This window comes from Babylonia areolata, chromosome 34, assembly GCF_041734735.1.
Source record: "Babylonia areolata isolate BAREFJ2019XMU chromosome 34, ASM4173473v1, whole genome shotgun sequence".
In the NCBI taxonomy this organism is placed as follows: domain Eukaryota; kingdom Metazoa; phylum Mollusca; class Gastropoda; order Neogastropoda; family Buccinidae; genus Babylonia; species Babylonia areolata.
Window position 1 is genome coordinate 22,512,505 of NC_134909.1, and position 122,500 is coordinate 22,635,004.

The 122,500-nt window shown below is 43.9% G+C and overlaps 5 protein-coding genes across 7 annotated transcripts in view; 2 read left to right on the top strand and 3 right to left on the bottom strand.

Moving 5' to 3' along the window:
• Positions 1-308, top strand: part of LOC143277591 (arylsulfatase I-like) — a 6,720-nt gene extending 6,412 nt beyond the window's left edge. Inside the window, exon 4 of the mRNA XM_076582468.1 lies at positions 4-308. Coding sequence (XP_076438583.1) covers positions 4-308 — 305 coding nt within the window. The remainder of the gene's footprint in view (positions 1-3) is intronic.
• Positions 309-23,428: 23,120 nt separating this feature from the next.
• On the bottom strand, positions 23,429-80,453 carry LOC143277298 (uncharacterized). Of its 3 annotated transcripts, none has more exons than XM_076582069.1 (10): positions 80,332-80,453; positions 56,195-56,419; positions 50,395-50,595; positions 47,325-47,357; positions 41,345-41,416; positions 36,215-36,314; positions 31,339-31,426; positions 27,900-27,931; positions 27,557-27,607; positions 23,429-25,589 (listed from the first exon to the last, which is right to left on the bottom strand). In XM_076582069.1, the coding sequence occupies exons 2-10, from the start codon at positions 56,352-56,354 to the stop codon at positions 25,520-25,522; spliced, it is 807 nt and encodes a 268-aa protein (XP_076438184.1). In that variant the 5' UTR covers positions 56,355-56,419; positions 80,332-80,453; the 3' UTR covers positions 23,429-25,519. The 3 variants fall into 3 exon arrangements, with proteins under 3 accessions (XP_076438184.1, XP_076438182.1, XP_076438183.1); XM_076582067.1 differs by lacking the exon at positions 80,332-80,453 and adding an exon at positions 63,661-63,936; XM_076582068.1 differs by lacking the exons at positions 47,325-47,357; positions 80,332-80,453 and adding an exon at positions 63,661-63,933.
• On the bottom strand, positions 73,458-75,105 carry LOC143277593 (uncharacterized). The gene is made up of 2 exons (XM_076582469.1): positions 73,809-75,105; positions 73,458-73,519 (listed from the first exon to the last, which is right to left on the bottom strand). Exons 1-2 carry the CDS (start codon positions 75,103-75,105, stop codon positions 73,458-73,460), a joined length of 1,359 nt encoding a protein of 452 aa, XP_076438584.1.
• Positions 80,454-82,980: 2,527 nt separating the features above from the next.
• LOC143277297 (uncharacterized) lies at positions 82,981-101,433 on the top strand. Its single transcript, XM_076582066.1, has 9 exons — positions 82,981-83,094; positions 84,732-85,056; positions 86,145-86,293; positions 88,625-88,930; positions 90,048-90,348; positions 92,869-93,036; positions 93,957-94,040; positions 97,121-97,341; positions 100,642-101,433. The coding sequence occupies exons 1-9, from the start codon at positions 83,023-83,025 to the stop codon at positions 101,074-101,076; spliced, it is 2,061 nt and encodes a 686-aa protein (XP_076438181.1). The 5' UTR covers positions 82,981-83,022; the 3' UTR covers positions 101,077-101,433.
• Positions 101,434-109,547: 8,114 nt separating this feature from the next.
• LOC143277654 (uncharacterized) overlaps positions 109,548-122,500 on the bottom strand; it is a 23,374-nt gene continuing 10,421 nt past the window's right edge. Inside the window, exons 6-8 of the mRNA XM_076582549.1 lie at positions 118,472-118,688; positions 116,517-116,643; positions 109,548-112,378 (exon numbers count right to left, since the gene is read on the bottom strand). Coding sequence (XP_076438664.1) covers positions 112,249-112,378; positions 116,517-116,643; positions 118,472-118,688 — 474 coding nt within the window. The 3' untranslated portion in view covers positions 109,548-112,248. The remainder of the gene's footprint in view (positions 112,379-116,516; positions 116,644-118,471; positions 118,689-122,500) is intronic.

Genomic DNA, 122,500 nt, shown 5'->3' on the forward strand with positions numbered 1-122,500 from the left:
CAGACGGCTGGTACAACCCGGCACGCGGGGGAAGCTACCAAGCGGCCCCCTCCAGGACCTACCCGGAGTTCCTGCTCTTCGACCTGGAGAAGGATCCCGAGGAGAGGAGGAACCTGCTGGACGAAGACCAACAGCTCCACCTGAGCGAGGAGCAGAGGGCGGAGGTCAAGGACGCCTTCAAGGTGACCCGCAGGAGGCTGGAGCAGTGGAAGCGGAGGGTGCCCCCGCCCATGGTGGCGACGGTGTGTAAAGGGGCCATACACCACCCTGCCTGGCTGACCGGCTGGTGCCAGGAGCCAGCGTTCTGATTGGTCAGCAGGACCTGGTGGAAGGGGCCTGGGGGTGGGGATCTCTGCTTCGACCCTTTGTCAATTTGACCATTTGACCCCATTGTCTCTTTGGCCCCATTGTCCCTTTGACCCGAGTGTCCCTTTGATGCTTTGTCTTTTTGACACTTTGACCCTTTTATCTTTTGTCCCTTTGACCCCATTGTGACCCTTTGACCCCATTGTGTCCCTTTGACCCCATTGTCTTTTTGTCCCTTTGACCCTTTGTCCTTTTGTCTGACCCTTTGATCTTTTGTCCCTTTGACCTTTTGACCCCTTGTCCGTTTGACCCTTTGTCCCCTGTTGGGCCACAGATGACTGACTGAAGGTCGTGGGTGATAACACCGTGCCGCTGATATCAAGAAGACAGAAACAAACTGAAACTTCAAACAGCAATGCATATATAAACAAATATACGAATAAATAAATGAATTAATTAACAATAAATATAACAATTAATCAGTTGATAAGTAAATAAATGCATAATAGATGAAAATAGGAAAGTACAGACAGACAGATAGATAGATAAAAAATTTTAAAAAATCAAATGACATGTAAATGATTGGCTAATAATGGATAAATGAATGAATAGACGAAGCATTTGCTTAATCAATCAATTACTTGATTGACTACTCTGTTATTTTGTAACCTTCGCCATTCCAAAATGCACTATCAGTTACGCCCCCTAACGTTGATTTCTTGGAGGGAGGTTGGAACTTCTTTAAAATTGCTGGGGACTTTTTGTTGTTGTTTTTTGTTTTTGTTTTCAAGCCACTTAAAAATATATCAATAGTCATTCTGTTTTGATATTACAGAAGAAAATGCATACACCTTACTATCAATCCAGACAGAGCGATCGTTTTTCCAGGTTTCGAATCAGTCTGAAAAAAAAAAAATCACGTGCTGGACTGAGGTGGATGAAATAAAATCCACAACTGATTAGCTGTGTGCTGAAAGGAAGGGAACGGACAGGAAGTGACGTAGGCACCGGAACACCGAAACGAAACAGTGTTGTTGCTGTCTAAAGAATATATATATATATATATATATATATATATAGAGAGAGAGAGAGAGAGAGAGAGAGAGAGAGGTTTCATACTTTTAGGATATTCTCTACCCTCATGATAAACATCTAGCTGAAAGTACCTTTGCTTTAACGAATCTACAAGGTAGTAATGATCTTTACATTTCTCCTTCTCCTTCTTTCTTCTTTCTGTCTATCAGTCTGTCTTGATTACATTCAAACGAAGAAATCACATGAAGAGAACAAAAAAAGATACCAAATAAACGTGTGCGATCAAAGGAAGTGATCGATTTATTGGAGTGTGTACACGTGTATGCGCGCATCTGTTTGTGTTTACGAAGGAGAGAGAGAGAGAGTGTCTGTGTAAGATAAATAGAGAATCATATATATATATATATATATATATATATATATATATATATATATATATATATATGTATAAGCTTTACAAATAAACCACAAAAAAAAAGTAAATCATCCTCCTTTTAATGACCGCACATCGGACAAGGGGAGAGTAACGATGGCTCAGTTTGAAATCATTTTTATAAGCAATTAAGCCAAGAGAGAGAGAGAGAACATATGTATGTGTGTTGATGTGTGTGTGTGCGTGTGTTTCCTCTGTGTGTGTGTGTGTGTTTGTGTGTGTGTGTGTTGGTGTAGGTGTGTGTGTGTGTGTGTGTGTTGGCGTTGGGTTACGCTGCTGGTCAGGCATCTGCTTGGCAGATGTGGTGTAGCGTATATGGTTTTGTCCGAACGCAGTGACGCCTCCTTGAGCTACTGAAACTGAAACTGGTGTAGGTGTGAGAGAGAGAGAGAGGGAGAGAGAGAGAGAGAGAGAGGCGGGTAGACAAATGAAACAAAATAAAGATATACCTTATTTCTACGCTGGGGATTGTTCACACCCTTTCAAAACAATTATTCACTGCTCTGACAATATCCCGGAATAATTGTTCCCAGAAAACTAACATTCTGCAGTCACTATCTGAACCAACACATTTTTTTTCTTTTCAATCTTTCATGAAGCTTAACACTCAAGCTGCCTCTTCTAACCTTTCCAAGCTGTCTGCATCTTGTTTGAGATTTTGTTGTTGTTTTGTTTTGTTTTTCTTGTTAACTCACTCAGTACGGCCAGTCCTCTCTTCTCCTCTACACAGACCCCTCGGATGTCCAGTGGGTGTCTGAATGACCCAACCTTTAGCTTCCGTCGTCAGAATTGTGGTATCTTTGTCAACATTCACGTCTTCAGTATAAGAGCCTTCCGCTTGCACTATTTTGATGATGGTAATTGGGGTGAAACGCTGTTAACGTCGTCTCTTTCGCCGTTCGTATGGAGAGAGTTAATACGTCTTTATTTATGTTTTGATGTGTCTGACCCAAACTCTGCCCTCCATCTTCCCACTTCTGATTGATACCCCAGAGCTGGGTGGCGAAAAAACATGTACATTCGCTTCAATCTCGTTACCCAGGGAGAATTTTTTTGGTTTCCTTTCTTATTTTTATTTCTGTGTGTGTGTGTGTGTGTGTGTGTGTGTGGCTGTGCCATCATCTGCTCCATTTCACTGGCCTTACTTCCATGCTGCTCATTCCGAGTTCTCTACACACAGCTATACCTGGGTTTGTCTACCGCGGTCAGTATGACAAAATGTCTCGTTTCGCTTCCTTCAACTGTACGCTTCACTGACGTATCCTAGCTTGATGGCCCAATCAGAATAGTTGTACATAATTGCTTTGCAAGATTTCGTTTGTGTGTGCTTTGAAAGTAAAATGCACTGTGCACTTGTTTGCTGTGTGCATATTTAAAATATCATGTATGTGAATTCAGTTACCATACTATAGTCTTTCATGTTGTGGTGTTGTTGCATATCTAACTGATCACTTTTCAGTGCTTTGCGAAGATGTCCATATACTGCGCAAAGGGGTGAGTGCCTAATAAGTACGAAAATAACAACAGAAACTTAAACAGATGAGAGAGAAATGCACGATAACAACAATAAAAATAATGTACACAGTTTATTTTCAAACAATATTTGGGTAGATATGCATAACTGTCAATAGCGTATAATTGCCAACGGTTCGTGTACCGTCCAGCTTTGAAGCGTTCTCACCACAAACAGTTCACAATTTAACGTCTGCTTCGACCTCGTTTTAATAACTCTTTGAATCTTCATTCAAAAGAACCAGTCAAACATGAGGGGTTTTTTTCTCGTTTTTTTTTTTCTTTGTGTGTGTGTGTGTTATTTTCGCGCGCTGTCTTCTCTTCGCGCACCAATGGCGACCAAGTTCACAATCCTGCTCACAATCTTAAAATCAAGCAAGACTCGACTTGAACTTTGACAGTTTAAAATATATGATTTCACTTGATATGTGAATTTAAGAAAGTTGTGACAAGAATCTCCAAAATAGTGTCGTTTGCAATTAGACCATAGGGTATTTTGACATGAGTGCATTTGCGAACGATGCTGCACAGTTACTGAGTGGGCTCAAAACGGTGTGTTCGTGTGCGGTGTGCGGGTGTGTGTTTAAATGTGTGTGTGTGTGTGTGTGTGTGTGTGTGTGCGCGCGCGCGCGCGCACATGTGTGATCAAAACTAACAATAGAACAGTTTGGTGCAATGTTCCAATAATAGGTTATGTCTAATAAGTTCAAGACCTGGTTCTGTTTTAATTGTTCACATGTACCCAAACCGATCGTTCGCAATTAGACTTGCCCGCTCACATAGGTAAGAGAGAACAAGAGGTCATGTCACTGAGTAAAACGCGAAATGTATTACATTTGAAAAGATAAAAACGAAATAATAATAATAACAACAATGTAGACAATTAAGAGACGCACACACACACACACACTCGTACGCACGCATGCACCGATAGACGCACGCATATACACACACTACTCACGCAATGACACACACTACTCACGCAATGACGTGAAGGGGCAAATGTAGTCCAGACAGTGTGCTTCTGTGTAAGCCACGTTTATTCCGCCAAGTTTGTATCAACAGAAGTTCTTTCCCTTAGCTCGTCTGGATACACAAAGCACTACAAACGCATGCATCATACTACTACTACGACTATTACTTCCTTGAAGAAAAACGACTTGGAAGGTCGTACTGCTTCCAAGCTGCAAAACAACGAAGCCAGGCACACCTTGAATGAGATACGGTTTGTCTACCGCGGTCAGTATGACAAAATGTCTCGTTTCGCTTCCTTCAACTGTACGCTTCACTGACGTATCCTAGCTTGATGGCCCAATCAGAATAGTTGTACATAATTGCTTTGCAAGATTTCGTTTGTGTGTGCTTTGAAAGTAAAATGCACTGTGCACTTGTTTGCTGTGTGCATATTTAAAATATCATGTATGTGAATTCAGTTACCATACTATAGTCTTTCATGTTGTGGTGTTGTTGCATATCTAACTGATCACTTTTCAGTGCTTTGCGAAGATGTCCATATACTGCGCAAAGGGGTGAGTGCCTAATAAGTACGAAAATAACAACAGAAACTTAAACAGATGAGAGAGAAATGCACGATAACAACAATAAAAATAATGTACACAGTTTATTTTCAAACAATATTTGGGTAGATATGCATAACTGTCAATAGCGTATAATTGCCAACGGTTCGTGTACCGTCCAGCTTTGAAGCGTTCTCACCACAAACAGTTCACAATTTAACGTCTGCTTCGACCTCGTTTTAATAACTCTTTGAATCTTCATTCAAAAGAACCAGTCAAACATGAGGGGTTTTTTCTCGTTTTTTTTTTTCTTTGTGTGTGTGTGTGTTATTTTCGCGCGCTGTCTTCTCTTCGCGCACCAATGGCGACCAAGTTCACAATCCTGCTCACAATCTTAAAATCAAGCAAGACTCGACTTGAACTTTGACAGTTTAAAATATATGATTTCACTTGATATGTGAATTTAAGAAAGTTGTGACAGCAATCTCCAACATAGTGTCGTTTGCAATTAGACCACAGGGTATTTTGACATGAGTGCACTTGCGAACGATGCTGCACAGTTACTGAGTGGGCTCAAAACGGTGTGTTCGTGTGCGGTGTGGGGTGTGTGTGTGCGTGTTTAAATGTGTGTGTGTGTGTGTGCGCGCGCGCGCACATGTGTGATCAAAGCTAACAATAGAACAGTTTGGTGCAGTGTTCCAATAATAGGTTATGTCTAATGAGTTCAAGACCTGGTTCTGTTTTAATTGTCTACATGTACCCAAACCCATCGTGCGCAATTAGACTTGCCCGCTCACATAGGTAAGAGAGAACAAGAGGTCATGTCACTGAGTAAAACGCGAAATGTATTACATTTGAAAAGATAAAAACGAAAGAATAATAATAACAACAATGTAGACAATTAAGAGACGCACACACACACACACTCGTACGCACGCATGCACCGATAGACGCACGCATATACACACACTACTCACGCAATGACACACACTACTCACGCAATGACGTGAAGGGGCAAATGGAGTCCAGGCAGTGTGCTTCTGTGTAAGCCACGTTTATTCCGCCAAGTTTGTATCAACAGGAGTTCTTTCCCTTAGCTCGTCTGGATACACAAAGCACTACAAACGCATGCATCATACTACTACTACGACTACTACTTCCTTGAAGAAAAACGACTTGGAAGGTCGTACTGCTTCCAAGCTACAAAACAACGAAGCCAGGCACACCTTGAATGAGATACGGAAATCCCTGAAGAAGTACTCTTCATCGTCAAAAAAAAAACAAAAAAAAAACGATGTTGTGGTCATCCACTGTGGAATCATTGACCTCAGATCCAGCGAACCCGGGGACTTGTGCAAATCATTTATATCCGCAGTGGGATATTCTGCGCAGAAAAATCCACACACAAAGTTCGTCCTGAGCAAGATGATCCCCGTAAAAAAAATAAAAGAATAGAAATTAGAAGGCAGCTTTTCAACGCCATCAGCACTTCAGAACTTTATGATGTAACCAACATCTCCTTCGTGGAAAATACCAACCTGACAACATACAATCTCCGGGGCGGTGTCCACCTGAACAGGAGGGGGACCAGTCTACTAGCCGACAACATTGGTCGTCATGTCCGAGATCTACTGTGGGAGGCGCCAAGACGTCCAGCACGCCCCAACAGATCTCATCCACATCAGCACTACTCCGTCCATCCTCGCCACGAGTGGTACAACAGATACAACATGCTAACAGACTGGTCTGTGTTCTGACACTCGCGTCAACTGTTATCACCACGACCACAGCTGACTGTTTCAATCACCAGCACCATAGAGACAATTCTGCTGAGTGCTTTTTCTACACTTCGCCGTTACAATCATTAACTTTTTTCCCCTTATATCGTGTGATGTTAAACATGTTATCTATTTCTTTCTTTCTTTCTCGCAAGTTCCTTGTCTTTCTCTATATATCATCTAATCTGTTAAACTGTTATAGAGTTGGTCATTTACGTAATACTGATATCTTTTGTGCATAATAGACTATTCCTTTTCTAAGATGACTGAATAAAGCAGCTGATACGATTTTTAACATAAAAAAGCCAAGGACTATAATATATGTATACACACAGTTATCAAATATAATACGTAATGCATGGAAAATGAGACACGAATAGCAGCTGATACGATTTTTAACATAAAAAAGCCAAGGACTATAATACATGTATACACACAGTTATCAAATATAATACGTAATGCATGGAAAATGAGACGCGAATACTTGCCAAGCACATTGTCTATTAGTTCCCCTTAAAATCGAATTATTCGCATTAATTTTAACTTTGATACTTTAGGGGGAAATGCCTGGTTCGCAATACACAAGCACAGACTTGTATTTCGTTTCAAACTAAGATCAAATTTGAAAAATTGGAAGTGAAGTTTGTCGGGTAGTGCTCGGGGTTCATAACCGCAAATTACACATCCATATAAAACGAGAGGCAAAGCCTTCAAGACTTACTTGTGCTTCACGCTTTATCCTGTAAAGGAATCATTAGGAGGAAAAGAAAAAAAAAGAGATTTTAAAAATGGTTGAAAAGTGCTCTGTATTAAATATGATGGATAAGCTTGGGAGAAGAAAAAAGAAAAGAAAAGAAAAAAATGTAATGTTTAAGATGAGAAAGATCAGTTTAAAGCAAATTAAGTCACCTAGCATTAATTACAGAGTAATTTCCCTTTTTTACTATCTGCACCAAAAACGTTTGCAAAATAAATAAAACTTCCATGCTTAGGAAAAGAAGTTCCTGTTTGAAAAAAAAGAAGATAATAATGACTGCTCTTGTTGTTGGGTCAGAATATCAGATCAAAGTGCCAAGTTTAGAGAATACAAAAAATATAAATATAACAGTAAATGCAGTTTGCATATAATTAGGCTTCTTTTTTTTTTTTTTTTTTTTTTTTTTTGCCCATCCTAGAGGTGCAATATTGTTAACAAGATGACTGGAAAGAACTGAATTTTTCCTATTTTTATGCCTAATCTAGTGTCAACTGACAAGTATTTGCAGAGAAAATGTCAATGTTAAAGTTTACCACAGACACACACACACACAGACAACCGAACACCGGGTTAAAACATAAAATTGATGGAACCACACTTTTGTCGAAAATATCAAGCAACATATTCACCAACAATGAGGACAATAAGATTACAAGAGCAAAGAGTGGTAACTCTCTCTCCATTCACAAGTTACACAACTTCAAACCAATGCTGCTTATGCCACCAAATTCAGCTTGCACACAGGTAAATAAAAGATACACTGGAACAAACCCAGAAACTTCCTCAAAAATGGAAGCTCCGGGCTCGGCCTTATACCGATCATTTACCATTTATTTCGTTCTGTATTGTCCGTGTGTTCTGTGTGGATTCCTCGAGATTAAAGAGGCTGTGCCAGTCTTGAATAAAAGCTAATTTGTCTTTCCACACTTCTTCTGTCATTGCTGCTGTGTGCGCATGTGAATGTGCAACAATACCACAACATGAATGACGGTAAAAATTGAATTTACGTTTATAACCTTCATCGAAATAATTATCCACACGAACAGACACGTTCACAGTGTATTTTTGTTTTAAAGCATACAAAAACATCTTGAGAAGCAAATTTGTACAGCTGCTTTGGATTGGCCATCACCCTCAAGTTCAAAATACTCCTTCTAAAACTTGTAGCTCAACGAAACGAGACAATACTTTATTTCACCGGGGTATATAACCTGCGATATATAAAAATGGAGAGAGCGGGGTTGAGTCGGAGATTGGGTGGAAGAATATGGAATTTGTCTGGCACAACCCCCCACCCCAAACAATGGGGTCGAAGCGCATCACATAAAACAATACATACGCAATTGTGCATAATACCATACAATAGCACATGAGGGCAAGACTATTAATACCACACAAAAACCCTGTCTCGCTCCCTTCAACAACTGCGTGGGAGGCGGACAGATTGACCTCCCTTGGGGGGGTGGGAGGGGCAGGGAGTGGGCTGGACACGCCTCCTCTCCCTCAACACACACACACATACAACACGCACACATGAACACCTGGGGAAGACACATTAAATGATGTTTATGTCATACCTATCAACAATGAAGTCATGGAACAACTTTTTTTCTTTTTTGGGTGTGTGTGTGTGTGTGTGTTTGTTGTTGTTGTTTGTTTTTTGTTTATATAAATATCTTTTTTTAAAGTGCATCAGCGTTCTCGGTAGTATAGTGGTACGTATAATTCAATCCATTATGATTAACTATCTTTGTTAATTTTTTTTATCTAATCAAATCAGTCTTCTTGTGTGCACCAGCACAATCTGCTAACATGAACACATTATTTGAAACAAAGTTGTAGTGTGCACCAGCACAATCTGTTAACATGAACACATTATTTGAAACAAAGTTGTAGTGTGCACCAGCACAATCTGTTAACATGAACACATTATTTGAAACAAAGTTGTAGTGTGCACCAGCACAATCTGTTAAACTGAACACATTATTTGAACAAAGTTGTAGTGTGCACCAGCACAATCTGTTAAACTGAACACATTATTTGAAACAAAGTTGTAGTGTGCACCAGCACAATCTGTTAAACTGAACACATTATTTGAACAAAGTTGTATTCTGCAGGACCTGAGGGTCTTGGGTTTGAATCTTAGCAGTGCTTGGCAAGTTATGGGTGGTGATTTTCCGATCTCTTATGTAGCCGTGGTCCCGAGTGATATTATTAAAGAAGGGGGCAGTACAAAAGAATTACTGGTGATTTACTGAATTAAAGGACAGAAAATATCCACGCGCAGGCCCACAGACATAGACTGCCAGTCACAACAGAGGTTTTCTATTGTTTTATCTATAATAGTTAACTCTAAGGACATAAAGAAATGAAAATGTGAAGATAAAGAGAAAACAGTGCAAGCGATACGTAGCGAGACATTGGCCTCTGTGACAACGCACACAACACACACACTGTGTACAACACAGCAAGCGAGAGAGAGAGAGAGAGAGAGAGAGAGAGAGCAGGCTCTAGCCAGTGACTGGCCAGGTGGAAAGTGACCAGTCATCACCTGCTGTGGCTATTTATGCAAATTAACTCAGTACGGCCAGTCCTCTCTTCTCCTCTACACAGATCCCTCGGACCTTTGCAGGCTTCCATGCCATACTGATGCAAAAACAAAACAAAACAAAAAACACCCCCAAAACAACAACAACAACAAAAAACCCACAGAAAATACACTGTTTTTCCTCAACAGCGTGGCCCGTGAAACAAAAGGTCTCCAATCAGGCTAAATCTGATTAGAACTGTGTTTGTTACAAGGTGTTCAGTGATAGATTTCTATATGATCCTTGAACCGATTTACGTCGGATAGGTCACAAAAGAAAGAGCTCAATACCTACTTTATAATGAGTATAAAATGAAGTGTTGACCACTGCTCTGGCGTCCAAATCCATCTCATTAAAACAGTTTTCATGTTTCTGCACTATATGCATAAACCGCAAAGAAAGTGAATTTACTTCTACAGTCTTTCTAGGAGCGTCCACACATAATTTTGATACGATTTTTAACATAAAAAAGCCAAGGACTATAATACATGTATACACACAGTTATCAAATATAATACGTAATGCATGGAAAATGAGACGCGAATACTTGCCAAGCACATTGTCTATTAGTTCCCCTTAAAATCGAATTATTCGCATTAATTTTAACTTTGATACTTTAGGGGGAAATGCCTGGTTCGCAATACACAAGCACAGACTTGTATTTCGTTTCAAACTAAGATCAAATTTGAAAAATTGGAAGTGAAGTTTGTCGGGTAGTGCTCGGGGTTCATAACCGCAAATTACACATCCATATAAAACGAGAGGCAAAGCCTTCAAGACTTACTTGTGCTTCACGCTTTATCCTGTAAAGGAATCATTAGGAGGAAAAGAAAAAAAAAGAGATTTTAAAAATGGTTGAAAAGTGCTCTGTATTAAATATGATGGATAAGCTTGGGAGAAGAAAAAAGAAAAGAAAAGAAAAAAATGTAATGTTTAAGATGAGAAAGATCAGTTTAAAGCAAATTAAGTCACCTAGCATTAATTACAGAGTAATTTCCCTTTTTTACTATCTGCACCAAAAACGTTTGCAAAATAAATAAAACTTCCATGCTTAGGAAAAGAAGTTCCTGTTTGAAAAAAAAGAAGATAATAATGACTGCTCTTGTTGTTGGGTCAGAATATCAGATCAAAGTGCCAAGTTTAGAGAATACAAAAAATATAAATATAACAGTAAATGCAGTTTGCATATAATTAGGCTTCATTTTTTTTTTTTTTTTTTTTTTTTTTTTTGCCCATCCTAGAGGTGCAATATTGTTAACAAGATGACTGGAAAGAACTGAATTTTTCCTATTTTTATGCCTAATCTAGTGTCAACTGACAAAGTATTTGCAGAGAAAATGTCAATGTTAAAGTTTACCACAGACACACACACACACAGACAACCGAACACCGGGTTAAAACATAAAATTGATGGAACCACACTTTTGTCGAAAATATCAAGCAACATATTCACCAACAATGAGGACAAAAGAACAAGAGCAAAGAGTGGTAACTCTCTCTCCATTCACAAGTTACACAACTTCAAACCAATGCTGCTTATGCCACCAAATTCAGCTTGCACACAGGTAAATAAAAGATACACTGGAACAAACCCAGAAACTTCCTCAAAAATGGAAGCTCCGGGCTCGGCCTTATACCGATCATTTACCATTTATTTCGTTCTGTATTGTCCGTGTGTTCTGTGTGGATTCCTCGAGATTAAAGAGGCTGTGCCAGTCTTGAATAAAAGCTAATTTGTCTTTCCACACTTCTTCTGTCATTGCTGCTGTGTGCGCATGTGAATGTGCAACAATACCACAACATGAATGACGGTAAAAATTGAATTTACGTTTATAACCTTCATCGAAATAATTATCCACACGAACAGACACGTTCACAGTGTATTTTTGTTTTAAAGCATACAAAAACATCTTGAGAAGCAAATTTGTACAGCTGCTTTGGATTGGCCATCACCCTCAAGTTCAAAATACTCCTTCTAAAACTTGTAGCTCAACGAAACGAGACAATACTTTATTTCACCGGGGTATATAACCTGCGATATATAAAAATGGAGAGAGCGGGGTTGAGTCGGAGATTGGGTGGAAGAATATGGAATTTGTCTGGCACAACCCCCCACCCCAAACAATGGGGTCGAAGCGCATCACATAAAACAATACATACGCAATAGTGCATAATACCATACAATAGCACATGAGGGCAAGACTATTAATACCACACAAAAACCCTGTCTCGCTCCCTTCAACAACTGCGTGGGAGGCGGACAGATTGACCTCCCTTGGGGGGGTCGGAGGGGCAGGGAGTGGGCTGGACACGCCTCCTCTCCCTCAACACACACACACATACAACACGCACACATGAACACCTGGGGAAGACACATTAAATGATGTTTATGTCATACCTATCAACAATGAAGTCATGGAACAACTTTTTTTCTTTTTTGGGTGTGTGTGTGTGTGTGTGTTTGTTGTTGTTGTTTGTTTTTTGTTTATATAAATATCTTTTTTTAAAGTGCATCAGCGTTCTCGGTAGTATAGTGGTACGTATAATTCAATCCATTATGATTAACTATCTTTGTTAATTTTTTTTATCTAATCAAATCAGTCTTCTTGTGTGCACCAGCACAATCTGCTAACATGAACACATTATTTGAAACAAAGTTGTAGTGTGCACCAGCACAATCTGTTAACATGAACACATTATTTGAAACAAAGTTGTAGTGTGCACCAGCACAATCTGTTAACATGAACACATTATTTGAAACAAAGTTGTAGTGTGCACCAGCACAATCTGTTAAACTGAACACATTATTTGAACAAAGTTGTAGTGTGCACCAGCACAATCTGTTAAACTGAACACATTATTTGAAACAAAGTTGTAGTGTGCACCAGCACAATCTGTTAAACTGAACACATTATTTGAACAAAGTTGTATTCTGCAGGACCTGAGGGTCTTGGGTTTGAATCTTAGCAGTGCTTGGCAAGTTATGGGTGGTGATTTTCCGATCTCTTATGTAGCCGTGGTCCCGAGTGATATTATTAAAGAAGGGGGCAGTACAAAAGAATTACTGGTGATTTACTGAATTAAAGGACAGAAAATATCCACGCGCAGGCCCACAGACATAGACTGCCAGTCACAACAGAGGTTTTCTATTGTTTTATCTATAATAGTTAACTCTAAGGACATAAAGAAATGAAAATGTGAAGATAAAGAGAAAACAGTGCAAGCGATACGTAGCGAGACATTGGCCTCTGTGACAACGCACACAACACACACACTGTGTACAACACAGCAAGCGAGAGAGAGAGAGAGAGAGAGAGAGAGAGAGAGAGCAGGCTCTAGCCAGTGACTGGCCAGGTGGAAAGTGACCAGTCATCACCTGCTGTGGCTATTTATGCAAATTAACTCAGTACGGCCAGTCCTCTCTTCTCCTCTACACAGATCCCTCGGACCTTTGCAGGCTTCCATGCCATACTGATGCAAAAACAAAACAAAACAAAAAACACCCCCAAAACAACAACAACAACAAAAAACCCACAGAAAATACACTGTTTTTCCTCAACAGCGTGGCCCGTGAAACAAAAGGTCTCCAATCAGGCTAAATCTGATTAGAACTGTGTTTGTTACAAGGTGTTCAGTGATAGATTTCTATATGATCCTTGAACCGATTTACGTCGGATAGGTCACAAAAGAAAGAGCTCAATACCTACTTTATAATGAGTATAAAATGAAGTGTTGACCACTGCTCTGGCGTCCAAATCCATCTCATTAAAACAGTTTTCATGTTTCTGCACTATATGCATAAACCGCAAAGAAAGTGAATTTACTTCTACAGTCTTTCTAGGAGCGTCCACACATAATTTTGATACGATTTTTAACATAAAAAAGCCAAGGACTATAATACATGTATACACACAGTTATCAAATATAATACGTAATGCATGGAAAATGAGACGCGAATACTTGCCAAGCACATTGTCTATTAGTTCCCCTTAAAATCGAATTATTCGCATTAATTTTAACTTTGATACTTTAGGGGGAAATGCCTGGTTCGCAATACACAAGCACAGACTTGTATTTCGTTTCAAACTAAGATCAAATTTGAAAAATTGGAAGTGAAGTTTGTCGGGTAGTGCTCGGGGTTCATAACCGCAAATTACACATCCATATAAAACGAGAGGCAAAGCCTTCAAGACTTACTTGTGCTTCACGCTTTATCCTGTAAAGGAATCATTAGGAGGAAAAGAAAAAAAAAGAGATTTTAAAAATGGTTGAAAAGTGCTCTGTATTAAATATGATGGATAAGCTTGGGAGAAGAAAAAAGAAAAGAAAAGAAAAAAATGTAATGTTTAAGATGAGAAAGATCAGTTTAAAGCAAATTAAGTCACCTAGCATTAATTACAGAGTAATTTCCCTTTTTTACTATCTGCACCAAAAACGTTTGCAAAATAAATAAAACTTCCATGCTTAGGAAAAGAAGTTCCTGTTTGAAAAAAAAGAAGATAATAATGACTGCTCTTGTTGTTGGGTCAGAATATCAGATCAAAGTGCCAAGTTTAGAGAATACAAAAAATATAAATATAACAGTAAATGCAGTTTGCATATAATTAGGCTTCATTTTTTTTTTTTTTTTTTTTTTTTTTTTTGCCCATCCTAGAGGTGCAATATTGTTAACAAGATGACTGGAAAGAACTGAATTTTTCCTATTTTTATGCCTAATCTAGTGTCAACTGACAAAGTATTTGCAGAGAAAATGTCAATGTTAAAGTTTACCACAGACACACACACACACAGACAACCGAACACCGGGTTAAAACATAAAATTGATGGAACCACACTTTTGTCGAAAATATCAAGCAACATATTCACCAACAATGAGGACAAAAGAACAAGAGCAAAGAGTGGTAACTCTCTCTCCATTCACAAGTTACACAACTTCAAACCAATGCTGCTTATGCCACCAAATTCAGCTTGCACACAGGTAAATAAAAGATACACTGGAACAAACCCAGAAACTTCCTCAAAAATGGAAGCTCCGGGCTCGGCCTTATACCGATCATTTACCATTTATTTCGTTCTGTATTGTCCGTGTGTTCTGTGTGGATTCCTCGAGATTAAAGAGGCTGTGCCAGTCTTGAATAAAAGCTAATTTGTCTTTCCACACTTCTTCTGTCATTGCTGCTGTGTGCGCATGTGAATGTGCAACAATACCACAACATGAATGACGGTAAAAATTGAATTTACGTTTATAACCTTCATCGAAATAATTATCCACACGAACAGACACGTTCACAGTGTATTTTTGTTTTAAAGCATACAAAAACATCTTGAGAAGCAAATTTGTACAGCTGCTTTGGATTGGCCATCACCCTCAAGTTCAAAATACTCCTTCTAAAACTTGTAGCTCAACGAAACGAGACAATACTTTATTTCACCGGGGTATATAACCTGCGATATATAAAAATGGAGAGAGCGGGGTTGAGTCGGAGATTGGGTGGAAGAATATGGAATTTGTCTGGCACAACCCCCCACCCCAAACAATGGGGTCGAAGCGCATCACATAAAACAATACATACGCAATAGTGCATAATACCATACAATAGCACATGAGGGCAAGACTATTAATACCACACAAAAACCCTGTCTCGCTCCCTTCAACAACTGCGTGGGAGGCGGACAGATTGACCTCCCTTGGGGGGGTCGGAGGGGCAGGGAGTGGGCTGGACACGCCTCCTCTCCCTCAACACACACACACATACAACACGCACACATGAACACCTGGGGAAGACACATTAAATGATGTTTATGTCATACCTATCAACAATGAAGTCATGGAACAACTTTTTTTCTTTTTTGGGTGTGTGTGTGTGTGTGTGTTTGTTGTTGTTGTTTGTTTTTTGTTTATATAAATATCTTTTTTTAAAGTGCATCAGCGTTCTCGGTAGTATAGTGGTACGTATAATTCAATCCATTATGATTAACTATCTTTGTTAATTTTTTTTATCTAATCAAATCAGTCTTCTTGTGTGCACCAGCACAATCTGCTAACATGAACACATTATTTGAAACAAAGTTGTAGTGTGCACCAGCACAATCTGTTAACATGAACACATTATTTGAAACAAAGTTGTAGTGTGCACCAGCACAATCTGTTAACATGAACACATTATTTGAAACAAAGTTGTAGTGTGCACCAGCACAATCTGTTAAACTGAACACATTATTTGAACAAAGTTGTAGTGTGCACCAGCACAATCTGTTAAACTGAACACATTATTTGAAACAAAGTTGTAGTGTGCACCAGCACAATCTGTTAAACTGAACACATTATTTGAACAAAGTTGTATTCTGCAGGACCTGAGGGTCTTGGGTTTGAATCTTAGCAGTGCTTGGCAAGTTATGGGTGGTGATTTTCCGATCTCTTATGTAGCCGTGGTCCCGAGTGATATTATTAAAGAAGGGGGCAGTACAAAAGAATTACTGGTGATTTACTGAATTAAAGGACAGAAAATATCCACGCGCAGGCCCACAGACATAGACTGCCAGTCACAACAGAGGTTTTCTATTGTTTTATCTATAATAGTTAACTCTAAGGACATAAAGAAATGAAAATGTGAAGATAAAGAGAAAACAGTGCAAGCGATACGTAGCGAGACATTGGCCTCTGTGACAACGCACACAACACACACACTGTGTACAACACAGCAAGCGAGAGAGAGAGAGAGAGAGAGAGAGAGAGAGAGAGAGCAGGCTCTAGCCAGTGACTGGCCAGGTGGAAAGTGACCAGTCATCACCTGCTGTGGCTATTTATGCAAATTAACTCAGTACGGCCAGTCCTCTCTTCTCCTCTACACAGATCCCTCGGACCTTTGCAGGCTTCCATGCCATACTGATGCAAAAACAAAACAAAACAAAAAACACCCCCAAAACAACAACAACAACAAAAAACCCACAGAAAATACACTGTTTTTCCTCAACAGCGTGGCCCGTGAAACAAAAGGTCTCCAATCAGGCTAAATCTGATTAGAACTGTGTTTGTTACAAGGTGTTCAGTGATAGATTTCTATATGATCCTTGAACCGATTTACGTCGGATAGGTCACAAAAGAAAGAGCTCAATACCTACTTTATAATGAGTATAAAATGAAGTGTTGACCACTGCTCTGGCGTCCAAATCCATCTCATTAAAACAGTTTTCATGTTTCTGCACTATATGCATAAACCGCAAAGAAAGTGAATTTACTTCTACAGTCTTTCTAGGAGCGTCCACACATAATTTTGATACGATTTTTAACATAAAAAAGCCAAGGACTATAATACATGTATACACACAGTTATCAAATATAATACGTAATGCATGGAAAATGAGACGCGAATACTTGCCAAGCACATTGTCTATTAGTTCCCCTTAAAATCGAATTATTCGCATTAATTTTAACTTTGATACTTTAGGGGGAAATGCCTGGTTCGCAATACACAAGCACAGACTTGTATTTCGTTTCAAACTAAGATCAAATTTGAAAAATTGGAAGTGAAGTTTGTCGGGTAGTGCTCGGGGTTCATAACCGCAAATTACACATCCATATAAAACGAGAGGCAAAGCCTTCAAGACTTACTTGTGCTTCACGCTTTATCCTGTAAAGGAATCATTAGGAGGAAAAGAAAAAAAAAGAGATTTTAAAAATGGTTGAAAAGTGCTCTGTATTAAATATGATGGATAAGCTTGGGAGAAGAAAAAAGAAAAGAAAAGAAAAAAATGTAATGTTTAAGATGAGAAAGATCAGTTTAAAGCAAATTAAGTCACCTAGCATTAATTACAGAGTAATTTCCCTTTTTTACTATCTGCACCAAAAACGTTTGCAAAATAAATAAAACTTCCATGCTTAGGAAAAGAAGTTCCTGTTTGAAAAAAAAGAAGATAATAATGACTGCTCTTGTTGTTGGGTCAGAATATCAGATCAAAGTGCCAAGTTTAGAGAATACAAAAAATATAAATATAACAGTAAATGCAGTTTGCATATAATTAGGCTTCATTTTTTTTTTTTTTTTTTTTTTTTTTTTGCCCATCCTAGAGGTGCAATATTGTTAACAAGATGACTGGAAAGAACTGAATTTTTCCTATTTTTATGCCTAATCTAGTGTCAACTGACAAAGTATTTGCAGAGAAAATGTCAATGTTAAAGTTTACCACAGACACACACACACACAGACAACCGAACACCGGGTTAAAACATAAAATTGATGGAACCACACTTTTGTCGAAAATATCAAGCAACATATTCACCAACAATGAGGACAAAAGAACAAGAGCAAAGAGTGGTAACTCTCTCTCCATTCACAAGTTACACAACTTCAAACCAATGCTGCTTATGCCACCAAATTCAGCTTGCACACAGGTAAATAAAAGATACACTGGAACAAACCCAGAAACTTCCTCAAAAATGGAAGCTCCGGGCTCGGCCTTATACCGATCATTTACCATTTATTTCGTTCTGTATTGTCCGTGTGTTCTGTGTGGATTCCTCGAGATTAAAGAGGCTGTGCCAGTCTTGAATAAAAGCTAATTTGTCTTTCCACACTTCTTCTGTCATTGCTGCTGTGTGCGCATGTGAATGTGCAACAATACCACAACATGAATGACGGTAAAAATTGAATTTACGTTTATAACCTTCATCGAAATAATTATCCACACGAACAGACACGTTCACAGTGTATTTTTGTTTTAAAGCATACAAAAACATCTTGAGAAGCAAATTTGTACAGCTGCTTTGGATTGGCCATCACCCTCAAGTTCAAAATACTCCTTCTAAAACTTGTAGCTCAACGAAACGAGACAATACTTTATTTCACCGGGGTATATAACCTGCGATATATAAAAATGGAGAGAGCGGGGTTGAGTCGGAGATTGGGTGGAAGAATATGGAATTTGTCTGGCACAACCCCCCACCCCAAACAATGGGGTCGAAGCGCATCACATAAAACAATACATACGCAATAGTGCATAATACCATACAATAGCACATGAGGGCAAGACTATTAATACCACACAAAAACCCTGTCTCGCTCCCTTCAACAACTGCGTGGGAGGCGGACAGATTGACCTCCCTTGGGGGGGTCGGAGGGGCAGGGAGTGGGCTGGACACGCCTCCTCTCCCTCAACACACACACACATACAACACGCACACATGAACACCTGGGGAAGACACATTAAATGATGTTTATGTCATACCTATCAACAATGAAGTCATGGAACAACTTTTTTTCTTTTTTGGGTGTGTGTGTGTGTGTGTGTTTGTTGTTGTTGTTTGTTTTTTGTTTATATAAATATCTTTTTTTAAAGTGCATCAGCGTTCTCGGTAGTATAGTGGTACGTATAATTCAATCCATTATGATTAACTATCTTTGTTAATTTTTTTTATCTAATCAAATCAGTCTTCTTGTGTGCACCAGCACAATCTGCTAACATGAACACATTATTTGAAACAAAGTTGTAGTGTGCACCAGCACAATCTGTTAAACTGAACACATTATTTGAAACAAAGTTGTAGTGTGCACCAGCACAATCTGTTAACATGAACACATTATTTGAAACAAAGTTGTAGTGTGCACCAGCACAATCTGCTAACATGAACACATTATTTGAAACAAAGTTGTAGTGTGCACCAGCACAATCTGTTAAACTGAACACATTATTTGAACAAAGTTGTAGTGTGCACCAGCACAATCTGTTAAACTGAACACATTATTTGAAACAAAGTTGTAGTGTGCACCAGCACAATCTGTTAAACTGAACACATTATTTGAACAAAGTTGTATTCTGCAGGACCTGAGGGTCTTGGGTTTGAATCTTAGCAGTGCTTGGCAAGTTATGGGTGGTGATTTTCCGATCTCTTATGTAGCCGTGGTCCCGAGTGATATTATTAAAGAAGGGGGCAGTACAAAAGAATTACTGGTGATTTACTGAATTAAAGGACAGAAAATATCCACGCGCAGGCCCACAGACATAGACTGCCAGTCACAACAGAGGTTTTCTATTGTTTTATCTATAATAGTTAACTCTAAGGACATAAAGAAATGAAAATGTGAAGATAAAGAGAAAACAGTGCAAGCGATACGTAGCGAGACATTGGCCTCTGTGACAACGCACACAACACACACACTGTGTACAACACAGCAAGCGAGAGAGAGAGAGAGAGAGAGAGAGAGAGAGAGAGCAGGCTCTAGCCAGTGACTGGCCAGGTGGAAAGTGACCAGTCATCACCTGCTGTGGCTATTTATGCAAATTAACTCAGTACGGCCAGTCCTCTCTTCTCCTCTACACAGATCCCTCGGACCTTTGCAGGCTTCCATGCCATACTGATGCAAAAACAAAACAAAACAAAAAACACCCCCAAAACAACAACAACAACAAAAAACCCACAGAAAATACACTGTTTTTCCTCAACAGCGTGGCCCGTGAAACAAAAGGTCTCCAATCAGGCTAAATCTGATTAGAACTGTGTTTGTTACAAGGTGTTCAGTGATAGATTTCTATATGATCCTTGAACCGATTTACGTCGGATAGGTCACAAAAGAAAGAGCTCAATACCTACTTTATAATGAGTATAAAATGAAGTGTTGACCACTGCTCTGGCGTCCAAATCCATCTCATTAAAACAGTTTTCATGTTTCTGCACTATATGCATAAACCGCAAAGAAAGTGAATTTACTTCTACAGTCTTTCTAGGAGCGTCCACACATAATTTTGATACGATTTTTAACATAAAAAAGCCAAGGACTATAATACATGTATACACACAGTTATCAAATATAATACGTAATGCATGGAAAATGAGACGCGAATACTTGCCAAGCACATTGTCTATTAGTTCCCCTTAAAATCGAATTATTCGCATTAATTTTAACTTTGATACTTTAGGGGGAAATGCCTGGTTCGCAATACACAAGCACAGACTTGTATTTCGTTTCAAACTAAGATCAAATTTGAAAAATTGGAAGTGAAGTTTGTCGGGTAGTGCTCGGGGTTCATAACCGCAAATTACACATCCATATAAAACGAGAGGCAAAGCCTTCAAGACTTACTTGTGCTTCACGCTTTATCCTGTAAAGGAATCATTAGGAGGAAAAGAAAAAAAAAGAGATTTTAAAAATGGTTGAAAAGTGCTCTGTATTAAATATGATGGATAAGCTTGGGAGAAGAAAAAAGAAAAGAAAAGAAAAAAATGTAATGTTTAAGATGAGAAAGATCAGTTTAAAGCAAATTAAGTCACCTAGCATTAATTACAGAGTAATTTCCCTTTTTTACTATCTGCACCAAAAACGTTTGCAAAATAAATAAAACTTCCATGCTTAGGAAAAGAAGTTCCTGTTTGAAAAAAAAGAAGATAATAATGACTGCTCTTGTTGTTGGGTCAGAATATCAGATCAAAGTGCCAAGTTTAGAGAATACAAAAAATATAAATATAACAGTAAATGCAGTTTGCATATAATTAGGCTTCATTTTTTTTTTTTTTTTTTTTTTTTTTTTGCCCATCCTAGAGGTGCAATATTGTTAACAAGATGACTGGAAAGAACTGAATTTTTCCTATTTTTATGCCTAATCTAGTGTCAACTGACAAAGTATTTGCAGAGAAAATGTCAATGTTAAAGTTTACCACAGACACACACACACACAGACAACCGAACACCGGGTTAAAACATAAAATTGATGGAACCACACTTTTGTCGAAAATATCAAGCAACATATTCACCAACAATGAGGACAAAAGAACAAGAGCAAAGAGTGGTAACTCTCTCTCCATTCACAAGTTACACAACTTCAAACCAATGCTGCTTATGCCACCAAATTCAGCTTGCACACAGGTAAATAAAAGATACACTGGAACAAACCCAGAAACTTCCTCAAAAATGGAAGCTCCGGGCTCGGCCTTATACCGATCATTTACCATTTATTTCGTTCTGTATTGTCCGTGTGTTCTGTGTGGATTCCTCGAGATTAAAGAGGCTGTGCCAGTCTTGAATAAAAGCTAATTTGTCTTTCCACACTTCTTCTGTCATTGCTGCTGTGTGCGCATGTGAATGTGCAACAATACCACAACATGAATGACGGTAAAAATTGAATTTACGTTTATAACCTTCATCGAAATAATTATCCACACGAACAGACACGTTCACAGTGTATTTTTGTTTTAAAGCATACAAAAACATCTTGAGAAGCAAATTTGTACAGCTGCTTTGGATTGGCCATCACCCTCAAGTTCAAAATACTCCTTCTAAAACTTGTAGCTCAACGAAACGAGACAATACTTTATTTCACCGGGGTATATAACCTGCGATATATAAAAATGGAGAGAGCGGGGTTGAGTCGGAGATTGGGTGGAAGAATATGGAATTTGTCTGGCACAACCCCCCACCCCAAACAATGGGGTCGAAGCGCATCACATAAAACAATACATACGCAATAGTGCATAATACCATACAATAGCACATGAGGGCAAGACTATTAATACCACATAAAAACCCTGTCTCGCTCCCTTCAACAACTGCGTGGGAGGCGGACAGATTGACCTCCCTTGGGGGGGTCGGAGGGGCAGGGAGTGGGCTGGACACGCCTCCTCTCCCTCAACACACACACACATACAACACGCACACATGAACACCTGGGGAAGACACATTAAATGATGTTTATGTCATACCTATCAACAATGAAGTCATGGAACAACTTTTTTTCTTTTTTGGGTGTGTGTGTGTGTGTGTGTTTGTTGTTGTTGTTTGTTTTTTGTTTATATAAATATCTTTTTTTAAAGTGCATCAGCGTTCTCGGTAGTATAGTGGTACGTATAATTCAATCCATTATGATTAACTATCTTTGTTAATTTTTTTTATCTAATCAAATCAGTCTTCTTGTGTGCACCAGCACAATCTGCTAACATGAACACATTATTTGAAACAAAGTTGTAGTGTGCACCAGCACAATCTGTTAAACTGAACACATTATTTGAAACAAAGTTGTAGTGTGCACCAGCACAATCTGTTAAACTGAACACATTATTTGAAACAAAGTTGTAGTGTGCACCAGCACAATCTGTTAACATGAACACATTATTTGAAACAAAGTTGTAGTGTGCACCAGCACAATCTGTTAAACTGAACACATTATTTGAAACAAAGTTGTAGTGTGCACCAGCACAATCTGTTAAACTGAACACATTATTTGAAACAAAGTTGTAGTGTGCACCAGCACAATCTGCTAACATGAACACATTATTTGAAACAAAGTTGTAGTGTGCACCAGCACAATCTGCTAACATGAACACATTATTTGAAACAAAGTTGTAGTGTGCACCAGCACAATCTGTTAACATGAACACATTATTTGAAACAAAGTTGTAGTGTGCACCAGCACAATCTGTTAACATGAACACATTATTTGAACAAAGTTGTAGTGTGCACCAGCACAATCTGCTAACATGAACACATTATTTGAAACAAAGTTGTAGTGTGCACCAGCACAATCTGCTAACATGAACACATTATTTGAAACAAAGTTGTAGTGTGCACCAGCACAATCTGTTAAACTGAACACATTATTTGAACAAAGTTGTAGTGTGCACCAGCACAATCTGTTAAACTGAACACATTATTTGAAACAAAGTTGTAGTGTGCACCAGCACAATCTGTTAAACTGAACACATTATTTGAACAAAGTTGTATTCTGCAGGACCTGAGGGTCTTGGGTTTGAATCTTAGCAGTGCTTGGCAAGTTATGGGTGGTGATTTTCCGATCTCTTATGTAGCCGTGGTCCCGAGTGATATTATTAAAGAAGGGGGCAGTACAAAAGAATTACTGGTGATTTACTGAATTAAAGGACAGAAAATATCCACGCGCAGGCCCACAGACATAGACTGCCAGTCACAACAGAGGTTTTCTATTGTTTTATCTATAATAGTTAACTCTAAGGACATAAAGAAATGAAAATGTGAAGATAAAGAGAAAACAGTGCAAGCGATACGTAGCGAGACATTGGCCTCTGTGACAACGCACACAACACACACACTGTGTACAACACAGCAAGCGAGAGAGAGAGAGAGAGAGAGAGAGAGCAGGCTCTAGCCAGTGACTGGCCAGGTGGAAAGTGACCAGTCATCACCTGCTGTGGCTATTTATGCAAATTAACTCAGTACGGCCAGTCCTCTCTTCTCCTCTACACAGACCCCTCGGATGTCCAGTGGGTGTCTGAATGACCCAACCTTTAGCTTCCGTCGTCAGAATTGTGGTATTCTTTGTCAACATTCACCTCTTCAGTATAAGAGCCTTCTGCTTGCAATATTTTGATGATGGTAACTGGGGTGAAACGCTGTTAACGTCGTCTCTTTCGCCGTTCGTATGGAGAGAGTTAAGCGAACTGCAACGACGCTAGCGTGGCCCGTGAAACAAAAGGTCTCCAATCACGCTAAATCTGATTAGAACTGTGTTTGTTACAAGGTGTTCAGTGATAGATTTCTATATGATCCTTGAACCGATTTACGTCGGATAGGTCACAAAAGAAAGAGCTCAATACCTACTTTATAATGAGTATAAAATGAAGTGTTGACCACTGCTCTGGCGTCCAAATCCATCTCATTAAAACAGTTTTCATGTTTCTGCACTATATGCATAAACCGCAAAGAAAGTGAATTTACTTCTACAGTCTTTCTAGGAGCGTCCACACATAATTTTGAGGAAAAACAGTGTATTTTCTGTGGGTTTTTTTGTTGTTGTTGTTGTTTTGGGGGTGTTTTTTGTTTTGTTTTGTTTTTGCATCAGTATGGCATGGAAGCCTGCAAAGGCTGTAAACATGCCGGCTGTAAACCCCCATGACTGAATGGGTAAAGGCATCCATACTCTCTTTCTGATGGGTGCGCATGCTGAGGTATCTATGTATAAAACAATCCATACGCTGGCATGGATTACTCTTAAGGATCCATAACCCCTACACCTGTTCTTCTGCACGAAGAGGTTCACACACAGTGCAGGCAGGTTTGCACATTTGTCGACCAGCTTGTTCCGTGAGGGTGTGGGTTCAAATCCCGCTCTCGCCCTTTCTCCAACGTTTGACTGGAAAATCTAACTGAGCGTCTTGTCATTCAGATGAATCAGTGAATCGAGGTCCATTGTGCAGCGCGCACTTGGCGCACTGATAAAGAAACCATGGCAACGACAGTGTTGTCCTCTGGAAAAATTCTGCAGAAGAAATCCACTGTGCAGGTAAACAAATATATATATGCATACACTCAGGGCCTGACTAAAGTGCATTGGTATATGCTGATTGTCACCGCAAATTTGTGCTGGTGTCACCCCGAATGTGTGCTGGTGTCACCCCGAATGTGTGCTGATGTCACCCCGAATGTGTGCTGGTGTCACCCCGGATGTTTGCTGATGTCACCCCGGATGTTTGCTGATGTCAGCCCGGGTGTTTGCTGATGTCATCCCGGATTTGTGCTGATGTCAGCCCGGATGTTTGTGCTGATGTCAGCCCTGATGTTTGTGCTGATGTCAGCCTGGGGGTGTGCTGATGGTCACCCCGAATGTGTGCTGGTGTCACCCCAGATGGTTTGTCAACAGGTCAGAGGTTCCCCCCCACTGTTTGCTACCTCTGCATCTGACGTCGTTCCCTCTTGATCGGACCTGTAGGCATAATGCATGGGCTGGAATGAAAATTAAGATAGATAGATAGATAGGCAGACAGACAGATAAAAGTAGGCAGATATGTTTGTATGTATGTATGTATGTATGTATAGGGAGAGAGAAAAAAAAACAGACAGAAAGACAGAGATAGAGACAGACAGAGACAGAGAAAGACAGATACAGAAAGAGAGAGTCTGGGACGTACAGAGAAAGAGAGAGACAGGGGCACAGAGAGAGAGACAGACAGAGACAGATAGACAGAAAGTGACAGCCCGAGGAGACAGACGCAGACTGACAGACAGGTCTACAGACACAGCAAGAGACGGAGACAGACACAGACAGAGGTAGAGGCAAAGACAGACACAGAGAGTCAGAGAGACAGAGAGAGACAGGTGCAGAGAGACAGAAAGACAGACAGAGAGAGAGAGAAAGACAGATAGACATACAGTCTCAGAGAGACATATAGACAGACAGTGGTGGAAAAGCTAGCAACAGTAGTAGTAGTAGTCGTAGTAGTAGTAGTAGTAGTAATGATGATCACTGTTATGGTTTTTCTCAGTTGTTGTGTGTAGATCTACTAATGTTCTTTTTTTTTCTTCTTTTTTTTTTGGTATTCAAATATTGCCATATGCATGTTTTTCTTATTAGTTCTGTAATGTGTGTTAGTGTATAGTTGTGTCCAACTTCCACACAGCTAATGAAACCAAAAATTATGAGAAAGAAACTTTGTACTGATATAACAATAACAGGTTTTTACTAGTAAATCTTCAATTTCGGTCAAATTTCTGTTCCCTTTCTTGGAACAATTTGGTATTTAGACGAACTGATCAACAAAGAACACAACAAACTGCATTCCAAACAATTTCATTCGGACAACCACAAATTTTCCCAGATTACTTTCCAATGTTTTTTTGGATTCGAAATTTTTGAGTTTCCTTTCTTAGTAAGGTTCAATTAAAGTCTCTAGGCAGCTATTTACGGGTCCTTGAATATGTATGACTCTTTGACGGTGGCTTCATGTTTTTTTGTTGTTGTTTTTTTTGTTGTTGTTGTTGTTGTTGTAATATAACATCTACTTAACTGGCCGGGTGAAGTCTTCGCCGTAATCGAAGAAGCGTCTTCTTTTCATTGGAGCGCTGAAGAGGCGACGACCTCCGGCTGATGAAGTCTGTAGAGGAAGAAGACTCCGTGTAGTGAGCAGGTTGAGCCGTCTTCAGTTCAGCGCCGGAACATAAAGTTCTTCATGGGTAGGGTCTCAGTCTTTAGAAAATCCCGTCAAAACCTCCTGGCACCAGTTCTTTCTTCTATTCTCTGGGACGGTCTGGAGCTCTTAATTTCAACGAAATACTTCAGCTCTCCAAAATCCGTTTGAGCGTGAATGCAGTTGCAGAGGCATTGGCGATGACGCGGTAATATTCCGTAGAGTTGCGTCATCCTTTGTTTTCCGTGAGTTTGACGTCACGTAGATGCGCGATTTCGGCGAGGCGCGTTTCCTTGTTACAATCACCTACAGTAGTAGTCGTAGTAGTAGTGATGATGATGATGATCACCAAGTAATAGTAGTAGTAGCAGTAGCAGCAGCAGTGGTAGTAATGATGATGATCACCTACAGTAGTAGTTGTAGAAGTTGTGATGATGATGATGATGATGATGATGATGATGATGATCACCAAGTAGTAGTAGTAGTAGTAGTAATGATGATGATAACCTACAGTAGTAGTAGTAGTAGTAGTAGTAACAGTAGTAGAAGTTGTGATGATGATGAAGATCACCAAGTAGTAGTAGTAGAAATAGTAGTAGTAGTAGTAGTAATGATGATGATCACCTACAGTAGTAGTAGAAGTAGTTGTAGTTGGGATAATGATGATGATCACCAAGTAGTAGTAGTAGTAGTAGCAGTAGTTATAAGAATAATAAGACTGACCAGAGAGGCACGACATTCGTTAATCAGTACTGCTTATACCAACCTGTTGAGGGGTTTGCCTGCGTCATCACTCACATGAGCCGTGCGAGGTGATCTGAAACAGTTACACAATTTCACAAGATTAATTAAAGCAAAGTCCTACAACGTCTGGCATCTTAATCTATCATCTCATTTCACTAACTATCTTCAGTTCATTTATGTTGAGTACAAGGCTGGTGAATCGCAAACGCGAAATTCCACACTCACAAAAAGATATATATATATATATATATATATAGAGAGAGAGAGAGAGAGAGAGAGAGACAGAGACAGAGACAGAGACAGAGATGCAGACACATCGAGAGGAGTGGGTGGTTGGGGTGGAGGAGGGGGGGGGGGGTACTAACCTTCGGTTTGGGACTTCATCCAGCGCCGTGTTCTGAAACAGTTGCACAATGCACCAAATCAAGACAGTCACTTGTAACGTCAGATCTTATTGTACTGTCTTCACTTCTGCTCTATCAACCGTACAATACATGAGATAGATTTGTATTTGTATTTCTTTTTATCACAACAGATTTCTCTGTGTGAAATTCGGGCTGCTCTCCCCAGGGAGAGCGCGTCACTACACTACAGCGCCACCCTTTTTTTTCCCCCCCTGCGTGCAGTTTTATTTGTTTTTTCCTATCGAAGTGGGTTTTTCTTCAGAATTTTGCCAGGAACAACCTTTTTGTTGCCGTGGGTTCTTTTACGTGCGCTAAGTGCATGCTGCACACGGGTCCTCGGTTTATCGTCTCATCCGAATGACTAGCGCCCAGACCACCACTCAAGGTCTAGTGGAGGGGGAGAGAATAGGCGGCTGTGGCGTGATTCGAACCAGCGCGCTCAGATTCTCTCGCTTCCTATGCAGACACGTTACCTCTAGGCCATCACTCCACTGTGGATATATATATATATATATATATATATATATATATATTGTGCACCATAGTAGTTGAGAACAAATGCAGGAAACAATTGAACAACCCTCCCGTTATTTTTCAAAATAACTTTACAATGATTTATAATAATAATAATAATAATAATAATAATAATAATAATAATAATAAAATAGAAATCCTTCACAGACTGCAATTGGGAACCATCTGAATTTTCTCTGTGGGAGAGAGAGGGAGAGGGAGAGAGAGAGAGAGAGAGAGAGAGCCAACTGTGTGCCTGACATGACTGCAGTTTCCTCCCCTGTGGACTCCTCAGACATCCCGGCTCTGGTAGTGACCTGTCATCCCTCATGGAAAGTGATCCAGAGACACCAGTCATAGCCGTTTTCCATCATAGTTCAGTGGTGTTTTCCGTCATAGTTCAGTGGTGTTCTCCGTCATAGTTCAGTGGTGTTCTCCAGTTCATTGGTGTTCTCCATCACAGCATTTGTGTTTTCCATCATAGTTCAGTGGTGTTTTCCATCATAGTTCAGTGGTGTTCTCCAGTTCAGTTCAGTGGTGTTCTCGTTCAGTGGTGTTCTCCATCACAGCTCAGTGGTGTTTTCCATCATAGTTCAGTGGTGTTTTCCATCATAGTTCAGTGGTGTTCTCCAGTTCAGTTCAGTGGTGTTCTCGTTCAGTGGTGTTTTCCATCACAGCTCAGTGGTGTTTTCCATCATAGTTCAGTGGTGTTCTCAGTTCAGTTCAGTGGTGTTCTCGTTCAGTGGTGTTTTCCATCACAGCTCAGTGGTGTTTTCCATCATAGTTCAGTGGTGTTCTCCAGTTCAGTTCAGTGGTGTTCTCGTTCAGTGGTGTTTTCCATCACAGCTCAGTGGTGTTTTCCATCATAGTTCAGTGGTGTTCTCCAGTTCAGTTCAGTGGTGTTCTCGTTCAGTGGTGTTCTCCATCACAGCTCAGTGGTGTTTTTCATCATAGTTCAGTGGTGTTCTCCAGTTCAGTTCAGTGGTGTTCTCGTTCAGTGGTGTTTTCCATCACAGTTCAGTGGTGTTTTTCATCATAGTTCAGTGGTGTTCTCCATCATAGTTCAGTGGTGTTCTCCAGTTCAGTGGTGTTCTCCATCATAGTTCAGTGGTGTTCTCCAGTTCAGTGCTTTTCTCCATCATAGTTTAGTGGTGTTCTCCAGTTCAAGGTGTTCTCCATCATAGTTCAGGGTGTTCTCCATAATAGTTCAGTGGTGTTCTTCCAGTTCAGTGCTTTTCTCCATCATAGTTCAGTGGGGTTCTCCATCATAGTTCAGTGGTGTTTTCCATCATAGTTCATGGTGTTCTCCATCATAGTTCAGTGGTGTTCTCCATCATAGTTCAGTAGTATTCTCCATCATAGTTCAGTGGTGTTCTCCATCATAGTTCAGTGGCGTTTTCCATCATAGTTCAGTGGTGTTCTCCATCATAGTTCAGTGGCGTTTTCCATCATAGTTCAGTGGTGTTCTCCATCATAGTTCAGTAGTGTTCTCCATCATAGTTCAGTGGTGTTCTCCATCATAGTTCAGTGGCGTTTTCCATCATAGTTCAGCGGTGTTCTCCATCATAGTTCAGTGGCGTTTTCCATCATAGTTCAGCGGTGTTCTCCATCATAGTTCATAGTTCAGTCTTGCAGTGTTTAATGAGGTCTGGCGGAATTCCGTCACTGCCAAGTGTCTTGCCTGATGTCAGGCTGTTAACGGCCTTGCTGAGTTCGTCCTCCGTTGGCTCTGCATCAAGTTCTTCCACGACCGGCATGCATTTGATGGTATCGAGGGCTGAGTTGGACACCATGTTTTCTGTGGAGTGAGGTCGGAGTATGGTTCCGCCCATCTCTGCATCTGCTGGCTAGGACCGTTGGTTACTTCCCCAGTGGAGGATTTGAGGGGGGCAGTCTTGCTCTGTGTTGGTCCCAGTGCCTTCTTGATGCCATCATACATCCCTCGGATGTTGCCTCTTTCAGCAGCATTCTGTATCTCTTTGCTGAGCTCTGTCCAGTACTCATTTGCACATCGCCTGGCGTTAAGCTGAACCTTACTCCTGGCGGCCCTGAGGATTTCCAGGTTCTCACTGGGTGACCGTTTGTACTCAGTGAGTGCAGCGCACTTGGCCTCAATAATGGGAGTCATCTCTGATGATCTGGCCTCAAACCAGTCGTGGGACTTCGCGGTTTTCTTCCCAAAGGTGACCATAGCAATGCGGTGCATGGTGTCTCGTAGCGTTTCCCATCTTTCTGTGGCAGAGTCTCTGGGCTGCAATGTATCGAATTCTCTCTCAAAGGCCTCTGCGAACTGTTCTACGTCTGGCTGAGACATCTTGCTGACGTCAATGCAAGAGTTCCCTTGTTTCTTTGAGCAGTGGAACTTCTTTGGTTGCAGTCTAATCTTGCAGCATACTGGAGAGTGGTCCGTGTCTCAGTCTGCACTGTGGTAAGAGCGAGTGTGGAGAAGGTTTTTGATGGCAGGTCGTCTTCTTAGGATCAGATCAAGTTGGTGCCAATGTTTTGAGCGCGGGTGCCTACAGGAGACTTTGTGTTGGGGCTTCGTTTTAAAGGAGTTGGCGATGCACAGTTCATGGCAGGTACAAAACTCAAGTAGTTGCTGTCCGACCTCTATGAGTTATGTAAACATGCAAATCTCCAGCGGTCTATTCAGCGCTTAAGACAGGGAATGACGCTGATTGGTTAAGCAGACAATTGATGTGGCAGAGGCGTTGCATTAGCCGCGAGATTCGGTCAACAGAGCAAACCGATAGCCGTTGTCTGAACCAGATTTACATGGCACTGTATATGATACCAAAAGTAGTAGTAGTAGTCGCAGCAGCAGCAGCAACAGGAGTAGCAGCAGCAGTAGTAGGAGCAGTAGAAGTGATGAGTTGGGAATACTCACTCCTGATGTAGGTGAATTAACTTCACCCTCTTGTCCAGGACTGTGCTGCTTTCTGAGCCACTGGAGGCAGTCAGGCAAGGGTACGTTGCTGGAAAGGAAGGCATGGAATGTTATGCAAGCGTGAATGCGCCACTTACACACACACACACACACACACACACACACACACACACACACACACACATACACACACAAACACACACACCTTATCAACGACCCTATATATCACCACATTAGCAATGACACCACAACAGCGACTCAAGAACACCTCCCCCCCCCCCCCCCCCCTGACAAGAGACCCAAAATAACAGCGACTATGCAGCAGCAATGACAACCCAACGCTGACAACACCACATCAACATCACAACAAAACGACCCCATAACCACATGAACCCCACCACAACAACGACACAACAACAAAGACGTCATACCAACCACCCCACAGCACACATTACAACCACCCCACAGCACACATTACAACCACCCCACAGCACACATTACAACCACCCCACAACAACACATTACTACCACCCACTGACCTATAAACAATACGATCTCAGTGCTACCACCCCACAACACATTACAACCACCCCACAACACACATTACAACCACCCCAAAACAACACATTACAATCACCCCACAACACATTACAACCACCCCAAAACAACACATTACAATCACCCCACAACACATTACAACCACCCCACAACACATTACAACCACCCCATAGCAGCACATTACAACCACCCCACAACACATTACAACCACACCACAACAACACATTACAATCACCCTACAGCACATTACAACCACCCCACAGCAACACATTACAACCACCCCACAGCACACATTACAACCACCCCAAAACAACACATTACAATCACCCCACAACACATTACAACCACCCCACAACACATTACAACCACCCCATAGCAGCACATTACAACCACCCCACAACACATTACAACCACACCACAACAACACATTACAATCACCCTACAGCACATTACAACCACCCCACAGCAACACATTACAACCACCCCACAACACACATTACAACCACCCCACAGCAACACATTACAACCACCCCACAACAACACATTACAATCACCCTACAGCACATTACAACCACCCCACAGCAACACATTACAACCACCCCACAACAACACATTACAACCACCCCACAGCAACACATTACAACCACCCCATAACACACATTACAACCACCCCACAACAACACATTACAACCACCCCACAACAACACATTACAACACAACACATTACAACCACCCCACAACAGCACATTACAACCACCCCACAGCAACACATTACAACCACCCCACAGCAACACATTACAACCACCCCACAGCAACACATTACAACCACCCCACAGCAACATATTACAACCACCCCACAGCAACACATTACAACCACCCCACAACAACACATTACAACCACAACGCAACAACACATTACAAACAACACATTACAACCACCCCACAGCAGCAACGAACTCACAACAGTAATGGCACCACCACGACACTTTGATAGCTACAACACCATGATAGCCACAACACCACCTTAACAATAACCAGTAATGACACCACTACGACACCATGATAGCCACGACACCACCTTCACAATAAACAGTAATGACACCACCACGACACCATGATAGCCACGACACCATGATGGCCACGACACCACCTTAACAATAATCAGTAATGACACCACCATGACACCATGATAGCCACGACACCACCTTAACAATAATCAGTAATGACACCACCATGACACCATGATAGCCACGATACCACCTTAACAATAAACAGTAATGACACCACCATGACACCATGATAGCCACGACACCATGATGGCCACGACACCACCTTAACAATAAACAGTAATGACACCACCATGACACCATGATGGCCACGACACCACCTTAACAATAAACAGTAATGACACCACCATGACACCATGATAGCCACGACACCATGATGGCCACGACACCACCTTAACAATAAACAGTAATGACACCACCATGACACCATGATGGCCACGACACCACCATAGCCACGACACCACCTTAACAATAAACAGTAATGACACCACCACGACACCATGATAGCCACGACACCACCTTAACAATAAACAGTAATGACACCACCATGACACCATGATAGCCATGACACCATGATGGCCACGACACCACCTTAACAATAAACAGTAAGGACACCACCATGACCCCATGATAGCCGCGACACCACCATAGCCACGACACCACCTTAACAATAAACAGTAATGACACCACCATGACACCATGATAGCCACGACACCACCATAGCCACGACACCACCTTAACAATAAACAGTAAGGACACCACCATGACACCATGATAGCCACGACACCATGATGGCCACGACACCACCTTAACAATAAACAGTAATGACACCACCATGACACCATGATAGCCATGACACCATGATGGCCACGACACCACCTTAACAATAAACAGTAAGGACACCACCATGACCCCATGATAGCCATGACACCATGATGGCCACGACACCACCTTAACAATAAACAGTAATGACACCACCATGACACCATGATAGCCATGACACCATGATGGCCACGACACCACCTTAACAATAAACAGTAAGGGCACCACCATGACCCCATGATAGCCGCGACACCACCATAGCCACGACACCACCTTAACAATAAACAGTAATGACACCACCAAGACACCATGATGGCCACGACATCACCTTAACAATAAACAGTAATGACACCACCATGACACCATGATGACCAAAACACCATGATGGCCACGACACCACCTTAACAATAAACAGTAATGACACCACCATGACACCATGATGGCCACGACACCATGATGGCCACGACACCACCTTAACAATAAACAGTAATGACACCACCACAACACCATGATAGCCATGACACCATGATGGCCACGACACCACCTTAACAATAATCAGTAATGACACCACCATGACACCATGACAGCCACGACACCATGATGGCCACGACACCAGCTTAACAATAAACAGTAATGACACCACCATGACACCATGATAGCTACGACACCATGATGGCCACGACACCACCTTAACAATAATCAGTAATGACACCACCATGACACCATGATGGCCACGAAACCATGATGGCCACGACACCATGATGGCCACGACACCACCTTAACAATAAACAGTAATGACACCACCATGACACCATGATAGCCACGACACCACCTTAACAATAAACAGTAATGACACCACCATGACACCATGATGGCCACGAAACCATGATGGCCACGACACCACCTTAACAATAAACAGTAATGACACCACCATGAGACCATGACAGCCACGACACCATGATAGCCACGACACCACCTTAACAATAAACAGTAATGACACCACCATGACCCCATGATAGCCACGACACCATGATGGCCACGACACCATGATGGCCACGACACCATGATGGCCACGACACCACCTTAACAATAAACAGTAATGACACCACCACGACACCATGATGGCCACGACACCACCTTAACAATAAACAGTAATGACACCACCATGAGACCATGACAGCCACGACACCATGATAGCCACGACACCACCTTAACAATAAACAGTAATGACACCACCACGACACCATGATGGCCACGACACCACCTTAACAATAAACAGTAGTGACACCACCACGACACCATGATAGCCACGACACCACCTTAACAATAAACAGTAATGACACCACCATGACACCATGATGGCCACGAAACCATGATAGCCACGACACCATGATGGCCACGACACCATGATGGCCACGACACCACCTTAACAATAAACAGTAGTGACACCACCATGACACCATGACAGCCACGACACCATCATAGCCACGACACCACCTTAACAATAAACAGTAATGACACCACCATGACACCATGATGGCCACGAAACCATGATGGCCACGACACCATGATAGCCACGACACCACCTTAACAATAAACAGTAGTGACACCACCACGACACCATGATGGCCACGACACCACCTTAACAATAAACAGTAGTGACACCACCACGACACCATGATAGCCACGACACCACCTTAACAATAAACAGTAGTGACACCACCATGAGACCATGATAGCCACGACACCACTTTAACAATAAACAGTAATGACACCACCATGACACCATGATGGCCACGACACCATGATGGCCACGACACCATGATAGCCACGACACCACCTTAACAATAATCAGTAATGACACCACCATGACACCATGATAGCCACGACACCATGATAGCCACGACACCACCTTAACAATAATCAGTAATGACACCACCATGACACCATGATAGCCACGACACCATGATAGCCACGACACCACCATGACACCATGATAGCCATGACACCATGATAGCCACGACACCACCTTAACAATAATCAGTAATGACACCACCATGACACCATGATAGCCACGACACCATGATAGCCACGACACCACCATGACACCATGATAGCCATGACACCATGATGGCCACGACACCACCTTAACAATAATCAGTAATGACACCACCATGACACCATGATAGCCACGACACCATGATAGTGATGACACCATGATGGCCACAACACCATGATAGCCATGACACCATGATGGCCACGACACCACCTTAACAATAAACAGTAATGACACCACCAAGGCACCATGATAGCCGCGACACCATCATAGCCACGACACCACCTTAACAATAAAGAAAACCACGAATAACAACAAAACAACAACCACAATAACGACCCGACCCCAACAACGCCCCACAACCTGGTCTCACCGTTTTCTCAACAGGAAGATGTAGACAACCGTGCACGTCCCAGCAGTGAGCAGGAAGGTCACAATCACTGCTGCAGCTACAGATGCTCCACTACCACCACCTAAAAACACGCACACACGTACGAATGCACGCACGCAACACACACACACACACACACACACACACACACACATACACACACACACACACAGAGTTCCAATAAATGACAAAATGTTAATTCATTGGATGAACATAGGGCTTCTTCGCTCGATAAAACAAATCTTTATAAATGTTTGAGAATATATCACGACAGACTGTTTGAAATAATGTGTAGACAAAAAGACAGAAAGACAGAGATAGACAGATGAATAGACAGACAGATAGACGTAAAAGAATCAACGGCAACCCCAACCCAAATTCGATAGAAAAATCCAAAGTACGCATGAAGTCGGATAAACAGTGTGGCGCTGTACTGTGGCGATGCACTCTCCCCAGGGAGAGCACCGCCTGGATGTTGTGTCAAAGAGTAACACAATGCAGTACATATGTTGCCATTACCTTGTTACAAATGGAGGGAGTCGTACTGCGTGTTATTTCATTTAGATTTCGTATGAAGAAATATGGCCCAAATGTCGTGGACTTACCAGCTGATAACCATAGTGAATATATATTAATGTGTGTGTGTGTGTGTGTCCTCCCTTGCTCTTTTCCACATTATCTCTTTTTTTCTTTTCTCTCGGTCTGTATGTGTGTGTGTGTGTGTGGGTGTGTGTGTCTGTGTGTGAATTACATTTTCAGTTCCTAACGGGATACCGTTGTACGATACAGTACAAAGTATCAAATCTCAGTGCATGATGTGTGTAAGTGGATGTGCCCTGTCGCCCTGTGCTATGGTCAGGTCAGGTCATTAGATCTGCTACTGGTAACCTGTAATCCAGTACAACCTGTTCAGGGTCGGGTTGCCGACGACTAAACCGGCACTCCCACCACTCCCTTCTGGGACTGGTGAGGCGGGTGGCTAGACACCCTTATGGAGATCCATAAAAGGGCGTCGGCTCAGGAGAGCCACCGACGGCCATCTAGCTCCACCGTGCTGTGTGCATGCCACACGCAGTTGGCCCCCGGGGTGTGTCTACCCATGCATGCGAAGTCTGGATCCGGCAGAATCTGCGGAAGAAACCTATCGGTTCAACGGAGAGGAAGGCGGTTACAGCAACGCACTGTGGAGTGCAGAGAGCAAGATGAGACACCGAAAGGATATCTTGGTCATCCACTGCATCCGTGCTCATCCTCCAGTCGTCTCGACTTAGTCTTGCCACTGGAAATTGGTGGACCCGGACGAGAGAGTGAGGTCGACGTTGCGCAACTCCTCTTCACTTTAAACAAACTCATCGCGCAAGTCATCAGTCATCCAAAATGACCTTTCATCCTTCATCATTTCATCACCCCCAAGTCCTGTGGCGACAGGCGAGCGACGAAACGACAGGTGTGGGTACACTGGCAGTCGCAGCCGCAGACCTGCACGCAGGCGGCTCAGGCCATAGGGTCGTTCTTCGTCGACAGGAGCAGCGATGGAGCTCGGCAGCCGTCTGAGCGTCTGAGCAGCCCTCTTTAGGAATGCACTGCTCACCTCCCTGGCATGAGGAAGGGGCTAGAAAAGGTGCCCTAAAAATTGCCTGCTCCATATCACCCTGGCCAGCATACCGCGGCTGGCGGGGACCCTACATCAGCGGTCGAAACAAAGAGAAAGAAAAGAAAAAAGCAAGGATCGTTCCTTTCACCATTGGTGCTTGGAACATAAGGACTCTCCTGGACAGAGATAACGCGGACAGACCCCAAAGGAGAACCGCACTAGTTGCATCCGAACTCGCCAGATACAATATAGACATCGCAGCCTTGAGTGAGACTCGGCTTGCAGGAGAAGGCGAGCTCTGCGAACGGGGATCTGGTTACACCTTCTTCTGGAGTGGACGAGGAAGCGAAGAGCGACGTGAGGCTGGTGTTGGTTTTGCAGTAAAAACAGCACTTGTCAGCAAGCTAGCTGGAATCCCAAAGGGAGTCAACGATAGGCTTATGACCATGAAACTCCCACTGGCACCTGGCCAGAAGCACCTCACCATTGTCAGTGCCTACGCCCCAACCATGACCAACCCGGATGAAGTGAAGGCGAAGTTCTACGAGGACCTTCACTCTGTCATTGCTGCCATCCCTAAAGCAGACAAGCTCATCATTCTTGGGGACTTCAATGCTAGAGTTGGCTCTGACTACATCTCCTGGGATGGAGTGATTGGAAAGCACGGTGTGGGCCACTGCAACCCAAATGGATTGCTTTTGCTTCAGACATGTGCAGAGCACGAACTGCTGATAACCAACACAGTTTTCTGCCTCCCTACCCGTAACAGGACGTCATGGATGCACCCTCGCTCAAAGCATTGGCATCTCATCGATTATGTCATCGTCAGGAAAAGGGATAGGCAAGATGTACGTGTAACAAAGACCATGTGCGGCGCCGAGTGTTGGACAGACCATCGCCTTGTAGTCTCGAAGCTGAATATTCGAATCCAGCCCAAGAGACGCCCCCAAGGCCAGAAGGCTCCAAAACGGCTCAACATCGCTAAGCTGAAAAACATCACCATCAAACAGTCCTTTGTGGAGCTGCTGGAAGATCGTCTGGAATCCGCCTCTCTGAACAACCAGAATGTGGAGTCTGACTGGAGGACCCTGCGTGAGCTGATCTATAGTACAGCTTCAGAGACCCTGGGACCCATGATCAGAAAGCACAAAGACTGGTTTGATGAAAACTGTGATGAAATCAAGCAGCTTCTGGATGAGAAACGCCGTCTGCATCAAGCCCACCTGAGCAACCCAAAGTCCACATCAAAAAAGGATGCGTACAATGCCATCCGCAGGACTGTTCAGCAAAAGTTACGCCAGATGCAGGATAAGTGGCTGAGTGACAAAGCTGATGAGATCCAGGGATATGCTGACAGGCACGATATGAAGAGGTTCTATGATGCCTTAAAAGAAGTCTACGGCCCCACATCCTCAGGATCATCCCCCCTCCTCAGTGCAGATGGGAATACCTTGATCACCGAGAAGGAGAACATTCTCGAACGATGGGCTGAGCACTTCAACAGTGTCTTAAATCGCCCTTCCTCCATAAATGATGAAGCCATAGACCGTCTCCCACAAGTCCCCACCAACGAAGCACTGGACGATCCGCCAACACTTCTTGAGACCCAGAAAGCAATCCGTCTGCTGTCCAGTGGCAAAGCACCTGGCTCAGACTCCATACCAGCAGAGGTCTACAAGGATGGAGGCACTGTGCTGACTGAGAAGCTTCATCAGCTGTACTCACTCATGTGGAAAGAAGAGACGATCCCCCAGGATTTCAAAGATGCATCTATCATTCACTTGTACAAGCGAAAGGGGAACCGGCAAGCCTGTGATAACCATCGGGGCATTTCCTTGCTCTCCATCGCAGGCAAGATACTTGCCAGGATCCTACTAAACCGCCTCACAGCACACCTTGACCAAGGTCATTTGCCTGAGAGCCAATGTGGATTCCGGAAAGAGCGCGGAACCACGGACATGGTGTTTGCTGCAAGGCAGCTGCAAGAGAAATGTCAGGAGCAAAATGCTGATCTGTTCTCCACCTATGTCGACCTCACAAAGGCCTTTGACACCGTGAGTAGAGAGGGACTGTGGAAGATCATGGCCAAGTACGGATGCCCTCGGAAATTTATTTCCTTGGTCAGCCAATTCCATGAAGGCATGCAGGCTCGAGTCCAGGACAATGGCGAAACATCTGCTCCTTTTGCTGTCACAAATGGTGTCAAGCAAGGCTGCGTCCTGGCTCCAACGCTGTTCAGCCTCATGTTCTCTGCAATGCTTACTGATGCCTTCAGAGATGGCGATGTTGGAATCGGCCTAAAGTACCGAACAGATGGCAAGCTGTTTAACCTCAGAAGGCTTCAAGCAAAAACGAAGGTCATGACAGACATCATCAGAGACTTTTTGTTTGCTGATGACTGTGCCCTCAACGCTGGATCTGAAGCTGACATGCAACTCAGCGTCGACAAGTTTGCCACTGCCAGCAGGAACTTCGGCCTTACCATCAGCACGAGGAAAACTGAAGTTCTCCATCAGCCAGCCCCAGGGAAACCCTACGTTGAGCCCAACATCACAGTCAACGGTCAGAGACTCAGTGCGGTGGAGCGGTTCACATACCTTGGCAGCACACTGTCACGAAATGCGACCATCGACGATGAAGTGAATGTCAGGATTGCAAGAGCAAGTGCAACTTTTGGTAGACTCAGTGCAAATGTCTGGAACAGAAGAGGCATTAGTCTTGAGACCAAGCTAAAGGTCTACAGAGCAGTAGTTCTCCCCACACTACTGTACGGCTGCGAAACTTGGACAGTGTACCAACGACATGCCAAGAAGCTGAACCACTTCCACACAACATGCCTCAGGAAGCTACTGAACATCAAGTGGCAAGACAGGACCCCAGACACAGAGGTGCTCGCAAAAGCCACCCTTCCCAGCATCTTCACCATCCTGATGCAGTCCCAGCTTCGCTGGGCTGGACACGTGGCGCGCATGCCAGACCATCGGCTGCCCAAAAGGCTCTTCTATGGCGAGCTGCAACAAGGGAAGAGATCACACGGAGGTCAGAAGAAGCGCTTCAGAGATACTCTGAAAGTCTCTCTGAAAGCGTTTGATATCAACCCTGACTCCTGGGAGGAATCTGCAGTGGACCGTAACAAATGGCGCGCTGCTGTGCACAAAGGCGCCAAGTTGTGCGAGGCCAACAGGACTGCTGCAGCTGTTCAGAAGAGGCAGGCCAGAAAGTCACGGGCAAACAAGCTCCCTGACAATGATATGCCTGTCTTTGTCTGCCCCAACTGTCAGCGAACATTTCGTGCGCAGATTGGACTATTCAGCCATCTGCGCACTCACAGATAGACTCATGAGCATCCTTCCCCCCACCCCACCACCACCCTCCCCCCATCCCCCATCTGGATGACAATGATGGTCATCATCGATCTCGATGGACACACCACCACCACCATGTCCCTGGACACCATGGGCATTCACTGCTGCGTGGCCTCACTGTGCGAGCTGCTGTCACGTGCTCATCTGACTCACCGTCACAAGGCAAGCAACCGGAAGTCGTCTTTGCTGCTGACTCCGTTGTTGTTGCTGACTCCGTCGTGGGCTCTGCACGCGGAACCATGTGTACAGAAACAGGAACAGGCAGACGGACAGACAGACAGACAGACAGAAACTGAACATCTATCATGAAAAAGTAAACAATGAATATGAAGGCACCACTGGCAACCTCAAAATAAAAGTCAGTCCATTGCAAATAAGTTTACAGAACAAATAGTCCAGGATGTATAAGCTACTTACATGGAACAACCCGAGAAAATTGTAATTTGTTTTTTTTTTCATACTAGCACACATTAAAATCCATTACTGCTAATAAATGTGTCATAAAAGTTCCGCAAAAATGCGTTCCCAACAACACTGCCAAATATCACTTTGTTCAAACCTACCCTTTTCACAGATTACGGGGTGGTTTGCTGAGTAAGACAACACTGGTACTTCATCTCATTTCTAAGTCATACTTTCAATGCAGTCTTCTTAAACATCAAAAATACAAAACAAACACACTGACTTGCTTTAGAAAAAACACCGTGGATTCCAATATTCTTATCATATACAGATAACAAAGTATCATCATCACCAGCCGCCGTGGCGAAGTGGTTAGCGTCGCGGACTGACGGCTGGGAGGACGCGGGTTCGAATCCCAGCGGAGGTGGGTTTTTCGGCCCGTGGCCGGCTCCTACCCAGAGTTGAGTGTGCTGTGGGCTTAAATGGGGAGACTGTACCACACAGTCGAGTGTCATCCACTTCAAGGATGCGTCTTTGGGTGTGTTGCTCTAATTACCTAAACAACACTGCAAGTGTCTATATCTCTCGGGCCTGGTTAACGCCGGGATATCATTATGACAGGAAGTGTAGAGTACAGCCTTGTCACGCAGTCCCAAACCAAAAATGGACCTCCACAGCAACATCGTCATCATCATCGTCATCCTCCTCCTCCTTCATCGTCATCAATATAAAAACAAAATAGTCTCAAAGACTGCTCTCATGGTGACCTCAGTTTCGATACCCCTCCACTTCAGTGCTTGGGGTGAGTCCTGTCAATGTCGTCAGTGTCGGCAGATTCATGGGGGGCTGTTGTTTGAGGGGCGTGGTGGCGGTCTCCACTCTGGGAGGGACGCTCACTCAGTCTGGCTCCACGACTAACCATATTGTCGTTAGTAGGGGGCTTAGTAGGTGGTGTCCTAAGTACGTTAAAACAGAACAGTCACCACTGAACACCACCGAAGTGACTCAGCAGCAGTGCAGGGTTTCCTCTGGTGTGTGGCCTCCTGGCGACCTAACATCGATGGTTCCCTGTGGACTGCCGACGCTGGAACTGCGATGGACGAACCCGGGTGTGGCCGTGTATGGGGGAATCTAAATGAGCGGCGTGGGAGTAATGCCACTGAAACGGTGCAGATGTTGGGGCAGCAAAAAAAAAAAAAAAAAAAAAAAAAAAAAAAAAGTATCATCACCATGTTTTCCTAACAGACTGGAAAGCTGTTTTACCAAGGTTTATTCGCACTGATCAAAAGGCTTTAATGAAAATCAGATTCACAGGGGAAATATCACTACATCTGGCTGTCTATGACAACGCCCATCCACTTCCTTCGTATAATGTATCAGTTTGTCATACAGAAGCTTTCAAGTCTAAGGTTACATGATTAAGGTTACACGACGAAGGTTATCAAGGTTAGGCATACACAGGAAAAGGCACAGGAGGGAGTGTGTATGGGTGGGGGTGGGGGGGGGGGGGGGTAGAAGAACAGACTGGCCTTGAGTGAGAAATTTCAACACGGTCCATGGCATAATATGAGACAGTCCCACCTACAGTCGATGATCAACAACAGCAACAAGTCAAACTATCATCTTCGAGGACTTGTAGGTGGGACTGACGGCGTGTGGAAGTGTGAGAGGGATGGTGGTGACAGTAAACTATGAAGTCCGTGAAGCGAAAGATGGAAAGAGGGAAGCGCAGGGGAGATAATATTTATTTTTAAAAAAAAATTAAATGGAATGGGCTGCTACACCCAGAATGCCAAATCTGATTACTGGGAGCTCCCAGGACAGCCTGATGTTTGAAGCCTGGCAAAGAACAAACTATGTGGCGGTAAATGTAGCTCTAGAAATATTTGTACTTGAGCGAATACACCCCAACACCAACAAAAAGCAAGACGTCAGAAGCCACACACACAAGTTTCAAGTTTCAAGTTTTAAGTATCCTTTCACTCCTATTGGAGTATGGAGGATTACTACAAAATAATCTTTTTTGGAGACAAATATTTTTTAGGAACATATCTATTTCGTAACTAATCATAATTGGGACATTCCATTATAAAATGAAACTCATCACCAATCACAGACATGTTACAAACCTTACAAAGCCGTAACTCTCGTGGTATGCCTTTGTGTCTCCCTGTTTCTATTTCCAGCTTATGATTACTACTTTGAAATCTGAACAGACTGGCCTTGAGTGAGAAATTTCAACACGGTCCATGGCATAATATGAGACAGTCCCACCTACAGTCGATGATCAACAACAGCAACAAGTCAAACTATCATCTTCGAGGACTTGTAGGTGGGACTGACGGCGTGTGGAAGTGTGAGAGGGATGGTGGTGACAGTAAACTATGAAGTCCGTGAAGCGAAAGATGGAAAGAGGGAAGCGCAGGGGAGATAATATTTATTTAAAAAAAAAAAATTAAATGGAATGGGCTGCTACACCCAGAATGCCAAATCTGATTACTGGGAGCTCCCAGGACAGCCTGATGTTTGAAGCCTGGCAAAGAACAAACTATGTGGCGGTAAATGTAGCTCTAGAAATATTTGTACTTGAGCGAATACACCCCAACACCAACAAAAAGCAAGACGTCAGAAGCCACACACACAAGTTTCAAGTTTCAAGTTTTAAGTATCCTTTCACTCCTATTGGAGTATGGAGGATTACTACAAAATAATCTTTTTTGGAGACAAATATTTTTTAGGAACATATCTATTTCGTAACTAATCATAATTGGGACATTCCATTATAAAATGAAACTCATCACCAATCACAGACATGTTACAAACCTTACAAAGCCGTAACTCTCGTGGTATGCCTTTGTGTCTCCCTGTTTCTATTTCCAGCTTATGATTACTACTTTGAAATCTGAAGAAGCTGATAACATAATTATCAGGCATATGACTTATATATTTTTCTCTACCAAATCCACTTTTGAAATTTCGATAAAACAAACATTTACTACTTGCCTCTAGAGCATGTCTCCATAGATTTTGAAAATTATCTCTCAAAGCAATGTTGACATTCTTGCAGAAAGCTTCCATCTCCAAGAAGAATTGAGCATCCCAAACACAGTCATACCCTGCTTCTATTAAAATTTGTCTGATACAACTCATCCATTTTGAAGAATAAATACCATTTCGATATAAGTCAAGTAATATCAATTATATTTTCCCAGAATATTTTTCTGTATTAGATATCACTAAGCTGGTCCAAAATCGAACTAATCTCATTTTCACTAACACACTAATTGGATAAATACCAGTTTCTCCATAAACAATTTGGGTCATAGTATTTCTGTTCAGTTTGAACAAGCGTTTCAAAAATTTCAATTCTAATTTTTCAAGTATATCTACATTTTCATAACCCCATATTTCTGCACCATACAACAAAATAGGAACAATCATAGACTGGTACATGTCCAGAATGATATGTAAAGGTAAATCTTGAATTCTGGCTGACTGAAGTAACGAAAACATAGCTTTTTGGCCCTGTTCATAAATCATTTTTTTAGCTTTATAAAAAGTTCCGTTTCTACTAAATTCGATGCGAAGATATTTAAAAGAATCGACAACATCCAAACATGCATCACCAAACTTAAAAATAGGCTTTAGCTTGTTTGTAGAATTGAATATCATCACTTTAGTTTTCTTTACATTGACCACTAGTTTCCATTCTAAACAATATTTGTGAAAAACAATGAGAGACTGCTGTAATCCTTCTTTCGTCTCTGAAAGTAAAATTGTGTCATCTGCATACAACAGTACAAATAATCGCATGTAATTATCTAACTCTGAAATGTTAACATTCAATAAAAGATCAACAGATGGACTCTTATGCTCAGTCAAATACAACTCTAAATCATTGAGATACAGAGAAAAAAGCAAAGGCGAGAGATTTTCTCCTTGTCGTACACCCTTACAAATGCTAAAGAAATAAGATTTTTCACCATTAAAAAACACACATGACTTAATTCTATCATACATGTTCATTATAACACGGAAAATTTTACCATTCACGCCTTCATGAACAAGTTTTTGCCATAACCCACTTCTCCAAACTGAATCAAAGGCTTTTTTTGAAATCAACAAAAGCACAGTAAAGTTTCTTCTTTTTCATGGAGAAAATATCAATAAGTGATTTCAAAACAAACATTTGATCTAATGTAGAATGGGACTGTCTAAATCCTGTTTGGGCTCCTGAAAGTATATTGTTTATATTGATATAATCAGTCAGTCTAGCATTTAACACTGTAGTGAATAGTTTTCCAACACAGCTGAGCAAAGTTATTCCCCTATAATTATCACAGTCAAGTGTGTCACCTTTGCCTTTATACAATGGCAATATCAAGCCGGATACCCATTTTTCTGGTACAACACCTTCGTCCAGTATCTTGTTAAATAATTTACAGTATGTTTCTGTCAGCAAAGGAACGCTGTTGATGATATATTCATTACGAATCATGTCTTCACTGGCACTCTTGCCTTTCTTCAGTCTTTTGATGGCTGAAGTAATTTCATCTTCAGTAATACATGCATTTAAAATATCATCATTATCCTTTAAATTGATAATGTGCATTGCCGTTGTACTGTCAATATGTTCATTATCATTAACGTTAAGGTTGCTGAAATGGTGAAACATGTCTTCTAAGTTTATGGGACATGATGTTTTCTTTTTCTTTTTAATTCTATTCCATAGTTCTCTTGAATTGCTTTTGCGTAAACTTCGCAGTTCTCTGTGCCATTTTTTTCTCCACGTCTTTTCTGCTTTCTTTAAAACGGACTTGTAACTTTTGCTGACTCTTTCGAGCGTGTCTCTATTTTTACTACAATTTCTTTTTTTTTTCTCTGTGTTTAGCTTTAAAATATTCTGAGCGGCTTCGTTTGCATGTGGAATCAAACCAGCTGCGACTATCTCTGTGTTTTGTCTTAGAAGTACGAATTTGATATGTCCCGAGAGTATCTTTTGCCGTCTGAATCAGAATGTTTGCGAGTTTATCATTTATGACGTCAATATCATCAGCATCGATTGCGTCATTTAAGTGTGTAAGCTCAGCGTTAGACAAATTTTCTTGAAAAGAAGCAGCCTTTTCGTGTTCCCATTTTCGTATTATTTCATTCTGACCTGTTAAATTTGATGTGGCACATTTTTTTATGACACGGTATGACAGCCGTATCAGTATGATTTTTATGGTTCAATATGTGACACTCAGTAGCCAGAGACAGATAATAAAGCATCAAAAGGGGAAACAGTAAAATCTGTTATTTTTGTGAACAAAAAGGGGGATACAATCATGTAGTCAACCACAGTACAGCCATTACTAGTGAACATTCCGATTCCGTCATCTCTCCCTGCTCTTCCATTAAGAATATACATAACAATGAAGACGATTTACACAAGTCAATCAATCTATACCCATAGTTGTTTGGTCGACGATCATCTTGATTATGTCTACACTTAATTGGATATAACTGTTCATTTAAAACATTGATCAAATCATGGAATGGACCTTTACTATCACTCTGATGTTGATCAATAAAATCATACACACGCGCACAACACACACACACACACACACACACACACACACACACGTACACACACACACATAAAGCACGGGAACAGTGGGAAATACATGTATGCTAGTGGATACAATGTGCAAAGAAGAAAAGAAAATGAAGAAGAAATAAGCATTACCTTTCATCGCCATCATCAAACCAAAACGTTGTTCTAAAAGAAGAAACAAAAAATTGAATGCAGACATTTTGCAGAGAAGATTGAGGGGGAAAAATATTATACGCATATATGTCTCAGTGTGTGTGTGTGTGTGTGTGTGTGTGTGTGTGTGTGTGAGTGTGTTGTAGATCCGGAACTTCCTAAATCGGAAATCTCAGTTTTGAGAAAAATTGTGATGGCAAAAACTAATACTTGAGGGTGCTGTGACTCAGCATACGAACCGAGAAAGTGGGTGATATTTGTTTCCAAATCACTAGTCGTCGGCAGCCGCTGGCACAGAATACTAAACAGGCCTATTTAGTATTCTGTGGCCGCTGGTCAGCCTATCTGTTTTGGAAAAGTTCAGCTTCAGTTTCAGTTTCTCAAGGAGGCGTCACTGCGTTAGGGCAAATCCATATACGCTACAACACATCTGCTAGGCAGATGTTTGACCAGTAACATAACCCAACGCGCTTAGTCAGGTCTTGAGTACATGCATATGAATATATATATATATATATATTTGTGTACCTATCAGAATGGATTTCTTCTACAGAACCTTGCCAGAGGACAACACGTTTACTGCCGTGGGTTCTTTTTTCAGTGCGCCAAGTGCGTGCTGCATACAGAAGAACCTCGGTTTTTCGTCTTATCCGAATGACTAGACGCTCGACGTAAAACAGTGGGAGGTAAACTAAAAACATCTTGGTAAAGTCGACTTACCTGGGCGACGTATCGAGCCACAGGCTTTTTTAGTCTACCTCCCACTGTTACGTCGACACCGTGCAGTCACAACCCTTTTATTGCCTACAAAGCATTTTATCATCGGACTACGACCCTGTTTTATTCTACCCCATTTTATTTTATTTTATTTTATTTTACTGTGCTTTTATCTTAACTTTTAACTCTTGCCCAACATGCCTACTCTCTCTCCCTCTCTGTCTGTATCTTTCTGACTGTCGCTCACTCATTTCATTTGCCTGAAGATAGAGCTTGTGGCTCGATACGTCGCCTCTTTTAACCCAAGTAAGTCGACTTTTACCAAGATTTTTTTAGTCTATCTCCCACTGACTAGACGCTCGGTTTGATTTCTTCCAGTCAAAGCTGGGGCAAAGGGCGACAGCGGGACACCATCACGGACACCGCAATGGCAGATGAACGTCTTAACCATTCTGCCACCTTCCTCCTCAAGTTGTATTTGTATTTCTTTTTATCACAACAGATTTCTCTGTGTGAAATTCGGGCTGCTCTCCCCAGGGAGAGCGCGTCGCTACACTACAGCGCCACCCTTTTTTTTTCTTCTTTTTTTCTTTTTTTTTTCTTCTTTTTTTCCTGCATGCAGTTTTTATTTATTTTTCCTGTCGAAGTGGATTTTTCTACAGAATTTTGCCAGGAACAACCCTTTTATTGCCGTGGGTTCTTTTACGTGTGCATGCTGCACACGGGACCTCGGTTTATCGTCTCATCCGAATGACCAGCGTCCAGACCACCACTCAAGGTCTCGGAAAATATCGGCGGCTGAGCCGTGATTCGAACCGTGATTCGAACCAGGGCGCTCAGATTCTCTCACTTCCTAGGCGGACGCGTTACCTATAGGTCATCAATTCCACATGAGGGTCATCTAACAGAAACAGCCGGGACGGTAGTTATGTCTGCAAAGCCCTCGCTGCCCAGAAGCTTCCCGCCGTGAACACCACCTGGAGACCACAGGCCTTAAACCGCTTGACCAATGCTGACGTGCAAGCCTGTCACTGAAGGGTTGTACCCTTGCCGTGATTAGATTGAACTAAAAGGCCAGCTTTAATTTCTGCAGGTGTAATTCAGACTGAACTCAAAGGTCAGCTTTAATTTCTGCAGGTGTAATTCAGACTGAACTCAAAGGTCAGCTTTAATTTCTGCAGGTGTAATTCAGACTGAACTCAAAGGTCAGCTTTAATTTCTGCAGGTGTAATTCTGAACTGAACTGAACTACCACCCCCTACTGGGGAAACTGTAACCGATCTCTCCAAGGGATTAGCCTCCCCACTTTTAACTGCCACCCCCCCCCCCCCCAACCCCCCTTGCCCCCCCCCCCACCACCACCCTGCCCCCTCCCCACCTTCTGCTCCCACCACCACCACCACCCCTACAGGGGGAAACTGTAACGGACTTCTCCAAGGGATTAACTTTTAACTGACCCCTTCCCCCCCACCATCCCCCCCTCCCGCAAAGTGAAATTGAAGACAGCAACCAAGCTTCCCAGCAGGTACGCCATCCCGTCTAGCAGATTAATGGACGCATGTCAGTTTGGAATAACTAGATTATCATTAATAAGAACAACAACAAACAAACAAAAAAGGGGGGGAGACGAAGTTAAAACGCGCGAAGATAGTAAATCATCCTAACCACCCCCCTCCCCCCTGCGACCCTCCACCCCAACGCGCACACACACACACACACACACACACACACACACAAACAAACACGCCCGCGCGCGCTACCCACAGACCTGTGCTGTTCAGGAAACATCTCTGTGCCTGGAATCAGGTCTCCCATCTCGCCCTGCTGGACCCCGACCTTCACCTTGACGGCCAGCTGACTACTGGTCACCAACATGTGGAAAGGTCACGCTTTTCTCCAAACTTGAAGAAAAGAAAAAAAAAAAAAGAAAAAAAAAAAACGAAAAGAAAAGAAAAGAAAAAAAGACCAAGCTGCTAACCCTAAAATGCAGACCCCCCCCCCCTCCCCCCCGTCCACCATACATTTAGTGTTCATGGTATGGGTCATTATTTCGCCTTTTTTTCTCTTATTTTTTTAAGCCAGACTCTCGATTACAGGGATGGATTACACGCTGCGTATCAAGTCTGACATGCATCGACGGCCGAAAACTGCACGAAGATTTTTCTTCTTTTTTATTTTTAATTCAAACATGTCCCCGAATTTAGGCAACCAAGCGGAATAGGAACTTACCAACAAGTCAACCTCCCTTCATACAAACGCCAACGCGCCCCTCACCCCTCTCAACAGCATCCCCCGCCCCCCCCCCCCCCCCCCCCCCCCAAGCCTTACCCACCTGAGAAGTTGAGCAGGCATTTCTCCGCCTCAGACTTTGCCGTGGGGACCAGCTCGCACATAAATTCACCGCCCACCTGGGCGATCTGGGACCTAACCTTGATGGTGAGGTTTCTGGTGACCACCATGTTGAAGTTGACGTTGTCCTCCACGTAGCACGTGGGCATCGGCTTCTGGTGCCAGTTGCAGGACAGGAAGATGTCTGGAGATGGGGATGGGTGGGGGTGTGGCGGGGCGGGGCGGGGTGGGGTGGGGGTGCAGAGAGAGAGGAAAGCGAGATATAGGAAGAATGGAAGGATTGGGGGTCGGGGGATGCAGAGAGAGAGGAGGGGGTGGGAGAGGTAGGAAGGATGGGGGGGGGGGGTGCAGAGAGAGAGAAGTGGGTGGTAGAGGTAGGAAGGATGGGGGAGGGTGCAGAGAGAGAGGAGGGGGTGGGAGAGGTAGGAAGGATGGGGGGAGGGTGCAGAGAGAGAGGAGGGGGTGGGAGAGGTAGGAAGAAAGGATGGGGGGGAGGGTGCAGAGAGAGAGGAGGGGGTGGGAGAGGTAGGAAGGATGGGGAGGTGCAGAGAGAGAGGAGGGGGTGGGAGAGGTAGGAATGATGGGGGGGAGGGTGCAGAGAGAGAGGAGGGGGTGGGAGAGGTAGGAAGGATGGGGGGGAGGGTGCAGAGAGAGAGAAGGGGGTGGTAGAGGTAGGAAGGATGGGGGGGAGGGTGCAGAGAGAGAGGAGGGGGTGGGAGAGGTAGGAAGGATGGGGGGGAGGGTGCAGAGAGAGAGAAGGGGGTGGTAGAGGTAGGAAGGATGGGGGAGGGTGCAGAGAGAGAGGAGGGGGTGGGAGAGGTAGGAAGGATGGGGGGGAGGGTGCAGAGAGAGAGGAGGGGGTGGGAGAGGTAGGAAGGATGGGGGGGAGGGTGCAGAGAGAGAGGAGGGGGTGGGAGAGGTAGGAAGGATGGGGGGGGAGGGTGCAGAGAGAGAGGAGGGGGTGGTAGAGGTAGGAAGGATGGGGGGGAGGGTGCAGAGAGAGAGGAGGGGGTGGGAGAGGTAGGAATGATGGGGGGGAGGGTGCAGAGAGAGAGGAGGGGGTGGGAGAGGTAGGAATGATGGGGGGGAGGGTGCAGAGAGAGAGGAGGGGGTGGGAGAGGTAGAAAGGATGGATGGGGGGGAGGGTGCAGAGAGAGAGGGGGGGGGTGGGAGAGGTAGAAAGGATGGATGGGGGGGAGGGTGCAGAGAGAGAGGAGGGGGTGGTAGAGGTAGGAAGAAAGGATGGGGGGGGGTGCAGAGAGAGAGGAGGGGGTGGGAGAGGTAGAAAGGATGGGGGGGGGGGTACAGAGAGAGAGGAGGGGGTGGGAGAGGTAGGAAGGAAGGATGGGGGTGGGTGCACAGAGAGAGGAGGGGGTGGGAGAGGTAGGAAGTTTCAGTTTCAGTAGCTCAAGGAGGCGTCACTGCGTTCGGACAAATCCATATACGCTACACCACATCTGCCAAGCAGATGCCTGACCAGCAGCGTAACCCAACGCGCTTAGTCAGGCCTTGAGAAAAAAACAGGTGAATAAATTATAGATAAGCTTACATAAATAAATAAATAAATAATTATGATATAAAAAAAGGCAGTAGTAATGAAAGTAATAAAATAATAATAATAATAATAATAATAATAATAATAAATAAATAAATAAATAAATAAGACAACAAAGATGATAAATAAGCAAATAAATGTAAAACATGAAGACACACATTCACTCATACACCCACACATGCATAACAGATATGCACCAAACACGCAGTTTCACAGATATGAAAGCACAGTCAAATACATATAAACGTACATGAGCTCCAACACACACAGACACACACACACACACACACACACACACACATTACCCTGCACCTCCTCTACCCCCTCCTCCACACACTCATTTCTAGTCTATGTATCGCAGCTTCCACGGCACACACACACACACACACACACACACACACACACACACAGATGAACGTTTACTTGTACAAGCGCACACACACACACGCCCATATCTCCCACCCCCAACCCCACACACATATATACAAAGATATATATATAATATATACGTTCCAATATCCTGTTGCTCCCACAGTGTAGGCATGCATACACTCACATACCTCATCCTCTACCCCACCTCCTTCCTGCACCCCCACCTCCCCCTCACACACACACACACACACACACACACACACACACACACACACACACACACACACACATGCACAGAACTCTCCTGACACTTGTGTACACTTACACTCTCACGCATGCACAAACGCACTCAAAAACACAGACCCACACATACACACAAACACACACATACACACACGCACAGAGGCTGACACTGATTGGCCACAAGAGGGATGGGAAAAGATCTCTGATGCCAAGAACGTGGCGTCTAGTGCGTTGCTCAGTCTATTGTATTTGGAAAAGCCCACAGAGACTCTGTTCCGTTTTGAAGAAATTTGCGCAATGTTGGTTTGAAATGATGCCGATATTTGTTTGATTTGCAAAGCATCGTGCTCTACCTTTCATGTTAGACTTACGGTCTCTCCCTCTCTCTGCTTTTATTTCTTTGAGGCGATCGATAGTGTGATGGCCTTGTACCTGTTCTTTTTGATATTCTTTGACTTTACTGAGGATTTCCGATTTTCCTAGATGTGGGCCGCTCGTTGGTGTTGCGTTGCCAGCAAGTCTGTCAACTCGCTCATTTCCCTTAACTCCTGCATGTCCCGGGCAGTATGACCATGTGAGTTTTTTAATCTGAAAGTTGCGCATTGCCTTATGCCACTCTGGGCTTCCCATTCCGTTTTCAATTTTCTGTATGAGGTTCATTGAGTCGGTTAGAATCATGGCATGTTGGTTTCCGGGCGTATGGATGGACGATAGCCACTGGAGGGCACGTGTCACAGCTTCAACTTCCATCGTTAGGCTGGAGGTTGTGACTTTGTAGGCAGCATTCTCTTCCCTAACTGTTTTTTCCATTTTGTTTCGCAGTGAATCCCCAACCGGATTGGTCTTTGGTGACTGAGCCATCTGTGTATATGATGATGTCCTCTTCTTTACTGTTTTCTTCTATGAGTAGCTTCACTTCCGCATCAGTTTTGCCCTCTGGCCATTCCCGACAATGTCTTCCTAGAGTGAGTGAAATAGCTGTGTTGAATAGATGGTTGAGGTTTTCGGGGTTTTTCTCCCATTCTTTTGTTTCTTTCAGGTCTTGTAGTCGGCATACTAGCTGGATTGTGTCTTCTGCTTGCCCCATCCATGATCTTCCTCGTCCTAGACGGCTGCCTTTTGGTTCTTTGACTGCGTCATGCAGTGGGTTTTGAGGGTTTTCTAATGCTCTGAAGTAGGTCTTGACCTGTTCTAACTTGTTTCTGGCCTGCACTGAAGGAAGGTCAAGCAGGTATCGCATGGTTTCTGTGGGCGTGTCTTTTGTTGTTCCAAGGATCAGCCTCATAGCTTCATTTTGAACTCTCTAATTTTAAGAGGTTGCTTTGAGACGGTGTTGTTAGCCCAAGTCCGTAGTCGATCACACTGAGGACGAGTGATTGGTATAGCAGGAAGAGGTGGCGTTGTTCAATACCTTTGGTTGCCAGTGCTTTTAAGACTGAAAGGCCCTTTTTGCATTTGAGAACAGTATTTTCCGTATGTTTTCTGAAGGTCAGCATCCTGTCGAAGTGTATTCCTAGGTAGCGTAGGCATTCAGTTTTCTCGATCTGAATCCCATCGAATGACACAGAAGGTGGTGATTTGCTCGCGGTTCTGTTGTTGAGGGTGCACAGCAACGTTTGGGCTTTCGCTGGATTGATGGAAGATCCTGTGTCTTTGCACCATTGAGCAATATTGTTTAGTTGTTTCTGGACGGCTTTAGTTCTTTCCTGAGCATCTTTCGAAGTTTTGAAGACCAGGCCATGATCCGCAAGAGTAAGCACCCGAGCTATTCCATTGTTGTTTAAGTCTGCAAGGCCCTTCGTGTAGACATTGTAGAGGACAGGAGAGAGCGGAGACCCTTGTGGCAGTCCCATGGATAGTTTAGAAGGTGCAGACATCCAGTCTCCAAGGCGTAGGACGACGGTTCTTTCTTGAAGCGCTGCTGCTATCCATCTTGTCAGTGTCAAACTTACTCCATACCTTAGTAGCAGCTCCATGAGGTGCGCAAACTGGACTTTATTGTAGGCATCTTCAAGGTCGATTGCTACTGCTAGTGTTTCTTCTTTCCTTTGAAATCCTTCATACAACTCATATGCAAAAGCAGCTGCATTTTCCCATGTGGACTTGCCTGTTCTGTAACCACCTTGATTTGAAGGGAGAATGTGCCTGTGTTCAAGATCCCTTGCAAGTTTCCTGGCTATCATGCGTTCCATGAGCTTTCCAGCAATGTTTTGCATGGTTAGGATCCGGTAGCCGCTTACCTGATGATGGTCCTTTCCTGGTTTTGGTATGGGTTTTAAGAAGCTGTGTGTCCAGTCCTCCGGCACATGTCCATTGTGGAAACTGTTTTGATATAGATTGAAAAGTTTGCTTCTGTCTTCTTCCGATAGTTCCTTGATGTCCGAGTAGCGAACTTTGTCTGGGCCAGGAGCTGATTCTTTCTTGCATTTAGCTATTGCTTCGTTTAGATCATCTATTGTCAAGTCATCATCAGGTCCAGTCTGCATAAGGGTTTGGTTTAACTCCTCAACTCAACATATTTCTTTTTCTCATCTAAGTTTCTTTGATCGCTCTGTTGTATGAAACGTTTGAGCAGGGCGGATCCTTTTTCTTCGTTTGTCTTAAGCTTGGTTCCGTCAGTGTCTAACATGTCAGAGGTTGTTGTTGTGCACGTTTTCCCTTCCATGTGACGATAAAATTGCCAGAACTCTGTCAATGTTGAGTAGGAAGGATGGGTGGGAGGGTGCAGAGAAGGATGAGGGGTGCAGAGAGTGGAATAAGCAAGAAAGATTTATGGGGATGGAGTAGAGGGGAGGGGGTACGAAGAAAGCATACAATGACATAACGAAAGGCAATAATCACTACAGGAAGAGTACACTGATATATAACGAAAGGCAATAATCACTACAGGAAGAGTACACTGATATATAACGAAAAGCAATAATCACTACAGGAAGAGTACACTGATATATAACGAAAGGCAATAATCACTACAGGAAGAGTACACTGATATATAACGAAAGGCAATAATCACTACAGGAAGAGTACAATGATACATACCGAAAAGCAATAATCACTACAGGAAGAGTACACTGATATATAACGAAAGGCAATAATCACTACAGGAAGAGTACACTGATATGTAACGAAAGGCAATAATCACTACAGGAAGAGTACAATGATACATACCGAAAAGCAATAATCACTACAGGAAGAGTACAATGATACATAACGAAAGACAATAATCACTCAAGGGAGAGCAGTATTACATGCATTTCGAAAGAGAATAATCACTCAAAGGAAAGCACAATGATATATAACGAAAGACAATAATCACTCGGATGAGACGATAAACCGAGGTCCCGTGTGCAGCATGCACTTAGCGCACGTAAAAGAACCCACGGCAACAAAAGGGTTGTTCCTGGCAAAATTCTGTAGAAAAATCCACTGCGATACGAAAAACAAATAAAACTGCACGCAGGAAAAAATACAAAAAAAAGGGGGGTGTAGCGACGCGCTCTCCCTGGGGAGAGCAGCCCGAATTTCACACAGAGAAATCTGTTGTGATAAAAAGAAATACAAATACCCACACACACACACACACACACACACACACACACACACAGGCACCTACACGGATCGTCATCTTTCGGCGTCCTGAAATAGCTGACGATGAAGTCTCTCTTGGTCACGTTCAGATCCAGGTGGAAGTCGCACGTGACTGTTGCCACGGCGTCCTCGTGACTCGTGGAGGCTTGGCACGTGATCGGTTTATCCGGGTTCTGATAGGCCATTCCGGTCAACAGGAAGGATAGTGAGACCAGCAGGGCTCCTGTAGCGGGAACTGTCGTGACAGCCTCTGCACAGAGATGGATAAACAGTGACACCAGCAGGGCTCCTGTAGCGCGAACTGTCGTGACAGCCTCTGCACAGAGATGGATAAACAGTGACACCAGCAGGGCTCCTGTAGTGGGAACTGTCGTGACAGCCTCTGCACAGAGATGGATAAACAGTGACACCAGCAGGGCTCCTGTAGTGGGAACTGTCGTGACAGCCTCTGCACAGAGATGGATAAACAGTGACACCAGCAGGGCTCCTGTAGCGCGAACTGTCGTGACAGCCTCTGCACAGAGATGGATAAACAGTGACACCAGCAGGGCTCCTGTAGTGGGAACTGTCGTGACAGCCTCTGCACAGAGATGGATAAACAGTGACACCAGCAGGGCTCCTGTAGCGCGAACTGTCGTGACAGCCTCTGCACAGAGATGGATAAACAGTGACACCAGCAGGGCTCCTGTAGTGGGAACTGTCGTGACAGCCTCTGCACAGAGATGGATAAACAGTGACACCAGCAGGGCTCCTGTAGCGCGAACTGTCGTGACAGCCTCTGCACAGAGATGGATAAACAGTGACACCAGCAGGGCTCCTGTAGTGGGAACTGTCGTGACAGCCTCTGCACAGAGATGGATAAACAGTGACACCAGCAGGGCTCCTGTAGCGGGAACTGTCGTGACAGCCTCTGCACAGAGATGGATAAACAGTGACACCAGCAGGGCTCCTGTAGTGGGAACTGTCGTGACAGCCTCTGCACAGAGATGGATAAACAGTGACACCAGCAGGGCTCCTGTAGCGCGAACTGTCGTGACAGCCTCTGCACACAGATGGATAAACAGTGACACCAGCAGGGCTCATGTAGCGGGAACTGTCGTGACAGCCTCTGCACACAGATGGATAAACAATGACACCAGCAGGGCTCCTGTAGCGCGAACTGTCGTGACAGCCTCTGCACACAGATGGATAAACAGTGACACCAGCAGGGCTCCTGTAGCGCGAACTGTCGTGACAGCCTCTGCACACAGATGGATAAACAGTGACACCAGCAGGGCTCCTGTAGCGGGAACTGTCGTGACAGCCTCTGCACAGAGATGGATAAACAGTGACACCAGCAGGGCTCCTGTAGCGGGAACTGTCGTGACAGCCTCTGCACAGAGATGGATAAACAGTGACACCAGCAGGGCTCCTGTAGCGGGAACTGTCGTGACAGCCTCTGCACAGAGATGGATAAACGGTGACACCAGCAGGGCTCCTGTAGCGGGAACTGTCGTGACAGCCTCTGCACAGAGATGGATAAACGGTGACACCAGCAGGGCTCCTGTAGCGGGAACTGTCGTGACAGCCTCTGCACACAGATGGATAAACGGTGACACCAGCAGGACTCCTGTAGCGGGAACTGTCGTGACAGCCTCTGCACAGAGATGGATAAACGGTGACACCAGCAGGACTCCTGTAGCGGGAACTGTCGTGACAGCCTCTGCACAGAGATGGATAAACGGTGACACCAGCAGGGCTCCTGTAGCGGGAACTGTCGTGACAGCCCAACGCACTTAGTCAGGCCTTGAGAAAAGTATTAAAAAAAAAAAAATAATAAATAAATAATAGATAGTGAAAGTAAAAGAGTGGTAACTCTGACTAAGTGAAACCGTTTATTTGTCAGATTAACGTTTTGGTGGTACTGGTCTGGTGGGTAACTCTCTCCATTCACACGGAATACACAACTTCAAGCCTCTGCTAACGATTCATCCAGCACACAGGTAAATGAAAGGTACATTCGAACAAACCCAGACGCTTCTTCAAAAATGGAAGCTCCGGGCTTGTTCTTATACCGATCATTCGACATGTGCACACAGCAGCAATGACAGAAGAAATGCGCAAACACAAATTAGCACGGAGAGTTTCTATTTTAAGGACGTGACAAAGACTGCTGTTGTTAGAAAGATTTTTTTAAATAATGATATTTCTTTAAAAATATAATAATAATAATAATAATAATAATAATAATAATAATGAGCACTTGCCTGACTTTCACATTGACTCAACCTAGTATTGGGATGAGATGATAAACCCAGTTCCTGTGCGCAGCACGCACTTAGCGCACATGAAAGAAACCACGGCAACAAAAGGGTTTTGTCCCGGGCAAAATTCTGCAGAAAAGTCCACTTCGACGGGGAAACAAATACAATTGCAGAGCAGCCCGAATTTCACTCAGAAAAAAAATTTGTTGTGAGAAAAAATAGTAATACCCCCCTCTCTCCTCCTCACACGCACCAAACAGCCCCGTTCCCCCGCCCCCTCCCTCCCCCCCCTCCCCCCTCCACACACACACACACTAAAGCAGAACAGTGGCTCAGTGGTAAAGTTCCTGACTAAAATGCGAGTGTTCACGGGTTCGATTCACTCACCGAACAGGGATTTTTCCCCCACCCCACCCCCTCCCGCCCCTCTCCTTGAGTGGTGGTCTGGGTTATAGTCTTTCTGATGAGACGATCAATAAAATTGGGCCCTTTGTGCAGCACTGGCATTTTGCACGCAACAAAAAGGCTGTCTCTGACAAAACTGGGGTAAAAAAAAATCTACTTTGGCAGAAAAAAAAAAGCGCTGGAAGACAGAAAAAGGAGGGAGGGGGGGGAGGGGAAGAAAGAAAGAAAGAAAAAAAATAAAGGTGGCGCTGTACTATGGCGACACGCTCTCCCCCGAAGTCAGCAATCTGAATTGCACGTACATTAACGTGGTGTGAGAAAAAAAAGAAGTAAATCAATGCACTACAACAAAATACAATATAATACAACTTAAGTAGTGGGAGGTAGACTAAAAAAAATCTTGGTAAAAGGTCGACTTACTTGGGATAAAAGAGGCAACGTATCGAGCCACAGGCTCTTCTTCAGGCAAATGAAATGAAATAATACAACTTAAGCCCTTCTTGTTTGTACTTTTTATGCACACACACACACACACACACACACACACACACACACACACACACACACAAACAAACTGTTGATAAGCATGCTGAAAAACTCGATCTACTCTTTTTCTTACACTACCACTACTGGTACTATTACTACTGCTGCTGCTGCTGCATACTGCAGATCCCACATCCTATCAAACTGGCATACACGTCGTGGGCCTTTACATGCTTGACTGTTTTTACCCCGCCATGTACTAGGCAGCCATACTACGTTTTCGGGGTGGCCGGGTGGATCGGGGTACATGACTGACGGCCGGGATATCAGTTACAGTTCTTGTCAGTTTTCCAGCCTGAGTGAAAAGCTGAAAGCTGATTCGGCATTGATTACAGAATCTCAGTCAACGTAGGTGCGCTTACACACACACACACACACACACACACACACACACACTGACACACACACACAGACACACACACACTCACACACACACACACACACACACACACACACACTGACACACAGTGGATCATAATTATGTTAAAACCGCGGGGCCTCTGTTGACGTCAGTGAGAGATATGTAGAATCTCCAGCACTTGGACAGCGCTGAAATTGCACACATTATGATACGCAATTATTATCAAGGCTGGCCTCGTCTTCAGTGAAACGCGTGCTCCGTCACGAGGACGACTCGCGCGGCTCCACGACTGACGAGGAGTTTGCAGCACATGTGTTCGACCTGACAACGAACCGACTTTCCGTCCCCCCCCCCCCCCCCCCCCCCTTCTACGCTAGCAAAGTAAGCTGTTTGAGCGCGCCGCGGTGCAATAATTATGCTCACCCCCACCCCCCCAACCCCCTCCCCCATCTCACTTTCAATCCCCTCAATGGACAAGAGCAAAAGACATAAACCGTAAAGTAATTAATCGAACCAAGCATTGCATACCGTAAAAAAATAAATAAATAAATGCAACATAGTACTGCGAACTCTTTTCTCTCGCGAAAGCTTCCAAGACGGCAGCTCTCTCGCGTTGCGACCCACTGAGATGTAGAGATTCTATTTTTAGGTCACACTGGAGATTAGAGGTCACATGCGCCTGCGTGCAGAAAGAATTATTGTTCGGCTGGTGAGTCTCTTCTTCTCCTGTGCACTATCGTTTGTGCTTTTATATCTGTGATTGTGACTGCCCGTTTGTTGCATATCGTGTGTGTGTTTTCTTCAGTTTAACGTCTATTCACTATAAGTGTTTTTAGACGGAAAGGAGTAAAGTAGTGTATAAAGGAAAGGGAATGCATGTGAATATTAGTGTAAAAAAATTTTTTTTTTAAAAGAACTTCATGTTATGTATCAGAGGAAAAGTATATTATAAGAAAAAGTCAAAGGAGGTTGTGGTGTGAACTGAATGAGTTGTCATGGGGAAGGAGAATATGTAAATGCATATCAACAAGTATTAACCTACAACAATGTAAATATAAATAATGCATATCAACAAGTATTAACCTACAACAATGTAAATATAAATAACAGTATTAAATATAATACATCAAAGGAGGATACCAACTGGACTGGAGTTTAAAATTTCGGAAAACATTCTAAGCAATGAATAATCATTCAAAATCTTTTCAGTGGCTAATGAAATATTGGAAGAAAAGTCATCAGCTACATCATCAAGAGTTAAAACACCTGCTTCTCTGGAAGTCCCTAAATTTGATGTAAGAATGGGCACACCTTGTGTGTGTGTGTGTGTGTGTGTGTGTGTGTGTGTGTGTGTGTGTGTTTATTTACATTAACTTGCCACTTTGTTTATTTATCATCATTTCTGTCTTTTCATTTTATCTTTATTATTTTCATTTCATCTATCATCTATTTATTTATTTATGTTTTTTCCAACTTTTTATTTTAATTCATTGCCTATCTGCTTACTTTCATTTATTCATGTGTTTAGTTACTTATTCATCAATTCAATGATGTACCCATTTATTTCTTTATGTTTTCTTTCCTTAAAGCCTGACAAAGTGCGTTGCAGGTTTTCGCTGCTGGTCAGGCATCTGCTTGGCAGATGTCAGTGGTGTAGCGTGTGTGGGTTTGTCCGAACTTGAGACACTGAACTGAACTGAACTGTTCTCCAGCAAGGGTCACTGGGGCGCCAGGCACTGATCTAAAAATACATTTTTTTTCTGAGATCAGTGGGCTTCAGGGCTGCACAGAACTCTTCACCATATTCCTCCGTGTCTGTTATATATATATATATATATATATATATATTTGTGTGTGTGTGTGTGTGTGTGTAAGGGGAGTCAGGGGTGGGTGTAAAGAACCGTACCAAAACAGTGCGAAACAGCAAGTCGTCTTAACAAATATATTTTACAAAAACCAAACAAATAAAATACTTATATACTTCGGTCAGGGACCAAGCTCTAAGAGCTTTACAGTCATTTGTACTAAAGGCTGCCTACGTGAGTAGAACTGACTGATAGCTGCACGACATTCGTTTTCTGTGTAACCGGCTGTTCAATCGGGTTTCAGTCACACACACACACACACACACACACACACATTTTCTAAATCCGTTGGCAAATCTTCGCCGGGCCGGTAAGTCTTCGACTGGTCTTCAGTCGTCACGGTTCTTCACCCAGTACTGCCGCCCGGGCGAAAATTTGTGCCGAACTTGGTCAAAGTACATGAAAACAGAACACTTACTGCAGACAGTTCGCGAACCGTGGAGTTAATACTGCCAGAATCGAAAGATGGCATTGAGTTTGACCACAACCACTGACGCTGTTTTACCGCTTCCGTTAGTCGTTTATTTTGATTCAGGTTGTTTCTCTATACTGCTTAATTCAGAGTACAGAGTGTGGATGTCATCAGGCTGGAACTACTGCTTACTACAGAGTACTACAGGGTGTATATGTCATCAGGCTGGAACTACTGCTTACTACAGAGTACTACAGGGTGTATATGTCATCAGGCTGGAACTACTGCTTACTACAGAGTACTACAGGGTGTATATGTCATCAGGCTGGAACTACTACTTACTACAGAGTACTACAGGGTGTATATGTCATCAGGCTGGAACTACTGCTTACTACAGAGTACTACAGGGTGTATATGTCATCAGGCTGGAACTACTGCTTACTACAGAGTACTACAGGGTGTATATGTCATCAGGCTGGAACTACTGCTTACTACAGAGTACTACAGGGTGTACATGTCATCAGGCTGGAACTACTCCTTACTACAGAGTACTACAGGGTGTATATGCCATCAGGCTGGAACTACTGCTTACTACCGAGAATACTACAAGGTGTATATGTCATCAGGCTGGAACTACTACTTACTACAGAGTACTACAGGGTGTGTATGTCATCAGGTTGGAACTACTACTTACTACAAAGTACTACAGGGTGTATATTTGTATTTGTATTTCTTTTTATCAAAACAGACTTCTCTGTGTGAAATTCGGTCTGCTCTCCCCAGGGAGAGCGCGTCGCTACACTATAGCGCCACCCATTATTTTGTATTTTTTCCTGCGTGCAGTTTTATTTGTTTTTCCTATCAACGTGGATTTTTCTACAGAACTTTTCCAGGAACAACCCTTTTTTTGCCGTGGGTTCTTTTACGTGCGCTAAGTGCATGCTGCACAGGGGACCTCGGTTTATCGCCTCACCCGAACTGATGACTAGCGTCCAAACCACCACTCAAGGTCTAGTGGAGGGGGCCGGAGAAAATACCGGTGGCTGAGCCGTGATTCGAACCAGCGCGCTCAGATTCTCTCGCTTCCTAGGCGGACGCGTCACCTCTGGACCATCATTAAACATATTATGTCATCAATCAGTGATAACCCTCCACCCTGTTACAATGTGGAATAGTCCACGCTTTCCACCAAGCTGCAGAAAACTCAATGTGTTTTGACTGAACGTTACCGTGACAAAAATGCAAACACTGACACACGGATGACATCATAATACTAAAATTAGAACGCTGTGCTGTTGACGGTAGTCCGACAGCTAAGTGTGGAAACCGTTTTCTTTTTGCACCTTTTTTTTTTTTTTTTTTTTTAAGGCTGTCTGAGTCTCTCTCAGTCCCTTCTCTCCACGGTCTTAAGTCTCAACAAGCGCTGTCACGTAAGGTCCTCTGATATGTCAGCAAAGTTCGGCCACGACCGATGGAAACATGCTCTTGGCTAAAATCAAAATGGTTGCCATGTGCTTGTCTGTCGCTGAGAGTTATTTCTGTAACATCAGTGTCTCAACATACAAACATTGGTATCCCAGCAATCCCCACTTCGCTGAACACGGTTACACTATATCATCAAACAGGTTTAAACACGTTTTGTAATCACCTGTACAGACCTACCTGACATAATTCCACTGCAATGCCGCGAACGTTCGTGCTTTTCTTTCTCCATTCGAACGAAAGCCCGCTCAGCGTACAACGCATGTCCTACTATCAGTTTGAGTCGAACTGCCCGCCTTTAACCCACTTTCAAGTTTTCAAGACCGAGAGTTATTTCCAACCGTTTTTAGCCCTTGACCACCTCGCTCTTTGACAAACTTGGCGACGAACCGCTGACCACCAGCTTCAAGACACCCATCTTGTCCTATGCGATGACCAGTGTGTGTAGTCTACAGTCAATATTGACACTGGTGCGTGTATGCTGCAGCTGCGAACTTGCCAAATTAGTTGTGACACGCACTGTAGTATGGCATCATTTCAGTTCAAATGTATGACATTGTAGAACAGTTTGAGTGTGTCCACGTTCTGGATTTAATATCTGCACGATCATAGTAATGAAGAAAGAAAAAAAGATAATACAGCCGTCCACTCAATTCGTTCCTGGCATTTTAGATATACTGTTAACACTGAATTACAGACATTCAACCCCATCGCCATCTTATCAACCCCTTCCCACTCCTAACAGTGCTCTTACACACACACACACACACACACAGAGTCACACACACGCACACACACACGCATAAAATAAATTATGAAAATGTGATGGCCGACTTATCACACCCAAACCCTCCTGTGTCTCGTGTGTTCGAAAGGCCATTTTCGTAATATTTCAATGTAGCCATGTTATGTGTCTCGTGTGTTCGAAAGGCCATTTTCGTAATATTTCAATGTAGCCATGTTATGTGTCTCGTGTGTTCGAAAGGCCATTTTCGTAATATTTCAATGTAGCAGTGTTCGAGAGGCCATTTTCGTAATATTTCAATGTAGCAGTGTTCGAAAGGCCATTTTCGTAATATTTCAATGTAGCCATGTTATGACCCCGAGGGGTTTATTATTATGAAAGGGGACGGTACAAAAGAATTAATAATGATGATTTCCTGTATTAAGGAATAGAAAAGATCCATGCGCAGACCAGAGACATACAGACGGCCAGTCACAAAAGGGTTTTTCTATTGTTTTATTTACAATATTTATGAGAAGATAAAAGAGAAGACGATAAGAGAACAGTGCACTGGTAAAACACAACAAACAAACGTCATTAAGCACAACATGTCAGCACAAGTGAATAGTATGCACTGGTAAGACACAACAAATATCATTAAGCACAACATGTCAGCACAAGTGAATAATATGCACTGGTAAGACACAACAAATATCATTAAGCACAACATGTCAGCACAAGTGAATAGTATGCACTGGTAAGACACAACAAACACACGTCATTAAGCACAACATGTCAGCACAAGTGAATAGTATGCACTGGTAAGACACAACAAACACACGTCATTAAGCACAACATGTCAGCACAAGTGAATAGTAAAGCATATGTATACATATCACACGGAAAGACTACCACTCGGTTTGGATATGTTCATGTCAGGGTGTTGAGACTGAGCCCACTGTTTACAGCTTTTGAGGGAAATCAGCCTCCCTGCTGAATGTTTGATCACTTCCATCTTTGCTGCATTTAAAAAAAAAAAAAAAAAAAAATCAGACATATCCCATTCTTTCATTACATCATCATCGTTGCCTAGATATGTTACAGTCAGTTTTGACTCACTTGTGTAAACAAAGTGAGTCTATGTTTTAACCCGGTGTTCGGTTGTGTGTGTGTGTGTGTGTGTGTGTGTGTGTGTGTGTGTGTGTGTGTGTGTCCGTGGTAAACGTTAACACTGACATTTTCTCTGCAAATACTTTGTCAGTTGACACCAAATTTGGCATAAAAATAGGAAAAATTCAGTTCTTTCCAGTCATCTTGTTTAAAACAATATTGCACCTCTGGGATGGGCACAAAAAAAATGTAAAAAAGAAGTCTAATTATATGCAAACTGCATTTACTGTTATATTTATATTTTTTGTATTCTTTAAAATTGGCACTTTGACCTCTTATTCTGACACAACAACAAGAGGAGTCATTATTCTGACACAACAACAAGAGGAGTCATTATTATCTTCTTTTTTTTTCAAACAGGAACTTCTTTTGCTAAGCATGGAATTTTTATTTATTTTGCAAACGTTTTGGTGCAGATAGTAAAAAAGGGAAATTCCTCTGTAATTAATGCTAGGGGACTTAATTTATCACAAGTGAGTCTTGAAGGCCTTGCCTCTCTTGTTCTTTATGTGTGTGAAGAAAGTGAGCCACTGATAACCCACTGCCTGGAGGTGGACTAACTGTGGAAAAAAAAACAAAAAACCCAGTCCTTATGAGTGTGGTCTGGCTGCTGATGGCACCACCCCCACTGTTTGGCCACCGACCAAGGAGCAGCAGCTGAAACATTTTAAAATAATTTTTATCCTCAGAATTCACTCAAAAAGAGAACCTACAGTGCACATATTTGTAAAAGAAACTGAAGTAATGATCATCAGTTGCCTGATGTGGCTTTTGTGTGTTGCGGCGGCTGTTGGCTTTATTCATTTTCTCTAGAACTGGCTCAAGAAAGCATGTTCTAAATCCTTGATAGCAGGCATACTTGACTACACACACACACACACACACGCACACACACACACACACACACACACACACACAGCGCAGTGACACTCATACACTTTTTTTTTCTGTGTCTCAAGTGGATTTTACTATCAAAGTAGATTTTTCTACATTTTTTTCCCAGAGACAACCCTTTTGTAGCCATGGAGTCTTTTAACTCTTTCCATACGAACGGCGAAAGAGACGAAGTTAACAGCGTTTCACCCCAATTACCATCATCAAAATATTGCAGGCGGAAGGCTCTTATACTGAAGACGTGAATGTTGACAAAGAATACCACAATTCTGACGACGGAAGCTAAAGGTTGGGTCATTTAGACACCCACTGGACATCCGAGGGGTCTGTGTAGAGGAGAAGAGAGGACTGGCCGTACTGAGTGAGTTAAGTACATTAACTGCATGCTGCATACACTGGCAGGGCCTGAGTTTATAGCCTCATCTGAAAGACTAGCAGACAAACCACATCTTGGGCCATGCGACTCCAAACTAATCACGTGCCTTACAACTAAGCCACCGTTTCATTCAAATAACAAGTTATATTGTACACTGAATGTAGCAAATCTCAAACGACAACGTGCATACATTTGATTAACCTGGAGTTGAACACAGGTTCACGTCTTTTCCGTGTGTGTGTGTGTGTGTGTGTGTGTGTGTGTGTGTGTGTGTGTGGTGGTGGTGGTGGTGGTGGTGGTGTTGTTGTTTCATGATTTTCGTTGTGAATCAATTTATTCACCTGCAAAATGACGGGGAAAACTGGCTGACGGACAGCGTGCTGCGAAGCTGCCAAGTCAAAGTAACCTACAAAATCACGGACATCAATCAATCAATCAATGAAAAACACTTTATTAACCCACGTGGAAATTAACTTGTGCAATCACAGGCTCGTTGTAAACAACGAACAATGATTATGCGCAACATAAAAAGAGATTAAAACTAGTAAAAAAAAAATTAAAAAAAACCCAATAGCTGACGATGGACTAAAACAACTCACACACACACACACACACACACACACCGGCACACACGCGCACGCACGCACGCACACACGACACACCACAACACACACACAGACACCCCCACCCCCCCACCCCCCCCCCCCCCCCCCCCCCCCCACACACACACACACATTGATTCCACAAGCCAGTGATAAAATACCCCAATCTCTCTTCTTTTCTTTTGTTCCATTATTATTATTACTGTTATCATCATCATCATTATGATTATATTGTGTTGTATTTTTGTTGTTTTGTTTGTTTGTTTTGTTTTGTTTATTTTCTCCTTTTGCTTGCTTTTTTTCCCTGAGGGCCGGATGAAAAAAAACATACATGTCCTTGCTTATTCCAATTCCCCCATCAAACAAAATTCATTCATTCATTCTCTCTCTCTCTCTCTCTCTCTCTCTCTCTCTCTCTCTCTCTCTCACACACAGTTCAGTTAAGAAAAACAGTTTTGTCCAAACTACAATGATGATTCAAGTTAGCTCTGAGAGGTGAATACATAACAGTTTTGGCAGTTATAGTGACATTGCAAAACTTCGTAGACAACCATTCAGACCTAGCAGTTCGTTGAGCCACTGTGTCAGTACAAGTAACACTCAAATGGTCGGCCGGACGTCACTGAAAATGGGTTACAACGTCTGTCCAGTAATGATTATATCCTTTCAGCTACGCACGAAAAATTGTCGTGTAAAATAGGTCCTTGTGTTTGGGATACTAAAATAGAACTTTCCTCAGCGGTGCCCGTTTTCCTGTGTTCGTTGTGGCCGCTTCCTTTTGGTCAAGTATCTGTGTGTGCTGCACTAACAATGACTAATTTTCCGGCTTGGTCGTTCATCACTACCAACAACAGTTTCACATCCCTGTTAACTGAGTTTAGCTTAGAAGTGACAAACTGTTGGCAAAAGCCTGCATCTCTAGTTTCCCTAGGTTGAGTTTATAATAATTTATGCGATCTTTATATTGTCGTCGGACATTATGATGGAACTGTGATGTTTGACTGACTGAAGATCATATACGAAAAAAGTGTTATTTTTATACACGGTGATCGTATATATTACAACACGTGTTGTGATATTGTTGAGATATTGTATGTATGCAAGAGGGGGTGGATTTAAAAAAAAAAAAGAAAAAAAAAAAAGAAAAAAAAAAAAGGTATTGTCTAATGGTCTAGCCGCATATACGTTATCCCCACCCCCTATCCCCGTGTCAGCGCCCAGTTTCAGCTTCACGTAGCAGGCATCAAAGAGTAGTTCAAACTGAACCGTATACGCGACACCAAATCTACCGCTTTTTATATATATTTTTTTAAACCCTTTCAATGCCAAACTCGCTTTTATGCAGCAGCTAGGTAGAGGATACATATCACTGAAGGGTGACTAGATCATTAGTCTGTTATCCATGAAACTACTGCTCTTAACTCTTTCCATACGAACAGCGAAAGAGACGACGTTAACAGCGTTTCACCCCAATTACCATCATCAAAATATTGCAAGTGGAAGGCTCTTATACTGAAGACGTGAATGTTGACAAAGAATACCACAGTTCTGACGACGGAAGCTAAAGGTTGGGTCATTCAGACACCCACTGGACATCCGAGGGGTCTGTGTAGAGGAGAAGAGAGGCCTGGCCGTACTGAGTGAGTTAATGTTTGGTGGTAGGATAGGCCGTATTTTCCACACATCACAGGGGGAATCCCCAGCTAGTCTTAGACACCATATTTTCTGTCTTTATAGCACAAGGGAATTTTGCACTCTAAATTGACTGGCAGTGAAAAGGTTAATGGGGAGCCAATGCCTGACCCAAGTATAGACACAATGCTGACCCAAGTATAGACACAATGCTGACCCAAGTATAGACACAATGCCTGACCAAAGTATAGACACAATGCTGACCAAAGTATAGACACAATGCCTGACCAAAGTATAGACACAATGCCTGACCAAAGTATAGACACAATGCCTGACCAAAGTATAGACACAGTGCTGACCAAAGTATAGACACAATGCTGACCAAAGTATAGACACAATGCCTGACCAAAGTATAGACACAATGCTGACCAAAGTATAGACACAATGCCTGACCCAAGTATAGACACAATGCTGACCAAAGTATAGACACAATGCTGACCAAAGTACAGACACAATGCTGACCAAAGTATAGACACAATGCTGACCCAAGTATAGACACAATGCTGACCCAAGTATAGACACAATGCCTGACCCAAGTATAGACACAATGCCTGACCAAAGTATAGACACAATGCTGACCCAAGTATAGACACAACGCTGACCCAAGTGTAGACACAATGCCTGACCAAAGTATAGACACAATGCTGACCAAAGTATAGACACAATGCTGACCAAAGTATAGACACAATGCCTGACCAAAGTATAGACACAATGCTGACCAAAGTACAGACACAATGCTGACCAAAGTATAGACACAATGCTGACCCAAGTATAGACACAATGCTGACCCAAGTATAGACACAATGCCTGACCCAAGTATAGACACAATGCCTGACCAAAGTATAGACACAATGCTGACCAAAGTATAGACACAACGCTGACCCAAGTATAGACACAATGCCTGACCAAAGTACAGACACAATGCTGACCAAAGTATAGACACAATGCTGACCCAAGTATAGACACAATGCTGACCCAAGTATAGACACAATGCCTGACCCAAGTATAGACACAATGCCTGACCAAAGTATACACACAATGCTGACCAAAGTATAGGCACAATGCTGATCAAAGTATAGACACAATGCTGACCAAAGTATAGGCACAATGCCTGACCCAAGTATAGAAACAATGCCTGACCAAAGTATAGACACAATCCTGACCAAAGTATATGCACGATGCTGACCAAAGTATAGACACAATGCTGACCAAAGTATAGACACAATGCTGATCAAAGTATAGACATAATGCTGACCCAAGTATAGACACAATGCCTGACCCAAGTATAGGCACAATGCTGACCCAAGTATAGGCACAATGCTGACCAAAGTATAGACACAATGCTGACCAAAGTATACACACAATGCCTGACCCAAGTATAGACACAATGCTGACCCAAGTATAGACACAATGCTGACCAAAGTATAGACACAATGCCTGACCCAAGTATAGACACAATCCTGACCAAAGTATATGCACGATGCTGACCAAAGTATAGACACAATGCTGATCAAAGTATAGACATAATGCTGACCCAAGTATAGACACAATGCCTGACCCAAGTATAGGCACAATGCTGACCCAAGTATAGGCACAATGCTGACCAAAGTATATGCACGTTGCCTGACCAAAGTATAGGCACAGTGCCTGACCCAAGTATAGGCACAATGCTGACCAAAGTATGGACACAATGCTGACCAAAGTATATGCACGATGCTGACCAAAGTATAGACACAATGCTGACCCAAGTATAGGCACAATGCTGACCAAAGTATATGCACGATGCTGACCAAAGTATAGGCACGATGCCTGACCCAAGTATAGGCACAGTGCTGACCAAAGTATAGGCACAATGCCCTCCACTTCAATAATAACAGCCGACCATAGGTGTATGTAAAGCACAAGTTAAACTAAAAGGAAGAAACAACAAAACACTATGAGTACATAACTCAAAACAGAACACACACACACACACACACACACACACACACACACACACACACTGCACTCACACACACTGCACTCACACACACACACACACACACACACACACACACACACACACACACACACACACAGTGAGTAGTGTAAGTCATCTACGCATTCATTCCTCCGGGAGGAAGGTGGCAGAATGGTTAAGACGCTCAGCTGCCAATACAGAGTGTCACGACCTCCCTAGGGAAGAGGTCGAGAACTATTTTAAAACCTAACGCCCAACCCAATTCACCCGACAACACAAACACAGAATACAGATATTTCTCGTCCACACAAAATTTATTCTCTTCCGCTCTGGCTATCGCACTCAAGCAACCTTACACACACAGCCTATACTTGCAAAAAAACAACAACAAAACAACCATATACTATAACTTCAACAACAAAAAACGAACAGAAGTCGTATACAAAACTACGGATTCTCCCAAATGTAATCGAAAGCAATTTTCCACACACACACTCAAGGAGAAGCAAATCACCCCAAAAACCAGGACTGGTACACAGATGCTTTAGTCTTTGGCGGGTTCAGGAAGTTTTCCTCTTAAGAGGAAAACAACAACAACAAAAAAACAAAAAAAACTGACACGGCCCAGACAAACTTCGGCGGGTTCGACCCAAGGCACAAGCCCCCGGTCAAAAGGCCTAGGTGCCAGGACTCGGCATACAATGCCAAGCAATGGACCAGGCTGCAAGTCAAAAGGCCCGGAACACAGGACACCAGTCACAGGGCAGGAAGGGGCGAAGACCCAGGACAGCAGTCACAGGGCAGGAGGGGACGAACACCCCGGACACCAGTCACAGGGCAGAAAGGGGCGAAGATCCAGGACAGCAGTCACAGGGCAGGAGGGGACGAACACCCAGGACACCAGTCACAGGGCAGGAAGGGGACGAACACCCAGGACACCAGTCACAGGGCAGGAAGGGGCGAAGACCCAGGACAGCAGTCACAGGGCAGGAGGGGACGAACACCCAGGACACCAGTCACAGGGCAGGAGGGGACGAACACCCAGGACACCAGTCACAGGGCAGGAAGGGGCGAAGATCTGGGTCACCAGACGAAAGGCCCGGGACACACAGCACACAGCGAGAGCTGGAACATTACGGAATGTTCCCCCCGTACTGAGCAATACTAATTCTAACGATATAATTAACAAAAAAACAAATGTACAGCACATTCAAAATGAAAACCTGGAATATAATTCCATTGACAAGACGAATTATAGGAGTAATATACGGCACTCGCACTCTCTACACCTATCATACAGAGCCAACGCCCAATTTTACCCAACAGTGAACTAAGGTAAAATCGTATCATTTTAAAACTCAATAACAATAAAATTGGCAAAAATATTAGCCGACACAAGAAAAAGTACATATTCACTCGGTGGTAGCACACGAGTAATTAACGAAATAGATTGTGTCAAAACCTAACGTACAGCTTTCTTGTCGAACATCTTTACACACCTACATCCCTGACAGAAGTACAACCAAGCTAAATAGACAAGTGGCTTCTTACCTGCCACAGGTGGCGTACACTAACGACCACCACAAAGACACGACGACGACGAAGACAGACGAAGAAACACCGAAGTGGCTCCCATGGAGGACAGCCGGTCCTCACTTCGTATGGTGCCTAGATGTCGGGGTAGCTACCCCACCAACAACAGGAACGACCCGTACACTACGGCAGTCGGGCTGCAAAAGCCCCGAATATTGTTGCTGCCCAACAATATTTCATATTCGCTCAGGTGAGCGAGTAATATGCATGCACGTGGTTCGTGCGCAAATCAAGACTTCTACCCGAACTGAAGGATGGGAGAAGGAGGGAAAGTGAAAGAAGAGGGGGGAGAAAAACGAAGACGGGCCACACGCCCTAACTGTCGTCACAAGTTGTGACAATACCCCCCATTCAAGTTCAAACTTCACGTTTGGAACTTAAACACACCGTCACAACGACTGACGGACAGACAGACACACGTGACAACTCTCGCCTTGCACTTCCGCATTCCCGAACGTCTATTAGTGGTCAAGGACAGTTACCAAAATAAAACAGTTTGTCCAGACCAACGAAACAAGAGAAGGGAAATTTACACGAAAACTATCTTAACTTTACAGCTAGTAAGGATACGCGGAAGCGTGGGCTTCCTAATTTAAGAGTAGAATATAGAGGTATGTGCAGAAGTCAAATGGGACTGCGCATACTCTTCTTTGATTAACACTGCCGAAATCACTTTTCGGGAAATCCCGATTCTTGCTCCGGCAGACGACTGAGATAGTCGGCTCCAACATTTTCTTTTCCAGGGATAGCTTGCACTGTGAAGGAGAAAGGCTGGAGCTGCAGCGCCCACCGTGTCAGTCTGCCGCTGACCGTTCTTGCTCTATCCAGGTATTGCAGGGGGGCATGATCGGTCTGGACGACGAATGGTTTGCCGTACAGGTATGGCTCGAACTTTTGTATGCCCCACATGAGCGCCAAGCATTCTCTCTCGATCGTGGGATAGTTCCTCTCGGCTGAAGGGTACAGTCAGAGGCATTTTAAGTAAAGGCACTCTGGGAACCCGCCCTTTTGGTACAGTTTTTTGGCACCTGTCGCAGGAAAGAACGAAGCGTTTGATGTCCCCGCACATTCCTGGCCAATAGAAATGAGGAAATATTCTCTGTTGCGTCCGCCTAAACCCCAAATGACCAGACATTGGAGCCTCATGGCCCAGGCGTAGCACTGTGGAACGCAAAGGCCTCGGTACACAGATCTGGGTCGCCTGGCCTCTGTGATCTTTAAACTGCCGCATCAACACCCCATGCTTTTTAAAATAAGAGACCTCGCCTGAAGGGGTCTTCTGTAAAAGGCCTGAACCAGCCCTATCACGTGCCTGACGAAAATCAGGATCGTCATTTTGCTGGTGCTGTAAGTCTTCCCGTGACACATGGATCTGAATATCCTTGACGGGCAGGGGAGGCAAGGGTTTGGCATTTGCTGCAGCCTGGGCTCTTGTTTGAACGGCGCCCACAAGGCTGGGATCAGCATAGACGGGCACGACCATTGAAGAGCCGTCCCCTCTCCAGGCACAATTCCCAATGAGAACTTCCTCAACAGGAGACTCCATGACAGCCACGTCCAAAACACCCTGTATGAACGGGGACTGAAAGTCCACCCTGGCGATGGGCAGAACTGAGGAGCACCTCGACTCTGCCAACACCACACGAACTGTGGCCCCAGTAAAACAGTCGGGTCTTACGAGTCGCCTGGCTACAACAATCAACTGGGCTCCCGTGTCGCGTAAAGCTTGCACTGTGTGGCCATTGACAGAAACCTCGCAGCGAGGCGAGTACTGTTTAGAAGCACAAGACGTGCAAAGCGTCGGGGTCATTGCATTAACACCCTGTGCAGGTGAGACATGAGCAATGAGTGAGACCCTCTTGGGTTGCCGGCACTCTTTGGCCAAGTGACCTGGCTTCCCGCAGTTGAAGCAGGCAGGTATTCTTGTAAAGTCTCTTCCCTTTACGTTGTGTGGAGCTGAATCCCCTGACCCATGTGGAGGTCCTTTTTTCTCCGCGCCCAGATTGAAACTGTGGTCGGAAACCCTACTACCTTTTTTGGAAACTCGAAATTCAGCTTCCGCCATGCGACCTGCTCTCCGAGCATTGACAATTTTAGTAGTGATATGGGCAACGTCCTCAACTCTATTGGGTTCCTCACGCCGAACTTCAGTGACGAGATCGGGATTGAGTGTGGTCAAGAACTGCTCCTGAAGGACCAGATCTTTAATGTCCTCTGCATCAGATTCATCCCGTCCAGCGGCCACACACCACCGGGAGAAACAAACCTTCAGCCTGCCCAGAAACTGATCAAACGTCTCTTCCGCTAATTTCCGCATTGAACGGAACCGTTTGCGGTAGGAATCTGCATCCAGGCGGAATTCATGAAGCAGAGCTGCTTTTAAGATGTCATAATCGTGTAGTTGTTCTGGTTGTAACCGTAGGCAGGCATCTCTCGCCCGACCCTGCAAAAGGGCCACCAGGCGGGCTGCCCAGGAGCTACGCTTCCACTTATTTAATCCCGCCACTCTCTCAAAGTGGTTAAGGAAGCTATCGAAATCGTCTTTCTCATCATACGGCACAAGCGGAAACTGATGAGCCGTGTGAGCTTCTAGCTCTTCCTGGCGCAGTTCCATTTTCCTCTCGAATCTACGTCTTTCCTCCTCATCTTTTTTCTTCCTATACTCTTCTTCTTTTCTATCCTTCCATTGTCTGTACTTTCTCTCTTCATCCCTAGCCTGACGCTCTTCCTCCCTAGCCTGACGCTCTTCCTCCCTGGCTACTGCATCAACCACAAACCGGGCCAACGCCTCTCCAGACAAACCTAAGTCAGTGCCCAACACCCTGAACTTTGAGTACATGTCCTGAGAAGGTACGGAATTAGACTCATTCTTCAAGCCTTCATCGAAAGCACCTTCAGGATTAGCCTCCTTCAGGTGGCCCTGAATCCATCCGGACAATTCAGTCTTTTTTTCAGCACTCAGAGAAGGTGTACTGCCTTCTGCCCTGACCCCCCGTGACCCCGAACTAGGAGTAGAGGCCGCAGAAGTTTTTCGTGTTACAGGCATGTTTTCTTAATTCACAATGTGCAACAACTACACGAAACTTGAATTAAGATTAAGTCTCTAAGTCACTAACTCTAGGTCCCCACTTCACTCAACCGTCCAACAGTAAGAACCTAACAATCTAACAACCTTAATCACCCCCACAAAAGCTAACCAAAACGAAATGCCTGCAACATAAAACGTAGACGAACAAGACGATCACACCCTACCCCCCAACCCGTGTTACATTCCCTAGAACTTGTTACCCCGCATCTCCACCATTGTCACGACCCCCCTAGGGAAGAGGTCGAGAACTATTTTAAAACCTAACGCCCAACCCAATTCACCCGACAACACAAACACAGAATACAGATATTTCTCGTCCACACAAAATTTATTCTCTTCCGCTCTGTCTATCGCACTCAAGCAACCTTACACACACAGCCTATACTTGCAAAAAAACAACAACAAAACAACCATATACTATAACTTCAACAACAAAAAACGAACAGAAGTCGTATACAAAACTACGGATTCTCCCAAATGTAATCGAAAGCAATTTTCCACACACACACTCAAGGAGAAGCAAATCACCCCCAAAACCAGGACTGGTACACAGATGCTTTAGTCTTTGGCGGGTTCAGGAAGTTTTCCTCTTAAGAGGAAAACAACAACAACAAAAAAACAAAAAAAACTGACACACGGCCCAGACAAACTTCGGCGGGTTCGACCCAAGGCGCAAGCCCCCGGTCAAAAGGCCTAGGTGCCAGGACTCGGCATACAATGCCAAGCAATGGACCAGGCTGCAAGTCAAAAGGCCCGGAACACAGGACACCAGTCACAGGGCAGGAAGGGGCGAAGACCCAGGACAGCAGTCACAGGGCAGGAGGGGACGAACACCCCGGACACCAGTCACAGGGCAGAAAGGGGCGAAGATCCAGGACAGCAGTCACAGGGCAGGAGGGGACGAACACCCAGGACACCAGTCACAGGGCAGGAAGGGGACGAACACCCAGGACACCAGTCACAGGGCAGGAAGGGGCGAAGACCCAGGACAGCAGTCACAGGGCAGGAGGGGACGAACACCCAGGACACCAGTCACAGGGCAGGAGGGGACGAACACCCAGGACACCAGTCACAGGGCAGGAAGGGGCGAAGATCTGGGTCACCAGACGAAAGGCCCGGGACACACAGCACACAGCGAGAGCTGGAACATTACGGAATGTTCCCCCCGTACTGAGCAATACTAATTCTAACGATATAATTAACAAAAAAACAAATGTACAGCACATTCAAAATGAAAACCTGGAATATAATTCCATTGACAAGACGAATTATAGGAGTAATATACGGCACTCGCACTCTCTACACCTATCATACAGAGCCAACGCCCAATTTTACCCAACAGTGAACTAAGGTAAAATCGTATCATTTTAAAACTCAATAACAATAAAATTGGCAAAAATATTAGCCGACACAAGAAAAAGTACATATTCACTCGGTGGTAGCACACGAGTAATTAACGAAATAGATTGTGTCAAAACCTAACGTACAGCTTTCTTGTCGAACATCTTTACACACCTACATCCCTGACAGAAGTACAACCAAGCTAAATAGACAAGTGGCTTCTTACCTGCCACAGGTGGCGTACACTAACGACCACCACAAAGACACGACGACGACGAAGACAGACGAAGAAACACCGAAGTGGCTCCCATGGAGGACAGCCGGTCCTCACTTCGTATGGTGCCTAGATGTCGGGGTAGCTACCCCACCAACAACAGGAACGACCCGTACACTACGGCAGTCGGGCTGCAAAAGCCCCGAATATTGTTGCTGCCCAACAATATTTCATATTCGCTCAGGTGAGCGAGTAATATGCATGCACGTGGTTCGTGCGCAAATCAAGACTTCTACCCGAACTGAAGGATGGGAGAAGGAGGGAAAGTGAAAGAAGAGGGGGGAGAAAAACGAAGACGGGCCACACGCCCTAACTGTCGTCACAAGTTGTGACACAGAGAGTCCGTGAGGGTGTGGGTTCGAATCCCGCTCTCGCCCTTTCTCCTAAGTTTGACTGGAAAATCAAACTGAGCGTCTAGTCTTTCGGATGAGACGATAAACCGAGGTCCCGTGTGCAGCACGCACTTGGCGCACTGAAAAAGAACCCATGGCAACGAGAGTGTTGTCCTCTGGCGAAATTACGTAAAATGAAATCCACTTTCATAGGTACACAAATATGTAAGCATGCACTCAAGGCCTGACTAAGCGCGTTGGGTTATGCTGCTGGTCAGGCATCTGCTCAACAGATGTGGTGTAGCGTGTATGGATTTGTCCGAACGCAGTGACGCCTCCTTGAGAAAGTGAAACTGAAACTGAAACTGTCCGAGCATAAGACATTTAATTCCTACAGATGTAGTTGATGACTTTTCTTCCAGTATTTCATTAGCCACTTAAAAGATTTTGAATGATTATTCATTGCTTAGAATGTTTTCGGAAATTTTAAACTTCAGTCTAGTTGGTATCCTTCTTTGATGTGTTATAATTAATGTTGTTATTTATATTTACATTGTTGTAGGTTAATACTTGTTGATATGCATATACATATTCTCCTTCCCATGGCACCTCATTCAATACACTTGTTGATATGCATATACATATTCTCCTTCCCATGACACCTCATTCAATACACACCACAACCTCTTTAGACTTTTTCTTATAATGTACTTTTCTTCTCTTACATAACATGAATACTTTTTTACACTAATATCCACATGCATTCCCTTTCCTTTATCCACTTCTTTACTCCTTTCCGCCTAAAAAACACTTATAGTGAATAGACGTTAAACTGAAGATAAAACACACACACACACACACACACACACACACACACACACACACACAAGAAAAAAGAAAAAGACAGAAAGATGCATACAAATAATAATCAAAAACTTTAAAATGAGCCACCTTCAATGAACTTTTGCACACATGCACGGCACACGCGTGCATGTACCCACACAAGCATGCGCGCGCGCACACACATTCACACACACGCGCACACACACACACACACACACACACACACACACACACACACCTGAACTGTACCAAACTGACCACTGAAACAACTGGTCTAAGTCAGTATAAAAACATAATGATCAATACAATCCCCAGACTTAGTAAATGAACTTGTAACTGCGAACCCACTGGATTTTCCAGGAAAAGACTTCACACATGAACAAAAAAAAGATAGCCGTAATACTGACAACATGTAAGGGCTCTTGACGGGACAGAAAGATGACACGATTATGGTTGGTTGATATGTGGTCAAGAATGCCACATAATTTATGTATGTAGCATTTCCAAAATTCTACATTTTAAAACGGCTCGGCTTCCAGCTGTTAAGTAATATGTTTTGTGCGGTACACGTGTGTGTGTGTGTGTGTGTGTGTGTGTGTGTGTGTGTGTGTGTGTGTGAGAGAGAGAGAGAGAGAGAGAGAGAGAGAGAGAGTGTGCGTGTGTGTGTGTGCAGTGTGTGTGTGTGTGTGTGTGTGTGAGTGCAGTGTGTGTGTGTGTGTGTGTGTGTGTGTGTGTGTGTGTGTGTGTGTGTGTGTGTGTGTGTGTGAGTTCAGTGTGTGTGTGTGTGTGTGTGTGTGTGTGTGTGTGTGTGTGTGTGTGTGTGTGTGACTGCAGTGTGTGTGTGTGTGTGTGTGTGTGTGTGTGTGAGTGCAGTGTGTGTGTGTGTGTGTGTGTGTGTGTGTGTGTGAGTGCAGTGTGTGTGTGTGTAAGTGCAGTGTGTGTGCAGTGTGTGTGTGTGTGTGTGTATGTGTGTGAGTGCAGTGTGTGTGCAGTGTGTGTGTGTATGTGTGTGAGTGCAGTGTGTGTGTGTGTGTGTGTGTGTGTGTGTGTGTGTAAGTGCAGTGTGTGTGTGTGTGTGTGTGTGTGTGAGTGCAGTGTGTGTGTGTGTGTGTGTGTGTGTGTGTGTGTGTGAGTGCAGTGTGCGTGTGTGTGTGTGTGTAAGTGCAGTGTGTGTGCAGTGTGTGTGTGTGTGTGTGTGTATGTGTGTGTGTGCAGTGTGTGTGTGTGTGTGTGTGTGTGTGTGTGTGTGTGTGTGTGTGTGTGTGTGTGCAGTGTGTGTGTGTGTGTGTGTGTGTGAGTTCAGTGTGTGTGTGTGTGTGTGTGTGTGTGTGTGTGTGTGTGTGTGTGTGTGTGACTGAAACCCGATTGAACAGCCGGTTACACAGAAAAAGAATGTCGTGCAGCTATCAGTCAGTTCTACCCACGTAGGCAGCCTTTAGTACAAATGACTGTAAAACTCTTAGAGCTTGGTCCCTGATCGAAGTATATAAGTATTTTATTTGTTTGTTGTTGTTTTGTTTTTTTAATATATTTGTTAAGACGACTTGCTACAGCACATATTCTTGAAAGTTCTATGCGCTTGAGTATGTATAATTATCATCATCATCACATGAGTCATCATCAGCAACAACAGCCGACAGCACAGTCTCAGTCTGTCACAGTGTGTTCCTACAACTGACGTGTGGGGCGTGTACAGACCGACACGAAAACAGCTGTCAGTGAATTTCACAGCATTACTCGATGTAAAGGGACATATATATTTGTCCTGTAACATATTGCGGCCTGGCCCTGCTAAAATCAATGTGTCGAAACACAGCTGCATCTGTAATCAGTCTCAACAAGCGCATGCAGTATAAGCAAGGAAAACGATGTGATTGGTCCACAGCCATAGTGTTCGCTTTCAAGTTACAAATATTGGTGACAGACACAGGGAGACGGAGTACACCCATTCCAGGCACTGACCTTAGACCTTATGCACTGGCTTCATGAGGACGGTAGATTTTACACAGGTGGAGCTAACGGGACCTGGGGCGCTGATCGCACTAAACGGCCGACGGAGCCCGGCTGTGTCATGTCACGTGATCACGGAAACTAACACTGGACTAGTTAACTGCCTTTGGCATGATGTGTCAGTTGTATTTTCTACTGACTGCATATCACACACACACACACACACACACACACACACACACACACACACACACACACACACACACACACACACACACACATTCCCATCACATTATCAATTTTGAAAAAAAACAAAACCCAAAACATCAGACACCTTCTGTTCATTGATCATTTGTTTTGACAGTGACCAGTCATACGGAAACTCTCTGTTTCATATCGAGGGCTGACATTCAAGCAGAATGATAAACTGATGTTGTTGACATTTCCATGTTTTCGGCGTATGAAGAGACTGTGCTCTGAAGTATATGGAGATAGTTTCATTGTACGTATGTGTGTGTCAATGCGGCGCACGCGAGTGTTACAGTGATGATGTCTGGACACTTCAATATATATATATATATATATCAGTATATCCATTTGATATTAATTTTAGATTAGAGGGAAAAAAAGAAGACGAAATTGAATTACGTCCTGCGGCATCCAAAAGCATTTCCTTTTGCGACTGCATTCAGTTGACGTGAAAACCAAATATAAACATAAATTAAGATTGGTGGTTCAAAAATGTTTTAAGTGTGTGTGGGGAGGGGGGTGGTGGTGGCGGGGGTGGGGGGTGGAGGGTGGAGGTGCTGTGGGGGGGTCAGAGTGTTTGTCACTCTGTGTGTGTGTGTGTGAGTGTTAGTGTGGGGTAACAGAATTTGTGTATGATAGGAATACTGGCAAGGATATATATATATATACTTCTAAAACAAAACCGGACTGGTCTCGGCTGTGCCAAGTGAATGAGAAGAAGAAGAAGTTCCACTAGAAGAAGTATGGAAGAAGAAAGAAAGAAAAGATAATGACTTTGTCGGAAAGGCAGTTGCGTCCCTTGGGGTTCATGTCAGCTGCACTTGGAAGGAGTGTGGGGGTGGGTGAATTGCATTACGTAAAGAGCTTAAACCATACAAGGATATAGGACGTCTTGGAGTACAGGGATAGTGACTCTGACCACAAATACGTTAGACAACGTTAGGACAAAGTTCCAAAGACTCATAAAAAATTCAATTCAATTCAAAATACTTTATTATCTGCTTCAACCAAAATGAGATTTTCTTTACCTCATTTAAAATAAAATAAAATGCCCGTCAGCAAAAATCAAAGAAACTACTGACACACCCTTCACTTATCACCATGCACACATCAATTATTATGTAAAAAGAAAAAACATGTGGGTAAGATACTATTACATTATGATTAAGAGTGTAAAAACTGTATGTGTGTGTTGCGTGTGTGTCCGTGCGTTTGTATGCATGTTTTGTGCGTGCGCACGCGCGTGTGTGCCTGTGTGTTGAGCGATGTGTGCGCTCGCACGCGCCGGCGTGCGCGTATGTGTGCGTTTCAATCATTATAAAAGGGAGAATATCCAGTAAGATAATAATAACATTTAAAAAGACAAATGCTCATCACATAAAACCGAAAAACGAATGAGCAACTGGCACACCCTTCCTTGATCACAGCGTACATATGAACTATCATGTTAAAAGAAAACATATAGGTAAGAAAACAAAAATTACATTTTTAGATAAAGTGAAACATTCAATGATATAAAAGGAAAATATTCAATAAGACAATTATAACATTTAAGAACATGAAAACAGTTGAAGGGTCAACACCGCCACCAAAAACAACACAACAACAAAAAAACAACAACACCAACACATGCTAGCTTAATTACTAGCCTGTCATTATAAACAAAAAGTATGTTCATCGTTTTTTTCTTCAGAGTAACTGACAACTGGAATGGACTAACCCCAGAAATCAAACGTGCACCTAACACTGATGAATGCCTTTAAAAAGTTTATTGATGACCACGATATCATAAAGAAAACAATGTTTGACTTTGATGGTCAAAGGTGAGCCTGGGCTAGGGAGTACCTGACCCAAAAAATTACAACAAAAACAAAAGGAAAACCGACGGGGCGCATAATGCTACGATGCTTGCATCGCCCCAAACCTCAACCTGAACCGGAACCTGATCAGACTGTGCAGTACCAGCAAGTGACTTAGCAACGGCACTGGTACCGGCGCTGGTTCCGGCAAGTGGGCTTTGCAATGAAGAAGATGGGTGGGAAAGATAGGGGGTGGGGGAGGAGGAGGTGGGGAGCAGGAAAGGTTTGTTGAAAGTGAGGGATGAGTGGGAAAGGGGGGAGGAAAGGGGCGTGGAGGGGGTTACACAAAATGCAGTTTGTGGCTTGATGCTCTGTAGGCTCCTGACACTACAACACATGGATGAAACATGCTTTGTCCAAGATACTTACAACTATCACACACACAAACATACAAATCACACACAAAATTTAACAGCCACAACAAATTTAGCATCCATTCACTCAGACGTAGAAATTACCAATACATCGTGTCTTTTCTCGGAGTCCCATTGTTTATACAAGGGGAGGTAACTCTATCCATTAGCCTCGCTTTCACTTCCGCTCCGAACGTACGCAAACAGCGAAAACTTTTAGATAAAAAGGGGTTTTGCCCGCAATGGAGAGCGAAAATCATCAAGTTACCATGATAGACGTGACCACTCTCACTTCGGGTGCAGAAAACAACGTGGTAAGAAAGTTAAAATTATTTGTTGAAAGCTTGAGTTGATTATTCCACTGCACTGTCGGGGCACCCCGAACCTGACCGTTGGCAAGAGAGAGAGCTCGCAGTGAGCTAAATATAGCCGACCAACACAGTCCCATCCTGCTGTTTGACTTGGTCCGGTTTCTTTGAGGAGTTTATTTTAATATTTTCACAGTAACATCGTCATTATTATTAGCATTATTTTTGCTATTATCATTGTTATTAATATATTAATTGTATGGAGTGTTCAATTAATTGTATTTATTGTAAGAATATTATTTGTTATTTTGTAGGTGGTGCTGCAGTTTGATTTGTTTTGTTGTTTTTAAATGAAGAAAGACATGCTGGACTTTGTTAATTATGTTAACATTATCTTTATATAGTTCATTTGTTAATTAATTGTATTTATTGTAAGAATATTATTTGTTATTTTGTTGGTGGTGCTGCAGTTTGATTTGTTTTGTTGTTTTTAAATGAAGAAAGACATGCTGGACTTTGTTAATTATGTTAACATTATCTTCATATAGTTCATTTGTTGATTATATAATTTTAAAGTAGAGAAGCATCAACAGTGTCACAGATTAGTACCAAGCTCATCAGCTGTGTGAATGAGTATCAGTATCAGTAGCTCAAGGAGGCATCACTGCGTTCGGTCAAATCCATATATGCTACACCAGATCTGCCAAGCAGATGCCTGACCAGCAGCATAACCCGACATGCTTAGTCAGGCCTTGAGAAAAAAAAATTTAAAATACATACATAAAAGTACTACTACTACTACTACTACTAGTACTACTATTTTTGAATGAATGATATGGTTACTTATATAGCACTTATCCTCAGTCAGAGACTGAACTCTAAACGCTTTACAAACACAGAATCATTTGCGCAGCAGGTTACCTACCTGGGCAGAGCGGACTGACAGCAGCCATTGGGGCGCTCATCATTTGTTTCCTGTGTCATTGTCAGGTTTAAGTCAAGCACACATACACACTCAGACATGTAACATTTTACGTGTATGACTGTTTTGTTTAGTTACCCCACCATGTAGGCAGCCATACTCCATTTTCAGGGGTGTGCATACTGGGTATGTTCATGTTTCCATAACTCACCTAACGCTGACAAGTGACATGGATTACAGGATCTTTAACGTGCGTATTTGATCTTCTGCATGCACATACACATGAAGGGGATTCATACACTAGCAGGTCTGCACCCATGTTGACCTGGGAGATCTGAAAAAAAATCTCCATGCTTTACCCACCAGGTGGTGTTACAGAAATTTGAACCCAGGACCCTCAGATTGAAAGTCCATTGCTTCAACCACTCGGTTGTTGCACCCGTGTGGGGGAGAACCTCAGCCCTTTACAAGGTGATGGTTCATGCCATGTGTGTATGTATGAATCAGAATCAGAATCATATTTATTTGTCATTAAAACTGTAAAAGAAAGGTTTATATCTAGACAAAAATAAATGGTTGGGGGGGGAAAAAAAGAAAGAAAAAACTGAACCAAATTAAATGTAAGGTATTTTAATAAAAACGTGACGTGTTCTTTGGAACATTCAGATATATGAATTTTGCTACATGTAGTACGAACATGTGTGTGTGCGTGCATTTTCAGGTCAGCCGGGAGGCATCAGCGGTATCGCAGCTGGGCCAAGAGTACCGCCATGCCCTGCAGACGGAGGGTAGCGCCACCTACATGTGCAGCGTGTGCTACAAGACCTGGCCCAGTCTGGTGGAGTTCAACGTGCATGTCTGTGTGGTGGAGAGTCTCCTTCAGCCCGCCAACGTCGTCATCATCACCTCCGCCACCGAGAATGCCCCCACCTCCACCACCACCACAACCACCACCACCACCACCACCACCCTCCTTGGCAGTGGTGGCGGTGTCAGCGGCGGCTTGCACACAACAGAGCTTACACCTCTGGAGAACAGCACGACAGGTAGCATGACAAAAATCGAAACAAAGATTTTTTTTATTTTTTATGAGGGAAGTGGAATTAACTCATTCTACCCCACAGCTACATAGCCTGCTACGCACTCCGCCTGGACCAGCACTACATGAGACCACTGCCGTAAAAGAAAACAGGGTGGTTCACTAAAACAGCGGAAAATAGATGGAGAATTGTTGATTTAATTGGACAAAGCATTGTTTTCATGCTGTCATGGAATCCGTAAACAGGCCAGTTTAGAATGCCAACTGTACCAAAGAAGATTGAAAGAAATTAGAATAGTGTGTTGGTGTGAGAATACTCATTGTTCCACAGGGGAAGTAATGATGGCATGCGTTACCTCGTACCTGGAGTAGAATGAGTTAAGCATTTTTACTTTTGTAATTTTTACATCCAGCTATCTGGGTAAAATGAAAAAGAAAAAAAAAGATAGAAAAAAAGAAGAAATTCCATAGAAAGTAAAGACATGCTCAGCTCATGTTCCATATATATTTTATATATCTGTATTTTATATGTAGAGAGAGAGAAAAGAAGAGAGAGGGAGAGAGAGTTAATGAGATGGGAGAGGTTAGAAGATGTTGGTAAGTTGTCCGGGTGTGTGTGTGTGTGTGCCAAGTATGGGTGGACAAGGTTTTGATTTTATTTGGTTGGTTGGTTTGATTTATTTCTTTGATTCTTGTAATTGTTATACATGATCCCTTCCAAATATGTCAAATATTCCAAATTTTCGGAATGATCACAGTCCTTCCTCAACTCATATATATATATATATATAGAGAGAGAGAGAGAGAGAGAGAGAGAGAGAGATACATTGAGTTTTGTATTACAGTTCCTGAGTTCCTCTTGACACAGCACCCTAAACATCAAGTTTGAAATTAGATAAAAATATAAAATAAATTAAAAATACATTACTTTTGAAAGTATGCAATATATATATATATATATATATATATATATATTTTTTTTTTTTTTTTTTTTTTCCGTTCCTGACTGAGCACCTGAAAACTACTTTGACTAAAACAGGCACCCTGCTGCAGTTCAGACGTTTTAGTGGGCAGGGACCTTGGTTTCTCTTTCAGAAATGCTTCCTGCCAGTGACAAGGCCAGCACGGCAGACACAGAGGCGGAGGTCCAGACGAGGACGTCCAGCACCAAGAGTAGCCCCATGAAGGTGGACGGCAAGGACTACGGCAAGGCCCTCCCCATCCTGCTGCCAGACTTCTTCAAGGTCACATGGGTTCCCCTGTCTCCCTGAACACATCTCTTCTGTTCTGCCTTCTGCTGTCTTGATGACTAGTGTGTCTGCCCAAACACATCTCTTCTGTTGTGCCTTCTGCTGTCTTGTTGACTAGTGTGTCTCCCCAAACACATCTCTTCTGTTCTGCCTTCTGCTGTCTTGTTGACTAGTGTGTCTGCCCAAACACATCTCTTCTGTTCTGCCTTCTGCTGTCTTGTTGACTAGTGTGTCTGCCCAAACACATCTCTTCTGTTCTGTTGTCTTGTTGACTAGTGTGTCTCCCCAAACACATCTCTTCTGTTCTGCTGTCTTGTTGACTGGTGTGTCTCCCCAAACACATCTCTTCTGTTCTGCTGTCTTGTTGACTAGTGTGTCTCCCTAAACACATCTCTTCTGTTCTGCCTTCTGCTGTCTTGTTGACTAGTGTGTCTCCCCAAACACATCTCTTCTGTTCTGCCTTCTGCTGTCTTGTTGACTAGTGTGTCTCCCCAAACACATCTCTTCTGTTCTGCCTTCTGCTGTCTTGTTGACTAGTGTGTCTCCCCAAACACATCTCTTCTGTTCTGCCTTCTGCTGTCTTGTTGACTAGTGTGTCTCCCCAAACACATCTCTTCTGTTCTGCCTTCTGCTGTCTTGTTGACTAGTGTGTCTCCCCGAACACATCTCTTCTGTTCTGCCTTCTGCTGTCTTGTTGACTAGTGTGTCTCCCCAAACACATCTCTTCTGTTCTGCTGTCTTGTTGACTAGTGTGTCTCCCCAAACACATCTCTTCTGTTCTGCCTTCTGCTGTCTTGTTGACTAGTGTGTCTCCCCAAACACATCTCTTCTGTTCTGCCTTCTGCTGTCTTGTTGACTAGTGTGTCTCCCTAAACACATCTCTTCTGTTCTGCCTTCTGCTGTCTTGTTGACTAGTGTGTCTCCCCAAACACATCTCTTCTGTTCTGCCTTCTGCTGTCTTGTTGACTAGTGTGTCTCCCCGAACACATCTCTTCTGTTCTGCCTTCTGCTGTCTTGTTGACTAGTGTGTCTCCCCAAACACATCTCTTCTGTTCTGCCTTCTGCTGTCTTGTTGACTAGTGTGTCTCCCCAAACACATCTCTTCTGTTCTGCCTTCTGCTGTCTTGTTGACTAGTGTGTCTCCCCGAACACATCTCTTCTGTTCTGCCTTCTGCTGTCTTGTTGACTAGTGTGTCTCCCCAAACACATCTCTTCTGTTCTGCCTTCTGCTGTCTTGTTGACTAGTGTGTCTCCCCAAACACATCTCTTCTGTTCTGCTGTCTTGTTGACTAGTGTGTCTCCCCAAACACATCTCTTCTGTTCTGCTGTCTTGTTGACTAGTGTGTCTCCCCAAACACATCTCTTCTGTTCTGCTGTCTTGTTGACTAGTGTGTCTCCCCAAACACATCTCTTCTGTTCTGCTGTCTTGTTGACTAGTGTGTCTCCCCAAACACATCTCTTCTGTTCTGTTGTCTTGTTGACTAGTGTGTCTCCCTAAACACATCTCTTCTGTTCTGCTGTCTTGTTGACTAGTGTGTCTCCCCAAACACATCTCTTCTGTTCTGCCTTCTGCTGTCTTGTTGACTAGTGTGTCTCCCCGAACACATCTCTTCTGTTCTGCCTTCTGCTGTCTTGTTGACTAGTGTGTCTCCCCAAACACATCTCTTCTGTTCTGCCTTCTGCTGTCTTGTTGACTAGTGTGTCTCCCCAAACACATCTCTTCTGTTCTGTTGTCTTGTTGACTAGTGTGTCTCCCCAAACACATCTTCTGTTCTGCCTTCTGCTGTCTTGATGACTAGTGTGTCTCCCCAAACACATCTCTTCTGTTCTGCTGTCTTGTTGACTAGTGTGTCTCCCCAAACACATCTCTTCTGTTCTGCTGTCTTGTTGACTAGTGTGTCTGCCCAAACACATCTCTTCTGTCCTGTCTTCTGCTGTCTTGTTGACTAGTGTGTCTCCCCAAACACATCTCTTCTGTTGTGCCTTCTGTTGTCTTGTTGACTGATGTACTTCTTGAACCTCCACTGGTTGTGTGTGTGTGTGGAGGGGAGGGGGGTTGACGGGGGTGTTTGTGTCTGCAAGCACCTGTTTGTGTGTGGTGTATTTGATGTGTGTGTGTTCATGTTTATCATCACATTTTATCACACATACTTAACCATGACCCTCAAGCTCCATGCCTTGGAGGTGTGAATGTCGATCTGCATCATAATGGTGATGATGATTATGATTGCTATCATCATTATGATTATTAATATTGTCATTATTCAGGTCAGTGTTATCATCATTATGATTATGATTATCATTATTTATATTACTATTATTCAGGTCAAGACGGACATCGAAAAGAAGGGGCGCACCCACTGCGAGGTGTGCGCGTCAGAGTTCGAGACCCCCGGGGCCCTGGTGAACCACATGAAGAAGCACACTGGGGGGGACCTGTACCGCTGCGAGGAGTGCCCCTCAGTGTTCAACACGGGAGAGTCCCTGCGCCGGCACTGCAAGAAGCACTCGCAGAACAGCCCCACAGAGTGCACCGTCTGCAAGGCCGTCTTCCAGAGCCCAGACTCCTGCGCTGCCCACATGCGCACCCACGCCGGGAAGAAGGCACACACCTGTGAGCACTGCAACAAGGTGGGGGCTGTGTGTGTGTGTGTGTGTGTGTGTGATGCAGCTTGTAACCCAAAATTATATACTGCAAGGACTGCAGTGTCCACATGAGGTGATATGGTTTGTAACCCCAGTTCTCTGCTAATTCAGGTGTTTGCCTACCTTAAAGACTACAGCGTCCACATGAAGTGATGCTGTGTGTAGCCCACATTTCTCTGCTAATTCAGGTGTTTCCCTACCTTAAAGACTACAGCGTCCACATGAAGTGATGCTGTGTGTAGCCCACATTTCTCTGCTAATTCAGGTGTTTCCCTACCTTAAAGACTACAGCGTCCACATGAAGTGATGCTGTGTGTAGCCCACATTTCTCTGCTAATTCAGGTGTTTCCCTACCTTAAAGACTACAGCGTCCACATGAAGTGATGCTGTGTGTAGCCCACATTTCTCTGCTAATTCAGGTGTTTCCCTACCTTAAAGACTACAGCGTCCACATGAAGTGATGCTGTGTGTAGCCCACATTTCTCTGCTAATTCAGGTGTTTCCCTACCTTAAAGACTACAGCGTCCACATGAAGTGATGCTGTGTGTAGCCCACATTTCTCTGCTAATTCAGGTGTTTCCCTACCTTAAAGACTACAGCGTCCACATGAAGTGATGCTGTGTGTAGGCCACATTTCTCTGCTAATTCAGGTGTTTGCCTACCTTAGGACTACAGCGTCCACATGAGGTGATGCTGTATGTAGTCCACATTTCTCTGTCAGGTGTTTGACTACCTTAAAGACTACAGCGTCCACATGAAGTGATGCTGTGTGTAGCCCACATTTCTCTGCTGGTTCAGGTGTTTGCCTACCTTAAAGACTACAGCGTCCACATGAAGTGATGCTGTATGTAGTCCACATTTCTCTGCTGGTTCAGGTGTTTGCCTACCTTAAAGACTACAGCGTCCACATGAAGTGATGCTGTGTGTAGCCCACATTTCTCTGCTGGTTCAGGTGTTTGCCTACCCTAAAGACTACAGCGTCCGCATGAGGTGATGCAGTATGTAACACAAGTTTCCCTTCTTACAGGTGTTTGCCTACCTCAAGGACTACAGCGTCCACATGAGGTGATGCAGTATGTAACACAAGTTTCCCTTCTTACAGGTGTTTGCCTACCGCAAGGACTACAGCGTGCACATGAGGATCCACACAGGTGAGCGCCCCTACTCATGCAGCGTGTGCCAGGCAGCGTTCTCGCAGAAGGGCCACCTGTCGCGCCACATGCGCATGCACTCCGGGGAGCGGCCGCACGTGTGCGACGAGTGCGGGGCCACCTTCTCCATCCGCTACCGCCTGGTGGAGCACTGGAGGACCCACACCAAGGAGCGCCCCTATGTCTGCTCCATCTGCAACGCTGCCTTCTCCCACCTCAACACCCTCAAGTTCCACAAGAGGCAGCATTCCGGTCAGTGGTGGTGGTGGTGGTGGTGGTTTTGGGGGTGGGGGTGGGGGGTGCGAGTGTTCAGGGTGATGAGTTGAGCGCTGTTGTGATGTTGACTGTTCCCAGTATCATTATATTTTGTAACGACAACCTGTTCTCTCTTTTCAACACCCCCAAGTTCTATAAGAGGCAGCATTGTGGTGGGTGGTGGTGGGGAGGAGGGTAGGGGCGTCGGGTGAGCGCTGTTGTGGTTTCCACAGTGATGTTACCTCTTAACAAAATATCGTCATATTCTGTAAAGACAACCAGTGGCAGTTTGTTCTGTTGTTCTCTCATTTCAACACCCCAAGTTCCACAAAAGATTGTTAACATTCAGGTACGTGCTGGTGAGGGTATGGGTGTTGTTTGAATGCTCTTGTGGTTCAGCTGTGTTGCCAAGGATGCACAGTGACGCTGACTGTCCCGATTTCATTCCATCGTGTTTTGTCACAATGACTGGTCACAGTTTGTTCCCATGATAGGCCATCGTCAGAATTGTCGAGACGAGTTGGGTTTTTTTGGTTTTTGTTTTCAGCCAGCTGGGGTCACTGGCCTGCTTTCTGCTTTTAAAGCAAGACTGGACAGCGCCAAAGAGGCCTGGGTATTATTACTCATCCAAAAGACTAGCATCCAGGTCACCACTGAGGTGTAGTGGAGGTTGGGGGGTGGATGAAAAATCTGGGCCTGTGTAGGGGACTCGATCCTGAGGACGCTCGTTTCCTGTTGAGGTGTGTGACCACTGGGCTCCACCACAGCTGACCATGTCAAGGTGGTGATCCACCCAGGCATGTGTTTAAAGTATATGTTTATGTGTAATCTATCTTCTGTGTGTATGTGTGTGTGTGTGTGGTCAGGTTTAGAAGCTTCTTTGTGTGTAATATTTCTTCTTTGTGTCTTGTGTGTGTGGTCAGGCGAGAAGCTTCTTTGTGTGTAATGTTTCTTCTTTGTGTCTTGTGTGTGTGGTCAGGCGAGAAGCTTCTTTGTGTGTAATGTTTCTTCTTTGTGTCTTGTGTGTGTGGTCAGGCGAGAAGCTTCTTTGTGTGTAATGTTTCTTCTTTGTGTCTTGTGTGTGTGGTCAGGCGAGAAGCTTCTTTGTGTGTAATGTTTCTTCTTTGTGTCTTGTGTGTGTGGTCAGGCGAGAAGCTTCTTTGTGTGTAATGTTTCTTCTTTGTGTCTTGTGTGTGTGGTCAGGCGAGAAGCTTCTTTGTGTGTAATGTTTCTTCTTTGTGTCTTGTGTGTGTGGTCAGGCGAGAAGCTTCTTTGTGTGTAATGTTTCTTCTTTGTGTCTTGTGTGTGTGGTCAGGCGAGAAGCTTCTTTGTGTGTAATGTTTCTTCTTTGTGTCTTGTGTGTGTGGTCAGGCGAGAAGCTTCTTTGTGTGTAATGTTTCTTCTTTGTGTCTTGTGTGTGTGGTCAGGCGAGAAGCTTCTTTGTGTGTAATGTTTCTTCTTTGTGTCTTGTGTGTGTGGTCAGGCGAGAAGCTTCTTTGTGTGTAATGTTTCTTCTTTGTGTCTTGTGTGTGTGGTCAGGCGAGAAGCTTCTTTGTGTGTAATGTTTCTTCTTTGTGTCTTGTGTGTGTGGTCAGGCGAGAAGCTTCTTTGTGTGTAATGTTTCTTCTTTGTGTCTTGTGTGTGTGGTCAGGCGAGAAGCTTCTTTGTGTGTAATGTTTCTTCTTTGTGTCTTGTGTGTGTGGTCAGGCGAGAAGCTTCTTTGTGTGTAATGTTTCTTCTTTGTGTCTTGTGTGTGTGGTCAGGCGAGAAGCTTCTTTGTGTGTAATGTTTCTTCTTTGTGTCTTGTGTGTGTGGTCAGGCGAGAAGCTTCTTTGTGTGTAATGTTTCTTCTTTGTGTCTTGTGTGTGTGGTCAGGCGAGAAGCTTCTTTGTGTGTAATGTTTCTTCTTTGTGTCTTGTGTGTGTGGTCAGGCGAGAAGCTTCTTTGTGTGTAATGTTTCTTCTTTGTGTCTTGTGTGTGTGGTCAGGCGAGAAGCTTCTTTGTGTGTAATGTTTCTTCTTTGTGTCTTGTGTGTGTGGTCAGGCGAGAAGCTTCTTTGTGTGTAATGTTTCTTCTTTGTGTCTTGTGTGTGTGGTCAGGCGAGAAGCTTCTTTGTGTGTAATGTTTCTTCTTTGTGTCTTGTGTGTGTGGTCAGGCGAGAAGCTTCTTTGTGTGTAATGTTTCTTCTTTGTGTCTTGTGTGTGTGGTCAGGCGAGAAGCTTCTTTGTGTGTAATATTTCTTCTTTGTGTCTTGTGTGTGTGGTCAGACAAGAAGCTGTAGTTGTGTGTAATATTTCTTCCCTTTGTGTGTGCATGTGTGTGAATAGGTAAGAAGCTGTATTTGTAATATTCTTTGTGTGCATGTGGTCAGGTCAGAAGCTGTATTTGTAAAATTCTCATTGTGTATTTGTGGTCAGGTGAGAAGCTGTATTTGTGTTTAATATTCTTTGTGTGTGCTGAGATGAGAAGTCGTATGTGTGTGTAATATTTCTTCTCTTTCTGTGTGTGTATTGTCAGGAGAGAAACCGTACAGCTGTGATTACTGCGAGGCCCGCTTCTCCCACCAGACCCACCTGGTGGTGCACACCCGGCGCCACACAGGGGACCGGCCCTACAAGTGCAACGTCTGCCAGGCCAGCTACACCAGGAAGAACCTCCTTGTCATCCACCAGCGCAAACACACAGGTCAGTGGACTGTCAGTGGACAGCACACAGGTCAGTGGACAGCAAGCACACAGGTCAGTGGACAGCACACAGGTCAGTGGACAGTCAGTGGACAGCAAGCACACAGGTCAGTGGACAGCAAGCACACAGGTCAGTGGACAGTCAGTGGACAGCAAGCACACAGGTCAGTGGACAGCAAGCACACAGGTCAGTGGACAGTCAGTGGACAGCAAGCACACAGGTCAGTGGACAGTCAGTGGACAGCAAGCACACAGGTCAGTGGACAGCAAGCACACAGGTTAGTGGACAGCACACAGGTCAGTGGACAGCAAGCACACAAGTCAGTGGACAGTCAGTGGACAGCAAGCACACAGGTCAGTGGACAGTCAGTGGACAGCAAGCACACAGGTCAGTGGACAGTCAGTGGACAGCAAGCACACAGGTCAGTCTCTTTATTGGTGATGTATGGAAGATTTGAGAGTGTGCAGCTTCAAAATTTTTAAGAAAAGTTTAGAAACATTGTTCATTGCTTTATTTCATGGACTGAAGAAGACTACGTCTTTTTGCACAAAGCGTTTTGACCCATGAACAGGGTACAGCTTATGTGAAAAGTACAGGTCTCATTTGGACAACTGAAGCATGGTAAAATACACTGATGGGTTTGCTGCAGCATGAAAGGAGTCTCTTTTTTTTCTCTCTCTCTCTTTAACTATGAAATATGCCAAGGGATATAACGTTAAGATGTGAACATTTTACATGTTATGAAAGGATTTAGGGTGTTGTGTAAGGGTTTTGAATATGAGGCAATTTTTGTGGATCTGGAGAAGTTATTATAGAAAAAAAGAAACATCTTTTTTCATCTATTTTTGTGCTATTTTGATTCTAAAATACAAGTCTATTTGTTGGTTTTCTTTTTTTTTTCTTCTTTGTTTTGTTTGCAGGCGAGCGCCCCTTCAAGTGCACCTATTGTTCAGCTGCGTTTGCTCAGAACAACTACCTGAAGGACCATCTGCGTATCCACACAGGTAGCGCATTGTGTGGTTTGTGCAGCTGTCAGTGTAGTTATGCCATGAGCTGGTTGTTGTGTAGCACCATGATGGTGTGTTAAACGCTTTGTGTCATGGACTGTGTCACCAGATGTTGGTGTTTTGTGTCTGCATTGTGTGTCTTGTGTCTTTCCAGCATGAAGGTATTCAGTTATCACTGTAACCTTTGTGTTCTTTGGTTAGTCTTTACTTCCTTTTTTTTTAATTTTTTTTTTATTTCCTCCTAGGTTTTTTGTTGGATGTTTTTCTTAATATGTCTGTTATTGTTGTTTATTTTACATGTTCTGTTCATGATTGATTTGTTGAAAAAAAAAAAAGAATCACAGAAGAGGCATGAAGTAAAACGTTTCTCTCTCCCTCCACCAACACCCACTTTTTTGGCTTGTCAGGAAAATCAAACTGAGCATCTGGTTGTTCAGATGAGATGATAAACCGAGGTCCCTTGTGCAGTATGTGCTTGGTGCACTGAAAAAAAGAACCCATGGCAACAAAAGGTTATCCTGTGGCACAATTCTACCTGCGTATCCACACAGGTAGCGCAGTGTGTGGTTTGTGCAGCTGTCAGTGTAGTTACTCCATGAGCTGGTTGTTGTGTAGCACCATGATGGTGTGTCAAACGCTTTGTGTCATGGACTGTGTCACCAGCTGTTGGTGTTTTGTGTCTGCATTGTGTGTCTTGTGTCTTTCCAGCATGAAGGTGTTCAGTTATCACTGTAACCTTTGTGTTCTTTGGTTAGTCTTTACTTCCTTTTTTTTTCTTTTTTTTTTTTCCTCCTAGGTTTTTGTTGGATGTTTTTCTTCATATGTTTGTTATTGTTGTTGATTTTACATGTTCTGTTCATGATTGATTTGTTGAAAAAAAAAAGAATCATAGAAGAGGCATGAAGAAGCGTCTTAAAAACGTTTCTCTCTCCCTCCACCTACACCCACTTTTTTGGCTTGTCAGGAAAATCAAACTGAGCATCTGGTCGTTCAGATGAGATGATAAACCGAGGTCCCTTGTGCAGTATGTGCTTGGTGCACTGAAAAAAAGAACCCATGGCAACAAAAGGGTTATCCTGTGGCACAATTCTACCTGCCTATCCACACAGGTAGCGCATTGTGTGGTTTGTGCAGCTTTCAGGTGTAGTTATGGCATGAGCTGGTTGTTGTGTAGCACCATGATGGTGTGTCAAACGCTTTGTGTCATGGACTGTGTCACCAGATGTTGGTGTTTTGTGTCTGCATTGTGTGTCTTGTGTCTTTCCAGCTTGAAGGTATTCAGTTATCACTGTAACCTTTGTGTTCTTTGGTTAGTCTTTACTTCCTTTTTTTTTAATTTTTTTTTTATTTCCTCCTAGGTTTTTTGTTGGATGTTTTTCTTCATATGTCTGTTATTGTTGTTTATTTTACATGTTCTGTTCATGATTGATTTGTTGAAAAAAAAAAAGAATCACAGAAGAGGCATGAAGTAAAACGTTTCTCTCTCCCTCCACCAACACCCACTTTTTTGGCTTGTCAGGAAAATCAAACTGAGCATCTGGTTGTTCAGATGAGATGATAAACCGAGGTCCCTTGTGCAGTATGTGCTTGGTGCACTGAAAAAAAGAACCCATGGCAACAAAAGGTTATCCTGTGGCACAATTCTACCTGCGTATCCACACAGGTAGCGCAGTGTGTGGTTTGTGCAGCTTTCAGTGTAGTTATGGCATGAGCTGGTTGTTGTGTAGCACCATGATGGTGTGTTAAACGCTTTGTGTCATGGACTGTGTCACCAGATGTTGGTGTTTTGTGTCTGCATTGTGTGTCTTGTGTCTTTCCAGCATGAAGGTATTCAGTTATCACTGTAACCTTTGTGTTCTTTGGTTAGTCTTTACTTCCTTTTTTTTCTTTTTTTTATTATTTCCTCCTAGGTTTTATGTTTTGTTTTTGTTTTTTTTGTTCATGTTTTTAAATTGTATAACTATGTATGTATAACAATGTGAATGAATGATTCTGTCAGGCAACCAGAATTTGTTTTTGGCGGTGTTCTGCAGCTAGGTTTTTTGTTGTTGTTGTTGTTGAACCATGGGTGTGGGTGTTTCTGTGTTCGCATTTTGGCAAGGTTTCATGTTGTTCTTGTCTTTTTTTTGGTTTTTTGTTTTAGGTTCAGGAGTGTTTTGAGGTCTTCAGTGGGTTTTTTTTAATTTCATTTTATTTGGTTTATTTTGGTATTACCTTCCATTAAGCACCTTCTAATCCTGGACCTACATGAAAGCATGCACTCAAGGCCTGATTAAGCATGTTGGGTTATGCTGCTGTGAGGTGTAGTGTTGGGTAAATGAAAGCATGCACTCAAAGCCTGACTAAGCAGGTTGGGTCATGCTGCTGTGAGATGTGGTGTAGGGTAAATGAAAGCATGCACTCAAAGCCTGACTAAGCATGTTGGGTTATGCTGCTGTGAGATGTGGTGTAGGGTAAATGAAAGCATGCACTCAAAGCCTGATTAAGCATGTTGGGTTAATGTGCTGTGAGGTGTGGTGTAGGGTAAATGAAAGTGTGCACTCAAAGCCTGACTAAGCATGTTGGGCTATGCTGCTGTGAGGTGTGGTGTAGGGTAAATGAAAGCATGCACTCAAAGCCTGACTAAGCAGGTTGGGTTATGCTGCTGTGAGGTGTGGTGTAGGGTAAATGAAAGCATGCACTCAAAGCCTGACTAAGCAGGTTGGGTTATGCTGCTGTGAGGTGTGGTGTAGGGTAAATGAAAGCATGCACTCAAAGCCTGACTAAGCAGGTTGGGTTATGCTGCTGTGAGATGTGGTGTAGGGTAAATGAAAGTATGCACTCAAGTCCTGACTAAGCAGGTTGGGTTATGCTGCTGAGGTGTGGTGTAGGGTAAATGAAAGCATGCACTCAAAGCCTGACAGCGTTGGGTTATGTGGCTGTGAGATGTGGTGTAGGGTAAATGAAAGCATGCACTCAAGTCCTGACTAAGCATGTTGGGTTATGCTGCTGTGAGGTGTGGTGTAGGGTACATGGATTTGCCTGAACACAGCGACGCCTCCTTGACTGAAACGGAGCTGTGGTGGTGTGTGTGGCAGGGGAGAAGCCGTTTGTGTGCGACATGTGCGGCACGTGCTTCTCGCAGCGCACCTCCCTGCGGCTGCACCGGAAGAACCACCTGAACCCGCAGCCCAAGAAGGCGGCGCCCTCGCGTTCCCGCAAGGAAGGCAACATGCTGGACCGCATGATCAGCGACCTGGGCCGCAACAAGCAGCGCCGCACCCGCCAGGCCAAGGAGGCCCTCAAGAGGGAGCAGCAGGTCAGGGGGTGCCACGCTTCAGGGTCCCTGTGTGTGTGTGTGTGTGGGCAGGGTCATCGTTGGGGGGCAGGGTTCGTGTGTGTGTGTGTGGGCAGGGTCATCGTTGGGGGCAGGGTTCCTGTGTGTGTGTGTGGGCAGGGTCATCGTTGGGGGGCAGGGTTCCTGTGTGTGTGTGTGGGCAGGGTCATCGTTGGGGGGCAGGGTTCCTGTGTGTGTGTGTGGGCAGGGTCATCGTTGGGGGGCAGGGTTCCTGTGTCTGTGTGTGTGTGTGGGCAGGATCATTGTCAGGGGGCAGGGTTCCTGTGTGTGTGTGTGGGCAGGGTCATTGTTGGGGGCAGGGTTCCTGTGTGTGTGTGTGTGGGCAGGGTCATCGTTGGGGGGCAGGGTTCCTGTGTGTGTGTGGGGGGGCAGGGTCATCGTTGGGGGGCAGGGTTCCTGTGTGTGTTTGTGGGCAGGGTCATTGTTGGGGGCAGGGTTCCTGTGTGTGTGTGTGGGCAGGATCATCGTTGGGGGGCAGGGTTCCCGTGTGTGTGTGTGTGGGCAGGGTCATCATTGGGGGCAGGGTTCCTGTGTTTGTGTGTGTGTTTGGGCAGGTTCATCGTTGGGGGCAGGGTTCCTGTTTGTGTGTTTGGGCAGGGTCATCGTTGGGGGGCAGGGTTCCTGTGTGTGGGGGGGGCAGGGTTCCTGTGTGTGTGTGTGTGTGGGCAGGATCATCGTTGGGGGGCAGGGTCCCTGTGTGTGTGTGTGGGCAGAGTCATCGTTGGGGGGCAGGGTTCCTGTGTATGTGTGTGGGCAGGATCATCGTTGGGGGCAGGGTTCCTGTGTTTGTGTGTGTGTTTGGGCAGGTTCATCGTTGGGGGCAGGGTTCCTGTGTGTGTGTGTGGGCAGGATCATCGTTGGGGGCAGGGTTCCTGTGTTTGTGTGTGTGTTTGGGCAGGTTCATCGTTGGGGGCAGGGTTCCTGTGTGTGTGTGTTTGGGCAGGCTCATCATTGGGGGGCAGGGTTCCTGTGTGTGGGGGGCGCAGGGTTCCTGTGTGTGTGTGTGTGTGGGCAGGATCATCGTTGGGGGGCAGGGTCCCTGTGTGTGTGTGTGGGCAGAGTCATCGTTGGGGGGTAGGGTTCCTGTGTGTGTGTGTGGGCAGGATCATCGTTGGGGGCAGGGTTCCTTTGTGTGTGTTGAGGGGCAGGGTCATCGTTGGGGGGCAGGGTTCCTGTGTGGGCAGGGTCATCGTTGGGGGCAGGGTTCCTGTGTGTGTGTGTGTGTGTGTGGGCAGGGTCATCGTTGATGGTGTGTGTCAGTGAATCTCGCTTTCACAGAACAGGTGGATCTGTTCTGATTGTGAGCCTTTTCCTCTGGTTGAGTGTTACAGTTATGTCCATGGGGGTACTGCTGCTTGATTCCGTGAGGGGCTGCTGAAATCAGGCTGGGGAACTCTCAGCAGATTCCGCTCACTTTCAGCGGGAAAAGCAGTTGATTGATTTCAGACAGGAAAAAAAAAATTTTTGTCAGAGGAAAAAATAATAGACAAGTACGTTCAATTTTTGTCCAGTCTGTTTCAAGCCCGGTTCAGTTTTTCGTTTTGAGCACACAAAAAAATTCTTTTTTTCAAAGGAAAAAAAATTTGATGATTATGTTTTATTTTTGTCCAGTCCATTTCAAGATGGGTTCAGTTTTTAGTTTTGAGCCCAGTTCAGTTTTTCAAATTACACTGTGACGTCACTTCTGCTTTAGTCACCATCTTGTATTTTTCAAACAGCAAGCATGGCGAGAGTGGTGAGTTGTGGAGGAATTCATTCATTCATTCATTCATTCCCTCGACCGCTGGGATCGTTTGGGGGACATGAGGAAGATGTCGTAGCTCGCCACGCCGTTCTGTTGGCAGCTGTCGTAAGGAGATCTGGCATCGTCATTTTGGTCTATTCCTTGACGTTGTCGGACCAGCTCTTTCTCTGCCGCCCCCGTCTGCGCCCTCCCTCTACAGTCCCTTGCAGGATGGTTTTGGAGAGGGTGTTATGTCGTGTGACGTGACCAAACCATGCAATCTTCCGTCGTTTGACATTCGTCAGCAGTGGTTCTTGGGGTCCAACAAGGTTGCTGACCAGGTTCCGCACATAGTCATTGGTCTTGTGCTCCTTGTAGTGGAGGAAAGCATTGCCAAAAAAAAGTGGAGATGGGAATGGTTGTCAAAAAAACTGTAAAAGTAGGAGAGGAAAAGGACGGCCTTGGAACTCACTTCAGAAAAATAGACGGTCTGTGAGACCCCACCCCACCCCACCAGGGGCCGAAGGTAGCCCCTGGACCCCAGCCCATTTTTAGAGGAAGCTCACCTGGACAATTCCCCAACCTGTGAAATTCAGGGGGACTGTGTTTGTTTCACCTTGACTGTCTCTGCAATGCTGAGGTCAGCTTTCAAAATTCTGTCAGAAGCATGGGTGCATAGTTTTTGATTCAGCTCTGTCTGTGCATGACTGTGTCAGTAATTTATTTTGTAAAACTGCAGACTGCCCAAAAAATGTTTCTGTTTTGTTGAAATTTCAATTTGTTAAGTTGCCAGGGATGTTTTCTACTTTTTGTTTTGGTCTTTTTTTCTTTCTTTTTTTTTCTTGCTTGCATTATTTTTCTACACACGCGCGCGCGCGCGCACACACACACACACACACACACAAGAATCAAGAATATTTAATCCTTTCACCCCTTTTGGACATGGAGGATATTACATAACAGCAATAGTATTTTACACCAAAATTAAACATAAACAATTAAAATATCAAAACTGTCAGAAACAGAATACAAACTATATGAAACACAACATAAATGATGATAATAATTTTCTGGTATTAAACCTCAGGATAGATCAGACTACGTTGCTCATCTTTGCAACATGATGGGCGCAATAGCCGAGTGGTTAAAGCGTTGGACTGTCAATCTGAGGGTCCCGGGTTCGAATCATGGTGACGGCGCCTGGTGGGTAAAGGGTGGAGATTTTTACGATCTCCCAGGTCAACATATGTGCAGACCTGCTAGTGCCTGAACCCCCTTCGTGTGTATATGCAAGCAGAAGATCAAAATCCCTGTCAGCTTTCGGTGGGTTATGGAAACAAGAACATAACCAGCATGCACACCCCCGAAAACAGAGTATGGCTGCTTACATGGCGGGGTAAAAACGGTCATACACGTAAAGGCCCACTCGTGTGCATATGAGTGAACGCAGAAGAAGAAAAAGAAGAAGAATCTTTGCAACATTACTTAAGTTTAACCAGATTGTCTTGTGTGTGTGTGTGTGTTTCTCCCTCCTCCAGGAAGAAGCCAACAACCAGGGCCGCTCCGTGCTGCTGCTGGGCAGCCGACAGGGGAGCAGCAGCAAACAGACGACGACAGCAGCCAGGAGGGTGGTGGGGGAGGGGGAGGACAAGGCCCCCGGCACCCCCCCTCAGGACTTTGTGGTGGTGGGCGTGGCCAAGGTGGAGGAGACGGGCATGACGGAGGCCGAGGCTTCCGCCCTGGACAGCAGCCTGCTGACCACCACCGACGTCAGCGCCATTGCTGCTGCCCCTTCCACTGCCGCTGCTGCTCCTTCCCGTACCTCCGCCTCCTCTTCATCGTCTTCCGGTCTGAAGAGGGGGGGTGGGGGGAGCAAGGCTGGGAGGGGGTCGCCGATCAAGCTCAAGTTGATTGTGGCGCCATCGTCGTCGTCTTCTTCAGCGGCAGCGGCGGTGGTGAGCGACAGACAGTGAGGAGGTGGTGTGGGGATTCTTTTTTTTTTCTTTTTCTTTTTTTTTCTTTTATCAATGGAGGGCTTTGTTTTGTTTGTGAGCTTTACCGATTCTGTAGCGAGGCGTTGACAAGAGGTATGTTGAGAGAAAGAGAGAGTGGGAAGGTTGGTTAGATCTGCTAGTCACGGAGTGAGGTGTCAGCAAAGCTGTCAAGAGCAAGAGCATTGGTGGAGAGGAAGGAAAAGTGATTTCTCTTGACTGGTCTCGCATGATTCAGAGACGTCTGGCTTTTAGTGTGAAAGAAAATGTTTTAATGGCTTTTGGCTGATTCGCCTTTTCTTTTTGCTGCATCGGTCTGTGTGTATGGTGAAGCGTATGTTGTGGAGAGGGTGTGGGTGTTGGGCGGGTGGGGGGGGGGGGGGTTAAAAATAGTGACTTTTTAAAAGTTTGTTTGGATTTTTTTTTTTTTTTTTTTTTTTTTTAGTATTTGCTGCACTGTTTATGGACTTAGCATTTGTGCAGTTCCGTACTGCTTGTAAAAGGTGGTGGCCTGATCATTAATTTTTCTATTGCTATTTTTTTCTATTTCTGATCTGATCTGTTGTGAGGCTTGTGCAATGTTATACAGTGACTTTACTTTTGAATCAAACATTAGTATTATTCCACAATGTGAATAATACGCTTAATGAAGGTGGTGGTTGCCTGTTTTTGTTGTTGTTGTTTTTTTTTTACAGTTGACAGGTCATCTGTCTGTAATATTATTCTTACATGTCCACGGATTTCAGGCACATTTGATTGTTTTTGATCCCGCACCCACCCCCCTCTCCCTTTTTTTGTGTTTTTTTTTGTTTTTTTTTTAACTCTTGTAAACTGCCTCCTTCTCTCACACCTGTTTCCCATCCTTTCCATGCCGTCTGGAAACTTGGGCTGACATGACTGAACGACTGTTGACCTACACAGCGCTGGTTTGTAATAAACCGTTTGAGGTGTTGGTAGGTGGGCCGTGGGAGGGAGGGAGGGAGAGTGGGGTGGAGGACAGGGATGGGGGATGTGGGGGTGAGGAAGGGAAGGGAGAGAATGTTGCATCTGCAGAACAGCGGTTTGGGGGAAAGTTAAGTTCTGAGTTAATCCCTCTTGAAAAGTTTTGAAGCTTGTAATGATGATGACTTCCAATCAAAACACTCACTTTTTTGTTGTTGTGGTCAGCAAAATGCTTTTTTGATGTAACGTATTGTGTAACAGATAGAGGTTGCAATTGATGAACTAGAAATTCATGAAAATGATGTTTGAAATCGGGTTATCTGTTTTTACTTTGTTTTTCATACAGATGTCGTATGCTTTTTTTTTTTCTTTCTTTTTTATAGCATCATTCGTCGTCTTGAACAGTGCTAAACAGTGTAAACATGGTCCACTGTAGCACTGGCTGTACGCAGTGTTATCAGGGAAGGACTTCTTTGCACCTTCTGTTGCAAGAGAATCCTAAGCCATACTCATGGGAGGTCAGTATACGTAGAGTTGTGAGACTGTTCGGCTGTGGGCCAGGCACTGTCATAGACATTTTTCTCCTCACCGTTAAGTTTTATGTGTATAAATAAATGAACCTGTTCAGTGTATGTGTGTGTGTGTGCAAGTGGGTGTGTGTGTGTGAGCGCGCACGCTTTTTCCTGAGGTTGACTGGTTGGTGGATGTTTTGTTGTTTTTTTCTGGTGGCTGTTTATTGTGTGTGTGTGGTGTGTGTGTGTTGTGTGAGTGCTGTGGATGTTTTGGTTTTTTTTTCTTGTGGCTGTTTATAGTGTGGTGTGTGTGTGTTGTGTGAGTGCTGTGGATGTTTTTTGGGTTTTTTTTTCTTGTGGCTGTTTATAGTGTGCGTGTGGTGTGTGTGTGTTGTGTGAGTGCTGTGTTTGTGTGGTGTCGTGTCTGTGTGAGTGTGTAGACAGGGCATGGCTATTTCAGCATTTGTATGTGGGTGGTCATGTGGGCAGTGCTGTTATATACATGGTCAGCTACAGTGTAGTGTATAATTACATGAATGTAAATAACACTTATGGATGTGTTGATGCCTGTGTGGTGTGCGTTTGCATTTTGTGTGAGTGTAGTGTGTTTGGCCCAAAACTCGGCTTATATCATAGATTGACATAAGTTTTACATATGGGCCAACAGCAAAGTGAGAGTTGTATTGTCAGTGGTTTCTCCAGTCAATGGGAAACCATTTACAGCTTAGTCTTTTGTGAAGGACTATGACTTTCAAACTAGGAGGCAAAATTGCACTGGCTCTTAGTGCTGCAGCCTTGTGGGCTAGCTGGCCTTTGGGAACCATCCCAACGCCGACTGTCCTAAAACCCTCTTGGCTGAGAGAGTGGGGAAGACACTCTCCACTGTAATCAAATTCTAGCCCAAATAGTCGGAACAGCAGTTGCCTGAAAAAAAAAAAAAAAAAAGGTGTGTGAACTGAACATCACTGTTTGTATGTTAATGTCTGTGGGTATTTGGGCATGTGGTGTTGCATGCAAGGTCAGCCTGATTTTAGCATGCGATTACTTGAATGTAAATAGCATTTTAAATGTGTTGGTTTAGAATAGATATGCTGTGTATGTGTGTGTGGTGTGGATGGGACATCACTTCCTGTATGTGGTTGTGTAGGCAGTGCAATAACATACAAGGTCACTGTTAGTGTCATGTGTAATTAACAACAATAATGGTGAATATAATAATAATAATCATGAACACTTATTCAGCTCTTTTTCTCAGCTCAAATCGCTTCACATACATTTGAACAAAACTCATAAAACTAAGTGCTAAAATGATAATTAAGAATAAATCAATTCACACCCACTGCAGACACACATGACGCCACTTTCCCAACCCACTTACACTCATGTAAGCACACAGGCACGTTCCATAAATGTCCATACAGCATGGACTTTTGTACGGTGACAAATGAAGCGCATTCACACCTGATATTCACACACATGCATAATCTTAAGTCAAATGGCTGAAGGCAAAAGTTATAGAATGAATACATGTTGGTAGAAAACGAGAAGAGAACTATCGGCAATAAGGGGAGTTGGGAGTGGAGGGAGGAACTACTTTGGAAGGAGGTAGGTTCCAAGGCCAGACATGGAAGAGCTGAATGCAGAGACTTGGCAAAGCAAAATGCATGTAATGTCAATAATATTGATGGTTGTGTAGGCACCTATGTGCTGTGTGTGTGTGGTGCAGATGAGATTTCACCAAATGCTTTTGGTTATGTGGGTGCACAGTCACATCAAAGCTTAATTTGAATGAGCTATGTATTAGTGTATTAATGGAAAAGATATTTACCAATGTGTTGAGTGCTCTGTGTATTTGTAATGAGTCACTGTGCATGTGTTTATACAGTATGTGAGTCTGCATCTGTGTGTGAAATGCATGTATGTTATGTTGATCAGTCTGAGAGCTGTATAGAAGTTCGTGAACGTAAATCATAAGTTTTAAATATGTATGTTGTTTATATGTCATTTGTGAGAGAGTGTGCGTGTATGCACAAATATGCAAGTCATTTTGACCTTCGTGTAATTTATTCTGTGGGAGTTGTTTTCTGTAAGCTTTGGTGGCATGATGAAATAAATAAACACAAATCATACCAAAAAAACACACTGAAATTGTGTATTTGATTGCTCAAGACTGAAGAAGAGGAAAATACAAACATGGACATGTTCAAATAGATTAGGAATACGACTCTCCTTCCTAATCAGAGACTAAAATACATCTAAAAACAGACAAAAGAAATAACAAGTCTTTAACGTTGTTTATTTACATGTAAATCATCCTTCCATCCAAAGTTCATACATTGTCTTTAAGGAAAGTATAGAATGCATGAAATTCATAAATCATCCCCAAACCGAGGTTTTCATACAGATTTCACAGGTAAAAAAAAAAGAAAAAAAAGGACGGTATTGTGTAAAGATATATCAAAAAGTGCACTTTGCAAAAGTTCACAGCACAGAAAAAAACAAAACAACAACAACAACAAAAATAAATAAAAGGATTTCAAACAGTCATTTTAAATGTCGGTCATTTCTTCTTCTGAACTTCAGGACAGCAACTCCAGAATTTAATCACCATTAGCCTTACAATGATTAAATCTCAAAATGTGACATCTTTTTCTTTTTTTCTTCAACAATGCACATCTTGCACATTCTACTTTCTTTATAAAAATGTGCGTGCATTCAGGTCAAGTGATTCACAAAGAAAACATGACACACAGAGACAGAGATAACAGTGTAAGTTATCAGTGAACTGGCACACCATGTTCATTCTTGACGCTATCTCAACTACACCCCTCTCTCAGAAAAAAAAAGAAAGAAATCTTGCTACGTGGATTTTCTTTTTCTCCCTCTCCTTCTGTGTTGTCATTGATAATTTTCACACTGCATAAAGTTTCACAATGTCCTTTTTCTTTTTTCTTATAATGATATTTTAATTGTTTTTTTGTGGGTTTTTTTTTTTCTCTTTTTGTTTTTGGAGCTGCCCTATCATAAGTCCCAAGTCAGTGGCTTTACTCCCACAGAATTCATCCCCCCCCCCCCCCCCCCCACCTACACACCCTTCCCCCCACACACACAGCCACACCTGGAGACTGTCGCAGTCCCAGCGCCAGTTGCCCACATGGAACTATGGATGTCAGGTCAGCGGGAGACCACAACACCCATCCTTTTTTGGGTGTGGATAGTTGCATGAAACATCTGCACTCTGCACTGATAAGCATGTTAACAAATAACCAACATTTTATCATGATGATTCCATGAGCGGAAAAAAGACACATGCACAGACACATCCTCATCTATCACGCATCCAAGTTCTGCACTTGTCATGCTCTCACACACTTGATCGGGCAGTAAACAATCAACTGAGATCATATTCAATTCAACAATGGACCACAGTAATGTAACCAGATTAAAAGATCCCACAACCTTTCATGGCCTCAGGGGCAGTTAATTTATGCCCACTGTGTCCAGGACTCGGCACTAATGTAAAACCTGGAAACTAGACAGCACCACTGACACTTCTAATCAAGTGTTAAGTATGTGTGTGTGTGTGTGTGTGCATGCGTGTCTGCATGTGTGCACACTTATGTCTGTGAGTGAAACGGCTACCACTCTGAAAAACAACAAAATTCTCAGCTATACAAACCAGTTAACAGGGGATTATTAATGTAAAACCTGAAAACTAGACAAGTCAATAGACACTTCTCATTAAGTATAAATATATATGTATGTGTGTATGTGTTCACATGTTAAAGTCTGCATGTGTTCATGCATATATGTCTGAAACCGCCACAATATTGAAATTTTTACAAACTGATTTCTTTTCAAAGTATAAATATGATCATGTTACCTTTTACCCTACATCTGTAAATAATAAAACACATTCTAAATTATAATAAAGGATGCATTTTTTATGACAGATTTACAGTATTCATTAAACTGAGAGAGAAAAAAACCGAAATCTATTGTAAAAATATATAACAGTGGAATTCATTGTAAAATCTTTATTTGCCTATCTCTTCTGAGTAAAGTCAGGCAACATAAAACTAAAAAAAATATCATAATAAAATGCAATATAAAAAGTGCAACGAAAAGTATATATATATATATCACAGTATAAACGGACGGTTTCAGAGTAAATAAATATAAACATTGTCTGTACAAAACTTTTCAATTCTAGACAAGAACACTGTCAAATAAATAAGTCACAATAATATGAAGGACATCAACATAAAACATGATAAAGATCCCCATAGCAACATATTCATCATCCCCACCGCAATCAAATGAAGAAAAGAAAAAGTCCAAAATTATGGGATGCACGCACACACACAAAGGTGAGACCATTGTTTAGTTTTTATGAGTCAAACTAAAACAAACTACACACACAGTTTGTTTAATCTCACAAGTCTCCATAATATGTTGCGTTGGTGTGCATGACAAATAAGCGGGATCTATTCAAAATTTGCAAAATTCTAGGTGTGTTTTTTCTTTCTTTTAATGATAATTCTTCTGACGTATAAAAAGTGGAATCTTCATTCACATCATATCCACAATTTACATTCACCAAGACTGATTTCTTCAGTGATATGTTTTTTCATAGACAGAAAATGTGGACTGTTGGTTCACATCATTACCTAAATTGCACAACTGCACAAGCCACACACTGGTTGCATGAAAGATGAGATGACAGAAAACACACCATGAACAATTTCTACATGTTAGGTCAGTCCAGTTGTTTTATTTCACATTTATGGTACATCATGGATGGGCGCAATAGCCGAGTGGTTAAAGCGTTGGACTGTCAATCTGAGGGTCCCGGGTTCGAATCACGGTGACGGCGCCTGGTGGGTAAAGGGTGGAGATTTTTACGATCTCCCAAGTCAACATATGTGCAGACCTGCTAGTGCCTGAACCCCCTTCGTGTGTATATGCAAGCAGAAGATCAAATACGCACGTTAAAGATCCTGTAATCCATGTCAGCGTTCGGTGGGTTATGGAAACAAGAACATACCCAGCATGCACACCCCCGAAAATGGAGTATGGCTGCCTACATGGCAGGGTAAAAACGGTCATACACGTAAAAGCCCACTCGTATGCATACGAGTGAATGCAGAAGGAGAAGGTACATACATCATGGGTCAGGATGACTTTTTTTTTCTTCTTTTTAAAAAAATACCAATAAATGAAGCACGTCCAACAAATCCATGGCAAACAAACGGGAGCATTGCTTGTCTGATTCCATAGCAAGTATGGGTCTGGCAGATCCACAATGGAGGAATGAGTGGGAAAATGACAAAATACGGTAAAGGTTAATGTCTTGTCACTGTAGATGATAGACCAAACAAGAGAGGAAAGGCCTTCAAGACTCACTTGTGAAACACTGAAAAAAAAAATCCAAGCTTTTTATGTATTGTGTATAATTTCAAAATGTAATGTTTAAGATGAGAAAGATCAGTTTAAAGCAAATTAAGTCCCCTTGCATAATTACAGAGGAATTTCCCTTTTTTACTATCTGCACCAAAACGTTTGCAAAATAAATAAAACTTCCATGCTTAGCAAAAGAAGTTCCTGTTTGAACAAAAAATGATAATAATGACTGCTCTTGTTGTTGGGTCAGAATATCAGGATCAAAGTGCCAAGTTTAGAGAATACAAAAAATATAAATATGACAGTAAATGCAGTTTGCATATAATTCGGCTTCATTTTTTATTTTTTTGTGCCCATCCCAGAGGTGCAATATTGTTTTAAACAAGATGACTGGAAAGAACTGAATTTTTCCTATTTTTATGTCTAATTTGGTGTCAACTGACAAAGTAGTTGCAGAGAAAATGTCAATGTTAAAGTTTACCACGGACACACAGACACACACACACACACACACACAGACAACCGAACACCGGGTTAAAACATATACTCACTTTGTTTACACAAGTGAGTCAAAAACAAAAATAATACAACAACAATGACAAATAAAATCATTTTCATTTTCTGACCAACACTGTCCGTATAAAGAAGCTCTGCATCTGAATTTTGATTCCGCTCCATCACAAAAGCAGCTCAAACCTTCGAATTTCACATCCCGCGATGTGGGAAGTACAGCTGGTGAGTGAGTGTGTAACGTATCCACCACAAAACTGACCTGAAAAATGAAAGGCTAACATAACAACAAGACTGACATTACTGAAGTCACAGGCAAGAGAAGCGTTTTCAGTGGTACTAAGCAAGATGCGTTGTGTGTTCCAACAACTAATACACATCAACCAGCACCATTTAGTTTTATTTTATTTTCCGTATCCACTCAATACTTTTCCAATTCCCCCAGCTAGTTGAAAAAAAAAAGTGCATTGCTTTCCCCCAGTCCATTTATATTTCACATTTTGTACATATTCTAATAACAGAAATTCACATCCAAATGTGAACACAGGGAAGAATATTGTAAATCGACCGTCTATTACACAACAACAGCATGGAATATATAAACAACCACCATGAATATGAATGAGTACAAAGCAATCATGTCAAGAAGCACAAGGTGGCTGGCCACTTCAGATGGCAGGTCAAATTATCTGAAGAAAACTAACACGCTCTTGCACTCACATACATGCAGAAAGAACATACCAGAACAAGTTCAACGGTTAAAGTTCCAACAGTCATTCACGACCATCATGGCAGTGAATTCATATCCACTGTGTCCAGGGCTCGGCACAGGAAGGCAGTGAATCCATGTCCACTGTGTCCAGGGCTCGGCACAGGAAGGCAGTGAATCCATGTCCACTGTGTCCAGGGCTCGGCACAGGAAGGCAGTGAATCCATGTCCACTGTGTCCAGGGCTCGGCATAGGAAGGCAGTGAATTCATGTCCACTGTGTCCAGGGCTCGGCACAGGAAGGCAGTGAATCCATATCCACTGTGTCCAGGGCTCAGCACAGGAAGGCAGTGAATTCATATCCACTGTGTCCAGGGCTCAGCACAGGAAGGCAGTGAATTCATATCCACTGTGTCCAGGGCTCAGCACAGGAAGGCAGTGAATTCATATCCACTGTGTCCAGGGCTCAGCACAGGAAGGCAGTGAATTCATATCCACGGTGTCCAGGGCTCAGCACAGGAAGGCAGTGAATTCATATCCACTGTGTCCAGGGCTCAGCAAAAGAAGGCAATGAATTCATGTCCACTGTGTCCAGGGCTCGGCACAGGAAGACAGTGAATTCATATCCAGTGTCCAGGGCTCAACACAGGAAGGCAGTGAATTCACACCCACTGTGTCCAGGGCTCAGCACAGGAAGGCAGGGCCAAATGCTCCCCTTCCGTCATTTTAACCTTCCCCGACCAAAGTCAGGTAGCTATCACAGCTGGGTGGAGTGAGGAAAATGGGAGTGAAGTACCTTTCCCCAGGACACAGCACCATGCTGAAACAAGGCCTTGAACCCTGGTCACTGGTGAACACTGGATTTGAAGTCCAACAGACAGGCGCAATAGCCGAGTGGTTAAAGCATTGGACTGTCAATCTTAGGGTCCTGGGTTCGAATCACGGTGACGGCGCCTTGTGGGTAAAGGCTGGAGATTTTTACGATCTCCCAGGTCAACATATGTGCAGACCTGCTAGTGCCTGAACCCCCTTCGTGTGTATATGCAAGCAGAAGATCAAATATGCACGTTAAAGATCCTGCAATCCATGTCAGCGTTCGGTGGGTTATGGAAACAAGAACATACCCAGCATGCACACCCCTGAAAACGGAGTATGGCTGCCTACATGGCAGGGTAAAAACGGTCATACACGTAAAAGCCCACTCGTGTGCATACGAGTGAACGCAGAAGAAGAAGAAGTTCAATGCTTGATTCTGCAACAGCATGTCCATACAAGCACAGGTATATGGTGTGAACGTCGGCACACATGTACCTACACACACAGCACTGACACTCTCATCACTGCCTTGTGATAGAAAAGAAATGGAATGAACTGCCGGCATTCCAAGGCCAGTTTTCAATACAACGACAGAATGCACATATCACACGAATATCCTTATGACAGGGTAAAGATCCATCACAAGATTGATCAAAAACCATTCCCTTTAATGTTTCAATTCTTTTATCCAAATTCAATCCATCCCTAGATTGATCAAAAACCATTCCCTTTAATGTTTCAATTCTTTTATCCAAATTCAATCCATCCCTAGATTGATCAAAAATCATTCCCTTTAATGTTTCAATTCTTTTATCCAAATTCAATCCATCCCTAGACCGCAGCCCTTTACCACCAAGTGATCTCTGTTGCAACTTGGTGCTGTGAGCAAAGGATGTGCTAATTCTTTAATATCTCTTAATAAATCACAGCTCCAAGCCATACTTACTCTATCACACACACACACACACACACACACATATATATATATATATATATATATAATTATGTATATATTGTCTTATTTCACTTTATTTAATTTAATTTTATTTTATTTTATTTTATTTTCCCACAAAGCTTGACTAAGAGCATTGTATTATGCTGCTGGTCAGGCATCTACTTAGCAAATGTGGTGTAGAGTATATGGATTTGTCCAAACACAGCGATGCCTTCTTGAGAAACTCAACTGAACAGAATTGAGGTGTTCAGTCATCACAGACACCGGTTCAAACCTCCACCATGCAAACAGCGACACACGAAAGTCTGGTTGTCGCACAGCACTGCGGAAGGGAAGCCATGGTTTAATCACAATCTGCAAACCTACTAACCACAATCTATCAATGTCTCGTTTCAATCAGGTTGACCAGGTACAGTTTGGCAGTTAATAATAATAATAATAATATTAATAATAATAATAATAACAATGGTATCTGTGCAAAGACAAATCAAAGCACTTTCGCACCAGTCATTCACATGCATGCATAACTCTAAAACTGGAGAAACTGAAGACAAGGAAGAGGCAGGCAAGGGAGGCTATTTTGGGAAGAGGTGGGTTTTAAGGCCAGACTTGAAAGAGCTGAGTGCGGAGACTTGACGAAGCAAAAGAGGAAGTTCATTCCAATTGCAAGGTCCAGAGACAGAGAAAAAACGGCGGCCAACAGTCGAGTGTTTGAATCTGGGTATGCTTAAACAGAGTGGATCCAAAGCCGATGATAGAGTTAACACTTTGTATCCTGAGTTTTGAATTCTCCAAAATACCAAGTTGCTGCCCTTGGACTAAGTACGGATATTTCCACACTGCAGCGGGCACGTTCACTTTCACTTTCTCAGTCAGTCGTATTCTCACTCCATACATGCTGCTCACTGGCTTTAGCCTCTACCAGCTGTTCGGCAATGGTTTCAAGAGGACTGCGTACAAAGCATTAATTCTACAAGTTTTCCAGCAGTGTTTTCAAGAGGACTGAGCATGTTTCTGATGACGTCGTGTGCGATTCATGTATGTACGACAGCTTCGACAGTGCACAGGTCAGTCCACAGAAACTGAGGTGCAGCTGCACTGAAAGCGCACAAAACGTTTTTTCTGCGGTGTTTTCAAGAGGACTGAGCGCATTTCTGATGACGTAGCGTGCGATTCGTGTATGTATGAAGCACAGCTTCGACGGCGCACTCAGCCGTTGTACACACTGGTCCACAAGAACAGCAGTGCAGCTGCACTGATAAGGGTATAAAGCCCTAGTCTGCGAGGACCTGGGTCCGTCAGGCCGTCTCACTGCTTGCCTCCCCTGCCGTTTGTTCGTCCGTTGGATGGAGCGTTGGCCCCAGGTTTGAACCCCGTCCCATGGAACTTCTTCCCCTGCACTCCGCTTGGCATGCCTGGTGGAGAGGGGCTGCTGGAACTGCAATCAAACACAGTGGGGGGTGGGTACCAGTAGAGTGATGGCCTAGAGGTAACGCGTCCGCCTAGGAAGCGAGAGAGAATCTGAGCGCGCTGGTTCGAATCACAACTCAGCCGCCGATATTTTCTCCCCCTCCACCAGACCTTGAGTGGTGGTCTGGACGCTAGTCATTCGGATGAGACGATAAACCGAGGTCCCGTGTGCTGCATGCACTTAGCGCACGTAAAAGAACCCACGGCAACAAAAGGGTTGTTCCTGACAAAATTCTGTAGAAAAATCCACTTCGATAGGAAAAACCAATAAAACTGCACGCAGGAAAAAATACAAAAAAAAAAAAAAAGGGTGGCACTGTAGTATAGCGACGCGCTCTCCCTGGGGAGAGCAGCCCGAATTTCACACAGAGAAATCTGTTGTGATAAAAAGAAATACAAATACAAATACAAATACCAGTGTTTGTCATGTTTGGGTTGGGTTTCTTTTTGTCGTTGTTGTTGTTGTTGTTTTTTTGCTCATGAAAATCTCACACATGTATACACGCATGCTCAGCTCAGTTCAGTTCAGTTCAGCTACTCAAGGAGGCATCATTACATTCAGACAAATCCATATGTGCTACACCACATCTGCTAAGCAGATGCCTGTACTGCAGCATAACCCAATGCGCTTAGTCAGTCCTTGAGGGGAAAAAACCATGAACAAATAAATGGATATGTCATTGAATTAATCAATAAATAATTTTTTTTTTTAATAATTAAAGTAAGCAGACAGATAATGAAATAGAATAAAATGCAACCAAAAAAAAAAAAAAGGAAAGGAAAATAAGAATTAAAAACTGAAACTGAAACCTGCATGCACACACACACACACACACACACACACACACACACACACACAGCTTTCAAACTTTTCAAGTGGGTTTAACTTAAGAACTGTCCCAAAATGGCCGTCCTGGATATACACAGTTGTTGCTCAAAGGTGTCAATGAATAAGTAAACAAATAAACAAACAAACAAACATATTCACCCACCAAACACAAAAGAGCCACACACACTCCCTCACACATCAAATAAATTTGACAGTTTCACAAATAGTAAAGAGTGGTAACTCTCTCCATTACACAAGGTACACAGCTTCAAGTCAGTGCTGCTTACGCTACTGATTCAGCTAGCACACAGGTAAATAAAAGGTACATTGGAACAAACCCAGACACTTCCTCAAAAAAGGAAGCGCCGGGCCTGTCCCTATACCAATCATTTGACATGTGCACACAGCAGCAAAGACAGAAGAAATGTGCAAACACAAATTAGCCTCACTATTTGTTAATCATATCGTCTCCTGGCCTCATTATTTGTTAATTGACAGTTTCAGTTTCTCATGGAGGCGTCACTGCATTCACACAAACCCATACACGCTACACCGCAGGTTTTGAGTGCATGCACAGATAACTGTGTACCCATAAGTGTGGATTTCTTCCATAAAGCTTTGCCAGATGACAACACTAAACATTGCCATGGGTTCTTCCTCAGTGTGCCAAGTGTGTGCCGGACAAGGGACCTTGTATTGTTTTTTTGTTGTTGTTGTTTTTTTTGCTGCCCCATCATCTGCGCCATTTCAGTGGCATTACTCCCACGCTGCTCATTTAGATTCCCCCATACACGGCCACACCTGGGCTCGTCCGTCGCAGTTCCAGTGACGGAAGTCCACAGGGAACGATGTTAGGTTGCCAGGAGGCCACACACCAGAGGAGACCCTGCACTGCTGCTGAGTCACTTCAGTGGTGTTCAGTGGTGCCTGTTCTGTTTTAACGTACTTAGGACACCACCTACTAAGCCCCCTACTAACGACAATAATGGCTTAGTCGCGGAGCCAGACTGAGTGAGCGTCTCTCCCAGAGTGGAGACCGCCACCACGTCCCTCAAACAACAGCCCCCCCATGAATCTGCCGATACTGACGACATTGACAGGACTCACCCCAAGCACGGAAGTGGAGGGGTATCGAAACTGAGAACCTTGGTTTATTGTCTGATCGAAAACGACTAGACGCTCGGTTTGATTTTCCAGTTCAAACTTGGTAGAAAGAGTGACAGCAGGTTGTGAACCCAACTTGGTAGAAAGGGTGACAGCAGGGTGTGAACCCAACTTGGTAGAAAGGGTGACAGCTGGGTGTGAACCCAACTTGGTAGAAAGGGTGACAGCTGGGTGTGAACCCAACTTGGTAGAAAGGGTGACAGCTGGGTGTGAACCCAACTTGGTAGAAAGGGTGACCGCAGGGTGTGAACCCAACTTGGTAGAAAGGCTGACAGCAGGGTGTGAACCCAACTTGGTAGAAAGGGTGACAGCAGGGTGTGAACCCAACTTGGTAGAAAGGGTGACAGCAGGGTGTGAACCCAACTTGGTAGAAAGGGTGACAACAAGGTGTGAACCCTGGCCCTCACACACACTGTACTGACAGATAAAGCGCCTTCACAAATTTTGCCATCTTTCTCTACAGTTCACAGTGCTTTCATTGTCGTCGTCATCATCATCATCGTTATAATTGTTTGGACAGAAATGGCTGGTGAGACTGGGAATCAACCCCAGACCTTCATGGACAGTGTGTTGCCAGACAAGCTTCATAATCACTCTTTACCCATTACCATGATGAAGGCCTAAAGCTTCATAATCACTCTTTACCCATTACCATGATGAAGGCCTAAAGCTTCATAATTACTCTTTACCCATTACCATGATGAAGGCCTAAAGCTTCATAATTACTCTTTACCCATTACTATGATGAAGGCCTAAAGCTTCATAATCACTCTTTACCCATTACCATGATGAAGGCCTAAAGCTTCATAATCACTCTTTACCCATTACCATGATGAAGGCCTAAAGCTTCATAATCACTCTTTACCCTTTACTATGGTGGAGGCCTAAATCTTTATAATTACTCTTTACCCATTACCATGATGAAGGCCTAAAGCTTCATAATTACTCTTTACTCATTACTATGATGAAGGCCTAAAGCTTCATAATCACTCTTTACCCATTACTATGATGAAGGCCTAAAGCTTCATAATCACTCTTTACCAATTACCATGATGAAGGCCTAAAGCTTCATAATCACTCTTTACCAATTACTATGGTGAAGACCTAAATCTTTATAATCACTCTTTACCCATTACTATGGTGGAGGCCTAAATCTTTATAATTACTCTTTACCCATTACTATGGTGAAGACCTAAATCTTTATAATTACTCTTTACCCATTACTATGGTGGAGGCCTAAAGCTTTATAATTACTCTTTACCCATTACTATGATAAAGGCCTAAAGCTTTATAATTACTCTTTACCCTTTACTATGGTGGAGGCCTAAAGCTTTATAATTACTCTTTACCCTTTACTATGGTGGAGGCCTAAAGCTTTATGATTACTCTTTACCCATTACTATGATAAAGGCCTAAAGCTTTATAATTACTCTTTACCCTTTACTATGGTGAGGCCTACCCCTCCCTACTGTGTTAGAACATGCAGTTCCCACCCAGACTGATTACTTGATTGTGATGTGTGTGCATGAGGATGGGAAAAGGAGTGTGTGTGCGGTTGCCTCTGTGTGTGTGTGTGAGTGTGTGTGTGTGTGTGTGTGTGTGTGTGTGTGTGTGTGTGTGTGTGTGTGTCTATGCCCATGTGTGTTTGTGTGTGTGTGTGTGTGTATGTCCATATGTGTGTGTGTGTGTGTGTGTGTGTGTGTGTGTGTGTGTGTGTGTGTGTGTGTGTGTGTGTGTGTGAGTTAGTGTGTGTGTGTGTGTGTGTGTGTCTGTGTCTGTGTGTCTGTGTGTGTGTGCTGCTAGTGTTATCTTTTTACGTTATACACCATACCATATTACTGTTTCTTTGGCATTACTTTTTGCTGTTACTGTAAATAAAGCGCCTTGAGCGTTCGAAGGCACTGTATCAATTTCCATTATTATCATCATCATTATCATTATTATTGCTATTATCATTATTATAATATCATCATTACTATCATCATTAGTAGTAGATTCAACAGCAGCAGCAGCAGCAGCAGTAGTAGTAATAGTAATAGTAGTAGTATCATCATTAATTATTCCGCATCCTTCCTCCTATATTTTGAAAAAAAAAAAAAAAAAAAAAAATCACCTTCCAGATGACCGTCGTGCTGCACCAGGCATTGATGTGGAAGTCGATTTTCCTCTTCCACCGATGTTGGTGGAAGACGGCGTCTTACTGGTGCTGGCTGCTGGTGCCGGCTGTTTCTGGAAGGTGTCTGGAATCACACATATCCTGTGACAGCCAGTCATGCCTGACTACAGCCATCAGAACAACAGAGAAGGCCACCGCTGTCCCCGACTATCTGGGCTAGAATCTGACTACAGAGGAAAGTCTCTTGTACTCTTCTTCTTCTTCTTCTGCGTTCGTGGGCTGCAACTCCCACGTTCACTCGTATGCATACGAGTGGGCTTTTACGTGTATGACCGTTTTTACCCCGCCATGTAGGCAGCCATACTCCGTTTTCGGGGGTGTGCATGCTGGGTATGTTCTTGTTTCCATAACCCACCGAACGCTGACATGGATTACAGGATCTTTACTGTGCGTATTTGATCTGCTTGCGTATACACACGAAGGGGGTTCAGGCACTAGCAGGTCTGCACATATGATGACCTGGGAGATCGTAAAAATCTCCACCCTTCACCCACCAGGCGCCGTCACCGTGATTTGAACCCGGGACCCTCAGATTGACAGTCCAACGCTTTAACCACTCGGTTATTGCGCCCATCGAGTCTCTTGTACAAGTTACATCATCACTCTCGTGGCCGAGACGGCTTCAGGACAGCTGGTATTGGGATGGTCCCCAAAAGACCAACAAGCCCCACCAACATTACAGCACCGAGAGCCAGTGCCTCCTAGTTTATGCGTCATGGTCCCTCACAAAGGACAAAAGCTGTAATAGAATTCCCACTGCAGTGAAGAAGCCGTTGATCATACAGTTTCCACTGCTGCTGGCCCAGCTGTGAGCTTATGACAGTCTCTTATATAAGCCGAGCGTTGAGCCATGCACATCAAAAGTGTATTACTGATGTGTACAACAAAACCAAAGGTGGAAAAAAAAAACCCCACTGTCAACTAGTGACCATATGTACTGAGAAGGTTATAAAGATAATGTTATAATTCTTGGTCCACTTGTGGCAATCCCTTCCCCCACCTGCCCTCCCCCCCCCCACACACACACACACACCCACCCCTACACACACCCCTCTCACTCCTCCTCTGCGTTTATTGTTTTGTTGTTGTTGTTGAGCTGGAATCACGCAAGAGCCACGAAGGCTTTCCCTCACACAGACACAGACACACATACACACACACACACACACACACAGAGTCACAAACATGCACCACCCACATCTTTCCACACACACACATACCACACAAGTTAAAAAAAAAAAATCTTAAACTCCCTCCACACATAAATACCATGCAACCCCCCTCCCCCCAAAAAAAAAATCTACAAAATATGTAATCAAACTAAAAACTTAAAATCAGAGCCACTATATTACCACCGCCAGCAAAAAGCAAGAACCCCATCTCACCCCCTCCCCCCCCCCATCCACCACCCACCCCCACCAAATCCCCCCCACCCCCACCACATCATCACCACCACCACCACCATCACCACCACCACCACCATCACCACCACCACTCTGCAGAACAGAATAAGGATAAGAATAACTTTATCTCCAACTAGAGAAGTTTGGTCATGTGCATTATCACAACATAGACAAGTAAACAACATGGGGAACATAAGTTTGGTCATGTGCATTATCACAACATAGACAAGTAAACAACATGGGGAACATAAGTTTGGTCATGTGCATTATCACAACATAGACAAGTAAACAACATGGGGAACATAAGAATAGAGATAAATTGCGGAAAACCACAACCAGATAATCAGCACACACTCGCACCCACCCAACCCCCACCCACCCCACACACGCAGTTTACTTGATTAAACAAGAGTAATAAACATATATTCTCAAATAAAAGCATTTCACATATTCGCTTTTAAAACATTGCAATTAATTATTACAGCTTACTTTTAGGCGGACTTGGCTTGGCATTTGGCCGCATGTTGCCAGGATGCTGAGTGTAGCGAGGCCCGCTGGAGGGTGGAGGGGGAGGAGGGTTTGGGGAGGGGGAGGGGGAGGGGGACGGCTGACTGTATCTCTCCTCACTGTCGCTCTCCTTCCCGGCGGCGCCGGAAAACCTCTGAGAGCTGCCGGCAGCCTGTGGCCTGAAGAGGTTCTCCGCATACTGTCAGGACCAGTCAGTTTTCAGTTTTCAGTTTCAGTTTCTCAAGGAGGCGTCACTGCGTTTGGACAAATCCATACACGCTGCACCACATCTGCTAGGCAGATGCCTGACCAGCAGCATAACCCCAAGGTGTTCAGTCAGGCCCTGTGTGCAGGCTAATGTTGTTGTGTACCTATCAGAATGGATTTCTCCTGTAGAATGTTCCCAGGGGACAACACTCTTGTTGCCATGGGGTTTTTTGTTGTTGTTTTTTTCAGTGTCCCAAGTCCATACTGCACACTGAACCTTGGTTTATCGTCTCATCTGAATGACTAGACGCTCAGTTTGATTTATAATAATAATAATAATGGTATTTATATAGCACTGGATCTTGTGCAGAGACAAATCAAAGCGCTTTCGCACCAGTCATTCACACGCATGCATAACTCTAAAACTGGAGAAACTAAAGACAAGGAAGAGGCAGGGAAAGGAGGCTATTTTGAGAAGAGGTGGGTTTTAAGGCCAGACTTGAAAGAGCCGAGTGTGGAGACTTGACAAAGCGAAAGAGGAAGTTCATTCCAATCGCAAGGTCCAGAGACAGAGAAAGAACGGCGGCCAACAGTTGAGTGTTTGAACCTGGGTATGCGTAAACAGAGTGGATCCGAGGCCGATCGTAGTGAGCGAGATGGAGTGTAGAGGTGAAGGCAGCCGCAGAGATAGGAAGGGGCAGTTTTGTGAATAAACATAGAGTGCTGATCTTGTACTTTATTCGGTGTGAGACAGGGAGCCAGTGGAGATGTTGCAAAAGAGGAGTGATGTGCTCAGATCTTTTCTTTCTGAGGACGCGTCGAGCAGCAGAGTTTTGTATGCGCTGAAGGGACTGAATGGATGAAGCAGGCAAACCAGACAATAGAGAGTTACAGTAGTCAAGGCGAGAGAGAATGAGAGAAATGACAAGTCTAGATGTTGCGTCAGTGGACAGATATTTCCGGACGGCACTGATGCGTCGCAGTTGACAGTAGCAGGACTGACATGTCTGACTGATAAATTTTTGCATGGACAGTGTATTGTCAAGGACAACACTGAGGTTCCTGACTGACGTGGAAAGAGGGATGGATGTACTTTCTCCCCGCAGTGAATGTTTGTCTACATCAACAATACTGCATTTGCATACTTGGTGAAAAGATAGGAACAGTAAATTATACCAGCGTGCATGCAGTCACATATATACATGTACATGCAAAAAACAAATGATGTGTCCCCTGATAAAATCTCTCTCTCTCTCTCTCTCTCTCTCTCTCTCTCTCTCTCTCTCTCACTACTTTTTTTTCACACATGGTTTTGATTTTTTTTGGGGGGGGGTTACACACACATACAGGTTCACATAACACACACACACACACACACACACACACACACACACACACACAGTGTATGCACATTCATATGTACATACATGTTCACACACCCACATACGCACCACAACAGGTACACTCACACACATAAAACACACACACACGTGTATATATGCACACACACACACACACACACACACACATATGCACATACACACACTTCCCAACCCCACCCCCCACCACACACATACACACACACACAAACACACTTCACAAACTCCCCAATGCACACAAACCCATCTCCCAACCCCTACCACCCAACACACAACCCCTATCACCCAACACACAACCCCTATCACCCAACACACAACCCCTACCACCCAACACACAACCCCTACCACCCAACACACAACCCCTACCACCCAACACACAACCCCTACCTACCACCCAACACACAACCCCTACCACCCAACACACAACCCCTACCTACCACCCAACACACAACCCCTACCACCCAACACACAACCCCTACCAGCCAACACACAACCCCTACCACCCAACACACAACCCCTACCTACCACCCAACACACAACCCCTACCACCCAACACACAACCCCTACCTACCACCCAACACACAACCCCTACCACCCAACACACAACCCCTACCTACCACCCAACACACAACCCCTACCACCCAACACACAACCCCTACCACCCAACACACAACCCCTACCACCCAACACATAACCCCTACCTACCAGCCAACACACAACCCCTACCACCCAACACACAACCCCTACCTACCACCCAACACACAACCCCTACCTACCACCCAACACACAACCCCTACCTACCACCCAACACACAACCCCTACCACCCAACACACAACCCCTACCACCCAACACACAACCCCTACCTACCACCCAACACACAACCCCTACCTACCACCCAACACACAACCCCTACCACCCAACACACAGCCCCTACCACCCAACACACAACCCCTACCACCCAACACACAACCCCTACCTACCAGCCAACACACAACCCCTACCACCAACACACAACCCCTACCACCCAACACACAACCCCTACCTACCACCCAACACACAACCCCTACCACCCAACACACAACCCCTACCTACCACCCAACACACAACCCCTACCACCCAACACACAACCCCTACCTACCAGCCAACACACAACCCCTACCACCAACACACAACCCCTACCACCCAACACACAACCCCTACCTACCACCCAACACACAACCCCTACCTACCACCCAACACACAACCCCTACCAGCCAACACACAACCCCTACCTACCACCCAACACACAACCCCTACCTACCACCCAATACACAACCCCTACCACCAACACACAACCCCTACCACCCAACACACAACCCCTACCTACCACCCAACACACAACCCCTACCTACCACCCAACACACAACCCCTACCAGCCAACACACAACCCCTACCTACCACCCAACACACAACCCCTACCACCCAACACACAACCCCTACCACCCAACACACAACCCCTACCTACCACCCAACACACAACCCCTACCTACCACCCAACACACAACCCCTACCACCCAGCACACAACCCCTACCACCCAACACACAACCCCTACCTACCACCCAACACACAGCCCCTACCACCCAACACACAACCCCTACCTACCACCCAACACACAACCCCTACCTACCACCCAACACACAGCCCCTACCAGCCAACACACAACCCCTACCTACCAGCCAACACACAACCCCTACCTACCACCCAACACACAACCCCTACCACCCAACACACAACCCCTACCACCCAACACACAACCCCTACCTACCACCCAACACACAACCCCTACCTACCACCCAACACACAACCCCTACCACCCAGCACACAACCCCTACCACCCAACACACAACCCCTACCTACCACCCAACACACAGCCCCTACCACCCAACACACAACCCCTACCTACCACCCAACACACAACCCCTACCTACCACCCAACACACAGCCCCTACCACCCAACACACAACCCCTACCTACCACCCAACACACAACCCCTACCTACCACCCAACACACAACCCCTACCAGCCAACACACAACCCCTACCTACCACCCAACACACAACCCCTACCACCCAACACACAACCCCTACCTACCACCCAACACACAACCCCTACCACCCAGCACACAACCCCTACCACCCAACACACAACCCCTACCTACCACCCAACACACAGCCCCTACCACCCAACACACAACCCCTACCACCCAACACACAACCCCTACCACCCAACACACAACCCCTACCTACCACCCAACACACAGCCCCTACCAGCCAACACACAACCCCTACCTACCAGCCAACACACAACCCCTACCTACCACCCAACACACAACCCCTACCACCCAACACACAACCCCTACCTACCACCCAACACACAACCCCTAC

Bases quoted from the DNA above. Each gene is read 5' to 3' on its own strand.
- LOC143277298 (XM_076582067.1), bottom strand. From the start codon at position 63,712: ATGGAGAAAGAAAAGCACGAACGTTCGCGGCATTGCAGTGGAATTATG. The intron at 50,596-56,194 runs GTAGGTGCCTGT...CCCCATCTCCAG, and splicing joins GCCGAAAGATGACGATCCGT to ACATCTTCCTGTCCTGCAAC. The intron at 27,932-31,338 runs GTGAGTATTCCC...CAACTGTTTCAG, and splicing joins TTAATTCACCTACATCAGGA to AACACGGCGCTGGATGAAGT.
- LOC143277593 (XM_076582469.1), bottom strand. From the start codon at position 75,105: ATGGAACTGCGCCAGGAAGAGCTAGAAGCTCACACGGCTCATCAGTTT. The intron at 73,520-73,808 runs GTCAGGCACGTG...TTCCTGCGACAG, and splicing joins AAATGACGATCCTGATTTTC to GTGCCAAAAAACTGTACCAA.
- LOC143277297 (XM_076582066.1), top strand. From the start codon at position 83,023: ATGGAGAGCGAAAATCATCAAGTTACCATGATAGACGTGACCACTCTC. The intron at 83,095-84,731 runs GTAAGAAAGTTA...GTGCATTTTCAG, and splicing joins CGGGTGCAGAAAACAACGTG to GTCAGCCGGGAGGCATCAGC. The intron at 88,931-90,047 runs GTGGGGGCTGTG...CCCTTCTTACAG, and splicing joins CCTGTGAGCACTGCAACAAG to GTGTTTGCCTACCGCAAGGA.